This window comes from Saccopteryx leptura, chromosome 2 (assembly GCF_036850995.1).
Source record: "Saccopteryx leptura isolate mSacLep1 chromosome 2, mSacLep1_pri_phased_curated, whole genome shotgun sequence".
NCBI classification, from domain to species: domain Eukaryota; kingdom Metazoa; phylum Chordata; class Mammalia; order Chiroptera; family Emballonuridae; genus Saccopteryx; species Saccopteryx leptura.
The window spans coordinates 44788431-44919891 of NC_089504.1; the positions used below are offsets into that span (position 1 = coordinate 44788431).

The window sequence follows — 131461 nt, forward strand, 5'->3', positions numbered from 1 at the left end:
CTATCTAGTGATGTTAGTGGGGTATTGAAATCCCCTACTATTATAGTATTGCTGTTGATCTCACCCTTTAAATCCATCAAAGTCTGCTTTATATATTTAGGTGTTCCTATATTAGGTGCGTAGATATTTATAACGGTTATATCTTGCTGTTGGATTGCTCCCTTTATCATTATGTAGTGACCTTCTTTATCTCTTACTATAGCCTTTGTTTTAAAGTCCAATTTGTCTGATATAAGTATTGCTACCCCAGTTTTTTTTTCATTTCCATTTGCGTGAAATATTTTTTTTCATCCTTTTATCTTCAGTTTATGTGCATCTTTTGATTTAAGGTGTGTCTCTTGTAGACAGCATATGTATGGGTCCTGTTTTCTTATCCACGCAGCTACCCTATGTCTTTTGATAGGATCATTTAATCCATTTACATTTAAGGTTATTATTGATATGTAGTTGTTTATTGCCATTTTATTCTTTAAAAGTGTATTCCTCTTTTGCTATATTCTTTTTATCCTTTGATCTGTTTTCAACAGGCCCCTTAGCATTTCTTGCTACCTTGGTTTGGTTATAGTGCATTCCTTGAGGTTTTTTTGTCTGGAAAGCTTTTTATTTCTCCTTCAATTTTAAATGATAGTCTTGCTGGATAAAGTAGTCTTGGTTGTAGGTTCTTGTTCTGCATTACTTTGAATATTTCTTTCCATTCTCTTCTGGCCTCAAGTGTTTCTGTTGAGAAGTCGAAAGTCATCCTTATGGGGGCTCCTTTGTAGGTGATAGTCTTTTTATCTCTAGCAGCTTTTAATATTTTCTCTTTATCACTTAGCTTTGGTGTTTTAATTATGATGTATCTTGGTGTAGATTTCTTTGGGTTTCTCTTTAATGGAGTTCTATGTGCTTCTTGAACTTGTGATATGTTTTTCTGCCTTAACTGAGGGAAGTTTTCAGCTATGATATGTTTAAACAAAGTCTCTATCCCTTGTTCTTTCTTTTCTTCTTCAGAAACCCCTATGATGCAGATGTTAGTTCTCTTCATGTTGTCCCAGATCTCTCATAGAGTGTTCTCAGACCTTTTGAGTCTCTTTTATTTTTTCTGCTCTGCTTCTGTGCCTTTATTTATCTTGTCCTCTAACTTGCTGATTTGATTCTCAGCTTCATCCATCCTGCTTTTAATTCCTTCCATTGTGGTCTTCATTTCTGATATTGTATTTGTCATTTCTGACTGATTCTTTTTTATTATTTCAATGTCCTTTTTTATATTTGTTATCTCTTTATTTAGATGTTCTTAATGACCATCTATTGTTGTTCTAATATCTTTGAGCATCTTAACAATTGTTATTTTAAACTCTGCATCTGGTAATTTGGTTATATCTGACTCATTTAGGTCCTTTTCTAGGGATTTCTCTTGATTCATATGTGTTGCATTTCTCTGCCTTCTCATTTTGTCTGTGTAAAAGAAGGTTTTGGCCACTGGAGTCCACTGGGTTTGGCCTCTGTGTTTTGTAGGTGTGGTCTGTCTGCAGGCCCACCGCTCCCTCTGCTGTTACCACCTAGGGCGTTCGGGTATGGGCATTGCCGGATGACTGCCCACTGGGGCTGTTGCTGTGGTTTCTGCCTCTCCTTCATGGGAGTGGCTGTGATCATGTGCTTGGGTGTACAAGCCTATGTGGCCTTGGCCTTCGCACCGCCCCCATGGGTGGCATTATGCTTGGCCCTGAGGGCAGTGGTAAGCACCTTTGCTCACTGCGGGTCTACACCTGATTCCAGCTTTTTTTGTTTTTTTATTTTATTTTATTTTATTTTATTTTATTTATTTATTTATTTTAGAAATGAGAGAGAGAAGAGGGGGAGGCGCAGGAAGCATCAACTCACATATGTGCCTTGACCAGGCAAGCCCAGGGTTTTGAACCAGCAACCTCAGCGTTCCAGGTCTATGCTTGATCCACTGTAACACCACCAGTCAGGATGATTCCGGGTTTTTGTGGGACGGCTGCAAGCCTTGGCTCCACAGGCCGGGTGAATCTGCGTGCCCACACTCAGTAGTGGGACTCTGCCTGTTCTGGGCTTTTGGCTCCACCCCCGTGGCAGGAGCCGGCTCCCAAGTCAGGCCACAAGCCTTGGTTCCACAGGCGGGGCAAGGCTGTGATCCTGTGCCCTTGCTCAAAGGTGGGTCTCCGCCCCTTCTGGGGCTCCTGCCCTCCCCCTGCAGGCTGGATTGCAGGCTGCCTGCAGCTGGGCTTGACCACTTTTGCATGTCCCCTCTTCCCCAGCCGGGCAAGACTGAGCTCTCACCTGGGCCTCAGTGATGGCCAGCCTACTTCCGCCCTTGCTGACAGAACCACGCTTCTGCCTCCCGCCGCTGCCCCCACCAGAGCCCTCAGCTGTGTGGGTGGGGGTGCTGCAGCTCAGACCCTAACACTTACTCCTGTCATCCTGAAAGCTCCCTCCTCCTAAGCGACTCTGCTCTGAGTGCCGTGGGAGAGCTTGTTTGGCTGATGTCCTACTTCCCTTTGCTGGTATTGCTGTTTCTAGGGGAAATATTCACTTTAAATTTGGGGAGTGACTTGTCCCAGGGGTTAGGGTGGCTGTCTCTCAAAATGTTTCTCCCTGTGTCTCCTAGATTACACTCTCTTCCTGCTACTCCCGTCCACTCCTCTCAGCCATCCCCCAGAGCCCCAGGTGAGTGGCTGTGAGAGAGGTTTTCTGCGCAGTCCCTTTAAAAAGAATCCTTGGTGTGAGAAATCAGTCTCTTTCTCAGAAACAGTATCCTGTCTTGTTTCCAGCTAAATACTGTCCATACGCCTCTTCTAGGCTCTGGGGCTGCAGGCTGGGGCTTTGTTCCTGGGACTCAGGATTCTTCCCTCTCTGCTAAACTCCCTTCCTGCCACTCGAGTCTCTCCTGGCTGCCGTTCACCCTGGGGAGCTGGGCAGCCCACTCCGCATTTCCGCTTTTCCTACCGGACTCAGTGTGCCTTTTTCAGTGTTCCTTGGTTGAAGAGTCCTCCTAGTTTAGTCCAAAGGTTGTTTTTCCAGATGATGGTTCTTAAAATTAGTTTGTAATCCACTTTGGTTCTGGGAGGTGGAAGTTGGTACGTCCGCCTACTCCATCACCATTTAGTCTTCTCCCTACAAACTTTTACATGAGAAAAATTAAACAGTTAAAGCAAACAGAAAGGAAGACAATTTACTTCATTATAGCCTTGCAGCTTAATTTTACTTTAGGCCCAATTTGTTATTTATGCTTAAGCCATATAACATATAGAAGTTGCCTTTCTCTCTCTCTCTCTCTCTCTCTCTCTCTCTCTCTCTCATTCTATCTCTCCCTTTCTTTTTGTCTTTTAGCTATGGCTATCTGGATACAGATTGTGGTTATGATCCTTTTGATTGGCTTTTTATACATATTTGAGTTTCACTTATAAATGACTGATTGAAAAATAATGGAGGAAAATTAAATATAGGGTATACAGGGGCTAATGATAAGCCACTGCTAGATTTTTACCACTGATGTTGTCTACTGAGACAAAAGTTGCTCCCCTGGCTGAGGCAGAACTAAGGGAAGTTTGATTCAACTAGAACCAGTGTGTTTTCTGGGTTACTGATGGTGGTGGGTTTCCATGAATGACTGACAGGTCAGATCAGGTCAATTCCCTAATTAGGAGACTATCTTCATTTTAGAAGGAGGCAAGTCTCTAATTAAACTGATATGCAATAGAGGCTCCAGAGAGAGTGCTCAGTAAGTATAAAATGTTGCCAACAGGCAGAACTAGAACTGAAGACATCTTTTTTTTTTCATTCTGGCTTGTTTTCAAAGGCCAAGATAACACTAATTAAAGTAGAGAGGAGAAAATGACCCCAGTCTTAAGAACTTATTTTGCCACATTTTCAAGTTCTTACTGAAATTGAGTCTAGGCTGTGTGTGTGTGTGTGTGTGTGTGTGTGTGTGTGTGTGTGTCCTGGTAACTATGGCAATACCCCCATTTTTCTGGCTGTCCTGGTACTCTCTTAAAGGATTATCTGCTTCATGCCTCCTCAGTATTTTCCATTACATTTTACTTCTATGTCTTAAATAAAATATTTATTTGATTCAAATCTGAATTCAAAAGCAGTTAGTTACATTTTATTTTTTATTGTGTCCAGGCAAGTACTTCGGTAGTTTAATATATAGAAACGTGATCAAGTTAGTAAATATATAACAGGTACTTGGACACTTGGTGTTTCATTGTTTTACTGCAACTCTTAAAGCAATAGTACCTCTTGAGCAGAGCCTGGACTTACTCAATTATCAGAGCAGGATTTACTCAATTATCAGAGAAAAATGTTCTCTTCTAAAGTAATAGTGATGGAAACTTCCAATGGTGGTTGAAAAATTTGACAGAAATGTTACAACAGTATAAAACCTATCCCTACATTGTCTTCCTCATTTGAATGAATTTGTTTTCTTAGAAGAAAACATGAAACAGCATTTTCATGTGCAGGAAAACACTTGATAGAAAGCTGTATCTGCATCCTGTGGTACAATCATGAGGTTGTTGTGTTATCATTTAGTTTTGGGCAGAAATGAACAGAAACAATTATGCAAAAATAGAGACATATCCATTCACTTACTAACAGACTATCAGGAATGAGAGGCAGATTATGTTTTAGGTGAAGCAGTGAGATTTCTAACTAAAAGGCTAAAGAAAATACTCATTCCATTCTTGTGCAAGCAATCTGAATTATTTGTTTTATTCGAGAAGCAAGGTTAACTTAGTGTGAACTTTGGAACCCAATTCTTTGGTCCAAACCCCAGCTTTTATTAGCTGTGTGACCATGGGTAAGTCACTTAAGCCTCTCTGTGTTTCATTTTCCTTATCAGTAACATGAGGGTGAAAATAATAGCACCCACCTCAGGATAATTGTGGGGATTGAGTTAACATAGGAAAAGGTTTAGGGAATGGGCACAAAGAAAGCACTCTATAAGTTTTAGGCATTATTATTAGTTTATAATGCTATAATTTTTCTTTATCCCAAATAATATTTTTCACTGTATATAAACTCATGCATTTATTTATGGAAAGGTGGTTATTTCTAATAAGCATATTTTTAAAAAGACAGCATTACAAAGCAAAGCAATCTATAGATTCAATGCAATTCTTATCAAGATACCTATGATGTATCTCACAGTAGAACAAATATTCAAAAAATTTATATGGAACCACAAAAGACCCTCAACAACCACAACAATCTTGAGGAAAAAGAACAAAGTTGGAGGAATCATGCTATCTGATATTAAACTATACTATAAGGCCATAGTAATTTAAACAGCATGGTGCTGGCATAAAAACAGACATATAGATCAATGAAACGGAATAGAAAGCCCAGAAATAAACCCAAACCTTTATGGTCAATTAATATTTGATAAAAGAAAAAAGAACATATAATGCAGTAAAGATAAGTCTATTCAATAAATGGTGGTGGGAATATTGAACAGATACATGCCAAAAATGAAATTAGACCATCTTCTTACACCATACACAAGAATAAACTCAAAATGGATTAGCAATTTAAATGTAAGACTCAAAACAATTAAAATCCTAAGAGAAAACAAAGGCAGTATAATTTTAGATATTTCTCATAGCAAATTTTTTTTTCTGATAAGTCTCCTTGGGCAAGGGAAACAAAGGAAAAAAATAAACAAAGGGGACTGCAACAAACTAAAAACTTTTTGCACAGCCAAGAAAGACATCAACAAAATGAAAAGACAACCACTGAATGGGGGAACATATTTGCCAATGATATATCTGATAAGGGGTTAATATCCAAAATTAATAAAGAACTTAAAAACTCAACTACAACAAAAAAGAAACAATCCAGTTAGAAAAATGAATAAAGGACCTGAACAGACACTTCTTCAAAGAGGACATACAGATGGACAATAGACATATGAAAAAATGCTCAATGTCACTAATCATCTGAGAAATACAAATTAATACCACAATGAGATACCACCTCATACCTGTCAGAATGGCTACCATCAATAAATCAACAAACAAGTGTTGAGGAGGATGTGGAGAGACGAGAACCTTCATGCTGTTGGTGGGAATGCAGATTAGTGCTGGCACTATAGAAAACAGTATGGAGTTTCCTCAAAAAGTTAAAAATGGAACTGCCTAATGACCCAGTAATTCTGCTTTTAAAATATATCTGAAGAAAACTGAAACACTAATTTGAAAGAGTGTATGCACTTCTATGTTCATTGCAGCATTATTTATAATAGATGAGTGCCTATCAATAGATGAGTGGGTCAAAAAGCTGTGATAAATTTACACAATGGAATACTACTTGGCCATAAAAAGAAGGAAAACCTTACCTTTTGCAACAGCATGGATGGACCTGGAGAGTATGATGCTAAGTGAAATAAGCCAGTCAGAGACAAAGACAAATATCATATGATTTCACTTATTTGTGGAATCTAAACAAAATAGAAAAAGATTCATAGATACAGAAAACAAACTGACAGCTATTAGAGGGGAGTGGTGTGGGTGGCTGGGTGAAAAACATGAAGGGATTAAGAAAAACAAACAAACCTCATAGACACAGACAACAGTATGGTGATTACCAGAGGAAAGGGGATGGGGGAGAGGCAGAAGAGGGTAAAGGGGGGAAAGTGGTGATGGATGGAGACTTGACTTCGGGTGGTAACCAAATATGCAATACAATATACAGATGATGTATTATAGAATTACACACCTGAATCCTACATAATTTTATTAACCAATGTCATACCAATAAATTCAATATTTTTTTTGAAAAAGAGAGTAACAATTATCAGTATTACTCAGTTTGAATAAATCCATTATGAGGAATTTTGAATGTTAATAATTATTACAGGGAAGACATTTCTTAGGTGACACAGGTCTAATCACTCACTGGAAGCCAATGAGGTATTAGAATTTCAATATTCATGAATATTACTATGAAATTTAAAGTTCTTCAATTATTCCATTATTAATTTGAAATTAGAGTAATTGCCCATTGTAAACGTAAGGAGAGCAATGAGAGTTTTATGTATGCATAATATTTCTTAACACTGAAAGTCATAGGTTTCTTACTAGATACATGTGTTTTCATTATTCCTGAAAACTGAAGAATTATTTTAGAGAAAGACTGTGGAAGCTTTCCCTTGCTCTTGTTAATATTAAAAATTACCTACCATGGTATGCTATACAAAATGTTCAAAATCTCTAATCCAGGTCATCTTTGACAGTCTGTACAAGCCGCGGATAGTATCTGGGTCTATCATCTGAGGAGCAAAGATGAAAGCACTAGGATTTAAATTCGAAAGTTACTTTGCCTTTAATGTTAGGATAGCCATATCTATATGGAACTGTCTTACATTTGTAGTTATACTCTTCTGAGAGTGATGACACTTCTGGGGGAGTGGAAATATGTTTGCTACAAACCTACTTACCCTAAATTCTCTTTCTTGTTATTCTTCACTCTCACTTGTCTTCCTACAGTCCCAAAATGTTTTCATTCAAACCTGGTTACTAGTCTAACAGAAGAGTTTGAAATAAACAGAAGAATTGATGCTTTTGGAGGGCGTTAATTTAATACTAAATGTAGATTTTGTTAAGTCTAAATTGTTAAATTAATTTTAGTAAATCCAACCAGAAGGCCAATTAAAAATGTTGTTTGGCAGATATATATATTTTTTACTTTTCTGGCCATAAACTTAGATTTAACATTTTTTTCTTAGAAGTATAATTTTTTTAGATTGGTAGAATCATTGAGGATGATTCTCTGGCATTAATATATTTTTTTTATTTATTTTTATTTTTTTTGTATTTTTCCGAAGCTAGAAACGGGGAGAGACAGACAGACTCCCGCATGCACCTGACCGGGATCCACCCGACACGCCCACCAGGGGCGACGCTCTGCCCACCAGGGGGCGATGCTCTGCCCCTCCGGCGCATCGCTCTGCCGTGACCAGAGTCACTCCAGCACCTGGGGCAGAGGCCAAGGAGCCATCCCCAGCGCCCGGGCCATCTTTGCTCCAGGGGATCCTCGGCTGCGGGAGGGGAAGAGAGAGACAGAGAGGAAGGAGAGGGGGAGGGGTGGAGAAGCAGATGGGCGCTTCTCCTGTGTGCCCTGGCCGGGTATTGAACCCGGGACTTCTGCACGCCAGGCCGACGCTCTACCACTGAGCCAACCGGCCAGGGCCATATTTTAATTATCATGTCACAGGTGAATCTAATATGTAGCCAAGGTGAAGTATTGTTCAAGATCAGTGATTTTCAAATTTTATGTGCATCAAGATCACGTGGAAGACTTGCTAAAACAGAGTGGTGAGCCGCACACCTGGGGTTTCTTATTCAGTGGGTCAGGGGTGAAGACCCCTAGATTTCTAACAATTTTCTGGGTAATGCCGCTGCTGCTGGTCCCAGTGCCATCCTCTGAGAACTAGTGATCTAGGTTATCCGTAGATTCCTTGTCCTAGAAGAGGCTTATTTACTCTTGAGAGCTAGGCAAACATTTTTGTTTAAGGTTATCAAACTGCCATGCCCACTCAATTTTGAAAAATGTTAGGATGGGACTTATGCTCTCATGTTTCCTCTCATGCCTCTTGGGCAACTGCTCCCTCTCACACAGTTAACGTTAATTTGGCCTCTTCTTCTAGTTCACTTGTGAGCAAAATAAGCTTCTATAAAAATGTTTCAGGGAGCCCTAGGAAGGGCTTATATCACAGCAAAGAATATACTTTTGTAAGTCCTTCAACTTCACCTTGCTTTTTCTCTCCTCTCTCTCCTCTTGCAGTCAGGAGGAAGGAAAGTGGCAGAACTATCACGTTATTCTGCAGATTCTTTCCTCCTACAAGAGTCAATAAGGTTCTTTTCAACAATACCCTGGGGTTTCTTCTGGGTGTTATTCAGGTGTCAGATGTTAAGATAATGATTACTTACATCTCGTTATTAAATACACATCAAAATGATAACACTAAGAGTTCTCTGGATATTTATCTATATTACCATTTCTTAAGAATCTCAAAAAGAAACTCTGACATCTTTACATCTTTTCCCTGTCATTTTTGCTTTATGACTTGATTTTTATTGTCTGGAAATTTGAATTAGGTGTTCATTTTGTGTATTTCTTTCAAGTAGTTCCATTTCCATTTGCATTCATTCTCAGTGTATTTCGAGGCCAGGAGCAGTGGGCGTGGAGGGATGGGGTGGACTTGGGGATCAGGGTCAAGGTAAATTTGAGGTTGAGTTTTTCAAGACTTTGTGAATTCACTATTTTAATAACTTTTTGTCCTGTTTCTCCTTTCTAGAGTTTCTTCATTGGCTAATTATTATCATATTAGTTTGGAATGTGTGAAACTCAGTTTCTGCAAGAATGTCACTCTAGATGTGGTTAACTTTGCAAAAACTGGATGGTAAGAGAATGATGATTTGACTCATTTGTGTCCCTTTTAGTCTTACGTGTCATCATGAAGTGAAGTGAAACTTTGATAGTAGTTCTGCTTTGGTTTGTGCTTCTTTCTAAGTCCTCATGACTGCCCCCCCTTATTTAACACCGAGTTCTAGGAACCATTAAATATTTCCTAGAAAATACTGACTTTCTTTAAGACTAAACCAAATTTTCATGCCCTCAAATAGTAGAAAATGTTTTAGTTCCTTTGTACTGTGAAATTCATTTAAAAAGTTCTGAAAAATAAACATTTGGAAAAACTTAAGTGGAATAGCTTTGAGCTATGTTGGCTCTGTCCTTAGAATACCATTTACTAGTGATATACAAGCTAGGGAAAGAAAAACATCTCAGGAGTCATCAGAGTTGAATGACCATTTCAAGTGTTCCATATTTCAAAAACAATTTTATTAGTCCTTGTCCACTTTGTGAAATCTGAGGTTTATAAGTGAAATATAAGATTTTTGTAGTGAATTAATCTTTCATGAAATGAGGAAATCCATACAACAAATACTTCTATATGGATCCCTGAGACTTTACGTTTTATTGTGACACCTTAGTTGTTCATTGATTGCTTTCTCATATATGCCTTGACCGTGAGCCTTCAGCAGACTGAGTAACCCCTTGCTCAAGCCAGCAACCTTGGGTCCAAGCTGGTGAGCTTTGCTCAAATCAGATGAGCCCGTGCTCAAGCTGGTAACCTTGGGGTCTCGAACCTGGGTCCTCAGCATCCCAGTCTGACACTCTCTCCATTTCGCCACCGCCTGGTCAAGACTTTTTACATTTTAAAACCAACAAAACAATGGAACAGTTTGAAAAAATTTAGTTTGCCAATTGTATATGTCTTATAAACATTAACTAATAATTTATTACTGGAAAATAGAAATTGAGGGCGTAAAAGACATGATGAAATCTACAGTGTTTTAAAAAAATCATCTCTAAAGTTATGGCATTCTCAAATGTGTCGGTGGCCAAAGAATTATGTCTTCGCCATCTCATTGTATGGTGCAGATGTGACCTCTTACTTTTTTAAAACTAGCTTTTCATTTTTATTTACCCATCTTCTATAACACTAAAGACTTGCAAATTAAGGAATTCATGAAACATCATTAGAAGTCTTGATTCTATATTTCCAATTACTGCATTAGTAAAAAAATTAGTGTCCTAATTCATTGCTAAGCTGAGGCTTGAGGGTACTGGTGAAAAAAGCCTTATTTGAACATCTCATCTTTTGAATAGCGAATTCTATAATGCTTTCCAGCGGAATAGGAATGCTTTTAGAATTTTATAGATGTCTTTCCGATTTCTCTAGCTTGTCTTGTTTTGTACTTCTGGGAACAGGAGCTTTAATTTTTTTAGTTAAAAAAAAGAGAGATTACTATTTTAACATAGTAATCTTGCCCCATAGAAATATACAGCTCTCCATTATTTTGGATGAATATAAATGTATCTCTGATTTCACAATGCACATAGTGCATTCCTGGAGCTAAAAGTAATTTCTGAGTGTTTGAGATCAAATTCATAGGTTTCCTCAAGAAGAAATCTATTTTGGTCTTAGAACATGATCTGCCGTTGTTAGAATATAAACTTGAGAGTATAAGTTGAGTGTATCTTAAGCAGTTCTAAAATAATAGGTAAATTTATAACAAGGAAATATTGACATAATTATTATTCCAATATTATCGACATTAAAATGAACATAATTAAGTTGTTTATAATTATTTATAATTTATAAAACCTGCCTATTTTCAAAAAGGCTTTGGGACCTCTTATAGTTTAAAAACACACATGACCACAATTCAAAATTATACCAAAAAAGTTTGATCAGAAACCAGCTAGAGAAAGAGTAGAAAAGAAATTGAGATCATGCCGAGTACCGCAGTTTCATACTAAATATAAAAATTGCTGGCAAAGAAGGCAAAATGAGAGCAACTCTGAGTCCTTTTTTGCTTTCTAAAAGGAGACCTGGTAATTCTTCATTAAAGGCAAAAGCAATACATTCTAAGGAGAGTCTATCATAGGATTTTCCTAAAATACTGAGAAACTGAAAAATTTAACAGTCAGAAAAAACTACATGAGATGGTGATCGGTCGGTATTTTCTTATTTTTCAAAATGTTAGAAAAAGTTACTGTTAATAGAATTTCCACACCTTTCCTTCATCCTACCATCATTCCCTGTGATGACTTCACTTTTTCCCGTCAGTTGAATGACTATCTTTTTATTGGGTTTGAAAATTTTTTAAAGGCACAGAAGGTAGAGGACTGGTTTGAAAATGAAATTCTTGTCCAATCCAACAAGTTAACTTGTACTAGAAGATTAGTGACATATGTACTTCCCTCACTTCTTCCTAGAGAGCAAGGTTGGTAAACCTTTTCTGTAGAGGCCAGTGTGAAAGTATTTTAGGCTTTGAGGGTCATGTTGCAGCTACTCAGCTATAGTATAAAAGTGAATAGGCATGACTGTGTTCCTATAGAACTTTATAGACAATATCTCTCCCAGCAGGGCCCAACACCCTTAACCTTTGGAATGTAGCTCATCTTTAATTTCAGATATTCTCATCATAGCCTCACTAACAAGATAGACTTAAAATATATACTTTTTGTTCTCAAGTTTGATGCTGTTTTTCTCATTTGAGAAACTTAAGTATTACCTGAGGTAATTTTAAAGACTTCATGCATTTATAATGCTAGGCACAACTATATTCCTTCCACATAATCTAGTCTTGTTTTTTCCTTTTTATTTCTTTTTTTTTTTAATTGAAGATCCTCCATCTTTATGGCTGTACCATCACTTCTGACCTGTTCAAAATAAAAGAAACTTACAAAAGAGTTGAAATATTTCATGACATTTCTGTCCATACCTGCTAATATTTTAAGGAAAATAGACATTTTAGCAATAGGGACTTTGAAAAATATAGTTAAATATGCCCAGAAATTTTCCAAATTAAAATAAGATATAAATTATTTTTGAGTTTAAATAGAGATAATCAAGGAATAATTGTATGTGAAATTTTGGCATCTGATACCAAAATAATTCATTTTTGTATGCCAAATTATCCCCCCCAATAATGATAAAGTAAAAAAGCACAAAACTTTAAATATTGGTGTTTTCTTGCTTATTTGTGTTATTTGTTTATAATATATTTAAACTTTTACCTGAGATTATTAATTGGTACATTGCACTCTACTTTTCTTCAGTCACTCTATGTATTATGAGAGAAAAATGTCAGACAACTCTGGAAAGAATATGTTCTCATTTATATCCTTGCACTATGGTTTTATACCACTAAAATGTCAAATGTGTTGATTTCTTCAAGACTTGTGTCAGGCATGTATTGCAGTGGCTTCTAGATAGCCCACATATTCCATAGGGTCCTTTGACAAACTGCACATAAGCTGGCCCTTAGACTTGTACCTCTATAGAGCCTATTTTATGCCAAGGACGTAGTTATACACTGCCTTTGGCTGGGTTACCCAGACCCTGAGATGAGGATTCCTGTGAACGTTAAAGGTTAGGAGAGTTGGGCAGGTGTAACTGGAAAGGGAAGGAGAATAAGCAATAGTGTCACGTTGGCATTGAGCAACATCATCCAGTAGGTTGACTCTGTCCCAGTTCCACTGCTGAAGGTTATGCAGATCAACTCAGAGTTGTTCTATACAGAGGGCAAGGAAGCTTGAACTCTATTCATTGTTCAAGGTCTACTTCCAGAGGATATACAAATTGCCAGGCACCTATGGCTCTCTGGACACATAGGCAAAGCAAACTCTAGCAGCCTGAAGGCAGTCCTCCAACAAGTGACACAGAGCTGATTACTGGGAGGAAAGGCACAGGGAAACTGAGTGGAAGGGGCAGAACAAGATAGCATTTGCCAAGTGCACTAAGAAGGGAAACGTAGCAAATTTGAATCAGATGGTCTGGGATTGAACAGCATTTCTACTGGCTGTGTGATTTTTATCATGACACTCAATGTGAGATTTATTTTCTTGTCTCTAAAATTGGGGTTAGACCTACCTCATGAAGGACACTAAAGGATTAGTATGTTTGCATTGGTCAAAACAGAAAAGGATCTTGGGAAGGGGAACAGCATGGAGGAAATACAGAGTTAAAAAAAGTGCTTAATGTTTAGTAAACAGTATGGCTGAATGGCAGGGCGAGGAGAAATGGAATCTTGTGGGGAAACTTAGGAGAGAGCCCTAATCTCTTTTTGGAAAGTCATGGAAATGATATCTAAGTTAAGATCTAAAGCAGGGGAGGAGGATATTTGTTTAAAATGTTGGCTTTAGCTGAAGTGAGAAATATTTCATCCTACTTCAAACATACAGAGATAGAGAAGAAAAAAAAACACAGCAAAAGGGTATAATATGAAGCCAAACTCAAAGCAAGGAAGGTGTGGTCAGTTAAAGATGACCACAAATTCTTTATCACTCTTCTCGTTGAGAGATGGTGACTATTTGCCCTCTCCTTCAGTCTGTGTTGGTCTTGGAGAACAGCTTGATCAATCGAAGAGGCTGACCTAACATTCTGGGACTTGTGAGGCTATACTGTAAGAGGCATTGAAGCTTTGACACAAGACTCTTTGAACACTCTTTCTTGGAGTCCTGAGGCACCATGTAAGAAGTCACACTATCTTGAGGGAGAGACTGTGTGAAGAAGCCCTGATAACACATGGAAAGTGAGAGTTGGGTTAAAAAATTTAAAACTGTCAATATAATTCTCCACATTAACAGAATATAGGAGGAAAAAACAATGATCATCTAAATATACTCTTGAAGCATCTAATAAAATGTAAAATCCACTGATGATAAATATTCTCAGCAATGGAGAAATAGAGAACTTCCCAAACCAAGTAAAGGGCATCTACAAAAAGAGAGGGCATTTCTGTTAACATCACAATTAATGGTGAAAGATTGAATGATTCCCTCCCCCCCAAGCCTCTCCAAAGCATGGAGATCTATTCTCATTTTGTAATTCTACATTGTACTAGAAGTCCAGAGCAGTGCAATAAAATGGGAAAAATAAATAAAATATAAATACTTCCAGATTGGAAATGTAGAAATAAAACTATCTCTTTCTTCCCACAAATGACTTGAGTGGAAGAAATCCTAAGAATTCTACCAACTGCCACTAGATCTAATTAGTGAGTTTGAGGAGGTCTCAGGGTATAAGTTCATCATAATACAAAAATCAGTTGAATTTTCACATCTTGGCAACAAATAAACAAGAGATATATCATGTTCATTGGTAGGCAATCTTAATATTAAGATACCAATTCTTCCAAAATTGATCTATAAGATTTAATACAATCACAATGCCAGGGTATATTTTTTTATAAATTGGAAAATTGATTTTAATATTTATATGAAAATACCTAAGACCAGACACATCCAAATCAATTCTGAAAAAAAAAAATAACAAAGTTGGAGGAATTATACTACTTGACTTTGAGACTTTTATCAAGCAATGTAAACCAGACCACATGGTGTTGGTGAGAGGATGGATATATAAATTGATAGAACAAAATAGAGAGTCCAGAAATAGACCTACACATTTATGATGGTTTGATATCTGACAAAGGTGATTCAATGGAGAAAGGATCATTTCTTTCAAAAAGTAGTGCTGGAAAAACTGGATATTTATATAGAAAAAATCTAACTTTTTACTCAGCCAATATACAAAACTAACTCAAAATAGACCGTAGATGCAATAAATGACAAATCTGTATTTCTAGGAGAAAACATAAGGAGAGTTTTTGCAACTCTAGGTAGAAGTTTCTTAGATGGGCCACCATACAATAAAACATTGATAAACTGGATTTCATCAATACTAAAACCATTTGCTCTTCAAAAAATACCATTAAGAAAATGAAAAGGCAAAGCACAGAATGGGAGATCTGGAAATAAGAACACTATTTCCAGAATGGTTAAAGAACTCTTACCACTCAATAAGATGACAAAAAAAATAGGCACATTATTTGAACAGATATTTTGTAAAAGAAAATACTAGAATGGCCAATAAGCATATGAGAAGCTAAAAACATCATTAGTCATCAGGGAAATGCAAATTACAACCACAATGGGATACCACTAAACTTATATGAGAATTGTTAAAATTAAGAAACTGGTGCTACCAAGGATTGGCAAGGATGTGCATCACATAGAACTCTTTACACTGCTGATTTCAATCACTTTGGAAAGCACTTAGTTGCTTGGGAAATTAAACAGCTACCTACTGCGCTATCCAACAGTCTCCCTACAAGGAATTTACCCAAGAGAAATGAACATATATGTTCCTTCTCGGAAAGATTTAAATAGGACTATTATAGTAGCTTTATTCACAATAGCTCAAACTGGAAAATACTCCAAATGTCAATCAACAAAGTTATGGATAAACACATTGTAGTAAATATGTACAATATAATCCTACACATTACTAGAAAGGAATGAGTTACTGAAATATGCAACAATATGAATTAACCAAAAAAGCAAAAGAAGCCAGGCATGGTAGAGTATATACCGTATGATTCTATCTACATGAAACTCTAGAAGACAAAATCACATGAATTCTATACCCTCAGGTCCTAGACCTGGGGCTCACTCTCAATGTGGCAACTACTTCAAGGTCAGCAGGAGAATCTCACTCCAGTCTGCTGGGACAGAGTCTTATACAGCATAATGTAATGACAAGAGAACATCCCTGCATATCCACAGGTCCTGGTCACTTGGAAAAGGGGAGGAGGTGTATATCAAGCATGTCCACCAAGGGGTGGGAATTTGAGGGCCATTGTGAGGTCATTCAGCTTACCAGAATGGGCCTTTTTTTTATTGTCCAGAAGTTAAACAGGAATCAATGTATTTTCACTGAATTTGATTTCTGTCTTCAGTTGCTGCAAATATAACAAAATGCAAACTTTGGTCTTAACTGAGAGGAACAAGATGAGACACACAGTTTGCTAATGTGGGAAAATTATATATAAACTTTGCTTGGTCACCACATAATAGGATCAGAAGATTAAAATGCAACGCTTCTTACTCAGCTGTAGTGCTGAACGTCTGCTCTGCTCTGGCTTGCAGATTGGTGTTTGGTACTGTTTGGAGCATTGTAGAGATATATTTTGCAATGAAAGGTTTACCAAAGCTGATAGATGCCAACATATACACACATACAACAATGCTATACATGGATTATAAAAATAACATGCAGTCAAAGAGGAAGTTCAAGTGGGTCTATAATGCTGTATTTTAAGAAAAATCCCCCCAAAATGATAAAAATGTTCACATTTGCTACTTCTGGATAGGGGTGTTTGGGTGTTATATTGTTCTTTTCTCTTTTATTATAGTTACATAAAGAGTAAGTAAATCATTATGTTGTAAATTTTCTGGAACAATCTTCTCTGTAAAATCTTCATCCCCCCCCCCCCCCCTATAACTTACTTAGGAATAGTAAAGCCATGAGTAGATATCATGAGAAAACTAAGGCTCAAGCTGTTGTAGGGTGCATATGTTTGAGAAAGTTCCTAAACCTACTAATTGGTCCCTCAGTGGCAATGCCATTACTTGGATATCTAGTTTCATCTTAACAGGCTTATCGGATCTTCTGGGACCAAGTAAGTAAAATGTTAAGTCAGTCTCTGAGGATGGCTGTTGTACCTGAAAGAAATTCTATAGGGTAGATTACAACAAGCTTTCATAAAAGCCTCTCCCATTGACTGGGTGAAGAGGAAGTTAAAGGGTGGTGCTCATTCCCCATTATAGGAAATTGGGCCAATTTATGATGTAGTAGGAAGGGATAATTTCTCATGACTTATCACTCTAGTCATTGTCTAACAGGAGGTTTCCTAACGGATGATCTCAAGAGCACTTACTCTGTGGAAAGACCACAGAACTAGAAACAAAACCAAAGACTAAGAACTTGCATGTTAAATCCAGTTAGGAAATACTAGATTAAAACAGCTTCATTCAAGAAGGAATACAATATTTCTTTTCTAAATGTATTTGTGGTTTGGAAATGTATTTGATCACCAAACTCTTTTCAATATTGTTTCACTATTTTGAGAAACATATTTTAACCAGATTATCTCTGAGTTTTAAAATCCTGGAGCAGCCACAGAGACGCTGATCTTTCTAAAAGTCATGCTGATAACTGTAGGCAAGCTCTCCTTACTTACCAATTAACTGTCTCTCAAAGGCTGTTCTGTTATCTCCGATTCCTTGCTAGCTGTTCCTTGATGCTAAAACAGAAAAGAAATGCCTGCTATTTCTTTCTTCTCCTCTCTTTCCTCTATTTCTTGAAAAAATTAGAGACAGATTATATCACTCCAGCTTTCCCCCTGAGTATATTGCTGGGGATATTCAAAAGCATTCCTCTGTACCTTGTGAGTGGCTTTGTTAGAGGCATCTTACAGTTTAGATATCCAGGTAGTTCCTTACTCTTTCTAAAAATCAACTCCTATTTCTCACTGATTTACATAAATACTTCAGATGGATAGTCAATATGTATTTGTTCCTAACAAATGTCTTAATTCTCCCTACTTTCCCCAATCTTTTCTGCCAATTACTTAACGATGTATAAACAAACACTTAAAAATTCAAAAGGCAACCCAATATTTATAGGACCCTTTTGAAAATCTTTTTATAAGCTGAAGAGCCTTTTCAAAACGTGAGTGATTTGGCCCTGGCCGGTTGGCTCAGCAGTAGAGTGTCAGCCCAACATGTGGAAGTCCTGGGTTTGATTCTCGGTCGAGGCACACAGAAGAAGTGCCCATCTAGTTCCCCACCCCTCCCCCTCTCCTTCCTCTCTATCTTGCTTCCCCTCCCACAGCCAAGGCTCCATTGGAGCAAAGTTGGCCCCAGTGCTGAGGATGGCTCCATGGCCTCCACCACAGGTGCTAGAATGGCTCCGGCCACAACAGAGTAATGCCACAGATGGGCAGAGCATCACTTCCTGGTGGGCATGCCGGGTGGATCCCGGTTAGGCACATGCAGGAGTCTATCTTACTGCCTCCCTGTTTCTAATTTTAGACAAATATAAAAACAAACAAACAAACAACAACAACAAAAAACTCATGAGAGATTCCTTGATAGAATGGACTGAAAAGTTCAGAAATAAACTTAAACACATACAGGAATTTAGTATCTGCAAAAGGTGGTGTTAAAATCCATGAGGAAGAGAGTGTTGAAGAAATGGTGTTGAGACAACTAGGTAGAACTCTAGAAAAGAAGTAAAGTTGAATATACAATTCACACCTGACCCAAAATAAATTCTAGATGGATCAGAGTTTTAACATGAAAAATAAAATCATGAAAAATACTTGAAAAAAAAATACTTTGGCTTGTTACTTGAGCTGATGTAATATGCTAAGGAGTGTCCCTGTGACAAGTCACAATGAAAATGTGGAAACTTTGATAGGAAAAGGAGGGTCCAACTCTGAACGAAAGGCTTCAACGACAATATACTTTTATTTTTGCAATAGTCTTTTAAATGTTAATTTTTATGTTTCACTGTCTTCTTTAATGTTCCTCTTCTTTTTTTCTTGTTATTTTATATTTTATGGCCAAATTGCGTTACAGCTAATTCATTTTATGGTGAAAATTCTCTCAGCAAAGATGTTTATAATGATGTTACCTAGACCCCTGAAGAAACATGATCCAGCTAACGGTGAGTACCAGCTCCCAGACACATGAATGAGAATCTCTAAGACCATGCATCCACAGTTATGCCACGATAACTACATGAGTCCAGGCGGGCCAGTGGAAAACCCACCAACCTGAGCCCTTCCCCAGGTGATGACAATGAAATTATAAAAAAAATATAATGATTGTTTTAATCACTGTTTGTTGTATTGTTATGCAGTGACAGTTTACTATTACATTAGGCCTAGAGTAGATTAGTAATAGATAATTGTTACATTAAGTCTGGAGATTAATATCAGTGGAAATGAGAAGATGTGTACACAAGACATTTGGAATAATCCATGTTTCTTTCTTTCTTTCTTTCTTTCTTTTTTTACATGAGTGGTGAGTGGAGGGGAGACAGAGAGACAGACTCCCACATATTCCCCAACTGGGATCCTCCCGGCAACTCCTGGATGGGCAAAGAATTGAGCTATTTTTAGCACCTGAGGCTGAAGTCCTCAACCTACTGAGCTGTCCTCAGTGTTTCGTGCTATTGGGCGACAGGCGACACTGGAAACAGTGAGCCACTAGCTGTGAGAAGGGGAAGAGAGAGTAAAGGGGGAGGAGAAGAGGGAGGAGCAAAGAAGCAAATAGTGCTTTTCTTATGTGCCCTGACTGGGAATCAAACCTGGGACATCCATATACCAGGCTGACACTTTACTCACTGAGCCAACCGGCCAGTGCCAATCCATGTTTCTTGATTATTCTTCAATGAAGGGACTCAGGAAAAGGGCAAAGTAGGTTAAAGAATATAAGAATTTAGAAACTAGTACAAAGCACTTCTTCCTCAGAAGTTAAGAATATTAACTCATCTATTTTGAAAAACAGATATTTATTAATTGCTGTTAACAATATAATAATATTTCAAAGATTCAGTTGAATAAGTATATTGGTAAAGCTTTAAAGGCACTGCAGGCTAGTCACTTTTTAATTTACATGGAAAAAATCAATTTTTAGAACAAACAGGAAAGCATGTAAACTCAAAATCAATAGCACTTTATATTGCACCAATGATAAAATTCATTTCAATGTACCAGCTGCCACTTGTATAAAACTACATTCACTTAGTAATTAGATTGCTATGACCAGGGCTTCTCATAATTTACCAGTTAAATTTGCAGATGGAGAATACCGGTGCTATTGACAGCTTGATAGATGCAGCAACTGTTGACTGTGTTGACTGTAGTATTCAAGAAGAAACATTTCCTCAGATGTTTAGCACTTAGCTGTATGTTTAAGAACGCTAGCCTCAGGAAATGGGTCAAATCTCCTACTTTATTTTATATTTTTAAAAGTCAAAGTAATAAGCAATAAAGAATTCAGAAAGAGGTAAAATGGAAATAGTCATAACTAAAAGAAATGGCGGTAAAAAAAAGTGGAGGGAACAGATAATGTGAATAAAGTAAGAATAATCTAGATGTATTTTCACAGGCTGTACAAATCACAGAAAGGAACATGTTGCATAAGTCATATGACAGCATGAAGGTCTCTTGTAAATGGAAGGACAAGATTTGTTTTAAAGGATCAAAATGAATGACAGAAAACGTGTACCCATAAAGCAGTCAGTATTAAAGAAACAATAGCATTGTTGAAATAAGTGTGTAAGATCAAAGGGAAACATACATTTGGCTATATCATATCTGTAAGAGTTGTTTTTTGTTGTTGTTTTGTTTTTTTTTTAAAAGTTACTCCAGTCTCGTAAACATTGCTGCCTACCAAGGATTTGGGTTAACTTTCTCTCAGGTTGAGGAGACAAGGATTGAGAAAAATTATTTGGATGTGTGAATCTGGAAGATTTGTGATTTCTATTGTGTATTAACTATATAGTTGGACCTGAATGTTGGACGAATATGCGTTAAGAAGAACCAGTGTACTCGGGGAATGGGATCTTCTGGCCAATCATACACCTTGGTTTGTAAGAAAACTGGTATATACAGACGTTTACCAATTTTCCGCAATTAGAAGAAAATAAAACACAACTAACGTTAATCAATTTGGAAACCTACCCTTCCCTTCCCTTTCCCTTTCTGTACAGTTTCCCACACTCTTGCCAACAACGTAACTGTGGGGCGCTAGATTCTTGGTTTTAACTGAGGAAAAATTTACGCCAAAGGGCCTAGCAACCAACTCCTAGAGCCCCAAGCCCAGTATCATGGCCAGAACTCGGCAGGGAAGCACAGTGGGCTCCCGGAGGCGTGGGAACCAGAGCCGCGCGCCCCTCCTCTCTGGGTGGGCGGAGCCGCCCCTCGGGAAAGTGGCGAGAGCCTACGCGCGGGGTTCAGTCTTGGACGGCCGCTCCCGCGCGCTGCGCGCAGCCAGAGGCGCACTCGCACCGCTCCCGCTCCCGGAGCCTGTAGGAGCCATCAGGTGTACATGCGCGGGACCAACATTGGAGTGCGCCGTCCTCCATCCGCCCGGTTGCCTCCCGCCGCCCAGACGGTCTCGCAAGTGGCCGAACCAGCCGGACAAGTCCAAGTTGCCACGACTCCCGAAGGCAGCAGGTGGCTCTGGACTTCCCGCTGTCGCCACAGTCAAGGCGCTCGGTGCACCTGGTCGCGTCCCGGAACTTTCTCGGCCGCCCGGGTCGGGTGGGATGGAAGCGGACGCGGACCAAGGGGAACTGGCCCGGCTGCGCTCTGTCTTCGCCGCCTGCGACGCGAACCGTTCGGGGCGCCTGGAGCGCGAGGAGTTCAGCGCGTTGTGCGCGGAGTTGCGAGTGCGGCCGGCGGACGCCGAGGCCGTGTTCCAGCGTCTGGACTCCGACCGCGACGGCGTCATCACCTTCCAGGAGTTCGCGCGCGGCTTCCGCGGGGCCCGTCGCGGGGGGGCGGCGTAGGGGCTGCGAGCAGCACGGGCCCGCGCTCTCAGTGTCCCGGGCCACGTCCGACCCTGGGGAGAGCGAGGAGGATGACGGCGACGAGGACGCGGCAGCGGCGGCGCTGGCAGTCCCCTGGGGCCAGGCGGGCGCAGGCCGGGCTTGGCAGGACTTCCAAGCGCGACTCGGGGACGAGGCCAAGTTCATCCCCAGGTGCGTGTCTGGGTTTGAAGGCGGGAGGTGAAAATGGCGTTTCCTGTGCAGACCCACTGAACCTTGCTCTTTTCTGCGAGTTGCTCTCTCCATTCACTGGCTCACTAACTTTTCCAAGACCAAGATCCCTTAAGAATTCAGGAAATGGAATGCATTCAGAATCAGGGTTTAGAAGAGAAAGATTCACTTGTCCGTTTCTGAGCCCTGCAAAAGGCGCTTTGTTAATTACAGAGACCATAGTGAAATCCTGGGCGTCCTGAGATTCTTCAGGGCATGGGTTTAGGAGCGCCGGCTCATTAACGCGACCTGGTTATGACTATCACCTGCTGGAGGACTTCCCTGGAGCAGTGGTGATCCCGGGCCTTTTGCCAATTTGGTATTTCTCTATAACAGTTTTGCATATATTTTCCTACTACTAAGTAGGAAAAGAGACATTGTTGGGCATTTATGTTGCTGAACACATATATATTCTTTGATGCCTACTATGTGCTAAGCATTTTAAGGAGTATATTTGTTTAAATTTTATAGTAATATTTGGGGGTAAACTTTTTTTCTTTGATTGATGGAGAAACTTAGACCTCGAAATTTATAAAACGTTAAGGTACTTGGACAGTTAATAAAAGTGCAGGGATTTGGTCCCAGATGTGAATTGAAAAACTTTATATACAACAGAATAAAATAATGAAATCATACAGTAAATATTCTACTTCTATGACTCCAGTAGAAATAACAAAGTTACTAAATTCTTAGCGGGAAAGAGGATGCCTGCTGGTCCAGGGCAGGGAGGAAAAGCCACTCAGGTTTTCTGTTTGAGGTGAAGGTGCACCTGTCTATACCTGGTGTTATGGTATGTGTTTCAGGCAGCTGCTCTCATGTCTTCCTCAGGCTCTATAAACATGTGACTGCCATAAAATGGTTCTTTGCTTTCTGCTTAGAGTTTAATTGAAATGTTATGGAACACTGGCTGTCATTATTTAAAAATCCAAAAGACATAGTTTTGGTTGGCAGTTAGATACCTGAGACAGAAGACTCAGAGTAAGAAAGAGCCCTGGGAGGTGGCAGTGGTGTGGCTCACCCATTCACATAGTAACCTGCAGGGCAAGGAGTCCTCACTTCTGCCTCCTCCCAGTTTCTCTCTCCAGTTTGGAGAGTGCAGAGAACATTGTTAAGGAGAGTGACTCACTGCAGTGTAAGCAGGATAGTGTAGAGAAAGTGGGTGTGATACCCATCTTTTCTAGTATTTACAAATGAATTAAAATGGACTGTCTCCACCAGGGAAGTAAGGAAATTTAAACATTGCTATAAACTCTGCTCTTTGAATAATGTTTCTTTTGTTACTTGATGAGGGTCCAGTCCAGCCAATTAAAAAAGTAACAATTTTAGGAATAAGGAAAGGTGAGTTCACATTATATTATTTTTATGTATATAACATACACACACATATGGATCTAATTTCATAATTGTTCTGTCTCAGCAGCAGATATTTGACACTTAACCTTTAAGTGGTTAAAATGACCTTCGTAGGGTTAGTGCACAGACTCAAACTTATTCTTATTAGTGATATTATTTTCATGATACCTTTTCAAACTCTTCAAAGGTTATGAAATTTAATGGCTACTGGTGTCACCTGGAGACTTGTGTCCTAAGCCCCACCCCCTTCTGATGGGAGATTAACAAGTACAATATTTGCCTTCCTGTACTTGTTCAAGTGGAAAAGAACTAAACAGAGCTGCCTCATCTGGTGGTTACCATGGCAGCCATAACTATTTTGGTAAATTGAATTGCTTCTATTCCACTTCCTCATACAGCTGTTCTCCTTCCCTTCCTAATGTGATAAAAATCTTTAGTTATTGATAATGCCATTGTTATTATTTCAGCCAAATTAGTTCTGCAATCATTAATGAGTATCTGTTCTGTGCCAGACACTATCTTAGGTACTGTCCTAGTTCCCTGGAGACAAAGAGAAGGAAGAAATGTAGTTCATGCCCTCAGGAAGTTCATAGTGTGGGTGAAACATTTTTTAAAAATTTCCTCAAAGACCAAGTAAAGGCAGAAGAGTTATTTTCAGGAAACTCCATATATTGTGGACATAGCCCAACAGACTGCTACAAGCAGGACCTTTGAAGTGTTGAGTTTTTATCTTAAAAAAATCATATACTTGTTCATTTTACTTCATACTGTAGTGGAGCTTGTTTTAATATAAAATGTTATATTTCCTTCTAAGGGGAAGTTGTCTCTCCAGAAAGATGTACTATTTCATCTGGTGGCTTTGTTTCCCTCCTGGCTCTCCATCTTACCCCTGGTGGCACCCTGTCCTGTGCCAATGGGGGTGAATATTCATGTACAGTTTGAGGAGACCAGAGATAAGAATGTTTGATCCTTGTAGAGGCAAAACATGGTATTGATTTCCATTTCAAAGTTGATTCAAGCACTTAGATCAAAATGTTAAGCGAATTTGGGTTAAACCCCTCAGTCATCAGTTACTGTGATAGTAGAAAGTAATATTGCATTGTGAAAGGATGACAATGGTCTCTGGGTGTGTGTCAACTTATTCTTAAGTTCTTTTCCTCTTAAAAAACTGATGGACTCCTTCCTTTAACAGTTGGGCGGGGTTTGGTCTCAACCCATCACATGACCTGTTAGCCTGAGCTGGGCGTGTGGACATGGAGTCCAGAGTCAGGACGGATCGTTCCCGCTTCCTAGTAAGCTGGAAGTGGGTCAGCCGGTAGGTGACATCACAGTGGGCAAAGTGATGTGGTTGTGTAAGAGTATTCCACAAGGAAGATCATACCAGGCCAAGAAAAGTCCTTCCAGTAGGGAGAGAATATCTGGGGAGGGACAGAGAACAGACTTGTTATAACTTAGCCTAGCCAGTTTCTGGTGCCTGGGCATTCATTATATTGGTAAAAGGGAGATTTGTAGCCAGGAGGTACTCAATAAATGGGTTAAATAAATATTTGCTGGATGAGTTGAATAAGACTCTGTCTTCATTTCCTTGGTCCGTATATAAATACTAAGGAAGCAGTTAGTTCATGCTGGGTGTCTTTTTTTATTTCCTTTTTTGATTTTCTCACTTTCTTGGAGTGAAATGGTGGTGATGTACAGAGATAGGCAGGAAGAGAAGGAAATTGTGTGTGTGTGCATGTGTGTGTATGTGTGCACTCACTGAGCATTTGATGGGGGAGATGAGTGTTGGCAGAACTCATTTCTGATCAGCACTGAAGTTTTTCAGAGTTTTCTCAACCCCCTTTGTAGCAATTTTGAGTGTCATTTGTGAGTTGATTCAGTTTGATAAATTAGCTAAGAACCCCACATTCTCAGAAACAGAAACATGAGGATCCAGCTGGCCCCAGGACCACCACGATTTTGTGAATGGGCACAGGTTCTGCCACAATAGCCAGGCCAGGGATGGACCCAGGGTGGGTGCCTGGAGTGTAACAGGAATTAGTGTGGTTGGGGACCTGCCAGACAGGGCTAGGGCGGAATTTGGTCAGACACCAAAACTGGTCCTGTGTGGTTAGCTGTGTCATATATAGTAGTTTGTGATCTTTCTACACATACAATATTGAAGTGGGGAGTCTTTCATTTAATAATTTAGAAACAAGAAACTTAATTGAGAAGAACCAAAATTACGTGTGTGAACTGTACATGGATTGCCAAACCAGTTTACTTCAGCCTGGCTGTATAACGATGATTACCAAAATCGAGAGGAAAAGACCAGCAGCTGAACAGCAATCCCACTTAACAAGGACGTTTCTAAGAATGAGTGCTATGCATAGGGAGAGGCAGAGTTTGAGTACTGCTTAGGGTTTGTTACACATGTTCCCGTCCTGGGTTTCACCCTACGGCTCTCAGTCTGACGGTCTTTGGCAATAGTGCTGTTGCTTCCGCAGCTCACTCACTCACTCACATGATACGGTGTTGGAAAGATGGGAAAGGGGGAGAAGAGATGGGGGCAAAGAAAGAGATAAACATGGAGAGAGGGCTGGAGACATAGAGTCAGAGACAAGGTGAGAGCAGGCGAAAGAGTGATTTGCAGACAGATGGAGAGACACTGATTGATTAGAGCCTCAGATTCCCCTCTTACCACTCAATGATTTTATGCCCAGCTTGACATGGGTGAGACAAATTAGCTCTTCTCTGTTTGACCTCAGCTTTGAGTATTTTGAAAATGTGGGGATCTGGGTGCTTCAGAACATGTTCGTAGTGTTTGAAGGTGAATATATATATTTTTTACTCATCTGGTGAGTAATATTGTGTTTGTCCAAGGAGCTAAAGGTTTGTTCCTGCCTTGAAGCATGATGGTGGGTTGGAACCCAGTGCTGGAAGAGGCGTAAGGGTGTTTTGACTCCGTATGACGTATGACTTTTGATAATGGCTTTGGGATCCATCAGTGCACTAGTCACAGGCTTTTCAGAGATTCTGTGCCTTTTCTGGATTCAGAACTGGGGTATGTATGTATGTATGTATGTGTGTGTGTGTGTATCTATGTCTGTCTGTCTATCTTTCTTTGTTTTCTCACTATTGCTGGTCTTTTCACTCTTAGTTGTTTTTTCTCTTTAATATGTCCTCTGTCACGATGATGTGATCATTACCCTGCTGCCGAAGCAGAAAACTCTGCTCAGGAGTCCACAGCTGTGCCTGAACCTTTGGGGCCTTGCAGTAGTCTGTCCGCAAGACAGTTTTTAATTTCCTGCTGATCCCTTCTGTTTCTGATATTTCAATTTTATCTGAAGATAATAATTTCTTAAGTAAGTCAGAAGAAGCTAAGAACTATATGATTTCACACACAGGTGGGAGATAAACTGAGACTCATGGACATACCTAGATAAAAGTTCAGTGGTTTCCGGGGAGGGGCCAGGGGGATAGGTGTAAAGAGGGACAAATAAATAGTGATGGAAAGCGAGTTGACTTTGGGTGATGAGTATACAATATAACTGTTCAAATGCTATAGAAATGTTTACCTGAAACCTGTGGACTCTTATTAATCAATGACAGCCTGTTAAATTTAATTTTCTAAATAAAGAAAATTCTTTTTGGCCTTCTGGCCCCAATAGGTATCCTGGCCTCCCCAGTCTTAGAGGACTGTCAGTTCTGGTCATAGATGCAGTGGCCAGCTCTTACCCTCAGATCTTGCTGATTGTTTAGAGCTTTTTTCTTGGGTTTTGGTGAGATGTTATTTATTCTGATCTGATGGATGGAAAAGGTTTAACATGAGGTGTCATTGGAAAATGAAATGCCAAAAATGACAGACTCTGGTCTAGCTTGTCTTCTAATCTGAAATGTTGATGAACTCCTCTCCCAAATCACTGTTCAAGTTCATGGTCATATTGTGTTGTCAACTTGAGAATGTGGATATCGTTTTGTGCTTTTTGATTTCTTCCTGATTGCATAGTCTATTTCATTTGTAAAGTGTAAATAGCTATAATGCGTTACTCTGCCTTGAACAAGGTGTGGGAATTGGCAGCTGAAAGGTGATGATGGGAGAGGTTAGAATGCCATAGTGATCAAATGTCCGTTTCTTATTTTCCTCCTAAGATGGTATATGCATTATATTATATTATACATTCTTGCCTCTTGTATCTTGCCGAGGCTGACAACCCTTGACTGCAGTATGTAGTTGGAAGGAAGACATGGGAAATAACTATGGTTGTTCAGGCTGTTTCTGCCTGACTGTATTAGTCTCATATCAGGTTGTAAAATGCAAAGTAAGCACTCATTCCAGAGGGAGCTGTAAAGGTGGAATGTATGTATGGCACATGAATTCCTTGAAATGATTTCCCCCCGAAAACAATTTCATTTCTTCAATTTGTAAACATTTTAAATACAAAAATAAAAAAAAAAGAAAATGTGGGAGGGAGGAGGAAAAGGCAAAAAAAAAAAAAGATTTTTTTTCTGTGGGAAAATGACAAGACTGGGAACAATTTAATATTAATTTTTCTCCACAGCACTGTGCTCCCAATTTAAATGACAGACAAGGTCAATTCACAATGAAAAATAGAGAAACTGATGTTTTCAACCCTATGTAGTTCTGGAGGATTCCAAGTCCTTTTAGAAGAGTATTTCTCACACTTGATAAACGTGCAGACCAGAGCTAACAAAACATTTCTTATGGATTCCAGAGTTGACATAAAGGTTGTTAATATCATTTTTTTTGTATTCAAAAAGATCTTCCAAATTATATTTGCCTTTGTCAATTATAGAAAGAAAAGGAAATTTTAATTCTTAATTCCTTAGCCTGTATGTTTTATAAAAACAAGATATGCTAATGCAGCAGCTCTAACTCGTTTCTTTAATTTTTACTCAGAATCCCTCAGTATTGATGTGCCTGACAGAGTCCTAGGCACGTGTCAGACTTCGTAGACCTGACCCCGACCTTCAAGGAGCTTATTGTCTCACCTTCTTAGTTCTATAGGTTCCTAATAGCTGGAGAACCTGGGATGCAGACGGGAAAGGAAGAACACCTGCTGGCACGCACCTGGAGCTATGGACATGTCCTATGAAGAGTGTGTCTCAAATAGGGGGCTTCAGACCCGTTGAGGTTTTTACACGTATGCTTGGGGGTCTTAAAAGACTCAAGATTTCTGTTTTCATTGAATGAAAGGTGCAACAATTAATTTGAGCCCATTTGGAATTGCCTGAATGACTCCTCCCTTACCTATTTGGCTACACAGTTTCGCCAGCTGCTCTGTGATTTAGGTTGTGCAGCGTCCCACAGCACTCCGTTCACTGTCATGGGTGGATGAGGGAGGCAGACAGTGGGCTCACTGTGTCAGTGACGTGTTCGTGCAGATTGGAAGTGACCGAGGGCACAGTGTTGGGTCATCTGTGGTCTCAACAGAAAGTGACGGGAGGATGGGGTTTTGTTCCTGTGTGTGTGCTGCCGAGAGCCACGTGCAAGCCGCCGCCAGTACCATCTTGACTTCGGCCGTGGTGATTTAGTTTCAGTTCAAGTGCATCCCCCTGTCAGATTAGATGAATGTTGCTAATTCTGATTTCAGTGATTTTGTAAATGTTTTAGAGCTGTAAGTATAAGGAGTTTATGTCTGGTTTATGTTTGTTCATAGTTGGGCAATACGATATAAACCTTTATATCAATTCTGGAATGCATAAGACATGTGTTCTTGGCTAAGATCTGCACGTTTATCAAGTGTGAGAAATACTCTTCTAAAAGGACTTGGAATCCTCCAGAACTACATAGGGTTGAAAACATCAGTTTCTCTATTTTTCATTGTGAATCTACCTTGTCTGTCATTTAAATTGGGAGCATAGCGCTGTGGCGAAAAATTAATCTTAAATTGTTCCCAGTCTTGTCATTTTCCCACAGAAGAAACTTTTTTTTTTTTTTTTTTTTTTTTTTTTGCCTTTTCCTCCTCCCTCCCACATTTTCTTTTCTTTCTTTTTTTTTTTTTTTTTTGGATTCAGACGTACCCAGCTCTGCACTGGGTGCTGGCTCTCAAATAGTATCCTGTCAAAAATCAAAATTTCTTGCCCACTTGCTCTCTATCCACAGGCGACAGCATCAGTGAGGGCAAAGAGTGGGAAGGACCTTGGGGCAGATGGTCTGGATCCAGCTGTCACCTCTGGTCAGAAATCAAAGAGGCCGTTTAAATTCAGGGTTTCCTCCTGGCTTCAATAGAGATGTTATCTCTTCGTCTCCACTCTGGCGGTGGCACAGTTCCAGTGAGAGACTCTAGGCTCCTGTCAGATGATCTCTGTCTTCCTTTCTCTCCCCTGTGGGTGACTGACGTGATGGAGTGCGGCTCACACTCGGATCCCTGGGGACCAGGTGGGGAACATGGATTCTGTGGGGTGGAGTCTGGGTAGGAGGAGCCTCTGCTTCACCTGGTGGGGGATGGGCAGTGCTGTCATGCCGCATGTAGGCCTGGTGTTGCCAGTGATGCCAACTTATAAGGACAGTGGAAGTAGAGATATTAAGTGGAAATTTCCTGTTTTGTTTACTCTGTGCTCACAGCACTGAGGTGAAAAAGTTACTGTGTCCAGTTTGCAACCTCTGTTTCCTCCCTGTGATCGGTAAATTCACATGTCAGGTGTGATCTTGCCTAAAGATCGTGTTGATACTAGAATGTAAACCCACGGTACCTAACTCAGAACTTGAACTGTGGTCCTTCTTGCCTGTGTACGTGAAATAGTGCTTTGACCCGAAAATAGTCTGTTTCTACTTTCCTTTTTTTGCTCTTGAATGTTATTGTGTTTTCCGGGTTACTTTGTACCAGCTCAACCAAGGTCCCCGTACAATATTTTCTGTCCAGGTTACAGTTCCTGGTGAGTCCTTGGGGAAGAGGGCTGAGCTCTGAATGCACTGGGGTTTTCAGAACACCTTTGCCCCGATGTCTGTGTTTCTCTTCATCTTGAACTGGAACAGTTTTTAAGACATGTAAAAAATCAATTGGAATGGAATGATTTTGATGAAAAATAAGAGAATTTAGTTATGAGAGGTTATATTTTCTGTACCACAGTGGTATTTTCTTTCATTGTTGGAATAATTTGTCCTTCAAGCAAAAAGAAATATATATGATGAAAAGAAACTACAATGAAATACTAACTGATACCTGTTAGGATGGCTGTTATAAAACAACCCCAGAAAGCAAAGAAGTGCTACTGAGGAGGTGGAGAAAAGGGGATTCTGTGCAGCTCTTGGTGGGAATGTAACATGGTACAGCCACTATGGAAAATACTATGTAGATGACCTGAAACAATTAAAAACAGAACCACTATATGACCTGGCAGTTCCACTTCTGGGTATTTATCTGAAAGAAGTGTGAATCAGGATCTCACAGAGTGATCTGCACCCCCATGATCACTGCAGCTTTATTCACAATAGCCAGAGGTGGAAGCAACCTAAGTGTTCATTTGACAGATGAGTGGATAAAGAAAATATTTCAGGTTTAAAGAAAAACAATGGTTCAGCTTTAAGAAAAGAAGGAATTCCTATAATATGCACGACATGAATGGACTTGGAAAAATTTTACTGAATAAAATTAGCCAGTCACAGAAGGACAATTACTACATGATGCCACTTAACATAGAGGTACCTAGAGTAGTCAAACTCTAAAGTGCAGAATGTGGAATTTTGGTGGAAGGGGTGGGGCGAGGGGAGAAGGGGGAGTTGTAGTTCATGATTGGTAGAGTTTTACAGTCAATCCAGATGAGAAAATCCTAGAGACCTGCTTTACAATATTATACATGTAGTCAATAATACTCTACTGTACACTTACTTTTTGTTAAGAAGATAGATTTCATGTTGTATCTTACCATGCGAAATAGGTATATGTAAGGGACTATGAAATTTTTTAGATAAGAAATTTGAGTCACTAGAGAAGCTCTGTGTCTTCATTTTTGGGAACAGTCCCAAATATAGGTCCCGTCTATCTATTGTAGTTTGGCCCTTAAATGCACTCATACCTATCATTTTTAAAAACTAACAGAGACACTGGAGATAATGACATATTTAAGAGCTCCTTCCCACCACACACAAACCCAGGGCAACCATTCTCTTCCATTTCTATTTATTTGGTTTAGTTTTAGGACATTTTATGGGAATGTTCAGCCATGATATCCCATTGTAATCATTGATAATTATAAAATTATGGAGCATCCTGAAGTGGCCACCTCATTTTAATGATATCTTTGACCAGAAATGTTTTTTAAAATGTCAGCAAAAAATTGTAAACGAGTTATACATTCTGAAATCTGAATACAGTGCTGAAAGTACCACCTGCCATCAGCTCATGTCACCTGGTCCAGAGGTGGATAAGGGCTCGTGGAAGGTTGTGGCAGCATTTGCTGACTTGTCTCATGTAGACTTAGGCATGGCAGCTGCACTGTTTCATCCCCTCCTGTGACACAGTCACCTTATATTTCTTGTTTCTATGGAACAGAGTTACAGTTCCACTTTGGGCTGAAGTGGAAGAACTCCTGAAAAGTCAACCATCATTTGCTTAGAAAATCCCTGTTTTAGGACCATCATATGCCATATTTCCTGATGGACACGCTATGAACTAGTGTTAGCATTTGTGGTGCAACATACTCTTTCTCTTCCTTCTTGGGGATCTGTTGGCATAGCATGTACTTCAGACTGGCAGATACAGTTAGCATGGGGATGTTAGTGAATGAATTACATTGCAGGCCTTTGTTCTCTCATGTAGTGTATGCATTCCAGAAAACCTGATCGTCTGCAAACACACACACACACACACGTCAAATGAAAAAAAAAGTAGGGATGGGGCCAACCACTCACTACCTGTATAGCTTTGTAACCAGAATACTCAAACGAAACAAACAAACAAAACCAGTAACAATCTGTTGGGAAAACAGCTCTTAGGCATGCTCACTTGCACTTTGTATGGTTAGTGCATGAGCACGTGGCAGAACCACGTGTGTATAATCTGTGTAAGGCTACAGGTGCTCAGGGCGGATTTGGATGGCAGATTGTGGATTGCCTGCCTCCACTGTGAGGGGCTGTTTTGCTGTTTGTTTGCCTGCTGCTGTGAAAAGCGGTTTTCCCTCCCGTTTGCTTGTCCGCCAGTGGGAGAATCTATTAAACGGGAATGGCCCACCGCTTGCTTTCTGGCTCCACAGTTCCTCTACTGTCTGCCCGAATCCAATGTGAACCTAGCTGGCCTTGGTCACTGGCATTACACAATCCTAATAAGATACTAGCACAGTAAAAAAAAAAAAAAAAAAGAAAAATATGTCTTAATAAACATGGAAGTACCTGTAGATATTTTAAATAGGATTTACTGGTTGTTGTTTTTTTTTTTTAAGGTAAAAGTAGCTTGATGGAAGGGGGTATATGGATTGTGGCTGCTGAGTTATGGGGACAAGGACAAAATGCACAAAGATTTGAGAGAATCAAGGCTAAGCACATGGACCACGTCTGTGGCAAGGGGGAGAACCTAGGGTGAGTGGGCGTTGTGCCCAGCTCTGTTTACCTGCAGCCTGCTGCCTTCGGCTGTGGTAATGGACTTGCATTTGGTGGCTGTTACTGGAGATGTCAAACATTAACATCATGGGAATGCACCTGTTGACTAGGGAGTGAGGTAATTGATGAAATGGGAACATGCGCTGTGGCAGAGCAGTCCTAGTCTTCAGTACACATTCATGAGAGGCTAAGGCAAGGCACAGAGCCGGAAGTGAGTGTTGGATTGATTCTGTGTGTACGGATTTGGAGGTTTTATACTGGTCTAAAGAATAATATATCACTTCTTTGCTAATAGAGTACCATGAGTAAGCTGTCTTTAGGCTAATAGAAAATCTGTTGGTCCACAGAAGTACAGAGATCTATCAGGTTGTTATAATCCTAAGGAATCCTGGTGAGAATTAAAATATTACTGTATAGCTGAGCATTTGGGCCTTAAAAACTGACCTACTCTGTTGAATGGTATTTAAAATTACAGTTCTTATTCAGTAACAGAAAGAGAATTCAGTTCTTATTGAATTCAACTTATTCAACTAAATAAATTGAATAGTCTTATTCAACTAATGTAGGAATGCTCGCGTATATTCACCTAGAAGCTAGTACATTGTTTATGTGCAGTTAGTCCCAGTGGAAGTGCAGTGATTTAAGCCACTGTATGAGTTAGGGTTCTCCAGAGAAGCAGAGCCAATAACAGATGTAGACGTCTACACATATCTCTGGATCTATCTACCTATCTATCTAGCTGAAGACATAGACTGAATTAATTTCAGGAACTGGCTCACAGGATTGTAGATTCTGGCCAAGTCCAAAATGCAGGGTAGGCGAGTGGGCTGGAGACCCCAGGGAGAACCATGCAGTAACTCGGGCCAGCTGGCGGATTCTCTCCTCCTTTGCGGAGGTCAGTCTTCATTTAAAGGTCTTCAACTAATTGGATGAGGAAAATCTGCTTTACTCAAATGTACTGAGTTTAGTGTTCATCTCAGATACAAACATACCGTCACAGCAGCCTCCAGACATGTATGACCAAGTGTGGGAGTGCTGTTCCCTAGCCAAGTTGACACATGAAATGAATATTAGTAGCCATTAAGAAACTTTTTCAGATAGTCTCAGTTTTTGAGATTCCCTGTGTTATGGGGATTGGTTCTGAAAAGATCAGAGAGCACTTTTTAATGCCTTCAGCTTATAAAATATGAACCGGAAAACTTTCAAATATTTATGTGAATCTGAAAAAACCCCCATACATCTGTTATATCCCTCCTGTACTCCTTCCTTCCAAATGCCTAATCACCTCAAAACGACATAGTACATTTCTGGGGCAATTTTAAAGTTATTAACATTTTTCTGTCTGCCAAGAGGAGGTTAGCCCTACATGTGTTTATGGCTCTGAACTGCTCCCCGGGAGAAGAGGCTGTTACTCACCCTTGTTTCTACCCTCCCATTCTCACCCTTCAGTCTCATTCTTCATCAGCATAACTGTAACTCCAAGCTGAGCACCTCACAGAACAGACGTCTTGGATTTCAGCAGCCTTAACCATCTGGCAAGCCAACCTGGTATTTACATTACTGCACTCTCCTGGGCAAACTGAGTACTAGCTTGTTCACTTCCTTTCTTCCTTTCCCTCTTTCTCCTTCCATCCTCTCTAACCTCCCCTCCCCTGCCCTCCCCTGCCCTCCCCTCCCCTAACCTCCCCTCCCCTCCCCTCTCATCTCTCTCTCCCTCCTGTAAGTGCTATGGTAAATGCATTAAGCTAAGAAATCCAAAGGCTGAAGTTTTAATGGGAAACAGTAAAAAATTTTTTTTAGTAGGAACAAGTTCCTATTCTGCTGTCCCCAACTACTAGTTTTTGTCCCTCAGTTGGTTGTTGCTAACAGAGATGCAATTTGAGAGGCACAGGGAAGCCCCAATTCAGGTCCTAAAACTCAGCCGTACAAAAGCTGCTATTTCCAGGCTCATATTCCCAGGACGAGGCATAATTCAGTTCCCAGGAGCTCAGCAGACACTGCTTTTAAATCTTTTTCTCAGGCTTTGCTACTCAAGGGCCTCAGACCAGCAGCATTGACCTGAGAGCCCTTCTAGAGGTGGATAAATAAATGATAGTAGTTGTAGATCTGTCATTCCCATTGCTGTAGAGTGAAGTACCACAGTTTATCCATTTTGCCATTAATGACCATTTGGATAATTTCTGCTTTGTGGCTAAAGCATATAGTACTGCAGCTAGCAACCTGTCACGTGTCTTTTCGTAAGCATATGGATACATACAATGCATTACTTTTAATAACTGTTTGTAAAATCATTTAAGCTTTCCTTGCTAACTCAGGGTCGTCATTATGAAGCCAGGTCTCATCCTGGGCAGGGGTGTAGTGATAGTCCTAGGACTGGAGGAGGTGAGGATTCAGTGTGACTCTGGGTTCCTGTCCGTGTTTTCTGTTCTTGCATTCGGGTAGGTTGTCGGGTTACACTTTGCTGTTGGCAGGAGTTCCTTCCTTCTAGGTACCTTTGTTTGCCGAAGATTCAGAAAGTAAATGATCAGAGATATCAAAATTATGTTCTGAATCCCCGGGTTGAGTGCAGGTCATTCCTGTAGCGGGCAGGGGTGTCTCAGAGGCTGTTCTTCATTCTTTCTCAATCTCAGCCTTCCTTTGGATTCTTCATGGTGCCAAGACACCTGAGTTTAGATGGCTGGAGTGCCACTTCACCATCTTGAAATTATCACTTTTTTCAGTTTTATTCCTTTTCTTTTATATTCATATTTTAACTTCATTTCCCATTTTGTTCATAGTGGAAGTTCCCCAAAGTAGACATTTTAGTTCTCAATTGTCTTCTTAAACATCATGCAGTTAAGAAGGATAAGCACCAAACAGGGATTTCTCTTATATACTTACATGTAAGAAGTAGGCATCGAGCCTAGAGTGGCAAAGGCTTATGGGTTTATGCTGAGATGAACTCATGGCAGTCTGGCAAGATATAGGCTTGCACCTGTGTCTTGGGCCCCCAGTTGGTCATTGAACTTATTTTTAATGCTCTTTATTGAGTCAGGGAAATGCTACAAAAGCTGTACAGGAAGGAAAACAGATAATACTGCTTTGTGGGTTCTCTTATCCATTCAAGTGAATTATTATAATAACTTTATTATAGCCTCTTCTTTAGTACTTGGATTTAATGCAAGTATTCAACATATATTTCCATTATGTTTAGTAGCTTTTGGGCCAGTTGTACCGCCCAGAGGGGATGTTATCTATGTAAGTGAGAGAGGAGGGCAGCTGATGCCGAGGGGGACTAAGGAAGAGGAAAGGTTTGGGATGAAAACAGATACTGAGTTCAGTGTAAATACACAGTTCACTGACATTGCTTTTCCCTTACGTGATGCACCAGTGAGTTAATAAGATGATGACTCAATTAAGAAAAGCCTAGGTTTTTCTTGGCTCTCCTTTGGCATTGAGGACAGATTCCATTAGTAGATAGTGTTTGCAATTCTGATGGTTATTTTCTCTTTTAATGGGCCAGGGCTCTGGGAGCTGAAAGTGGGCTGGTTTTCAGGACAACTGGTATAATGTGAAAAAAACAGATTTTAATAGGATTTTTTGGCTACCTTCTTTTTTTTTAATCACAACCCAAGAAAATCACCTTTGGTTCTTCAGAAAATCAAATGGAAAGATAAGTAAATCCCCTCAGGTTGCTGGGCAGCAGGACGTGGCCGGGAGACGAGCTCTGGCGTGGATCTGGGGAAGCTTCTGCCTGTGGAAAAGGTGCCCCGGGTGCCGTTGACGGGGACTCGGGGCCTCTCAAAGGGGCTCAGCTGTAAAAGGTGGAATTCAAGATGTCAGAACATTTTATTTTAAAGGGGAAAGTATTCAATAAAATTTATAAGAAAATCTGTACAACTGATATTGCTTTAGTTGGATATTTTTGGCTCATCTCTTTGCATAAAATGATGGTGGAAAAGCATTATTGATTTATCTTTGTGTCTGATAGATAGATAAAAATCAATGATTCTTAAAATTAAAAGTATATTTTAAAAGTTCTTTCTATGGTATGTCTTTTTTTCCCACAGTTACTAAACAAATACTACCATGTATACAAATATGTAATCTATATCCCCTATGTAGAATGGCACAGAACCATGTATATGGTTGGCCTTTCACGTATATGGAATCCCGATCATGGATCAGAAATGGTACAGATATTTATTGAAGAAAACCTGCATGTAAATTGGCATATTCCAAATCATAGTTACAGAATTTGGGAATACATTTGCACAACATTGGAGCTCTCATCATTTAATCTGGTTAGTCCATTTGCCCTCCTGTAATCAGGCTTAGTTTTTAGTTGACTCTAAACTGCTAACAGCTTCGAAAGCGGAAGGTAGTTTTTCTAGCTCCCATTTTGACTAATTTGATGAAAGCTTTTCAATAGATTTTGAACAAAAGATAATGAAAACTTATAGGACTAGTTTACAAAAACCAGAATGATTAGCGAAGTAGTTCTTCAAAGGTTCAACTCTTCAAAAACCCGAATGAATATAGACCGGGGTCCCCAAACTGCGGGCCACATGCGGTCCCCTAAGGCCATTTATCTGGCCCCCGCCGCACTTCCGGAAGGGGCAAAGTGCGGAGTCGCTCACAGTATAGTACTATTTCCCGTGATGCGGGACGCAGGCGTCCTGGCTCTGGAAGTGCGTCATATCTCTTGTTACGGCTAGCAGTGACAAATATGGAACCGGACATGGAACTGCTCATTAGCCAATAGCAGGCCCATAGTTCCCATTGAAATACTGGTCAGTTTGTTGATTTAAATTTACTTGTTCTTTATTTTAAATGTTGTATTTGTTCCCATTTTGTTTTTTTACATTAAAATAAGATATGTGCAGTATGCATAGGGATTTGTTCATGGTTTTTTTATAGTCTGGCCCTCCAGTGGTCTGAGGGACAGTGAACTGGCCCCCTGTGTAAAAAGTTTGAGGACCCCTGATATAGAGTGTAAAGTGAGAAAGTAACCATCATAAAAATGTTTAGGTACTGTGACTATGTATAAATATATTTGAAATTTTGACAGTTACAGCTTCTGTTTCAATGGGTAGACTATTGGAGCCTGTTTGGATGCCATTATAAGCATTTATCACCAATTCTAGGTGTAATTCTACTTCACGGATTTTTTAATTTATTAAAAATTTTTATACGGCAGTGTTTTACTCTTATTTTTGTAAATTGACAATGACATTTGTAATAAGGTTGGATGTTTTACCTTCAACACAATGAATTACCAAAAGCTTCACTTTGATTCCATGCAGTAGAGGGGGAAAAAATCAAACCATTATTGATATTGATGCTATTGATTTTCTTTTTGAAGCATCTGATCAGATAAATACAACACTCCCTCAATGACCTCTGTGAAGTTCTTTCTCTGATAATGGAGACAACATAAACAGCTATCACTCACTATTTGCACTTGTACAAAAAAAGATGGAATAAAAAATGCACAGTATCAAATTAGAATAATCATTTGATCTAAGAGAAAAGCCTTCCGTCAGGTGGAGTGTAAATAAACCTGTCGCTGCATGCGTGAAATTGTAGGCTTTGAATGTCATTTTCTTAAAAAGACATAGATGCTGAGGCTTTCTCTGGAAATTTGTGTTTTCTGGTTTTCCTGGGGCTAATAATATCCCCCTAGTCTAGTGGTCGGCAAACTCATTAGTCAACAGAGCCAAATATCAACAGTACAACAATTGAAATTTCTTTTGAGAGCCAAATTTCTTAAACTTAAACTATATCGGTAGGTACATTCCTTATCGAGGTAGCCCACATGTGGCATTTTGTGGATGAGCCACAGTCAAGGGGCCAAAGAGCCGCATGTGGTTCGCGCGCTGCAGTTTGCCAACCACTGCCCTGGTCCTCTGTGGTGAATGATAAATGTTGACGAACATTTTTTTTTTAGGAAACTTACTTTAGAATGTTTTTAGATTTACAGAAAAATTGTGAAGGTGGTGAGGAGAATGCCGCATAACTACCCACTCTCCCCTATTGTTAACCTCTTGCATTGGTATAGTGCACTTGTTACAATCAATGGACTGATACTGATATGTTACCATTAACTAAAGTCCATACTTTGTTCAGATTTTCTCAGTTTTCCCCTAATGTCTTTTTCCGTCCCAGGACCCTGTCCAGGACCCCACATGACATTTAGTTGTCATGTATCATCTAGGCCGAGACAGTTAAACATTTCAAGCAAGTTACACGTTTATCATCCTGCTTCTTCAAGAAAGGAAATTATTTGGTGCTTAACTTTTTATTAAGCAGGTGCTTTTGTTTTTTGAGGTCTGAAAGGGCTTACTTTATTGCAAAATACAGAAGCATTATCATCTGATAAAACAGGGGTAAGGAACCGTTTTGGCTGAGAGAGCCACGAACACCACATATTTTAAAATGTAATTCCGCGAGAGCCATACAACGACCCGTGTATGTTATGCATTATCCAATAAAAATTTGGTGTTGTCCCGGAGGACAGCTGCGATTGGCTCCAGCCACCCGCAACCATGAACATGAGCGGTAGGAAATGAATGGATTGTAATACATGAGAATGTTTTATATTATTAACGTTATTATTTTTTTTATTAAAGATTTGTCTGTGAGCCAGGTGCAGCCCTCAAAAGAGCCACATCTGGCTCGTGAGCCATAGGTTCCCTACCCTTGTGATAAAATAACATTATACACTTAATGATGCTACAAATGGTTAAATCACAGTAGGAAGAGCACTTCAGGTACTCTCTGTTGCTCTGTGGCAAGACTGCCAACTTCTGCTTTCTGTACCTATTTCATGTACACGGATCTAGAATTTTCTAGTTCCCTATTGGTTGGGTCACACAGCCACCGAGCAGCATTGCAGATCTTGTAGGTGGTTCTCAGGTGGCCAGCAAGCAGCTGCCTCCATCCGGCTCTCTCCTGCATGATCCAAGACCTGGAGGACTTACCTGTCTCCTGCTTCTCTTGTCCCAGCTTAATTTGTTTTTATCAGTGACTCTTCTGTTTCTGCCCCTGAAAGACAAGGCTTAGTTACACTGGGTCAGGAAAGGGGAGATGGGTTTGTCACCGATTGTCTCCTGATTTGGGCACACATTCATGAGAAGCCTTTTCACTGCCCGGGTGTCTGCACATGACCAGGTAAAAGCTGGAGGTGCAAAGTGCACATCCACCAACTCGCCCTGGCTTGTTTTCATGAGACTGTTAACTTTAATTCAGCATTCGTACACTGTTTAGTAAGTTACTGTTAATGTCACCTTTTGATTAAAAAAGAAAATTCTGGATGAATGATAAAATAGACATGATCCAGCACCGTAAGCATAAGCTGTGATTGCTCCCAGCAAACCTGGGAAGGTGACAGATGTCATCTAAAAGGAAATTTTGCATAGAAACTGATATTGCACTTCATATTTTCTCCCCAATCCTGATCTTTCTTGCCAAAATAGAAGGAAGTTTTCAGTGAAAAGTAATTGTGATACACCTGCTTGCATTAACCTTCCTAGATCATGCCCACGTTTAGCTTGATTCAAAGTAAATTGGTAAAAGAGAAATATTGGGAGAGTGAATGTGCATTGAAAGTACTCTTAAGTAAAGGGGTTCATCTTCTCACATGTACACATGGACAGCATTGATAATGTGATATACATACATGAAGAAATTTTTTTTTTTTTTGTATTTTTTTGAAGCTAGAAACGGGGAGAGACAGTCAGACAGACTCCCACATGCGCCCGACCGGGATCCACCCGGCACGCCCACCAGGGGGCGATGCTCTGCCCACCAGGGGGGCGATACTCTGCCCCTCTGGGGCGTCGCTCTATTGCGACCAGAGCCACTCTAGCGCCTGGGGCAGAGGCCAAGGAGCCATCCCCAGCGTCTGGGCCATCTTTGCTCCAATGGAGCCTTGGCTGCAGGAGGGGAAGAGAGAGACAGAGAGGGGGGTGGGGTGCAGAAGCAGATGGGCGCTTCTCCTGTGTGCCCTGGCCGGGAATCAATGAAGAAAATTTGATAGGGAACTCGGGACAGGATGCAAACACGGTGTTTCCCGGGTATAGGAGGGTTAGGTCTGCATTACCCCACCCCACTCCTTTGAGGGAACAGCTCCAAACAGTCAGCAAAGCCCAGGACCCTGGTCTGGCTTGTTTTTCCCAGTCTGCAGGACGATGGGACCAAGTTCATGAGCCCATTGTGTGTTTTCTCCAGAAGGAAGAGCCAGGTACCCATTCTGTGACTGAGTTAATAAGGAGTGAGACCTATTGTGAGGACAGACTGATATCATTACATGCAGCTGGTTCGAGGTGGTTAGTGGGAAGGACTTGAACTTCAGAAAGAGAACTGAAGGTGCCTGGGTCTTGCAGTCTAGTTAGATTCAACTGTTGGAATTTATTTTCCGGTTAGTTGGATTTTATTCTGGAAGTATGTGTACTATGTAATAAAAGTACATTTTGAAATCCATAGATTTTACTTCTATGAAGGGAAATATAAACCTTTCCACTTACGTCATTCAGTGTGGTTTGTTCCAGGCATTGAGCAAGATCAGCTGGTATGCTGGTATCACCTTAGTAGGAATATACTCATCCCCCGCCTCCAAAGAAATAAGCTATTAGAGTTTTAAAAGGCTCTTTTTTTAAGATCAGTTTTAGGTTCACAGCAAACGAAAAGGAAGGTACAGAAATTTCCCACATGGCCCCTGTCCCTGTACATGCACGGCCTTCCTCACTGTCAGCAGCCCTCACCAGAGTGATGCATTTGTTACAATTGATGGACTGATATTTATACATCGTAATCACCCATACTCCTTATTTTTCATTAGGGTTCATTCTTGGTACCATAACATTCCATGGGTTTGTACAATACATAATGACATATACTCACCATTATAGTATCTTACAGAGTATTTTCATTGCCCTAAAAATCCTTCGTGCTCTGCCTATTCATTCCTACCTTTCACCCCACCAACTATGTACTGATATTTTTCCTCTCTCCAAATTTTGCCTTTTTCAGAATGACATATAGGAATCATACATACCGTATGTCACCTTTTCAGACTGGCTTCTTTTAAGATTCTTCCATGTCTTTTCATGGCTTGATAGCTCATTTCTTTTTAGTGCTGAATAATATTCCCTTGCCTGGATGTATAATTTATCCATTCACCTACTAAAGGACGTTATTGGTTGCTTTCAAGTTTTGACAATTATGAATGAAGCTGCTATAAACATCCATGTGCAGGTTTTTGTGCAGACATAAGTTTTCATCTCCTGCAGGTAAATGCCCAGGAGAGCAGTTGCTAAATGGAATTGTAAGAGTATGTTTAGTTTTCTAAGAAATCACCAAACTTCTTTCTAAAGTGGCTGTACCATTTTGCGTTCCCACCAGCAATGAATGAGAGTTCCTGCTGCTCCTCCTCCTCACCAGGCTTGGTGTTGTCAGTGTTTCAGATTTGGGTGATTGTAATAGGTGTGCAGTGATATCTCATTGTTTTAATTTGCATTTCTCTGATGACATGATACAGGACTTTTTTATTTGCTTGTTTGCCATGTTTGTCTCTTAGGTGAACTTAAGGACTTTGACCCATTTTTAATATGGGTTGTTTGTTTTCTTGTTGAGTTTTAAGAGTTCTTTGTATAATTTGGGTAACAGTCCTTTTTCAGATGTGTTTTTGGAAATATTTTCTCCCCATCTTTGGCTTGTCTTCTCATTCTCTTGAAACTATCTTTCACAGAGAAGTTGTTAATTTTAATGAATTCACTAAACAGTTATATTTTTCATAGGTTATACCTTTGGTGTTATATCTAAAAAGTCATTGCCATACTAAAGGTCATCTAAGTTTTTTATATTACCTTCTAGGAGTTTTATAGTTTATCGCTTTAGGTCTATGATTAATTTTTGAAAAGGTGTCAGGTCTGTAAGGTCTGTGTCTATATTCATACTATTGCATGTAGATATCCCGTTTTCCTGCACCATTTATTGAAAAGACTATCTTGGTTTGTTGTATTGCCTCTGGTCCTGTGTTAAAGATCAGCTGACTATATTGATGTGGGTCTATTTCTGGGCTCTCTATTCTGTTCCATTGATCTATCTATACTATCAGATTTTAATTATCTATAATTTCACACCTCTATAACAAAGAAATGTAGGAGCTAGGGAAAACTCCTGAAGTCCCACATTTCTAGATTAAATGACAGTAAATTTAAGATTTAATCTTTGTCTCTGAAAACTTTTTTCAAAATCCTTGCTTAATTCTTTGCTGTTGCCCAAATTTTATGAAGATGGGAACAGCTATGAAATGTACTTGATCCTGTCATCTCTTTCTTTACACCTCCTAATGGCTTTCTGCCCTCTCAAAATAACCGCCCCTCCTTTTCTTCACTGCTTTCAGGCCTCGTGCAGTCATTGACTCCTGCTGACTTCTTCCCCACCCACAGCTGTAATCCCTCCCCACTCTGAGCTCTCTGGCCTCCTTAGCTTCTTTGGTTACAAAATTGCTGGATCCTTCCTTGCCCCCAAATCCCTCACCTATGGTTATTGGGGCTTGGGAAGTCCCCCTTTCTGCTTAGCTGACACCTACTCATCTGTTCTCCGGCCCCATGCTGTCACAGCATCTTGTACATAATCTTCATGGTGAGCCTTAGGAGGGAACTAACTCAGCCTGTTTCTTAGCATTTTACATCCAAGATCTAACAAATACAGTGCCCCTTGGATGGCATTACGTTTAGTTTCCCATGCTCAGATGTTACGGTCATTATGTCATTCTTCTTGTGGTAGACCCTAGTGTAGAATGATATAGGCCTTGACCCTTAATTCTCTTTCTTTTATTCGCAGAAAATTGGTTTGGTCTTTAACTCTAGACACTTATGGTTTGAATAAATAGTTTGCCCCCTATTTTAATGCTTAAAGAAGCAAGACTGACGCTAAGGGATAACTTTCCTAGCTCCGTTACTGGGTCACTGCATTCCTAAGTGTGGAGTGATGTTTTCCGCACGTGACTATTACCCAGAGGTGTCCTGAGACCAGAGGTGTCCAGACGTTCTAAGTACCAGCCTTCTACATGACAAATACATAATCACACACATACCCGATCATGTAAGTAAAATGTTAATTTTATGTGTGTGATTTTCAAAATTTTTGTACAGCTTAAGTGTACCTGTTTGTCTTATAAGTTCAAATAATATCCCCTTTAGCCTCAATAGGACTGTTTGCAGTTTTAAATGCTTATTTAAAATTGTTAATTTGTGAAATTTTTCTCAGTAATTAGCCTTTACTAAATTTTTTCACATAAATCCGCTTGTAGTTTATCAAGCAAGGAGATGAATAGACTCAAATTTTAAACATCTAAAACTGATTGGTAATTCAGGTTGCATTTTTCTCTGAATGCCTTTCAATTGATCCTTTTTCTTTAGACATAAATTGGACTTTTTAGTGTTAGTGGCTCTCTCTGCATAGAAGTAGAGACTGTTTTTTTGTCTGGGCCAACTAGCACATGTGACTTCACTTTAACCTTTTCCTGGTATTTGTCAGGTACACCTGTAAACAGGCTACTTGGTATTTGTGAATCCCAGTGTATTAGATGAGGCCATAGACTTCAAAGTGCTTCGATCCCTGTCAGTGGTGGGCACTGTTTTGGGAACTCAAGAGGGTTGCGCTGGGACAGGCCTGGGGAAGCAGGGCTGTGTGTGCAGCACTGTGCAGTCCCTGCTTGTTTAACCCTCGGCCCGGGGAGGCTGGTGACTGCGCTCCGGGAGTGGGACACATCGTCTTGGCACCTAGTGTGCTGAGCTGAGGAACCTGCAAGTGCTCAGCTGCCTGTACCGGGCACAGCATTCAGCTCTCTCAGTAGGGACCGGCTATCATCTCTGGCTATGATCAAGTATTGCTTCGTTTCTGTTTTGTTTTTTCTTTTCCATCAGGTGTGAAAATTGCCCCGTGCCTTCTGTAGTAGTCTGTCAGCATAATCCGATGTTTTTCTAGTTTCACAGATACAGACGAAATGAAGCTCACAGGCTGATGAGGGGTGGGGGTGGGTCTCATTGTCTGCAATAGTGTTTTTCCTGATTAGCTTTAGGTAAATTGTGTAAGATTAGCTCATTTTAATCTTAGTTGTGCCTTTATTCTTTAAAGGAGTCCTTTTGCTGTGTGGACAGTTTTTGTAGCAATAATGTCTGTATCCTCCTCCAGTTGGGCTGAGTTGGAATTCCTGGCTCTGCCACGGGATGATACTCACCTCTGTCTGCCTCAGTTTCCTCCATGGTAAATATGTAGAGTACTAGTGATAATTTCTTTATGGGGTTGTCATGAGGATTAAGTAAACAGTACATGTAAACACTGAAGTCCCCGCGGCCTGCATGTGTAAGGTGCTGGAGAGCTGTCTACGTCAGCACAGGCGGGCTTCAGAACAGCCTTGTGTTCCTTGCACAAGAGAGGGTGGTGGTGGGAAAGACTCACCCTGGCCAGAGAAGTTTTATTACTTAGCTCACATAAAGCTATCAAGGAAGTAATTTAATCTGGAAGAGCATGATAAAAAAACGAAGTAGGAAACTATAATGCCAACTTTCTAAGCTCAAGGTGACCGTAACAAACTTCGTGGCTTTCTGAAGTGCAGACTTATGTTTTTCTTATGTGTCAGACAGCCCAGTGTGGTCAGGCAGTCCTCGTGAGCTGTTTCCCTCAGTGTGGGGATTCAAGCACGTGCTGTCCCGTGGCTTTCTGTAGTGGAAGTGTTCACTTCAGTTATGAGGATGAGGGAGAGAACAAGAGGGAGGCAGAGAAGGAGAGGGGAGAGAGGGAGAAAGAGAAGGATAAAGGGTGGGGAGAGACAGGCGGAGGGGCATAGAAAGAGACACATAGAAAATGAATGAATGAATTAGATTCCACATGAGCTGAGGGTCTTACAGAGGATTGTAAGGGCCAGGCACGGGAGTGGCAGCACACCGTTTCTCCTCCCCTTCCCCTGGCCAGAACTAGTGCCATGCCTCCAGCTTGCCTGCAGGGGTCCTGGGAAGTCAGTGCTCCCCATGTGACCTACAATAAGAAGCAGGATGGAGGAGTATTCAGGTCATCTCTAGGGCAACAGTTACCCATGTTATATGTGAGTGGCAGATAGTTTCTGTTATTAATCTATTTGTACAATTCACTGTAAATTATTTCTGAAGTTCTGTATAACGCCAGGACCAGCAAAGGACCCAAGGGAATTTGCAGTAATTATGTTCCTTTCTTATTTTGGAAATTTGCAGGAAGTCAGGAAATCTATAACAGCTACCTATGAATATTTTATTGCTGTCAATGGTCCTGTAAACAAGGACTTTCAGTCACAGTATCGTAATAGTCATCCCTGACAGGCTGGTTCCTATTCATGAGAATGTCGTTATGCTGTGCATCCTGCTAGTGGTCAGAAAATGGACAGAAGGCAAAGAAGTATGTGAGACAATTTAGGAGTAGAGATTTTTTTTTTTCTGAATGAGGAGCAGGGAGGCAGAGACAGACTCCCGCATGCACGTAACTGGAATCCACCCGGCATGCCCACCAGGAGGCGATGCTCTGCCCATCTAGGGTGTTGCTCTGTTGCAACCAGAGTCATTTTAGTGCCTGAGGCAAAAGCCATGGAGCCATCTTCAGTGTCTGGGCCAACTTTGCTCCAATGGAGCCTTGGCTGCGGGACGGGGAGAAAGAGACAGAAAGAAAGAAGAAGCAGATGGGCGCTTCTCCTGTGTGCCCTGACTGGGATTCGAACCCAGGGCATGCATATGCCAGGCCAATGCCGCTACCACTGCACCAACCGGCCAGGGCCAGGAGTAGAGATTAACCCCCCCTCCCCTTGAAACTGCTCTTTAATAAATATGGCTCTTTACTGCAACTAGTATTTGTACTGAGCTCTGGTGGGAGGGATGATGGCAGCTTTTTGTATCTTATATCCATCCCCAAATAAAGTGATTTACTCCTGCTGGCTTATTAATATTTTCCCTGAGCGGTTCTTTTGAATCATAATTAGCCTCTGCACAGATCTAACAGTTTGTTTATGAGCAAACCTGGGAGAGTTTGTAGCTATCTGGATACACCTTGGGGCCATGTTTAACTAAGATTCCAGGTCAGTATATGTGCCATGTTTTGCCTTATTTCCTAGTGCTGTGTATTGATTTCTAATCTTTCTTCCGCCAAGGTTCAGATATTCAATACAATTGGGAAGCAATATGATGTAATGGTTGATCATGTGATCTTCAGTGTCAGACTGAGTTTGTATCCTAGTTCCGCCACCCAGTCACTCTGTGACCTTGGGCACATCATAGTCTGCTGTGGTTGCTGAGGTGTTTCTGGTAACAGATACCAAACTGGGTGTGGTTTGAACCACAGAAATTTATTTTTCTCACAATTGAAGTCTGAGATCAAGGTCTTGGCTGGGTTGGTTTCTTCTGAGGCGGCTCTCCTTGGCTTGTAGATGGCCGTCCTCCTGTGTCTTCATGTGCTCTTTCCTCTGTGTCTAAATTTCCTCCTCTTTTCAGGATAGTCATATTGGTTTAGGGCACTTTCAATTGACCTCTCCAAGTATAATCACATTCTGAGGTACTTGTGTTAGGACTTCAAAATAGGAATTTGGGGTGGGGCATAAAAATCAGCTCATAATAGGCATTTATCTCTCCCTGATCTGAAGAATGGGTTTATAAAAATACTTTATAGGGTTGTTGTGAGTATTCAAAGATATGCATACAAATTGCTTAGCATAATACTTGGTATATAGTGAGAACTCACTAAATAGAATTTTTAAGGGGGGGATAGTGAGGCAGATTCCTGCATGCCCCCACTCCCCGCCAGGATCCACCCAACTACCCCATCTGGGGCCAGTGCTTGAATACTGAGCTATTTTTAGTGCCTGAGGCTCATGATAAGATGGAGCTATCCTCAGTGCCTGGAGCCATGCTCGAACCAGAGAAGTAAGTTAATTTGACTAGGAATCAAATCCAGGATGTCCATATGCCGGGCCAACACTCTATCCACTGAGCCACTGGCAGGGCCTGAAATATTTTTGTTATGATTGTAAATCTTATTATATGTAGGTGTGTGCTGTTTTCCACTTGGGTGATGGTTGTATGCACAGACTTTCAATTATTGAGGCCTGGGATGACTGTAGTCTTTCGTGTGCTCCCATAGCATTGGAACAGGCTGCCTTCAAAGGAGTAACAGGGCAGAAGCCCAGATGTTGTGATTAGGAAGATGAGTATGGATTTTGTGCTAAGGATTTCTGAGTGGTCTTCTTTGCCTGTCACTCTGGTGGTATTAGGCACCACAGATGGCTGTGAGATGCGCTCAGATGTCCTGGTTCCTGTAATGGTGTACCTAAAAGTTTTACCAGCTCTAGATAAGTACCTGGAGAGGAGAAATCTGTCTATGTCAAGGGCAAGAGACAGAGGACTTTTTATATTGCCAGGGTAGTAACTATAAAATTATAGCAGTCGATCCCTGAATGAAAGAATTATCCAAGTATTTGAGATGATTTTTTTTTTTAACAGAGACAGAGAGAGAGTCAGAGAGAGGGACAGATAGGGACAGACAGACAGGAACGGAGAGATATGAGAAGCATCAATCATCAGTTTTTTTGTTGCGAGACCTTAGTTGTTCATTGATTGCTTTCTCATATGTGCCTTGACCGCGGGCCTTCAGCAGACCAAATAACCCCTTGCTGGAGCCAGTGACCTTGGGTCAAGCCTGGTGAGCTTTTGCTCAAACCAGATGAGCCCATGCTCAAGCTGGAGACCTCGGGGTCTCGAACCTGAGTCTTCCGCATCCCAGTCCGATGTTCTATCCACTGTGCCACCACCTGGTCAGGCGGAGATGATTTTTTAAAAAGCATTCCTGTGATTGTAGCCATCCCAAATAGTTCTAGACTTGACGAGAGTTGGTAGAATTCTGTAATGTTGATATTATGGTAAGTTATCATCTCAGGCCCTAAATAAGCTCTTATCATCTAAATTCCTGGCATTTTTTTCAACTGACATAAATATTCCCTCTTTTAAAATGGTGCTGCTACTGTCATGACACAGTCGCAGCTTGTGTTAGCCGTCAGCAGCGTGGTTCTCCACTAGGGTCAGGGAAGAAAGGTCAGGTGGCACGGGCTCTGATGGAGTACGCCGTCCTAGGAGGACAGTATGCCCGTCGGTCGGGAGCAGCGTTGGATGTGGTAGGGAGTCTCCTGGTGCATCGATGGCAGGGACGTTCTACAGGCACATTATGCATGGCTCAAACCAGATCCGCTTAGCGCCTCTGCTCCTAAACTTGAGTCAAGGGCAATGCCAGCCAAATGGCTGTTCTTAATAATTTTTCTTTTGAAATGACTGCGAAAACTTTGTCTTTTAACAAAAATTATTAAGTAGTGAGTATGAGGACTGTCACATATAAATAGATACTTACATGAATTTATGTATATGAAGTAATTTTTTTTTTTTTGTATTTTTCTGAAGCTGGAAACGGGGAGAGACAGTCAGACAGACTCCCTCATGCGCCCGACCAGGATCCACCCGGCGTGCCCACCAGGGGCAATGCTCTGCCCACCAGGTGGCGATGCTCTGCCCCTCTGGGGCATCGCTCTGCTGCGACCATAGCCACTCCAGCGCCTGGGGCAGTGGCCAAGGAGCCATCCCCAGCACCCGGGCCATCTTTTGCTCCAATGGAGCCTTGGCTGCGGGAGGGGAAGAGAGAGACAGAGAGGAAGGAAAGGGGGAAGGGTGGAGAAGCAGATGGGCACTTCTCCTGTGTGCCCTGGCCGGGAATCGAACCCGGGACTTCTGCACGCCAGGCCGACGCTCTACCACTGAGCCAACCGGCCGGGGACTGTATATGAAGTAATTTTTAACTGACCATAAAATGATAGGTATATGTTTTCTTACGATCATAAAATTTTAAATACTTCCTTGTTGGGGATTGGTAGAACATGGAATTAAACAATTGTTTTAGTGTTACCTAAGTTTTTCTCTATAAATCTATTACCTTTCTGTTAAAGAAAACCCATCAAGAACAACAACAACAAAAATTCTTCCCTATCAGTGCCCTTGTATGCATTTCCACTGCCCCATAAGACTCCATCTTTTGACATTAAACTATCACATTGTACACCTTAAAATCACATTGCATAACTGAAAACTGTTTGTTTTTTATTGTTCATCATACCTCAGTAAAGCTGCAAAAACAATAAAGTTGCTGTTCTATTGTAAAAAAAAAAAAAAAAAAAAAAGATGAAGAATGTAGCAACATCTCTGACGATGTCCCTCCATAATAGGTTATTCTACAGTGTGTCCATTAAGTCATGGTGCACTTTTGACCGGTCACAGGAAAGCAACAAAAGACAATAGAAATGTGAAATCTGCACCAAATAAAAGGAAAACTCTCCCAGTTTCATACCTACTTAGAGCAGTTTGATGTGGGCTCATGCACAGATTTTTTAGGGTTCCTTAGGTAGCTATCCCGTGTAGCTTCTACAGACTCATCACTGACTGATGGCCTACCAGAACGGGGTTTCTCCACCAAACTGCCGGTTTTCTTCAACTGCTTATCCCACCGAGTAATGTTATTCCTATGTGGTGGCACTTTGTTATAAATGCGCCGACATTCACATTGCGCTTTGGTCATGGATTCGAATTTAGCGAGCCACAGAATACACTGAACTTTCTTCTGTACCGTTCACATCTTGACTGGCATGGCCGTGGGCTGCTTCGCTGTATACACGGTGTTATGTCATCATCTGCGCATGTGCACATGCTGCCACATCATCCTACAGAAACTGGGAGGGTTTTCCTTTTACTTGGTGCAGATTTCACATTTCTATCATTTTTTCTTGCTTTCCTGTGACTGGTCAAAAGTGCACCATGACTTTACGGACACACTGTATTATTGCTGTTGTTTCTTCCTTAGTTCTTTTTTCTTTTCTTTTTTTTTTGTATTTCTTTGAAGTTGGAAACGGGGAGGCAGTCAGACAGACACCTGCATGCGCCCGACCGGGATCCACTCGGCATGCCCACCAGGGGGCGATGCTCTGCCCTGCTCTGCTGCAACCGGAGCCATTCTAGCTCCTGAGGCAGAGGCCACAGAGCCATCCTCAGTGCCCAGGCAAATTTTGCTCCAATGGAGCCTTGTCTGCAGGAGAGGAAGAGAGAGACAGAGAGGAAGGAGAGGGGGAGGGGTGGAGAAGCAGATGGGCGCTTCTCCTGTGTGCCCTGGCTGGAAATCGAACCCGGGACTCCTGCACGCCAGGCTGACACTCTACCACTGAGCCAACTGGCCAGGGCTCTTCCTTAGTTCTTTACTTATGTGTCTCTTTTGTAAAAATATTCTGAAAGTTTGCCTCTTTATTTTTCACATGGTTTAATTTGATTTGTTTTGAAGGAAAGAACAAGTTAGTACCTTGTATCAAAACATCAACCTTGTGGAGCCAAGACTGATCCAGCCATATGAGCACATTATAAAGAACTTCATCCGTGAGATCAGACTTCAAAGCACAGAAATGGAAAACCTGGCCATTGCAGTGAAGAGGTATTGCATTCCTTCCTTTCTAAGTGGCACCTGGGGTCCTCGAACTGGCTCTCCGACCTGGAGGTCACATGGACAGAAATGCATTGTCACATCATGATGTGGGAGGGCTTTCTGGTCCTTGGGAACCTGAAGCTGTCTCAGCTAAGCCAGCATGGGGGAAGTTGAGTCAGGCAGTACTTCAAAGGGTCAGTCAGCAGTCCATCAGCAGGTCAGTCGTATCTCTTCAAGGCCACGATTCTGTACAGAACACTTCAAAGAGATTTGTTATCTGCTATTCAGCCACTTGAAACACATGGGACACTTTCCATCCCAAAAGGCAGGCAGGGCTCCGTTGGGAGCCTGGCCTCATCAGTGACTGGCGTGCAACTTCAGACAAGTTACTTAATTTCCACGGCTCTCAGCTTCTGCCTGTGCCAATCGAGGCCATAAATATTCACCTCTGCAGGGGCTTGAGACTTAATAGATGCCACTGTGGGTGATGCCTCTCCCTCTAGGCCTGTCACGGGGCTGGGACCGAAAGCCTGAGAGCTGCTAAGCCCTTCCAGTCACACGGCCAATTTGGAAGGCAGAGCTGGCTCACACAGGCTGTCTTACTGGTTTTCACAGCAGCCAGTGCAAAAGAAGAATTACGTGTGTTGTGGTGCATATAGCAGCCTCTTTGCTTACTGAAGGAGCACACTCCTCGGGCGGATGTTGGAAAAGAGGGCGTTTTGTTTGATACAGTTCCTGGTTTGTCCCACAGAGGCTTTTGGCTAACATGTATTCACCCGGCAGCTCCAAGCATGCTACCCACCCTGCTCGAGGTCTCAGCCCAGAGCCTGCAAACGGCCCTTTGGTAGGATGCCTTCGTCTCCATGCGGGCAGGCAGGGCTGCTCCTCTGTCTCTGTTCTGTCCTTCAACCGGACAGTGAGACTATCGAGCTGACTCTTTGAAGTAACTGAAGTAGATGGTGTAATTTTGAGTTGTACACTTGAAACCTATACGGTTTGGCAAACCATGTCATCCCAATAAATTAAAAAATAAATTTTAAAAAGGTAGAAGAGAAAATGTTTTACAATGTTGATGTTAAGTAGGCCTATTTTTATAGTCTGAGAGTCATGCAAGAGCTGAAGTATTCACGGGGTGGGGAGGTTGCTCATGAACACGTTCCCTCCTGGTCTGGGTCTTCTCCCTGCACTGTGCCTGCTGGGCTCTCAAGAGGGTGCCCTTCACAGCTCTGGATTCCGGAGCGCACTGTGAAGTGTTGATCAGAGCCCCAGACAGGCCTCCTTTGAGAGGGCAGTAGCGGACACACAGTGTGTTTTCACAGTGTCTGGTGAATAGCTTCAAATAGATAAACTCTTGTGTATACACACAGGCACACATAGACCCACACAAAGATACATGGAGCACACATACATTCACAAACACACATGCACAAAAGCAACACACGCGTGTGCTCCCTCTCAAGATAGGACCATGTAAACCCATTAGGGAGAAAAAGAATGACATTCTTAGGCTCTCATTACCAGACAGGCTGCTCTCCGGCTGAGCTGTATGTCACATTATGCTGAACCGTGTGGGTGCTTTCCTTGTCCCCACTTCGGTGCTCTCTGGGTGGGGTCCAAAGTCAGGCTGTGTCCTGAGTGCGGACCTCCTAAAGACCCCTCTCTCAATTATCAGAGACCTCACTGAAGCATCGATATATGACCACTGTGAACATTTCCTTACCTGCCTAGCCTCACCTCTATTTTTAGGTTGGGAAGGTCTCAGGCTTTCTGCTCTGCACTTGCACCTGAATAATGGGTTCCCAGTGTCCTGGTAGGGGCCCTGGGCTAGGGTGAAGAGGACATTCGCCCATACCCTGGACATTTTACTAGGGATTAGGCATTGCTGGGGCAAACACTCTGGTCACAGACTGAACAACCAGAACCTATAAAAGTGGCTCAGCAGTGAGAAAAGCGGGGGAACACATTCAGTGGCAGTCCCAGGTGCCCGAATGGTTGGACTAGATGTGTGGAAGACTGGCTGGGAACACTGGCCATAACAAGAGAAATGAGTATGTGGCATTTCTCTATACAGTTTTACAGTTCTCGTAAACAACAAACAAACCCCCATATCGAAGTTGCTATGGTGGTACATAATTCCTAAGGTTCAAATAGCAAGTATTTATAAGCAAACTAGAAATAGCTGACTTTTCCATATGGAGTTAAATAACCTTGGAGGGAAGGGGGGAGTAAACAGGAGCAGAAAATAGTAGTATGTCACTCAAAATTTTACTTTGGATTCTTCCCCTCACCCCTCAATGCTCGTTTGGAACTTTATGTAGGAATTAAATTATGCACCAGTAAATTGTGTTGCAGGGGAGTAAGTTGCAAGCAGGGAGGATGGCGTAGCAGAAGCCACCAAACTGGAAGACGGGAGTTCTGATTAGGTCTTCCTGCTCCTTCCTCTTTATTAGTGGCGTGTCATTGATCCAAGTGTGTGACTCTCTAAATCTCACGGTGGCTGCTTTCAGTCACGTACAATCCAGTTGAATAAGCAAGACATGTGGGTATGAAAATGTAGGTAATTGGACATAGAGCTGAGAGAGAACCAAAATATCTATTTTAGGGCTTAATCTGAGGCCTCAACCATTCTAAAGTGATACATGTCTTCGTATGAGGCTATTGTTAAATAAAATGGGAACTCTTCTTAACAAAATGTTCTCATTTCTGACTTTATAGCATATCAATATGGTTTGCCTCCATAAAATTTGACTTATTGATTATATTAGTAAAAAAAAAAAACCCAAATTTTCTAAAGGGTAACTGTATCTACATTTATAAATTTCAGAAACTGATTAGTAATAATTGATGAGTTCTCTCCTTTTTTTCCCTTTTAACTGTAGCATTATAACATTGGGTGTTTTATATAATGCAATATCAAAATTGTATCTAACCATCTCTTTGCCATGCAGTCTGTTTTTCTTTCCCTCCCTCCCTCCTTTCCTCCCTCCCTCCCTCCTTCCCTCCCTCTCTTTCATTTCCTCTCCCACTTCTTCCCTCCTCCCTCCCTCCCTTCTTTCCTTCTTTCCTCCCTTCCTTCCTTCCCTCCCTCTTTCTCTATTTTATTTATTTATTTATTTTCAGGGTTATAACCCAGTCATGACACAGAAAAGGACTTTTAAAATTTGATAGCCTCCCCGTAATTTGTTACCTTTATCAGTTTTTTGACACAATACCATTTTATCCAATCTATTCCATTATTTAATATATATTTTAATGTCCTTTTACACCTAAATGGTTAAATTGCTAATCTTATTTTAATATGTGGAAAGTACAGCAATTATTATTTTAAATATTTTGTTTCTTCTATTTGTAAAATAAAGGGCTTGAAATAGATTAGTCAAAGCTTGCATGTTCCAAGTTCAAGAGTACATATAATGAAAAGGTGTGCATCCTCTTGAATTTCAGAGCCCAGGACAAGGCAGCCATGCAGCTGAGTGAGCTGGAAGAGGAAATGGATCAGAGGATTCAGGCTGCAGAACACAAGACGCGGAAAGACGTGAGTGTGTGGGATTCGTTCGTCAGTGAGTCCCATGACACGCCCTGTTGGACAGGCCACTGGGCATCCTCTGCTGGAGCAAGTTCAGGCTCCCACAGGGGCTCTCAACAAGGACACTTTTAGTGGTGGTGGTTTTGGGTGGTAGGTAGGGTAAAGGGAGAGACAGAGAATAAATAATGAAATAAATGAAGCAGGTAATTTTCGATAGGGACAAGTGCAGTAAAGAATCAGAGTGTGTGTAGACGCACCTGGCACAGGGGGATGTTCAGGTTGAGAGGTCTGGTTGAGAGGAGGTGCCATGAGAGCTGAGGGCTGAGGAGAAGACAGAGCCAGCCTCCTGCTGAGGAGGTGCTCCAGTGTCACACAGCACCGTCTCACTGCCCATGCTTACTGCCAGCCTTGTCGCTAGATGACAGTGACATTCAAATTCCCTCTGCTAACCTCCATGTTCCATAATGGAATATGAATTATAAGTAAAGGTACATTTGGGATATACTTAATTCATCATTACAGGAATTCTTATAGTTGAAAGTTTTGGATGCTCCAGTGATTTTCAAGGAAGAAATATATTCCTTATAAAATATATTTGGATCATTAGTGTTTAATGGAAATAGAAAATAAACCTTTTTTTTTTTCTTCAAATAAGTAGTGTTGGCTTCCATATTTTTGGAAAAGTATCTTTTTCTTTGTTTCCTTTTTTATTCACTTGTCCTGTTAACTCTGAAAGACAGCACAATCGAGTGAGAAGGGCCTGAGTGTTGGCATCCGTAGACCAGGGTTTGTGTCCTGACTCTGTCCTGTCTGGGTTATGGATGATGCGGGAACAATAACCTGACCCTGGAGCCTTTGTTGTTTCATCCTAGGAGTGGTTTCAGTCCCAGAGGAGGCCGTGTATCTAGAGTCTCGTGGTCACTTCTGCCCTCCCTATGTAGGAGACTTGGGATCAGCCTTAGTTCAACAAGAACATTTCTCATCTCTGGGGTTTTGAAGAACCTATTTAAATAAACACAACCTTTTTATTTTCTTTTAGGAAAAACGCAAAGCTGAGGAAGCCCTCAGTGACCTCAGACGTCAGTATGAAACAGAAGTAGGAGATTTACAGGTGACGATAAAGAAACTGAAAAAGGTTGGTATTTGGCACTAGAATTTTAGTAATGGCTTCAGGATATCAGTGTGTCAGAGTAATTAGTGGCTAAAAACATTTGGAATCACATTGGAGCAGCAGGTGTAGTCAGACCTCAGTGTCAAGTTAGAATCTGTGGAAAGACATTTTTTAAGGGCCTCCATTTCCTTTTAAGTGTCCAATAGCATCCTGCCTTTTGCATGGATCTAATGAATATTTCTGATCCTTGAACAGTTGTCCATCAACCCCCGCTTTTCTTTCCTTAGTCTTCACCACCAAGGGCCCTCATTTCCCACATGTCCAGTGGACTGTGCTCGTGGCAGTGGAGGTACTGTCTCCTGGTCACAGAGCCTAGTATGTCTGTCCCCACCTCACTGTAAGGGACCTGGTAGATATTGAGTGAATCTTTATTAAATGAAATGAATATTCCCCAGATCTAGGGGACCCCTGATCAGCAAGAGGTGGGTGAGAACGTGTTGAAGTGTGAGCAAAGGTTTGAATGGGTTTTAGCCTTTGCTCTATTTAGTTCCAAATGAGTAGGGTACGGTCCACTCAGTGGAGTTTTGCTAGATTTTTATCAACTGGCTCCAGCTCTGGTGAGGAGGAAGAGATTTGGCGCATTTGCCAGTTTCCATGGTATAAATACTCCATTACTGATTTCAAGCCACTAAATTGACACCACTGAATGCACAGCTTGGGAAGAGGTGCTTAAAACAGGCTCTCACCTGGTTGGACAGGTTGACTCCAGCATGGTGTTGGATGCATTTCTGGTATGGGATGGTCTCCATAACTAACAGGAAAATCATGGCTAGCACGAAAATTAACGCTTACAAAACAATCAGCTCTGAAAGTGGCATTGTGAATTTGGGGACATCCCTTTGCTTCTGTTGTTGATGTGATAACCTTTAATATACCTTACAGTGTAAATATGCAGTGAGATTAAGTGATGATTAACTGTATTTTGTGGGCTATCACGATTTAAACCTCTGGAATTATTAAGAATTCTCATAGTATTCTTGGAAAATTATTATCAATGTTAACCTTTTTTCTAATTTCCAAAGGTCATTAGACTGTATATAGCATGGTTATATTACAGAATTTGGATCCATCAATCCTTTATTTATGTCAGAGTCACAGATTTTCCTCGTCATCATCCTCACTTATTTCCATGTCTCCTGAAATCTGCAGACTAAGAGAATATGTGCAAGAAGAGACAGATTTTTACCCTAATGCAGCACATGATGAAGACCAAATAGGCCCTGAGAGTCAGGAGTGATGACACCTGAGTTCTTGTAGAGTCTCAGTTTCTGCCCTGTAATGTCTGATACAGTTGACTTCATCTTTCTGATCTTTAGCTTCTCATCTGTAAAATGTGATTAATAATGTGGTGTCCTACCTAACTATAATAACTGATATTTTATTGACTTTATAGTTTATAAAGTACTTTTTCATAATTTTTACAAATCTAAATCTCAAACATTTTTTTAGTAGTAGGTAAAAATATCCTAACTTTTTACAGATGAGGACTCTGAGTTCTAGAGAGGTTAAGTAACTTATTCAAAGGCACACAGCTACCAAGTAACGGAGTCACCTATACTAAACAGTTGGTGCTTTCTCACTTGTACCAGACTTCCTGCTTGTTTCAAAGGGTTGTTCTGCAAATCAATGATTCACGTGAGAGCACAGCGAAGTCTGAGAAGATCTGGAGAAGAGTTTACAAAGTTGTTAAAATGGCCGTTACCGTATGCCATTGATCCTGAGAAATACATGATGCCACAGTTCCTCTTCTCTGAACTTGGTGTGCATCTCAAAACTCAGCAGCTCGTCTCAGTTACAGTCAGCATGTGCGGTCATGACACAGTTGTGTGAGAACTTCTGGCAAGATGAAGTCCAGTGTCAGAGTACTTAGATTTTGACTTAGACTTAATGAAATAAAGTATACATTTTGACCAGTATGTAAATATTCAATTAATGGACACACACAAATCCTCACATTTCCCATGGGTTGTAACCTATTTTTATTGAAGACATTTTTGTTGTTTAGGTTATAAATTCTCCTGAGCCAACTTAGCCTGGAAATACTAATGAGCCAACCGGGAAGCAAAGCTTATATATATATTTCTCTAATTTTGTTTGCATGTGTCTCTACCTTCTCATCATACTTAAATTTTATTGATTTCAGTCATTCAATAAGAATTTCCTGATATCACTGTGAAGAAAATATAGGTGAAAATGACACTAACTTTTTTCTTAAAAATATTAGTCTGACCAGGCAGTGGCACAGTGGATAGAGCATCGGACTGGGATGTGGAGGACCCTGGTTCGAGACCCCACGGTTGCCAGCTTGAGCAAAGCTCACCAGCTTGGACCCAAGGTTGCTGGCTTGAGCAAACAAAACAAAACAACAAAAAACAAACAAAAAATCTGCCATCTTTAATCACTGATACTTTATAACTTGAGCAAGGGGTTACTCGGGCTGCTGAAGGCCCAAGGTCAAGGCACATATGAGAAAGCAATCAATGAACAACTAAGGTGTCACAACGAAAAACTGATGATTGATGCTTCTCATCTCTCTCCGTTCTTGTCTGTCTGTCCCTATCTATCCCTCTCTCTGACTTTCTCTCTGTCTCTGTAAAAAAATAAAAATAAAAATAAATTAGTCTCTGCAGGACAGGTAGATCATTTAGAAATAATTATAATACCAGATAGTAAGTGTTAAGTGCTCATAACGCTCTAGGTGAATATAGAATATAGAGGTGCAGACTGATATACAATGTAACTGAAAGAGCAAGGATTGGCTTGCTTAACAGTTGAGTGGTTTCCCAAAAGGTCTTTCCAATTGTTTCAAAAAAATTTTCAAATGTTTAAATTATTTAAATCAAAATTTTGAATTCTTATGGATTATATGTAATTTAATGACATAAAGTTCTCTAATGTTGAAAATTGAAGACTTCTAGAATTCCCATTTCTATATGCAAGGATATTACTAAACTGACCTGAATCAATTTGGTATATGTCTGTAAACACACAACTTTTATTTGTTCTTTCAGCTAGAAGAACAATCAAAACATGTGAGTCAGAAAGAAGATGTGGCTGCACTAAAGAAACAGATCTATGATTTATCAATGGTAAGAATCACATTCTCACTTACAGAGTCACATTTCCTGTTAGACTACTGTTTCCTAAATATAGTTATGCTAACCTTTCACTGTTACAGGAATAGAAGCTCAGAGACATTAATACTCTAATGAGAAAAGTCTATGAAATACCTTTCAAATCATATTTTAATTTAATCTCATAAATCAAAGATATAATTTATGCAGGCTTGTTCCCTCAGTGATACCTCACCTGTTGTGAATGCTTACTTACATCCCTATTTACTTTTTTTTTTTTTTTTTTTTTTACAGAGACAGAGAGTGAGTCAGAGAGAGGGACAGACAGGGACAGACAGACAGGAACGGAGAGATGAGAAGCATCAATCATTAGTTTTTTTTCATTGCGCGTTGCAACACCTTAGTTGTTCATTGACTGCCCTCTCATATGTGCCTTGACCGCGGGCCTTCAGCAGACCGAGTAACCCCTTGCTCGAGCCAGCGACCTTGGGTTCAAGCTGGTGGGCTTTTGCTCAAACCAGATAAGCCCGCGCTCAAGCCGGCAACCTCAGAGTCTCGAACCTGGGTTTTCTGCATCCTAGTCCGACGCTCTATCCACTGTGCCACCGCCTGGTCAGGCCCCATTTACTTTTTATCCCAAGCAGTAATGTCATGGCCTTGAACTTTCAATAGTTAACCCTGCATTCTTATAGCATCAACTCTGATCTGTGTCCCCCGGCTTGATGAGATGAGGCGTTATGGCTTTGCCCTTCTTCTCTCTGGCTTTCCTCTTTCAGTCCCTTTTCCATCTTCTGCTGACTATATTTTTAGTCTTTCTATTGTGAATACCAATAACATTTGCATCTGTTTATATGACCTTGAGGAAGTTTTCTTTATTTTGTTTTTAGGTTAACTCTAAAAGTTGAAAGCCAATAATGAACATTTCTTTTATTCTCACTGAGGAGCCAAGAAATGAGATAGTATGAGCTAGAATTGCATTCCTGTCTCTCTAGCCATTAGCCCTGTGCCACCCAAATTCATGGTCAAATGAAGCCCCTTAATGCACGATCACTTCCATGTCCGGCCACATCTTAGTTGGCTTTGTATTTGGATCATGACTTTCTTAGAGTCATGTGGGTTTTTTTGTATTTTTTTATTATTGTAAAAAACAAAACAAAACAACAAAAAACAAACAAAAAATCTGCCATCTTTATATCACTGATACTTTATAACTTCCTAGTTCTTCTTCCCAATGCACAGAAATTGTATTTTTCTCCTTCATATTAATTTTAGACTGTACAAAGTTTCAGTCTTTATTGGATTGATTGCTTTGCTGCCCCTATGTCATCTTGGAATTTCGGATCATTTTAGTAGCTGGGGTAGGTTTCTGGGCAGCTGGGTTAAGGCATCTATTTCCCTCAAGGCCTCCATCCTGTGATGGGTCTTCCTAGGAGCTGTGTGTGTGAAGCTGGCTGTTGTGCAGGGGGATCCCAATTACCAGAATGGATGTGGCCTGGGTATTCAGAGGGACGCTTTGGCTTTTCTTATTAGAGTCATACAGTTTTTTTAAATTTAAATTTTAATTTATTGTGTTGACATGTTTTCAAGTGTCTCACTCAATATAACACCCTCTGCCCACTGCATCGTGCCCCCATGCCCCTTGCAAAGTCTCTTTCCACTGCTGTTTCACCCCCTGTGCCCCCTCTGCTTACCTCCAAGAGCCATTTCGTGTTTTATGGTAAAGGCAAGCCCCATCTGGTTGCCTTTGGAGTCCACTCTGGCTCTCTGCGGTTCTTTCCTAGGGTAAGAGCAGGCATGGGCTTGAGGGGCGGGTGACTTAATATTTAAGTTGAACCGGTATTCAGCTCCACTCTCATTCTCTGGGCTTCTGTATGGCCAGCTGCCTCTCCTCTGTTCCAGGCAGAACCCTCCACATGCATCTTCCAGGCCTGCTTTACCCCTGCTCTCTGCCTTAGTCAGCACATTTCGGTCCAGTTTCCATTTTCAGAAATGCTTAAGTCACTTAACTGCAGATGGGTCCCCCTTCCATTCTTTATACTTTCATTGATTTATTTCCTTTCGTGTTTCAGGTTAATGGGGTCTCAGAAGGGAGGGAAGACAAATTCAAGTGCTCAGTTCACCACTTTGAGCTGCTTGAATTTTATTTTAGAAAATTTTCTTAGATAAATTTTTACAAGTTTTAAAAATTTTGTAGAAAGTGTTTTTAAAAAAATTTGTTTAGAAAATTAAATTTAACAGGGTGACATTGATCAATTAGAGTACATAGGTTTAAGGTAAACGTTTCTATAGCATTTGAACTGTTGATTATGTTGTATACCCATCACCCAAAGTCAAATCATTTTGTCACCTTATATATGTCCTTCTTTATACTCTCCATTCCTCCTCTTCTACATCCCTCCCCCCACACCCACCTCTCCTAGATCTCCCCTCCCCCCTCCTCTATATCCCTCTCCCCACACCCACCTCTCCTAGATCTCCCCTCCCCCCTCCTCTACATCCCTCTCCCCACACCCACCTCTCCTAGATCTCCCCTCCCCCCTCCTCTACATCCCTCTCCCCACACCCACCTCTCCTAGATCTCCCCTCTCCCTCCTCTACATCCCTCTCCCCCACACCCACCTCTCCTAGATCTCCCCCCCCAACCACTTCACTTTTATCCATGTCCATGAGTCTCAGTTTTATATCCCACTTATGTGTGAAATTATACAGTTCTTAGAGTTTTCTGATTTACTTATTTCACTCAATATAATGTTCTCAGGGTCCATCCATGTTATCGTAAATGGCAATGTCTTCCTTAGAATTTAAAAAAAAATTATAAAATTTCTAACCACGTTGTTTTATTTTTGTGTGCAAAATTTAAAAATGTTAGTTGATAGGATTTACTGTGAAAAGGAGCCAGTCTGCCTGGTAATAGCTCCTCTTCATTTCACAGAGGTTTTGTCAGTAGTGCATAGCTCTCATTAAGTAAACAGATGTTTAAATGTTTAATCTCAGTTAATTTGCCAATAACATGTCACAGTTAATAATGACAACAAGCTGAAGATTGTTGGAGTTTGGCACCAAATGTCAAGTATTAAAAATAAAAAGAACAACTTTGAGGGTTTAGATTTTGGACGCTTTAATAATTTCAAATTACCTTGACTTGATAATTAATTCTTTGCATACTGAGATTCAAAGACCTGTGCATGGGTGAGAGTTTTGTGCAGGACGTTCCACTCCACTTGACTTTATTTCTCCAGGTGAAAGAGACTGAATCTAATATCTGCAATGTTCCTTTTCTCTAGGAAAATCAGAAAGTTAAGAAAGATCTTTTAGAAGCCCAGACAAACATAGCCTTTCTTCAGAGTGAATTAGATGCTTTGAAAAGTGATTATGCTGATCAGAGTCTGAATTCTGAAAGGTATGAAACTTTACATTTGATTGTTTTAGTTTGAGTGGAATGTTCATTTTGGTAACCATACATGGGATGACCATGCTCAGCTGTGTAACAAGAAAGGCTTATTGATTAACTTTACTGATACATCATTTGCTTTCTAAAGAGTTTATGTTCTTATTGGCTTTTCTAGTAATTTTTGTGTCTAATTTTTTATGCAAACAGATTAGTTAGTTTAATTATTGACCGGGTAGGACAGAGCACGGCTTAATAAATACTTGAGTTAACCTGGAGCAGAAGAATATTTCTAACATGTCAAGAGTCAGTGCTAATTAAAGGGCTTTGAAGATAGGAATATTGGTCCTTCAACATAAGGAAAATTAGCTATCTTAGACAAGTAATTTTATTTTACTATACTTTAGTTTTGCTGTATGGCATTAGTAACAGAAGGCATAACACACACACGGAGGTGTGTATTTATATATATATACACACACACACACACACAAGACTATATATATAGAGATATGCAAAAATGGATATGTGTACAAATATAAAATATATACACAAGCATACACAGTTGCATATTAATGTATCTATACATATATGCATATAAAATGCATCTATAGTATATGCATGTATGTATATACACATGTGCACACTTGGGAAAACATAACATTTTTTATTTGTTTGTTTGCAAATTTTTATCAGAATCAAGGTCCTGTAATGGAAAGCAGTGAAACATTTATTCAGCAGGTCTTGAACTACATGAGGAGTGTTGAGTGTGGAATGCATAAAAAAGGACAGTTGTGGTCTCTGCTCTTTGAGAACTTCAGATTTAGTTGAGGAAGATAAAAATCTCAAAGATGACAGAGTTGACATAGAGCTGCACAGTGTCAGAAGCAATACCACCAGCAGTGCGCAGGTGGGCCTCATTGCCACGTGATGGTAGAAAACCTGTGCTTTTAGTTCAGAAGAGGTGAAGAACTTGACTAAAGAGGAAACGCTCGAGGTGACCTTGGGAGGGGAATAGGTTTGTGTTGCTCAAGGGGAGCAGAGGCAACATCAGCAGTAACACAGGTGCCATCTGCCAGGCCCTGTCCTCAGTGCCGGGTTAGTATTCACTCCTTCAGTCCACAGGGTATCCTGTGAGACGGACTGTCCTTATCCCCACTTCACAGACGGGAGGAGAAAGTCCAGAGATGTCCCAGGTCAGGCGATGACCAGCGCAGGGTCCAGATGTTTGGGACAGATAAGACTCGTTTGGGGAGGAGTGATCATACCACTGGGTAAAAAAAAAATGATATTTTGAATGGAAAAGTAAAAGTTAAAACAATAAAATGTTGGAAAGCTAGTTTAAGATTAGAATGTAATATCATGAGCATTCTGGAAGCTAGTGAGGGGGTTTGTTGCTTAGAAATGGCCGAGGTGGAATATGGGCTGGAGATGAGTGACTGCTGCTCAGCATGACCTTTGAGGATGAGGCCAGGGCTTCACAGTGAAGTAGCCGAGGGAGGAGTCAGCCTGTGAGAACATACCATGCATGGAGACAGCTGGGCCCTGTCCTGTGGTTTCCTCTGTGGTGCAGGGAGGAGGGGGGGAGTTGGAGCAGGGGCGAGGCAAGGAGAGAAGGACCCAGGAGAAAGATAATAACAGGGTGGGATTGTGTAAGGGTTCGAATGGGCAGAGCAGGGTTAGAAGGAGAGGAAGGTGGGGAGAGGGCACTCAGCAGAAGGGCAGCGGTTCATTCCCAGTGAGGAGCAGAGCCAGGCCAGTGCTGGGGTGTAAGGCTGGTGGTGCTGAGTGGGCGATGAGGTGGAGCAGCGCCTTGCACAAGAAAGCAGAGAGTGTGGGCGGGTTTGTGGAGTCCCAGGAGGAGAGGGGCTGCTGACGGGGGAGGGGCCAGGTGGGAGCCCAGACAGGAATGGGTAAGGACACGCGTCTTAGAAAAGGTGAAAAGGAGTTGGAGATGGCAGTTTTGGGTAAGGCAGGACTGAACACCTGATTCTCACTCAACATAAAACCATTTTACAGGGATCTGGAAATAATCCGAGAGTACACGGAAGATCGAAATAGTCTTGAGAGGCAGATTGAAATACTCCAGTAAGTTCTCATATAAACTGCTCATTCCATTTACATTTTACTTTTGTTATTGTTGTTGTTAATAAAACAAGTGCCACATGTAACACAAGTCGCTGTGTCCTAATACGGGTTCCTCTGTGTATGCATGAGTCCTCTAGCTGTGCTGCATTTAGAACAACCTCTTAGCTGTCTGACGCCTCTAATCCCAAATCAACTACTCACATCCAGGCCCCAGAGCATAATTCTCTAAAAGTCCTTGCAAGTCAGGTGCTCTGAGCCCTGTGTCTCTATTACACTTCTGTGGAGAGTGATGGCCCTGGCGTTCACGGCTGCCTCTGTAGCTCAGCTGAGAGGCGGTCAGGCGTCTCGGTGGTCTCATCGCAGCACCAGGCGTACGTGACCATTCTTTCACAGCTTATGGTGCTTGGTCAGAGGTGTACTTCTCTTAGGTTTTTGTAAAAACCCTTTTGGAAATATCATACCCGCTCTGTCAGCTTCACAGGGGAGCTGCAGTAATTCCAGCCTCTGAGGCCCTCCCTCACACAATCGCCCTCTCCCTCACTTTCTCTCTTTTCCTCCCACGCAGTATTTTCTGCTGTTTTCACTTCCCCCAAATGGAGTAAGATCAGGCTTGACAAATTTGTCTCACCATCTTGGAATGGCTATTAAGTCTCACCTGTGACAATTAGAGTTGATGTATTGTCATAATCCTGTTGATTGATTCATTCATTCATTTGGCAAATCTCCACTCACCACCTTCTAAGGGCCAGGTGTGCTGGGAGCTGAGGCTAGAGTGGCAAGTAGTAGGAAAAAAGTCTCTCTCCTAATGGGGTTAGTCTAGGGAAGAGGAGAACCTGATCAGACATCATGGAATTATAAAATGCTGAATGAGAAAGAGGGGCAAAGGGAAGGGATGTGTACCAAAGAGAACTTTGGCCTAACCAGGAAGGTCCAGGAAATGTTCCCAGTGGAAGCATCAGTATTGAGTGAGCTGAGGGCATAGGGATGAAGAAGCCTTCAGTGGGGCATGATTAGCTACTCTCCGTGCCAGAGGCTTTGTTATTGTCCTCACCTCATAGAGGAGGTTGCTGAGGCTCTGACAGGTGAAATAGCTCCTGTCCATCATGTGGGAGGACAAGGCTGAGTTGGATTTGAAACCTGAGTCAACATCAGAGCCTTTAACTGGTACATGGCTGTGCCTTGTGTCCCAGCACCTGACCAGGAGGGGGATGCAGGAGTAGTCAGGAAGGAGTGTGGTACACACACCACACCCATAGCCAGGCTGCGTGCAGGGGTCAGAGAGCGATTGTCCTGCCGGCTGGTCCCAGGTGTTTTGGGAACAGAGACATGCCTGAAACCTATTCCAAGGATGGGGCTGCAGGAGGGCAGAGCAGTCCCACAGGACATCTAACCCTTCCTACATGCAGTGGGGTCTTACAGAGAGGTGACACACCCATGAGGTTGTGTTTCCTGTAATGCATTTAGATGTCAGTTTATGAGGTGTGAATGGAAGAGGGAGAAAGTTGCAAGAGGTGGTCATTCCACATTCTGCACATCACAGCCTGAGAAATAAGTGGTGACATTTGCCCCCACTAACACGTTTTTGTATCGATTTCTCTGTTGTATTTCCTTACTCTGCAGAACAGCTAACCGGAAGCTGCACGACAGTAACGACGGCCTGAGGAGTGCTCTCGAAAACACTTACAGCAAGTTCAACAGATCCTTGGTGTGCAGTAGAATTTTCTAATACGTGTTGCTCTGGTTGTGATAGAGTATTTTGATGAAAATCTTGTATTTTGTTAGGAGAGAACTTACGATCATGAGAAGCTATTTCATAGAATAAACTGGGGCACAACTGTCACAAATTTAAAAACAAATGTGCTTCTCCTCTGAGAAAAAGAAGGCCTGCAGGTTGACCAGCTTTTGTTAGATAGTCTGGGGAACCAGAGAGAGACGTGGAAGGTGTGACCCGGGTCCTGGCGGAGTTGATGGGGTAGTGCGTAGTGAAGATGTGCACAGACAGCAGGAAGAGCAGAAGTGGGCGGTCCTGCAGATGCACACATGAAACCCTGCCCATTGGAGAGGTGGGAGGGGTGCTTCTGATAGAGGAGTGTGTTCACACACAGTGAGTGTTCATTACGGTAGTGAGAGTCTCAGAGTGGTGGCCTCAGATTTCAGACTCTCCTATGGAAACACACTAAGCCACCACTGGGATTTTGAGGACCTTCCCCAGACTCTGTATGCCTCAAAGTCTCCCTCCCACTTGTGGGGGTCAGCTTCAAGTCGGGGCCCAGTGCCGTAGCTTTGGGTTTGAAAGAATGTCACTATGCCAAATTATGATTCAGGAAGAAACAAATGAGAAGTTGGTATTACATGGTTCTGGCAGATCTAGGAACTGGGTACCCCTTTATGACTTATGTGGTAGGTTTAGAGTCCAGGCGTCCGCCAGGTGTCTGCAACCTACAGCCCACGGGCCGCATGCGGCCCCCTGAGACCATTTATTCGGTCCCCGCTGCACTTCCAGAAAGGGCACCTCTTTCATTGGTGGTCAGTGAGAGGAACACTGTATGTGGCAGCCCTCCAATGGTCTGGGGACAGTGAACTGGCCCCCTGTGTAAAAAGTTTGGGAACCCTTGGTTTAGACTTACGACACAATGAGGAGGAAGTGCCATATGCAGTTTTTTGCGTGTTTTTCCCTTGATTTCTGTACTCACGTTTGCTCACATAGGATACCAGACTTTTAATTACATTAGAAGTTAACTGGTGTGCTAACAGTTTAAAAAACATGTATATAAATAAAATGTTTACACGGAGTAACAAAACATTACTTATGTATTACAGCGCATAAATAATATATCACCGGGGAATACAATTTCTAGGAGCAGTCCCAAATTTAGTGGTCATTCTCCTCAACCTCTGGGCTATGACAGGTATGTTACTTACGTTTTATTTGAATTCTGGATCAAAGTTGAAAGTAAATTTCCTTAGAGGTAAATTAAAATAATAGAATATATTTTGGACAGTAATTTCTATTCCTACTCTTACTTTAAATGTCTGAAACATAAAATATGTAAAGATTAAAGTAAAAATGTTCCAGACAGGGCAAAGTGATTTCCTTAAGATGTTATCATGACGTGGTTTTATGTGTGCTCACCTTTACCTGATTCCTAATCTTGTCCCGTTTCTTAGAAGTGGTCTCAGGAAGAAGAGTTTCAGGGAAATCAGTTGGACCACGGTATATGATGTGTTATATGTGGTTTATGATGTTGAGACTCTTGGCAAATGTTCAATGGCCTAGCATAATACTATGTAAGTTATATTCAAGGGAAAGGAAACTTTAAAATAAATATTATAGTAACTATAAGCCAGTAGATGTTTATAAGCTGCTGTGTTAAGGGAGTCACAGAGACTTACCAGAAGTGAAAATTTAGCTCTATTTTTAATTAAATGAAGTGAAATATTAGCCCTACTATAACTTGAGATCTTGCAATAAAAACTGAAAGTGTATGTGTATGTACACATGTGTGAACATACACATATGTCCAGTGTTGCTACTTAAAGTATTACTTTTGATCTCTGGCCAGTTTCTCAGTGGTAGAGCATTGGCCTGGCGTGTGAAAGTCCTGGGTTTGATTCCCGGTCAGGGCCCACAGGAGAAGTGCCCGTCTGCTCTTTAGCCATCCCCCTCTTACTTCTCCCCCTCTCCCTTTCTCTCCTGCAGCCATGGCTCAATTGAAGCAAATTGGCCCTGGGCATTGAGATTGGCTCTATGGGCTCTTCCTTAGGCATTAAACAGAGCTAGGTTGAGCAACAGAGCAGTGGCCCCAGATAAGGCAGAGCATCACCCCCTTGTGGGCTCTCCAGGTCAATCCCGGTTGGGGTGCAGGAGTCTGTCTCTGCCTCTATCCTCTCACTGAATAAAAAAAAGAAAACGTTACTTTTGGCGTATGTCCTGGTTTGTCAGAAGAGAATGCACAAACTACAGGTTTCCATCTCTGCATTTCTGCTCCAGTTGATTCCCTTTTCATCTGGGAACCTTTGGTCTAAAGAACAATGCACTTAATATCCTGATGATAGCAAAATGGACTGACTATTGAGGATCACTTTTAAGAAAACTCCACGTATCTGATGTTTTTATTGTCCACTGATTTGTGAAATAACAAATTTAAATGATTTATTAATTTATAGGCAGATGGCTGCTCTGGGATTAGGAAATAGAGATTATTTTTAAGAATATGTGGGTGTGATGCCATTTTTCTAGACTGATATTTAAGATCATTGTTAAGCACATTGGGAAAAAGATATATAACTGATAATTATTCCAGATATTTCATCATGATTTATTTTTGAAAACAGTACACACCATGACTAAGAGCTCCTTGGCAGTAGATTCTAAGGGACAAAGTCATCATACCCCAGTGACTCAGAGTGACAGGAGTCTATCGCTTGTGTGCTCTTCCTTGAACAGTAACTGGAGGGATACTGTGGTCCAACTGGTGTTCCTTTTGAGGGGAGTCATTAGCTTGATATAGGAAGTTAACATTTTACTTTCTTTTTGATGCTAAAATTAAAACTTACAAGCGTATTATAAACTTAATTTTATTACTCTTGTGGCCTTTATTGGATTTTAACTTTTAAATTCTTCTTAGTTTTATGTTTTTCTAAGAACTTTAGCCACAGTTGAACTTGTTTCTAACCAATAACGACATGGATCTGAAGTAGTTTGTAGTATATTATAATGGAATGGGTTTTTTTTAGTTCCTTACAGATTAACCTAAAATCAATTTCAGAAGCAGAGTTTTATAAATGATGAAATAGTAAAAGAATGTGTATACACGCACACACCTAGCTAGCTAAACAGGTCGAGGAAGACCTCATAACTGAGCAACACAGACAAAGTATGGTGGGTACATCACATTTCTAGTTAATACTAAACATTGGCTAAAGGCATCAAAATATTTTCTCTTATTCACATGGCTTATACTTTATATTAAGATCACCCTGTCTTTTCTAAGCATATCTATCTCTTATCATATGTCCTATCTGGAGGCCCATTGCCTTGCCCATCCCCCCTTTCTGGTGAGATCATGTGTCCTGAGTTGTGTTCAGTGTGTAGCGTGATTAAATAAATTATAGCCATTGTTTTTCTTTCAATGTAAACTTAGATTCTCATGAAAATAAATAGAAAAGCAAAAGTAAATAGGGGAATATGCAGTTTCTTCAGATTCTTCTGTTTGAGTTTCATGAGAGGAAAGCTGCGTAGAAGTCAGAAGTGTGAGCCTGTATCTGTGGAACCTCTCCTACAGGGGTCTTTCCAGACTGTCTGTCAGCACACAGTGGCAGAGAATTCATCTCATCTGTCAAACCATTCCAGTACCACACATTTCTCATTGCCCGCCACTTTTCACCATATTATTATTTTCACCAAGACTTTATTTGGTCTTGGGCCACCTGAGAACACATGTTCTTCTTGGGTCAGCCTCTTGGTTATTTGAAGAGAATAAGACTTAAGCTGAGTACACAGAACTGTTTCTCATCTCTGAGGGTTTTGAGTGTCACATCGTCATGGTTGCCTTTCCCGTCCAAGTTTTCTGCTTCCTTTTTATGTAGAGATATTATCTGAAACAGACACACTGTTCAGAATGTGGTCTGACCACGTAAGAGCAAAAAGGTTCACATCTTCTACATGTATTTTTCTTAATTCAACTTCAGATTGCATTTGGATCTCTAGTACTTTTGTATCAGGAAGTAAAGGTGATTTTTATAAAGTAGCTTCATTTTTTAAATGCTCGAGTGTCTTGAGAGCTTGTTTGGAGGTTCTAGCAGGGGAGAGCAGCTACTCGTATACCCTTGACTGAAGAACGGCCCTCTCCTCTATCGGGGAAGGTCGTCCTCTTCGACTGAGCGCACAGCTTTGGGAGGAACGCACATGAAGCAGTGAGGGAGGAAGGGGACACCTGCCTCGCCAGCCAGGTCAGCCCAATCAATCCTGGCAATCAATGGGGTGACAGATGTCGCAGCTAGATAGCCCTCACATCCAGTGCTCGAGTGTCTTTATCATAATTGATCGTTACATAGAATGAACTGATATGGCTTTGAACATTTTTTTCTCCGGATGCTTAATTATGGAATACATTGTGGCTCTTGGCAAAAGTGAGAACATTGGTCTTGAATCCATCCTGTCCCACTCTTGCCTGGGTGGTCTTGAGTGTGGTGAGCCCTGCTGTAAAGCAGTTTTCTTTATCCCAGGTCATCTCGCTCATCCTATGTGGATGAGGACTGTGACTCCCTGGCCCTCTGTGATCCCATGCAGAGGATGAATTGTGAAGTTGACAGCCTGCCCGAGAGCTGCTTCGACAGTGGCTTGTCCACCTTGCGCGATTCCAACGAGTACGACTCAGAGGTGGAATACAAACCCCAGAGGGCGTTTCAGAGGTCTCATGGCACGCAGGAGAGCTTTGCGGGTGATGCTTCAGACACAGACGTAAGTCCCAGAAGTCACTCCTCTCCTAGGCCTCATCTTTGATAGAGATCTGTCACTCTATTTGACTGTGATTGACATGGAAATCCTTTTTAAAGGTTATAAATATGAAACATAGGCAGAGTGTTTATTTTCTTTCTCCATCTAATTCCAGAGAAATTCTCATAGATTGCTGTTGGCCACTATTTCATTACAGCAATGACTATAGATTCGGCTATTTTGTCCTCATTGATCTCTGATGTAGATGTGTATTGAGAGACTTGGATTTTGAACAGCTTTTTTTTTTTAACAGGTTCCTGATATAAGGGAAGAAGAGGCATATAGTCCGGAGGGCCTGGCTTCTGTCCTGGATTGGAAGCCCCGGGGGTCTGTTGGTGAAGGCAGCGTCGCTAGTTTATCCAGAAAGCCCATGTTGGCACTTTCACCCCAGGTAGGTAGTTCTAAGACATCTTTTATTCAGGAACAGAAATGATTTTCTGTGCTATGAGCCTTAAGAGGAAGAAAACCGGCGCACTTCTCGTTATCCACTGTGGCTTTCTCCCCTCCCCCAGACAGACATGGTGGATGACGACAAATCTTCCAGCTCACAAAAGGCTTACAAGATTGTGCTTGCTGGGGACGCCGCAGTGGGCAAGTCCAGTTTCCTCATGAGACTTTGCAAGAATGAATTTCGAGGAAACACAAGTGCTACCTTGGGTATGTTTCCAGAAAGTACTGGGGAAATGACCTTCAGCTTGATTTTATTTTCTTTAGGTGTTATATACACAGATAGACAGATCAATCTCATTCTCTCTCTCTCCCTCCCCTGCCATATATTTAGCGATGTGTGTGTGTGTGTGTGTGTGTGTGTGTGTGTGTGTGTGTGTGTGTGTCCTGGTCTATAGAATGGTCTCTTTCTGTTTTTGCTAAGGCCCAGCTTAAGAAAGGAAGACTGACAAAGGACAGGGGTGTATACTCAGAAAATCAGATGAACCAGATCAAGTTTAGAGCCTGCAATGACAGATTCATTTTTTTTTTTAGGTGAGAGGAAGGAAGATAGTAAGGCAGACAGATTCCTGCATGCACCCTGACTGGGACCACCTGGCAACCCTGTCTGGGGCAGATGCTTGAGTACCAAGCTATGTTTAGCACCTGAGGCTGAAGTGCTCAGACTAACCAAGCTATCCTTAGCACCTAGGGCCATGCTTGAACCATTCGAGCCACTGGTTGTGGGAGGAGAAGAAGGCGAGATAGGGGGGTGGGAGGGAAGCAGATGTTGCTTCTCTTGTGTGCCCTGACTCGGAATTGAACTCAGGACATCCATATGCTGGCCTGATGCTCTACCCACTGAGCCAATGGCCAGCACCAATGACAGATTTATTTATTCAGCAAACAATTCTTGAGTCCTCCTGTGACCAGATGTTGTTATAGGTGCTCAGGATGCATGGTGAAGAGAGTGAACTATATCTCAGCTCACAAGGAACTTACATCCCAAAGGAGGGAAATGGATGAAAAACAAATTAAAAAAATATTTATCTGAGCTTTAAGGAGAAGTACACATTTACCTAGGGCAGCCAGGGAGAGCTTTTCTAATAAGATGCCATTTGATGCTGGTAGTGACAGTGTTGACGGCTGGTTGGTCCCTGTGGTCAGAGTCATTGCTACAGGTCTGCTTCCTTTATGGGGATCAGGAGCACTGCCTCCCAGAACAAGGAAGGGGGAGTACCTTGATTTCTCAAGTTTGCATAATAATCACTAAAAGAGTCAAATATATGCAGATTATTATTTATTTTACTTATTTATCTGAAGTATTCTTATTTTGATAACCAGAAATGTTGGGAAAGAATCAGTTACCTTCTTCACAGTGGGCATCTTTGTAAATTTCTGGTTCTTTGTTAGGCCACTCAAGATAACAAAATAGAAAGTTTACTTTAATTTGATTCATAAAAAGACTACAGTTTCTGGTTCATTTGCTAGAGAGCATGGCATATATACATATCATATCCATATATACTTGCACACATACAAACATGAATATATACCCATACACATACACACATGTATGTACATGCAGCACACACAAGTATAACTGAGTTCATCTAACTACACGGACAAATAGAACACAGCTTTTCCCTTTGTCCATAGACTAAATCTTTTCCGAGTCCGCCAACGTGCAGACGGTGCGTTCGTGTGCCCACATGGGGTTTGACTTACAATTAGCATGTGCAGATCACTCTCTGTGGAGGCCATGCTGATTTTTCTTTACCTTACTGGGCTCTTTGGCTTACTGGCTTCTATCTCATCTAAAGAGTGCTTGAGAGTAAAAACCAGTGGAATTATTTACAACATGTTCTTCATGTTCTATTATATTCCTTTCCAGGAGTTGATTTCCAAATGAAAACTCTCCTCGTCGACGGAGAGCGGACGGTTCTGCAGCTGTGGGATACGGCCGGTCAGGAGAGGCAAGTGCTCTCTATGAAGCTTGGGGCTCTGCGCGGGCTGGCGCAGGCCAGCTTTGTAGCACGCACTGTGGTTTTTACACTTATAATTATATATTTACACAGTATAGTTATATGGTACATTAGAATTTCAAGAATACAGTGGTACCTGTATTGAGATACGAGTTTAATTCATTCTTATAACCGAGCTCGTCAGTCAACTCACATATCAAACAAATTTCTCCCATTTAAAATAACTGAGATAGATTTAATGCATTCCAGCCCTGTGAAACATCCCCAAACCATCCTAAATTATGAAAAAAAGACATGTTTTTAATTAAGAAACACACATGTATACTTTACCAATGCATAACAAAATATATGAAATAAAATATCGATAAAAAGTGTTATTCTTACCTGGAGTAAAAGTACTATATTCTTACCTTGGAGACAGACGAGTGTGGCTAACAGAGGTGAATGGCGGAGGAGGAGGGAGGGAGGAAGGGATGCAGGCACCGTAGACACATAAACTAAAACTGCACTTTCTTAACACTGAATGTAAACTAAAACTGCACTTTCTTAACACTAAATGTAAACTAAAACTGCGTTTCCTTTACTTTAAACAAAACTAAAACTGCACTTTCTTTACTTAAAATGAAACCACAAAAGCTTAATTGTAAAAAAATGCACTTTCTTAACTTTAAACTTAACCTAAGCTTAACATTACATATTTTTTATTTAATCATTCCCTGTTTTTGCCTTTTTGGCTGCACTTTTGGCACTTTCACTTGCAGGACTTTTGAATAAAAATCTATCCAAACAGGTTTGCTTTTGCCTGCCTTTTAAAATGTTACAGAAATGTGACAAGTGTCATTAAAAAGTGCTGAAGCATGACCAGTTGAAACTTATTCTGGGTGTTTCTTTTCAGTGAAACTTGAAAGCTTCTCCCACATTGACAGCATGTCTTTAATTTCACTTGTAGAAATCACTTCCACCAACTCTACCTCCTCCTCACTACTAATCTCTTGCAGAAGCTCCATATGTTGCATCATTTGTAGCTCCTTCAACTCCTCAGTTTGAGTTCCTCCTCATTTTCCTCAACGAGCTAGTTTACGTCACCCTCATCTACCTCCAGATCCATCGACTTTCCAAGGTACACAGTCTCCTCCAACGCTTCTACCTCGGTCTTGGTCTCTGGCTCGAATCCTTCGAAGTCCCTGTCTGCAACATCAGGCCATAACTTTTTCCATGCTGAGTTCAAGGTTCTTCTTATAACCTCTGCCATGCCAAGTCGATAATGCGTAAACATCACGATGTTGTAGTGGTCTTTCCAAAACTCTCAAAGTGTTAGAATTGTATTCTCAGTCACCTCAAAGCAGCCACAAAAAAGTGCTTTGTGTAAAGCTTTTTAAAGTTGTAAATGACCTGCTGATCCATAGGTTGCAAGATTGAAGTCGTGTTGGGTGGGAGGTAGAGGACTTTCACAAATTTGAACTCATCGAGAATGTCATCTTCAAGACCAGGTGGGTGGGCTGGAGCATTATCAAGGATTAGTAATGCTTGCATCAGGAGTTTATTTTCTTCTTTTCTTTTCTTTTCTTTTTTTTTTTTTTTTCATTTTTCTGAAGCTGGAAACAGGGAGAGACAGTCAGACTCCCGCATGCGCCCGACCGGGATCCACCCGGGACACCCACCAGGGGACGACGCTCTGCCCACCAGGGGGCGATGCTCTGCCCATCCTGGGCGTCGCCATGTTGCAACCAGAGCCACTCTAGCGCCTGAGGCAGAGGCCACAGAGCCATCCCCAGCGCCCGGGCCATCTTTGCTCCAGTGGAGCCTTGGCTGCAGGAGGGGAAGAGAGAGACAGAGAGGAAAGCGCGGCGGAGGGGTGGAGAAGCAAATGGGCGCTTCTCCTGTGTGCCCTGGCCGGGAATCGAACCCGGGTCCTCCGCACGCTAGGCCGACGCTCTACCGCTGAGCCAACCAGCCAGGGCAGGAGTTTATTTTCTTGAAGATATTTCTTCACTGCAGGACCAAAGACGAGATTTACCCATTCAATAAAAAACTGCCTTGTAACCCATGCCCTAGCATTGGCGCACCACGTAACCTGCAGTTGTTTTTTTTAAAGAATGTTGTGAGTCTTAAAGGTTCGAGGATTTATGGAATGATACAGTAGCAGTGGCTTTACTTTACAGTCACCGCTAGCATTTGCACACAATGCAAGGGTTAGATGGTCCTTCATGGGTTTATGGCCTGGCAGCTTATTCTGCTCTGCTGTGATGAAAGTCCTCTGGGGCATTTTTTTTCTAAAACAATCCTATTTCGTCACAGTTGAACACTTGCTGGGGGATGTAGCCTTCCTTTGCGATAAGCGCAGCAAAACGTGCGATATACTCCTCAGTTGCCTTAACGTCAGCACTCGCAGCTTCACCATGCCTCACCAGCGAGTGGAGCCCTGATCTCTTCAAATTTTCAAACCAGCCGTGACTTGCCTTGAACGTATCTTCTGCTGCCTCTTTTGAAGTTGATAGTTCTTTCTTCTTCAAGTCGCCATAAATAATATGTGCCTTTTTGCATATTACAGTCTCCATCCCTGTATCTCCTGCCAGCTCTTTCTCTTTCACCCATACCAGCAGAAGCTTCTTCATTTCATCATGGATATTTGTCCTTAATCGGGACAGAATTGCAGTTCCTTTCCTGGATTTGTGCTTCTGATGGCATCCTTTTGTTTAAGGATGATACAAATTATAGATGTATTGCAGTCGTACAGCCTTGCCAGTTCAATCACTCATACACCACGCTCATGTTTTTCTATTACTTCTTGCTTCTATTGACATCATTCTCTTCTTCTTCTCACCACTGTCCTTTACACTCACTTTCTTTGCCCCCATGATAGCACACAAAAAAAGTTAGTAGAAAATGCAAAAATGATACAAGAACGAATACAGTGCACGAGATTCGACTTGATTCTGCATGTAACACGTGAGAAAGAACGAGATGCTGGTGTTGTGCTGCCGATACTGGATCCGTGCACCAACACACCAACTAGCAGCAGCTTCTTGAATCATGACTCGTATCTCGGAATTTCGCTCGGTTCTCGAACAAAACCATGGACAGAGTCACAGCTTGTATCTTAAAAATTCTGTTAGCCCTGGCCGGTTGGCTCAGCGGTAGAGCGTCGGCCTAGCGTGCGGAGGACCCGGGTTCGATTCCCGGCCAGGGCACACAGGAGAAGCGCCCATTTGCTTCTCCACCCCTCCTCCTCTCCTTCCTCTCTGTCTCTCTCTTCCCATCCCGCAGCCAAGGCTCCATTGGAGCAAGGATGGCCCGGGCGCTGGGGATGGCTCTGTGGCCTCTGCCTCAGGCGCTAGAGTGGCTCTGGTCGCAACATGGCGACGCCCCGAAGGGGCAGAGCATCGCCCCCTGGTGGGCAGAGCGTCGCCCCATGGTGGGCGTGCCGGGTGGATCCCGGTCGGGCGCATGCGGGAGTCTGTCTGACTGTCTCTCCCTGTTTCCAGCTTCAGAAAAATGAAAAAAAAAAAAAATTCTATGTTAGTCTGCTCGTATCTCAAGGTACCACTGTACTCAGTTTTTCCCACTTCCCTACCTCCTTTACTTATCTATCAGTCGTGTGAGAAAAGGATCTTAAACTTTCCTTGAGCTCCTGTTCAGTTGGGAAAAAGAGAGTGCATGCTCTTTTCTAGGAAGAGAATTTAGGGGAGACCACACCTGTGAATGCACTGACAGTGTGAGGGGCTACTAATTAGGGCACAATAAAAAATAGCTGTCAGTTGCCCTTGATTTAAGGGCAGAGGCACAAACTAAATAGCAGATGTGTGTCTGGTAACAGTTCCTTATCCTGCATTTATTGCCAATGGCAAGAAGCTTTACATATAGGTTTTAGTGTTGTTCAGCTCTTTGGGAGCAGAATCCAATTGTAAAACAAGTACGTATGGGCTGCCTACCAAGCTCTGTACCAGGTGCCATTTAGGCTGGTACAAATACCTGCCCAGGTAGAACTCATATCTCTAGCAGGGTGACAGTTTCAACATTTCAAAAATAACTTGTGTCTGACATGGCCCAATTTAAGACAATATAAAATATTGCACATGGTTTAGATTAAGAGTGTTCTGTAGTATGCTCTTCTCCCCATGAGCCCCTCACCTCTGTGTAAGCAAAGCTTCTGCGTGGTGTGGGGCTCCACATTGTTCTTCCTCCGCCCTGCTCACACCCGGAAGCTCGTGCCTCTCTCATGTGCACTTTCTTCCTCTCTTGTGTCCCACTCGTGGGTTCTGGTAGGTTTTTTCTGAGCCTGGGATTTTTAGAAATGGCACAGTCAGCCTTGTCCTGGTTATGTTTTGGGGTTTGTAAACACTCTTGGGACTGTTTGGTGTGAAAATGATGGGCTTTTTAAAATCGGCATCCCAGATTCTCATCCCGTTACCTTTCACTGGGTCATTCAGGGCCTCAGCGGTGGCTGTTTCCCAGTGATCTGTTATAATTATATTTTTCTCAATTGGGACTTATTTGAGAAGATGAGAAAATAGTGAGGATAAAAGAGATGAAGAATGAAGCAGCACCCACCAGACTGATTAGAATCATGACTTCAGTGCTTTTCTCTTTTCCAGATTTCGAAGTATTGCCAAGTCCTACTTCCGACGAGCAGATGGTGTTTTGCTGCTGTATGACGTTACGTGTGAGAAAAGCTTTCTGAATGTTCGAGAATGGGTAGATATGATAGAGGTAAGAAATCAAAATAGAGAAACAAAGTTACACAAGCCATCCCGGAAAATGCTGGTTCTCTTCTTAGTTGAAGGGAACGTAGTGAGAACCCGTGGATCCATGTTATCACAAAGAACTGGATGTGAGAGGCAGGGTTCCTGGTGGCACTCAGTGGTATCAGTCTCCCTCAGTAGTTGGGCAGGTTCCCACAAGGCCAAGACACCTAAAGGGAGTTTCTGGGGATAAAACTTCTGGGTTTCCTTACAGATGAAATCAGAACCCCATTGGTAGCAAGTGGAAATGCAGAGAACCTGAGAAGCAGCAGCTCCGAGAAACGAAGCTGGTGGGCGGGGTGTGTAGCATGGCTGGATGTGGACAGGGCTTCCACATGCACTAGAAGTACAGGTGAAACACCGCCTGCTGTGAACACCTGTGAGCCTCAGATTCTATTCAGCTGTGTTCTCAACCTGATTCTGGTAGCGATTTGGGTGTTGACGCATCTCAAAGTACCACTGAAATGCCAACTGGTATTTTAAACGTGTGTGGTGTCTGTGCTTTCTTTGATCAACTGAGATGGTATCTTTTACCTGAGGAGCTTTCATATCCTTTGGTTTCATTGTAAATAATTTTTGAAGTAGGAAATTATTTGACCGGTGTGCTGCCAGCAGTTATTAACATAAAACTCCGGTACAAGCTCTGGTTTAGCATACTCTCCTGGGAGTGGGGGTGGGGGAACCTTGAAACTAGTGGCTAATATAATTGTTCAAGTAGTGTATTATTTTTTAATTTTTAACAGGCATTAAACACTGGGGTCTCTAAACAGAGCATTTATGACTGTCTGATCTCAAGTTGGCTTCTGGATGCTTCAGTTGGCCATGTTTTATACCCTGTATAAAAACAGGGTTAATATTATTCTCTTTCTAACTAAACAAGTGATATGAGAAATGACGTTGTAATTGGCAATAAAACTTGGACAGTGATGAATAAACATGCATTTTGTCCTACTGAAATGTCATGACTTAAAATGATAAATGCAGTGAAAGTTTGTTGACATTTATATTTTATTTCATAAAATTTTCCGTGTTACATTCATCTCTAACATATCTGAGAAAGGAAGACATGTAGATTGTTTTCACTTACTGAGAGAAATCTGAGGCATAGAAAGTGTAGGACACAGGCTTACAGTTATTTGGAGGTTAGGGTTGGAGGAGGGCTAGAATCGAACCTCCAGATTCACTATGGTTGCTGCCTTGCTAAAACATCAGAGTGAGCAGCAGATTGTGAGAAGCAGCTTTTGATGTAAAGAAAGGAACTCACGGTACAGTTAGTGCGTGGAGGAGGGGCATCTACTCCAGGGGACAAATGGTCCCCCTTGGGATAGGGCTGTGAGCGCAGAGAATAATGGAATAATGAATAAGCCCAACTTACTCATACACATGGGTAGTTACAATTACAGCAAAACTCTATTGCCGAAACTGTTGGAACTAGTTTTTATTTTAAGTCTTTGGATTGCACTCAAGAAAGGAAAGCGTAAAAGGCGAGGCCAGCCGTGGCATTGAAATAGCCCTTAGTGACCGGCTGCCACGTGTTCCAGGAGCCCACAGCCATCAAGTGCTGAGCAGCAGGGAAGTGACCTTGGCAGCTATTGGTTGCACCTTTCCCAGGTTCTGAAGAGTAAGAACACTGTATTCAAGATGAATTATCTGGTCTGGTATAGAGAAAAAAATAGAGACCACTTGGCATTTATCTTTCATCTAGAAAAATAATGGTTGTGATGAACCTTTGCGTGGCTCACCCTTTCCAATTTGAGGGAATTCTATAGGGACAGTTTCTATGGCCACCATATATGGGTAGAAACTCATCGTGTAATCATCAGGATAGGCCTGAGAATTGAGAAGAAGTAGAATGTCAGTGGTTAATGGACCCTCCGAATTAGTAATTAATACACTTAGATCAGAAATTAACTAGATTATAAAATCTTGATAAGAAACCATGGGCAAAAAAAAAATTATAGCCATTCACTTATCTGGCATGTATAATTTATGGACTGAATATTTGGGGAAAACTTGAATGGAGACACTTGAGACGTGAGCTCTCATCCTGACTTTTACACATTGAAAGTATCTTGAGCACCTCCTCTGTGCAGGTACTGTTTTGCTGTTCCAGAGCTTGACCTCTGTCTGTTAGTGAAGGAAAGAGCCCTATCCTTATGGAGCTTGTATTTTAGTGAGGGAGACGTAGCAGTAAACAGACAGAAACAAATAAAATGACTAGAATGACGGAAAGTGATACATGTTATGGTAACTGAAAGAAGGCAGGGGAAGGGCCCATGGTGAGGTGGTGGGCCTCAGCTTTCCTTGAGTGGTCAGGGTGGCCTCACAAGGAGGTGATATTTGAGTCAGGGCTCAGAGGAGGTATTTACCTGTGTGACTGTGTGAAGTCAATTAGATGCTGGGATTCTTGGCTTACTTAAGTGAGTATTTGGTTAATGGCTTCCAAATGAAGTCCCTTGGATCCTGAGCAGATTGCCAAAGAACACAACGCATGAATGAGCAGGTGGGGTAGGTTTGAAGGGAGCCTTTTTCTCCCCTTCCCCTCTGCCCTTACTACTCTCTGGTGCCTGCAGTTGGAAGAAAGTAGTGTGAAGAGAAGGAGAGTCAAAGAGAACTTCATTACTTTTAAGGCTTATATCTTGATCCCGTGTTGGGTACGGACCACACTGAAGGGGCACCTGGGTGTCTCCAGGCACTGCCAAGAGTCATTTCTGCATGTCTTAACCAGGGCTGCTGCCTCTCTTGTTTTGGAACCAGAACCCCATTTTCCTGAGCTAGGCAGCTGTATTCTCTTATTCTCATCATAGCCTAATCTGATGGGAGATGCCTTTTCCATGGAAAAGGCATGCCTTTTTATGTTGCCCCTTCATTGTACACTGTTGAGCAGATAAAATATATTATGCTCACTTTGTTAAAGATGGCACTGCCCACTTGGAAGCCCATCGCCCAGGTGATATTAATGTGTGTTGGGAGTGGGCTGTGGGCTGTGGGCAGGCAGGATCCTTGTAGCCTGGGACTTGGTTTTAGGACTAAGCCTTTCCTACCCTTTTTGATGTGGGGTGGTGCAGTCCCATCATGCCTCAGATAAGTGACTTTGTATTACAGACTTCCCTATTTTGTATATTGAATTAAAGGTTTTGATTTCTACACTATGACCTACACTACACTCCCGGGGACAGACCAGGAGCTTGCTCTCTCGGTTCCTGAGATTAGCATTAGAGAGGAGAGCAGAGAAAGGCCACGTGGAGGAATCCAGGAGAAGCAGCCAAGATAGTGGAGTGCTGAGGAAGAAGCCAGTTTGTGCAGAGTTTGTACAGGGAGAAGGAGATGGGAAACAGTGGTGAATAAGTCTGGTGAGCTAGAAACCTTTGATTCTAGGAAACTCGGATAAGTTAGTAGCTTTGTGAGTACTGAATGAGTGGGTTTTGGAGCCCAGTGTGTGTTTTTACTTGCCTGTGGAATGCAAACTAGGATTAAAGATGATGGCCCACCAGTTTTTGGCTCCGTTGTTTCTTTGCCAACTGTCCAAATCCAGTGCAAACCTGCATGGGCCAGGCGGCTGTGATGGTGGCCCTGGTTACTGGCTTTACATACACATAGGGATATTGAGGCAAAAACATGAAGAGACTTGCCTGATTTTATGTAGCCAGTGAGTGGCCAGGAGGCTGGAGAGGAGGGGTGGGGCTCAAACTCATGCGTGCCTCTCACAGGTTATGTTTCACCCCAGCTCCCCCAGGTGTGGAATAGCATGACATTTACTTATGCTGTTTTGGAAACATTATCCTAAGAAGCTATTATTTTGAATAGAGTGGTAACTGACTCTTCATAAGAAAAATGTTCACTTTTAGGACATTCTCACTTTGCTTTTCTTGTAAACCAGATAGCAGCCCATGTGGAACTTTCAAACTCCATTTTAGTCTCATTTTAGCTGAGTTCGTTAGTTGTGTGTTTTGTGTGTTGGATAATGAAGTAGACTTGTAATTACTATTTTTCAGAATGAAAATTATAGGAAATGATATGGGCACCACAATCAAATATAACTCTGAGGTCATGCTTCTTGAATGTATATTGGTTTGTTTAGTGGGAAGGGGGATGCAGTCAATTTAAACCTGGGCCTGGGCCCTTACAAGCTTCTATTTAAAATCTTAGAATTTTAGTGTTCTCACCTGTCAATGGGAAAATGATTGTCTTATTTTAGAGATTTTGAAGTTTAAAGACAGTATTGCTACATCATGCGGCACACGGGCATTTGGACATGGTAGCTGCTGTCATCATTGTTGTAACTTGTCCAGTGTTTGATGTATGCACACTGTTTTTCTTTTCTTTGTGGTAGGATGCAGCCACTGAGAGTATTCCTATCATGTTGGTAGGAAACAAGGCTGATCTTCGCGACACTGCTGCTGCAGAGGGACAGAAGTGTGTCCCTGGGTACTGTGGAGAGAAACTGGCCATGGTAAGAGGGAAAGTGAGTCCAGGTTGGAAGAGGTCTTTTGCTCTCGTCTGCCTTTGATTAAGAGGTTTTATGACACCCCCCCACCCTGTGTGATGGTACTTCTGTCCTTACCCAGAACTCCCGGTGTTACCCCATGTAATGAATCTAGTTCCTAGCACCAAGGATGAAATCCCTCACAGAGGGAGGTTGATTACTTACCCTTTCCTCCCGCTGAGTTCCATTGACCTAGAGGAGCCAGAGTTACCACATCTTCCTTCTCACTCTCATCAGTTCCTGGAACCCTTGTCTACTGGAGTCCAGGTGAAAGAAGAAGAATGGGTGTCCTGTTTCAAGGGTGGTTGGATTCCAGAGGGTTCCTATGCCAAGGGCCAGATGGTACAGTGTGTGCCCTGGTTGGAAGACCTGCTTTGTTTTCTGTAAGATTTGTGTTTACTTGGAGGAGTCCAGAATTACTTTTGGTTTTGCATTTGTGTAGAGGATGGAGCTCACCCCTGTCCAGGTGATTACTGTGGGTAATGTTAATACACCCATTGTTACCATTCTGTCAGAAAGCTGTGTGGCCCTCTAATGATTTGGCCTGACTTACAAGCGCACCCTGAGTCAGATAAGAAGTTTGTACCATCACCATCTGATGTGAGATTGCTATGGTTATTGCCTGTCATTGGCACCATGAAAGGGTCTCCTTCTCTGTAGCATATCCATGTGAACTTCTAAAATAAATTTGAGTTTCACTGTTCTGAATTGGGAGATTTTTCTTGTTTTCAAATTTAGAACTGTGAACCAGATACGGTCAACATCAAAATGAGGTGATGAATGCAGAAGAGATTCATTCAACACATATTTAGTTGTCTCCACCATGTGACAAGCACTTCGTTATGTGCCAAGCAAAGAACTGAGAACAATGCTGGAAGTCTTTGTCCTCCTGTAGTTTATTGTCTGGGGAGAGAGACATTGAACACATGTGAGCCACATGTCAGACTCGGTCCCTCTGCCACGTTAGAGACCTCACAATCCCTGTCTGCGTGCCAGTTTTATTTCTTCCCCTTAATTTCTCAGTTTCCAAGGTTAGTTATGGAATTCATCACCTATACCCTCAAGAGCACTGTCTGTTTCAACCCGGAACATCACGGCTACAGGACTCAGCAGCAGTACTATCCAGATCTGAGAATTCATTCATTTTGTGATTTTTTTTTAAATAGATTTTTCTATGGATATGAGGGCTTTGTGGGTCAAGGTCCCACAGTGCAGTGTCCCCCACTGTTTGGTTTGTCTCCCTCTCCCTGCTCCAGAGCAGCCCCCACGACTCCCCTGGTCCCGCACAGATCGGTGTGGCCCACACCCAGGCCCGTGGCACACTGTTCTCATTTCTGGAGGGAAATGGTCTCCAGCTTGTCAGACAAGGCACACAAATATTACTTCAGCAGTTACAGTTGTGGCAAGTGCTGTGCAGGAAAAATACAGGCAGCTACTAGGTTTTACAATAAGAAGACCTAATAGGAACTTTTCACGGTTAGGAAACACTTAATCTTAACTTCAAGGGTAGATTACCTAAGATCCAAAAGGTAGGTAGCAGTCATTCTGGAGAAGGGTTGATGGAGGCAAGGTATCGCCCAGGTAATGGGATCAACAGGTGCAAAGGTCCTGAGATGGTAGGGAATTGGGAGCACTGTGGAAACGGAGGGAAGGCAGGGTCCCTGGAGCACTGTGGGAGAGAACAGTGGCAGGTAAACCTGGGAGGTTGGCTGGGGCCACATGTGGGCTAGGTCTTGTCTGCCGGTGTGAAGCATCGGAACATTACTTGAAGTAGAACCAGAAGCTATAAAAGTTTAGAAACAGGAGAGGGAGATGATCAGTGATCACACGCATAAACGCTGAAGGTTGAATAATAGAAGACTAAAAAATGTCCACTGCTTTTAGCATCCTGCAGTGTGCTGAATCTTGACAGGAAATGACAGTGTGAAAGGGGATGTGTGTAGGTGGTGGCCAAAAGGAGACAGACTTTTGATGGACTTGTTCCTGAGTGGTTACCTTCAACTATCGTTCTTATTTCTCTCAAACTATTTGATGGCAAACATTGGGTAACATGTGTGTGACTAATGGAAATAAACCCCTCAAAACATGAAAATTGTATTGTGGTTTTTAAAATTTTTATTTAGAAAATTAAATTTAATGGGGTGACATTGATCAATAAGAGTACATAGGTTTCAGGTAAATATTTCTATGGCATTTGAACTGTTGATCGTGTTGTGTGCCCATCACCCAAAGTCATTTTCTGTCACCATATATGTGTCCGTCTTGACTCCCCTTCTCCTACCTTCCTTCCCCAACCACCACTGTAAACTGAAAACTACCTCAACTAGGAACTTTCTGGAATAATGAGGCTAAAACTGGTCATTTCCTTTTAATTATTGAAACTGTGAATCTAGTTTCTCAGCAGGTAGTCACTCTTAGTGTACTCAACAGGAAAATGTTTTTATTTATTAACTTCTAAGCTAAAGCTTTAGGAAGCTTAAGACTTTGTTTAATACTGTATTTGTTTGCCCTACAGACCTATGGGGCATTATTCTGTGAAACAAGTGCCAAAGACGGTTCGAATATCGTGGAAGCTGTTCTCCATCTTGCCCGGTAATCTTTGTCTCTTATTTGAAAATCTGGACGTAGGATTGAATTTTTATTTCGTTGGTGCACATGTCAAACTTCTCAACCACAACATGACTGTATGTTGGAAAACACTGTCTTATCTTTCTGTAGTGGTTAGAGAAACAATAGATTTTATAAGAATTAGTGAAGCTCCATGTTCACTGTGAACATTGGCAAAATACCTTACTGCCAAACAAAGCAGGTGCATCTGAGGTGCTGTTGACATTTCTCAAAATTTCACAACAAAGCTAATAGTTGACTTGTATGAGTCATTTCCAGGGACCAGATTTTGAACACAAGAGACTATTATGAATATAACTATTATGAGATTTTCCAGGGTAAAGGAAAGAAAACCTCAATAAGGCAAATTTCATATCAAGCCAGGTGGAAGCACTTTGTTAAATTTATTACACAGGTAATTATTAAGCTGAAGCATGGTGTTAATAATAAGTAACATTTTGGTGTGTAGAGTAGAATCAAATACTGCATTACTGTGGAACTTGGGTATGAATATGTTTTAATCCTTAGAGTATTGTTAGGAGATAACAACATTGTCTGTTATATTTATGTCTTGCGCCTAGTTTTCTGCCACAAATGAAAAGATAATTCTCTATTGGCCTAAAGGTGTTATTAAAAGGTAGGTAGGTACGTAGGATGGAAGGAAGGAAGGAAGGAAGGGAGGAAGGGAGGAAGGGAGGATGGATGGAGGGAAGGAAGGAAGGAAGGAAGGAAGGAAGGGGGAAAGGGGAGAAAGGGAAGGAAGGAAGGAAGGAAGGAAGGAAGGAAGGAAGGAAGGAAGGAAGGAAGGAAGGAAGGAAGGAAGGAAGGAAGGAAGGAAGAAAGGGGAGAAAGAGGGAAGGAAGGAAGGAGGGAAGGGGGGAAGGGGAAGGAAAGAGGAAGGAAAAAAGAAATAAAAATGTGTGCTATGAATATCCAGGCTAATGATGTTTAATTGCTGACAAAGTAGAAATGTAATTTTAGGTATATAGTGCTTTTGCTGATCACTTGTGAGGTTTTACAAGAATTTTAACTTTAGTATGATAATTGGCCTCTTCTGCTAATATAGATCAACAGTTAAAATACTTCACAGGATTTTTATTCTGCTTTTCTATTAGTGACTTGGTGTTATAGTGCTTACTAGAACAGAATTCTGTTAATAGAAGGCTTGGACTGGGGCCCTGGAGAGACTGGCCAGAGAGAACCAGGAAACAGGCTTACAACCTTCAATGCTCTGTGTAGAATGTTTGTGGCAGGGCTTGGAAGATGCCTTGGGCTTGAACTCAGACAGATACTTTGACAAGTATCACCTTTGACATCAACCCAAAAGAGAGCCACCTGTCCCCACCACACTGGAAATCTGGAAATGATTTTTGATTAAAGCTAAAGCAGTGCTAACTTTGAGTGTGACCTAGAATGGGTAGAGAAAAGGCTAACAAATATTTCAATGTATAAATTCAAGTGAATTACATGTTTTTTTGCTTGTAATTAGTAGGAGAATCATGGGCTCATATCACTTTTGTCAAGAATCAGAATAAAACCTTCATAAATAAGGGTGAAGTAATGGACCCCATGCACCTTTGGGCGCACAGCCATTTTGGTTGAACAGGATACATTCAGTAAACAGAGTGGGGCGAGTCAGTGAAGTGAAGGTGGAGTAAGTGCTGAGTCAGTAGCTGTTTTCCTTTTTTGAGACGGTTGTATCGGTGCTTCATTGAAAGTAAGTGGACGGAGAGGATGTGCCCACTGAGGCAGATAGGTGGAGGGAGGACCTGCAGGTCTTTAGAGCTTGGTTGGGCACCAGGCTGGACAGGGGCTCAGTGCTACCTTAGCCTCAGGCATTGAGGTGCTGGATGGCTGCTCTGGGTGATCCGAGAAGGATGCTGCGGAGCAGGCCCTCTGCATGGCTGCTGCCTGCTGCCCAGCGTGCTGGAGGATTGTGGTGTCAGGAGGCTCAAAGCCCAGCCTTAGACTTACCCTGATAGCCGTGAAGCCTTGAACAAGACCCTGTCTTCCTGTGGGCATCTCTCATCTGTCAAGTGAGGGAGGATGGCTGAGGACAAGGATCTCTCAGACCCTCTCTGGTTTCAACATTCTGTATTCTATATACAACAGCCTTATACCCCATTGAATAATGCAATTGCTTGTAAATGCTGAGTTGTCTTGTAGGGTCCTATTGGTCAAAAAAATTTGTAAAATATGATTTTTATGTTTGCTTACTTATAGTTTGCATTAGGGGCTGGGCAGCACCAGGTATATGTGGTCTGTGAAATTGCAAATTACCTTCCTGCTTGGGAGGGGCCATTGTTTTGCTAATGTTTGCTGGAGGAGAGGTTTTCAAGCCAGAAAGTTTGAAAAGAGAGAGCAGAAGGAGAGAGAGAAAAGAAGCCATGTTTGCAGAGTGAGAGCAGAGAGAATGCAGTGATGAGAGAGAAGCCATGTTGGCAGATTGAGAGCAGAGAGAATGCAGTGATGAGAGAGAAGCCATGTTTGCAGAGTGAGAGCAGAGAGAATGCAGTGATGGGAGAGAAGCCATGTTGGCAGAGTGAGTGAGAGGAGAGAATGCAGGGTGCTGAGGAAGAAGCCAGTTTGTGCAGAGAAAGAGAGGTGTGCAGATGGGGAACCAGCACTGAGGGCCTTTGTGAGCTCTGCTGAGACTGGTGAGGCCTTTGAGTCTAGGAAAAAAAGAGAAGATTCTCATGGTTGTGGAACTGGAGAATGTATCAGGGCTTTGGGAGCTCTGAATGAGTGAAGGGGAAGTGTTTTCCCTGTGTGTTGCTCATCAGCTGGTGAGAGACTTGAATAAAGGAACGGCCCACCATTTTTTGGCTCCACTATTTCTTTACCATCTGCCTGAATCCAATGAGAACCTGAACCTGTATGGCCATGACGGCCGTGACTGCTGGCCATACAGGCCATGTTAAAGTTAAGTGGCTCCAAATTGTCGCAGTCACACCCAGAGTGCAGAATCGATTTTCTTTATTATAAAATCATAAAGATGGGAGAGGCTGTGTGCTGTCTGTCCGTACTTGCTCCTGCAGCTCTGTTTATTCTGTAGCTTCCACACAGGCTCTGGTTTACTTGAAACATCTGTACACACAGGCATTTTCTATAAAAAGGGCACCTCCTGTGACTTCCTTATCAAGGAGGTTTTTAGTTATTAGCCATGTGTTAAATATGAAAAGTAGAAAGAAAGCAAATATGTAAAGACATTAATATTTTCTTTATACTCTGCTTTCAGATTTGCTTGTCAAAATACTGAAGTCTCAAATGGAAATGGTATAGTCTCCACAGGTTAAATGAATATTGAAAAAGTTTTACACATTTAGAATGTTATGGAGAAGGCAGGACATGTAAGTTCTCCATTTAGATTTCAAAAGACAATTCCCAGCACGGTCCCTTTCTCACCATGTCACGTCAAAAAACTTAACCTAGCTGGGTTTAAGAATTTACACTGTCTGAAGGACTCATTTTGAAGGGAGGCCATAAATGTTTGGTTAACAACATGAACTACTCAGCTTTTTCAAAGAAAACCTCTCAATCCTAGGAAAGTTTCTCTTAGAAATGCAGTTTTGTAATTTCCCTATAGCACTGATAGGACAACCATACAATCATTGTCCTTGGGAAGTAAATTTGCTATTAATAGAACTACAAGGCTTTAAACATTTTTCAATTTATTCAGATGCTACAGGCACTAATTGATCAATGGCCTGAAATTTGAGAAAAACGCAGGAAGCTCAGGCTGACAGATTAGCTCAGCGCAACTGCTGAGCCCTTTGGGTGTAAATCTGTTTCCAAGACTGAGTCGTTTAAAATGCGGTTATTAAACATATGGTGGTTTGGGGTGAGGTAATTTCATTTTCCCAGCCTTAAACTTGTGTTAGACTTCTGGAATATATCTTTTTAATTTCTTTGAAATGGGATGTGCCTTTATTTTTGGTGGATGAAAGACTGAAGGTCAGAGGAACGATGTGGGTGCCTATGTCTCCCCGTTACTGTTCGCTTTCAGGTTCAGTAATGTCTGCATTATCATGAGCACACATCATGTGAAAGCCCATACCTGGCTCAGTAGATATTTTAAGGAAAAAGACAGGCTGTGCAATTTAACATTAGAGAAACAAAATAAAACATGATCAGGCAGCCATATGATACTGGGTTGGCAAGAAAGTTTTTTTGGCTGTCACAGATAACGTTGCAATTGTTTTGAAGGACTTCTGTTCGTGTTATGTTTTTTTCCTTTTGACATTTAATATCAGTCACATTTAGGTTACCTTAGAAGCAAGTTGTGTGTAATTTTGTTTGTAGCTGTTAGTTTTGGGTCAATTTTAACACGGAGCACAGAAACAGTCATTTTCAGCATATTTTACTTTTTTATTTCCATTAAGGAAAGGAAGCTTCTGAGGCTCACAAAAAGATATGAGAAGTTTATGGTGTTGATTGCATAACCGAATGCATGTATCAGAATTGGTTTAAAAAATTATATTCTGGAGATTTTTCACTCAAAGATGACCAACATTCTGGTCGACCTACTGAAGTTAATGATGACTAAATCAAAGCCAAAATTGAAGAGAATCGTCATATAACTGTTCAAGAGATTGCAGAGAGGTTAGTTGAAACAAATGAAAATCACTTAAAATGTCGTAGACTTGCTAAGAAGCTCAGTATTTGGGTTCCACATGAATTGAAAGAGATTCACTAAATACAACAAAATCAATATTTCCGTCATGCATCTCAAGCGCAATGAAACCGACCATTTTTGAAAAGAATCATCACTGGTGATGAAAAATGCATCATCTACAGTAACATCATTCGAAAAAGGTCATGGTCCAAGCGTGATGAACCAGCACAAACCACATCTAAAACTGAATTGCATCAAAAAAAGGTCATGCTGTCAATTTGGTGGAAGTACAAAGGTGTTGTATATTTTGAGCTGCTTCCAAGAAAACAGATGATCAATTCTGATGTTTACTGTCAACAACTAATGAAACTGGATGAAGCAAACAAAGAAAAAATGGTCTCAAATCGCCAAGGAATTGTGTTCCACCATGATAATGCAAAGCCTCACACATCTTTAGTAACTCGTGGAAAATTATTGGAGCTTGGTTGGGAAGTGATGTCGCATCCCCCATACAGCCCTGACCTGGCACCGTCTGATTACCATTTATTTCGAACTTTGCAACACTCTTTGAATAGTAAAACTTTCATAAATGATGATGACCTTAAATTGCACTTGGTTCAGTTTTTTGCTGATAAGGACCAAAATTTCTATGAGCGCAGAATCGTGAAGCTGCAAGAAAGATGGCAAAAGGTCATTGAACAAAATGGAAAATATATAATTGATTAAAGTTTATTCTTTGTATTAAAAAATGAGTTTTATTTCACACTATAAAACCAAAATTACTTTCTTGCCAACCCAATATATAGCTCATAGAGGCCATTGGCCTTCCCAGAAAGAAGACCTGTGAACTGTCTTATGAGGATACTATGATTATTGTACCCATTGTACAGATAAGAAAATTGAGAATTACAATGCTTAATCTTACAGTGACATAGCTACTAAATGTCAAAATTAGGACCTTTAATAGCTGATTTGAATCACTGGCTTGTGATTTGAATGCTGGTAATTTTACGCTTCCATTATTAATTCTCTTCCTCTTTACTCTCTTTCTCTCTGTATAATTCCTTTCATCCCTATGGTTTCTAGAACTCTCTTTAGCTGGTGACTTCAAGTTTTTGTATTTTTCATTTCTACTTCTTTTTAAATTCCATATTTCTACTTCCGCCCATTCATAACTGGAAATTTCATAGGATGACTGACCCAAGTTATACAAATCCTAATGTGTTTATTTTACCTTTTTAAAAAAAAATTTTTCATTTATTTGAGAGAGAAATCTAGAGAGAGAGAGAGAGAAAGACAGAGAAAAGAAGAGGGAGATTAGCAATAGAGAGAGAGAGAAGCATCAACTCATCGTTCCAGTTAGTTGCTCTTTTTAGTTGTGTGCGCATTGTTTGCTTCTAGTCCGTGCCCTGACCAGGGATTGAACCGCAACTTCAGCATACCAGGATGATGCCTTATCCACTGAGCCACCTCGTTAGGGCATAATTTTTCTTTAAAATTGTTCCTCGGCCCTGGCCGGTTGGCTCAGTGGTAGAGCGTCGGCCTGGCGTGCAGAAGTCCCGGGTTCGATTCCCGGCCAGGGCACACAGGAGAAGTGCCCATCTGCTTCTCCACCCCTCCCCCTCTCCTTCCTCTCCGTCTCTCTCTTCCCCTCCCGCAGCCAAGGCTCCATTGGAGCAAAGATGGCCCGGCGATGGCCCGGGCACTGGGGATGGCTCCTTGGCCTCTGCCCCAGGCGCTAGAGTGGCCCTGGTTGCAACAGAGCGATGCCCCGGAGGGGCAGAGCATCGCCCCCTGGTGGGTAGAGCGTCACCCCCTGGTGGGCGTGCCAGGTGGATCCCGGTCGGGCGCATGCGGGAGTCTGTCTGACTGTCTTTCCCCGTTTCCAGCTTCAGAAAAATACAAAAAAAAAAAAAAATTGTTCCTCAATCTTTATTTACTTTCTCAGGAAACTACCAAAATTATAATTAAAAAGTAGTAACCTAGAATCAATCTTTACTCCTTTTTCTGTTCCATTATCACCTACCTCCAGTGGATGCCCAGTTGATTCAGTGACATTTCTGTACTTTTTCTTGAACTCATTTATATTCTCATTCATTCATATTTATTCATTATCTATCTATCTATCTATCTATATCTATCTATATTTCTGTCTGTTTGCTGTCTGTCTGTCTATCTATCATCTATCTTCTTCAGGGCTGAGAATTTTCTGCCTGGGAATTTCTCACCTGGGTTCAGTGCAGGAGGCACCAAAGATTCTGCCTCAGCATTTCTTCTCATCAGTTTATTCTCCACCCTGCATTCATGCTAGTATTTATAAATAAAAAAATCCAATTAACACTTTTTTGCTTGTAGCCCCACGTAGATGTCCTATGTATAACATAGAGTCTAAGTTTCTTAGCAAGTGGCTTAGTATCTCACAGTCTAACCTGCCTGCCTCTCTGATTATATGACTTATTTTGCTTTCCAAACAAACAATAATTTATAGACACAGCAAACTTTGTTTCCAGTCGTGGTCAAGCTCTTTTATGCCTCTTTGCCTCTGTGCATGCTGTTTCCTACCTCTGGAATCACCTTTCCTCATTACTGAAGGAAGTCCCATTCAGTCAAGGGGTTGCCCTGCTGTCAGAGTGCACTCCCTTCCCAGCACCCAGTTCCCTGGGGTGCTCCCTTTGTGTCCCTGAAGAACATTGTGCATGTGTGTAGCAGTTTTCTCTGGATCCGGTAATGATTGATTTAGACAGTGACGGGATTCAAATAATTTAATGACTGGTTCTCTATATTGACTGTTTTAGGTCTAACAGATGCTATACCAAATGGTAGTTTATTATTTCATGCATTTAATACTTAAATAAGAACAATAAAAGAGGTATACAAAACTAGATTATTATAAGAAAGAATTTTAATATATTAATGAAAAATATTAAATAATACCTGACAAGAAACAGTAAAACTATTATTTAAGATATTCCATATTGCTTCTTGAGTGGCATCCTCACTTGCAGTTTTTTCACTGTGGATGGAATGAACATTGCTAAGGGCACTTAGAATACGCTGTTGCACAGATGAACATCTGGATTTAGATCTCTAACTCTCCCTCATAGCTCACTAATTGAGGACCCCAGAGTTGGCATAAATTGGACTTTTATCAAACGACCAAGTGAGTACACTGGGAGTTGGGAAATTGTATTGGTTTTGTATTGTCACTGCAAGAAATTTCTACTAACCTAGTAGTTTAAGCAATGAAAACTTACTATCTTACAACCTAGAGGTCAGAAGTCTGAAATTAGTCTAAAGGGTGTCAGGGATTGAATTGTGAATCCTTTCCCTGTCCCTGAGTCTTTGCTACCTCATCTTTGAACAGAGGATAATAATGTTCACCTGTCACATGTCCAGGTGTGTGTGTGTGTGTGTGTGTGTGTGTGTGTGTGTGTGAAAAGAAAAAATGGGAAAGCTTGTAGCACAGCATTTATTAGTTGGCCTTCAGCAAGATCTCTCTTTTTTTTCCCTTCTATCAGTGCAGTAGTTATCAAAAGTACCTCCTAGACCTTTCCTGACCAATTGTGCAGCCACTGGCCACCTGCAGTATGACTAATCCAAATTTAGATATGCTGCATGTATTGAAGAAGTACTAATTTTGAAGATATTATAATGGTTATAAAGTACCTCAGTATTTTTATAGATAGCATGCTGAATTGATAATATTTGTGTTCTGCTGAGTTTAATAAAGTACATTATAGAGACCTGAAGATGGCAGCGGAGTAGACAGATGCACAGACTCCCAACTCACATCACTTAACTGGATTGCAAACTAATTTAGGAACAATCAGCATGAAAAACCAACAAGAACAGCTCTCAAAAACCAAGGAGCAAAGAAACAGCCACAACAAACCTGGTAGGGAGTGCTTGAATCACATCTGCTTACAGGAACAGAGTGTGGGGGGGGGTGAGGCTGAGAGCACAGAAAGGCTCTCACTCCAAGGAAAAGAGCAGAAAATACTGCTCACAGCCACTTGCCTGGTGACCAGGGAATGAGGTGTGTTGAAAAGGCTGACTTGTCTTCCAAAAATAAAGGGGGGAGAGAGAGAGAGAGAGAGAGACGGTGAGGGGCAGAGGAATGGAGGTGGCCATAGCTGGAGGAGGGGCTGATCCTTCCACAAAACAAAAGAATAAAGTGATTCTGGGTCACAGATTTCCGGACATCTCTCCAGTTCCAATCAGCGCAACAAGACACAGCTGAAAACAAGAAGTGGGGAGGAGGAGAAGTAACTCAGGTCTCCATGGAGATCTGAGATACACCTCCCCCTACTGAAGCTGAGAAAACACCCTGCCCCCAGAGAGACAAACTGGCAGAAGAGGCCTTAAGTCTCAGGTTACACCAACAGCATTCCTGGATGTAGTTTCAAATAAACCCCCTGCCGAGATCAGTAAACAAGACTCACCTGTTAAGAAAACAAACAAATCAAGACTACAAGGCATCCCAAATTCGAAAGAGGATTACAAATAATAGCTGATGCCAACCCAAAAACACCTTAGAAATAAAACAATTGAAAACAGGAGGCTGACAACACCAAGGCTAGAATCAACCAGCTCTACAAACAAAACACCCAAACACACAGACATAAAGAGAAGACAGAGAAGTGCAATCCAAATGAAACCACAAGAGAAACCTCCAGGAAATGAACTGAGTGATATGGAAATAACCAAACTTCCGGATGCAGAGTTCAAAATAATGATTGTAAGGATGCTTAGGGATCTTAGAACAACAATGGATGGTTCTTCCGAACACCTAAATAAAGATATAGCAAGTATAAAAAAGGATATTGAAATAATAAAAAAGAATCAGTTGGAGATGGCAAATACAATATCACAAATGAATACCACATTGGAAGAAATTAAAAACAGGATGGATGGAGCTGAGGATCGAATCAGCGAGGGGGAGGACAAGTGGAATGAAGGCATGAAAGCAGAGAAGAAAAAAGAAAAGAGACTCAAAAAGTCTGAGGAAACTCTTAGAGAGCTCTGTGACAACATGAACAGAAATAACATCCGCATCATAGGGGTTCCTGAAGAAGAAGAGAAAGAACAAGGGATAGAGACTTTGTTCAATTATATCATAGCTGAAAACTTCCCTAAATTAATGCAGGAGAAACTCTCACAAGCTCAAGAAGCACAGAGAACTCCATTAAAGAGAAACCCAAAGAAACCTACACCAAGACACATCATAATTAAAATACCAAAGCTAAGTGATAAAGAGAAAATATTAAAAGCTGCAAGAAAAAAAGAAGACTATCATCTACAAAGGAGACCCTATAAGGATGACATCAGACTTTTCAACAGAAACACTTGAGGCCAGAAGGGAATGGCAAGAAATATTCAAAGTAATACAGAACAAGAACCTACAACCAAGACTACATTATCCAGCAAGGCTATCATTTAAAATTGAATGAGAAATAAAAAGCTTATCAGACAAAAAAAAAAACAACTCAAAGAATTCATTACAAATAAACCAATGATACAAGAAATGTTAAGGGGCCTGTTGTAAACAGATCAAAGTGGGAAAAGAATATAGCAAAAGAGGAATACAGCTTTAAAGAATGAAATGGCAATAAACCACTGCATATCAATAACCTTAAATGTGAATGGATTAAATGATTTAATCAAAAGACATAGGGTAGCTGTATGGATAAGAAAACAGGACCTGTACATATGCTGTCTACAGGAGACACACCTTAAAACAAAAGATGCACATAGACTGAAGGTAAAAGGATGGAAAAAATATTTCATGCATATGGAAATGAAAAAAAGCTGGGATAGCAATACTTATCTCAGACAAAATGGACTTTAAAACAAAGGATATAGTAAGAGATAAAGAAGGCCACTACATAATGATAAAGGGAGCAATCCACAGGAAGATATAACTATTATAAATATCTATGCACCTAATATAGGAGCACCTAAATATATAAAGCAGACTTTAATGAATATAAAGAGGGAGATAACAGCAATACTGTAATAGTAGAGGATTTCATTACCCAACTAACATCACTAGATAGATGCTCAAGAAAGAAAATTAACAAAGAAACAGCAGACTTAAAGGTCACACTAGATCAACTGGATTTAATAGATATCTTCAGAACCTTTCACCCTAAAGTAGCAGAATATACATTCTTTTCAAGTGCTCATGGTACATTATCTAGGATAGACCACATGTTAGGGCACAAAAGTGGTCTCAACAAAATTAAGAAGATTGAAATCATATCAAGCACTTTCTCTGATCACAATGGCATGAAACTAGAAATTAACTACAACAGAAAAACTAAAAAATCCTCAGACACATGGAAACTAAATAGCAGGTTGTTAAATAACAAATGGGTTAACAATGAGATCAAAGAAGAAATATAAAATTACTAGAAACAAACAATAATGAGCATACATCAACTCAAAATTTATGGGACACAGCAAAAGCAGTCCTGAGAGGGAAGCTCATAGCATTACAGGAATACCTTAAGCTAGAAAAAGTTCAAATAAACAACTTAACCCTGCATCTAAAAGAACTAGAAAAAGAACAGCAAGTAAAGCCCAAATGTAGTAGAAGGAAGGAAATAATAAAAATCGGAGCAAAAATAAATGACATAGAGACTAAAGAAACAATACAGAGGATCAATAAAAGTAGGAGCTGGTTCTTTGAAAAGGTAAACTAGATTGATGAACCTTTAACTAGACTCACCAATAAAAAAGAGAGAGGATTCAAATAAATAAAATTAAAAATGAAAGTGGAGTAATAACAACTGACACAACAGAAATACAAAATATTGTAAGAAAATACTATGAAGAACTGTATGCCAAAAAACTAGACAACCTATATGAAATGGACAAATCCTTGAAACATACAATCTTCCCAAACTCAATCTGAAAGAATCAGAAAACCTAAACAGACCGATTACACCAAATGAGATAAAAACAGTTATCGAAAAACTTTCAACAAAGAAAAGTCCTGGGCCTGATGGCTTCACAAGTGAATTCTACGAAATATTCAAGTAAGAACTAACTCCTATTCTTCTCAAGCTATTTCAAAAAATTCAAGAAGAAGGAAGACTTCCAAGCTCCTTTTATGAGGCGAACATAATTCTGTTTCTACAATTAGGCAAAGACAACACAAAGAAAGAAAATTGTAGGCCAATATCCCTGATGAATTTAGATGCTAAAATCCTCAACAAAATATTAGCAAACCGGATCAAACAATATATGGAAAAAATCATACACTATGATCAAGTGGGATTTATTCTGGGGAGGAAAGGCAGGTACAATATTTTCAAATCAGTCAATGTGATTCATCACATAAAAGGAAGGACAAAAACCACATGATAATTTCAATAGATGCAGAAAAAGCATTTGATAAAATCCAGCACCCATTCATGATCAAAACTCTCAGCAAAGTGGGAATACAGGGAACATACCTCAACATGATAAAAGCCATCTATGACAAACTCACAGCCAACATCATACTCAATGGGCAAAAATTAAAAGCAATCTCCTTAAGATCAGGAACAAGGCAGGGGTGGCTCCTTTCACCACTCTTATTCAACATAGTCCTGGAAGTCCTAGCCATAGCAATCAGACAAGAAGAAGAAATAAAAGGCATTCAAGTTGGAAAAGAAGATGTAAACTATCATTATTTGCAGATGATATGATATTGTATATAGAAAACCCTAAAGTCTTAGTCAAAAAACTACTGGACCTCATAAATGGATTCAGCAAAGTGGCAGGATATAAAATTAATACTCAGAAATCAGAGGTATTTTTATACACCAACAATGAACAGTGAGAAAGAGAAATTAAGAAAACAGTCCCCTTCACCATTACAACCAAAAAATAAAGTACCTAGGAGTAAATTTAACCAAGGAGACTAAAGACTTGTACTTGGAAAATTATAAAACATTGATAAAAGAAATCAAGGAAGATACAAACAAGTGGAAGCATATACTGTACTCATGGTTAGGAAGAAAAAAATGTCTATATTACCCAAAGCACTTCATAAATTCAATGCAATACCAATTAAAATACCAATGACATACTTTAAAGATATGGATCACATATTTCAAAAATTTATATGTAACCAAAAAAGAACACAAATAGCCCAGCAATCTTAAAAAAGAACAATAAAGTGGGAGGTATCACACTTCCTGATATGAAGTTGTACTACAAGGCCATTGTACTCAAAAGAGCCTGGTACTGGCATAAGAACAGGCACATATATCAATGGAACAGAACTGAGAACCCAGAAATAAACCCACAGCTCTTCGGACAACTGTTATTTGACAAAGGTGCTAAGGGCATACAATGTAGTAAAGACAGCCTCTTTAATAAATGATGTTGGGAAAATTGGACAGCTGCCTGCAAAAAAATGAAACTAGACCACCAACTTATACTATTCACAAAAATAAACTCAAAATGCATAAAAGACTTAAGTGTAAGGCGTGAAACCATAAGCATCTTAGAAGAAAACATAGGCAGTAAGCTCTCTGACATCTCTCGCAGCAATATATTTGCTGATTTATCTCCACGGGCAAGGGAAATAAAAGACAGGATGAACAAATGTGTTTATATCAAACTAAAAAGCTTTTGCACAGCTAAGACAATAACAGAATAAAAAGACAAACTACACAATGGGAGAACATATTTGACAATACGTCTGATAAAGGGTTAATAACCAAAATTTATAAAGAACTTGTAAATCTCAACACCAGGAAGACAAACAATCCAATCAAAAAATGGGCAAAAGAAATGAATAGACACTTTTCCAAAGAGGACATACAGATGGCCAATAGGCATATGAAAAAATGCACAACATCACTAATCATTAGAGAAATGCAAATTAAAACCACATTGAGATGTCACCTCATACCAGTCAGAATGGCGCTCATCAACAAGACAACACAGAATAAGTGCTGGCGAGGATGTGGAGAAAAGGGAACCCTCCTGCACTGCTGGTGGGAATGCAGACTGGTGCAGCCACTGTGGAAAAACAGTTTGGAGATTCCTCAAAAAATTAAAAATCGAACTGCCTTTTGACCCAGCTATCCCACTTTTAGGAATATACCCTAAGAACACCATAGAGCTGTTCCAAAAGGAGAATGCACCCCCATGTTTATGGCAGCATTGTTCACAATAGCGAAGATCTGAAAACAGCCCAAGTGTCCATCAGAGGACGAGTGGATTAAAAAGCTTTGGTATATATATACTATGGAATACTACTCAGCCATAAGAAATGATGACATTGGATCATTTACAATAACATGGATGGACCTTGATAACATTATACGAAGTGAAATAAGTAAATCAGAAAAAACTAAGAACTATATGAATCCATACATAGGTGGGACATAAAAATGACACTCAGAAACATGGACAAGAATGTGATGGTAACAGGGGTGGGGGATGAGGAAGGAGAAAGAGGGGGTGGGGGAAGGGGAAGGGCACAAAGAAAACAAGATAGAAGGTGACTGAAAAGAATTTAACTTTGGGTGAGGGGTATGCAACATAATCAAATGTCAAAGTCATCTGGAGATGTTTTCCCTGAATATATGTACCCTGATTTATCAATGTCACTGCATTAAAATTAATAAAAAAATAAAGTACATTATAACATTAATGTAACCTGTCTCTATTTACAGTTTTTGGTGTGGCTACTAAATATTTAAAATGAGTGTGTGTGGATATTATATTTTATTGAGCGGCATTGTTCTGCCAGGTATTAATTCCCATTATCTGCTACTCTGGAACAAACAGTTTTAGTTCTCTACCACTCTGTAATAAACCACCCTAAAACTTGGTCACCTAAAACCACAACCACCTCTATTTTTAGAAATTACTAGAATTGGCAGGTCTCAGTTAGAACTTTCCTCAACTTCTCTCACTCGGGGATCTTCCATTTGCAGTCAGATGGATACCAGGCTATCTCAGGCTTGATACCACCCAGGTGCCCCTCTGTGTGACTTCTCCTCCCCCAGAACTCCTCTGCTGGCCTCTGTCTACTGAGGAACCCTGGACTCCTTAACTGAGAGCTCAGGGCAGCCAGGCCTTACTAACACCTGGCTTAGAAGTCCCAGTACACCATTCCCTTGGCATTCTGTGCATGCAGCAGACTATGAAGCATGTGAAACCATAGGAGAGAGCAGGAGGAGTCCGTGTATGCACGGGTATGTACACATGTGTGTGTGCCTGTGCATGAGAGGCTGTGCCTGCGTGTGTGAGTCTGTGGCCTGGCGCTCAGGATGCAGGTGCTAGAGCCAACCTGCGTGGCTTGGGTCCCAGCTCTGCCACTCCTCCAGCTGTGTGACCTAAGGGAACTCTTCATATGTAAGATGTACAGTGGGGCACGATAAATTCACATGGTTCTTGTGAGGATTAAGTAAGTTAACATCGATCAAGCGTTTACACAGCATATGGACGGCACACAGCAGGTGTGTGGCTGTGTATTTTATTTCTGCAGAGCCATTTGTGGTTTAGCTTTGTTCCTCAGTAATCCCCAGTCTCTCTCTCCCTCTGCTCTTACCTCTGCCTCTACCTCTCTGTCTCTCTCCAGGGAAGTGAAAAAAAGAACGGAGGAGGATGACAGCAAATCCATTACCAATCTGACTGGAGGCAGTTCCAAACAGTCAACCCATATGAAGAATTGCTGCAAGGGTTAAACCCATAACCATGGCCTTGGCTTGTGAAGTGTTCATTTCCGGAGGACAGAAGCTATGGGACTTGATTCTTACGTAGCGTGGTGCAGCCGGCGGACACTGCCCCCTGGAGAGTGACCAGCCAGAAGTCTGAACTGTTGTTCTTAGGTCTCTCCAGAGCCTCGGCTCCTCTTTGCTACGTTCCCATGAACAGTTTGGGTTCCCTGGTTAAATATGCCTGTTGTGTCCTTACAGAGGCTTGAACAATAATGTGTGAATGTTTTTTAAGGGCTAAGGAAATCACATGCTCAGATCAAAACTGTAGAAGAAACTCATGGACATCATTAGGTTCATGTGGCCACTGACATAATCCATGACAACATTTCTTTCAAGTATTCGGTTAGCATCCTATTGCACTTTGCTGTTAACTAGGCCTGTGGTCTCAGATGTCTGTTCCCTCATCTGTAAACCAAGGCCGCGTGGCCTTGCCGGCTTCACCTCTCCCTCAATTATTATCATTCTTTTTAATCAGTGGGAAGCAGCGTGAGATGGTTCACACTTAAGAACTCTGGTTATTTATACTCTCAAAATATCACATTATTGACTTTTCAATACATGACCCTGTTGTGGGTCAGCAAACCCTGGTTTTTGTTTTATTTTGTTTTCAGTAGTGTGAACCAATTAAGTTACTCCCAACCAGAGATCTCAACTTACCTTGGTCCACATAGGTCCAGGCCTCAAGTAGTTCACTGAAAAAACTTAAATCATCACTGTTATATGTAAGTTAAAAAATATTCCTTTTTGTTGAATTAAAATAATTCATTGTAACAATTTCTCTCCTGTTTATGATTTTTATGATCAAACCTTAAATTCCCTAAGCTTCATTTATATTTTAATGAAAATTGACCATGTACATTTCACACATGGATTATGAGTAGCCACAGCATCCTTTAGTTTTGTTTTGGGTTTTTTTTCTGTATTTTTCTGAAGTGAGAAGCATGGAGGCAGACAGACAGACGCCCACATGTGCCTGACTGGGATCCACCCAGCAAGCCCACTAGGGGACGATGCTCTGCTCATCCCGGGCATTGCTCCATTGCAACTGGAGCCATTCTGTCGCCTGAGGCAGAGGCCATGGAGCCATCCTCAGCACAAGGGCCAACTTTGTTCCAATGTAGCCTTGGCTGCGGGAGAGGAAGAGAGAGATAGACAGAAAAGAGAGGGGGAGGGGTGGAGAAGCAGATGGGTGCTTCTCCTGTGTGCCCTGGCCAGGAATCAAACCCGGGACTTCCATATGCCAGGCTGACACTCTACCACTGAGCCAACCAGCCAGGGCCTTCCTTTAGCTATTGAAAGCATTTTTTCTCTTCACTGATGGCATGTAGTTTTTTTCTGGAAAATTGGATTGGTCATTAGCAACTCCACCGTGGAGTCCTGTTTCCTCTTTGATGTTTCTTAGTCCCAGAAAAAAGTTGATGGTTTTGACCAAAAAGAAAGCCTTCCTTGTGGGTTAGTGTCAAAGTAAACAGGGGAGGGAGTGGTTGTTATTTTGGGGATGTAGGAGGTGAGAGTTCTGCTGCTGTCTGCCTGGGTGACATCTGTGAAGCCAGATTAGAACGGAACTGACATAGGTATCATATGGAACTCATGCACAGGTGTTTGGTGCATTTGCACAAAACTGTTAGTACACTTGTTGTCATGTTGCCTTTCTTTCCCACCAAAGTGACTATATTTGTCTCACAGTCTGTACACATGGGTATACCTTTGATACAGAGGTATTATCTGGGTCTCTGCTTCTGAATTGTGTGGCCAGTACACCCAGATTGATTAGATTACAAGATTACATGGGCACCTTTAATGGACAGTCATCTTTATTCGACAATGGGTAAATATTTTGTCAACAAAAACCCAAAACAGAACCTTATCGCTCTGAGTAGCACTCCTGTTTACAGAAAAACTGCTTACAGGTTTTTCTTCTGCTTTGCTAGGAAACCATGATTATTACTAACATTTGATTTCATGAAGGTGTTCTCAAATTTAAAGCTTATTTTTATTAAGAACACAAAATACAGTCATGTACTGTTTAAGGAGTGGGATGTGCTCTGAGAAATGCTTTGTTAGGTGATTTCGTCGCTGTGCAGACATCGTGGAATGCTCCTCACACACCCAGATGGGCTAACCTACCACCCACTCAGTACAGAATAGCCTATTCCTCCGGGACTACAAGCCTGTACTGCATGTTGCATGTTACTGTGCTGAACACGCTAGGCAGCTGAAACACAATGGTAAGTATTTGTGTATCTAAACACATCTAAAGCGAGAAGGTACAGAAAGTATACAGTATAAAAGATAAGGTGTGTGTGCCCCTGCGCCTGCCTTGGGAGACCAGACCGGGTCGGGGAGGGTTGTTCAGGGAGGGGCTGTCTGAGGAAGAAGACCCGTCAGGAGGAGCTGGAGGGAGGAAGGCAGAGAGGGAGGACAGGGAAGGGGAGAGGAAGGGAGGGAAGAGATCTAAAGAGACCCAGAGAGATAAAGCTTGAGAAGAGAAATAATAAAAGGGAGGGGAGAAAAAGAGAGAGACAGGCTGGGGTGGGGGCTGGACTGCTAGACTGGGAGGGAGGAGAGAAGAAAAGGGAGGGAAGTTCGATTTTTGCACAGCAGTGTGCCTGTGTGCAGGGGCAGGTGGCAGCGTGCTGAGCCTCCCCCTCTCGTTACTAAATTCAGCGTTCAAGTAGGTCCAGTATTTCTTTCAACCTTGCAAACAAACTTTTTGGTCTGTTCTTATGTTTGGCACGACACTATATTTCATGTTTTTAACCTACACTTAATTTGATACATTTGCATAATTGTATGCAAGTAAGTCATCTTATCTGAATTTTGCCTTAGAGAGCTTTAAAATTACAATTATACTACGCTCCTTTTTATGTATCCTGACATTGGACAATGTTCTAATTTCATCATAGAAAAGAATGTTGGATAAGGAGACATTTTTTACTGTTAACCTTTATCCTCGTGCATTTTCATAATTTTTCCCACTTGCTGCTCTGTATGACAGCTGCGACATTTGATTACTTAATACCAAATGTGATTTGCATAAATGTAAGTCACACAGCCCTCTTGCTGAAGGTAAAATTGAGGTTAAAGGTAAAGATTTATTTTCATATTTGTACAGTGATCAGCTTCGAATTGATTGTGTTTTTGCAGGCTTCTATTGTATATGTGTTAAGAAATTTTAGATGTATATATTAAGTAGGCCTCTGAGTATTGAATAATTGTTTTATGATTTTGATTTATATGGCTTACATTTTCATAGTATCAGCCATATTTCGTTTATACTGTTTTATTTCTCTTCAAACCATTAATAATTGTATCATAAAGTATAATTTTTATAGCCATTCAAATGTCTAAGGAACTACAAATATTTTCTGCATTGTAAGTTAAATAAAGCAGGCTTCCTTTAGCCTTTGGGGTGTTTCCTTCAATGGTGCTGCAGGAATCCCGGAAGTAATTCTAATTCTAGGAGGTGCCTACCTGAAACTGTGCTCTAAAACACTTGTCTTGTTGGCCTGTGCAGCTGGCTGGTGGGAGAAGACAATGAACACAGGGTGGGGGCTAGGGCACACCCAGGCCATCCTGGTCAGTGGGCAGCAGGTCAACCAGTTTGGGGAGTGATGGCCAGGAGTCGCAGGCTTTAGTAGAAAAATTTCAGGATGTGCTCTGGTCTTCCTCATGACCCCAGGGGTTTGTCTCTTTCTCTGACATCCATCTTTATCCGTCTGTACCCCCATACTGCCTAGCTAGCTCCTGCTCATTTAGCTGAACATCTCTTCCTTCAGAGATTTTCACCCTCTGATCCCCCAAACGAGGTCGAGGCTGCCTGCTCTCAGTTGGGTAGCACCCTTGATAAGTGGTTGGTCTCCTATTGCCCTTATGCTTATTTAACTAGACACAGTGCCCCAAACCCATAGCCCTGCTGTCTGCAGCTCCTCCCTTCTGCTGTACATAGTGCTTGAACGGGTAATCAGAGATATAATTGTTTGAATAAGGCAAGATTTCAAAGAGTTTCTATGTGCGCAGGTGTGCGTGCACACACACACACACACATCCAGGCAGTATAAATAAGAGGCACCCATATTTGGGTGGCCACAGGTCTGAGCTCTGCAGCCAAGCGGCCTGTGTTAGAAATGAGATTTTTGGACCTGCCAGTGGGGTAACTATTAAAAAGGGCTTAACCTCCTGTCTACCCAAGGTTCCTGGTTGGTAAAATAGGGATGACAGCAGTGTCTTTCTCATGGGGTGATTTTGAGGATTAAATGAATTAACGTCCATAAAGTTTTTGGAATAATACTTGGCACTTCGATGACCTTTCGTTAAACAAAAGGCCTGAAGCACTGTTGCTGCACGGGCCTTGCTCAGGACCCTGGAAACTGCTGTCAGTCAATAACAGAATTCCAAAATCTAACAGATAATTTGGGACAGGGAGCATTGTAGAGAACTCACTTTGACAGAAGTTCATAGAGTACGTCCCACATATCTTGATATTTTGATGGACACAAATTTGGGGTATCATGGAAGAGAGAATGTTGTGTAGGATGCATTAAAAGAGAAGTAAATCATTAAGAGAAAAATTAGGCCTGAAAGTTAGAATGGACAGTTATGAATGGAATCCTTGTAGATGTAGGATCTCCATTTATTAAGGGTAGATTGGATCAAGAGTTTGACTAGGTAAAAAAATGGAATGTTGAGTCTAAAGTGACAGCAGAGGTGGTGGGGTCACAGGGTTCTCCAATTAAACGGAAGCTAGTTTCATGTTTATACTATGGCAAGTAGGCTGTTGAGAAGGATCCCCAGGGGATATGTCCAAAAGTCCACAAGTAGGAAAGGAATCCCCAGGAAAGCATATTGTTTTGTAAGCTTTAAAATAAGAATAACATCTTTTCTTTCCTGATCTAGACATGTTTTTAGAGCTAAAAATGTAAAAGAGATGAAAGTGCTTCAACTTGAAATTACAAAGTAAGGTTAGTTTTCAAATGCAAAATTCTGGCAATAATTACCCAGTTTACTTTTCCTGTATCAGTGTATCAGGTTCACTTGTGAATTTGTAGTTCTTAACTGTCCATAGAATGGGAATTTGGTGGTCAGGCCCTTGAACTGGTGTGCTCTCAGGCTGGCAGTTTATAGCTGTATTTGACATAAGCTCTTGTAGAAGTCCTCACTGTTCTCCTCAGGGTCTTGGCTTCCTGAGAGATTTTCCCTCCAGGTTTTCTGGCACATCTTTCCAAACTGTGAGTGGGTAGCACTCGAGCGCTGGGAAGGATCCCTTCAAGGGAGCATCTTGTGAGTAGGTCCAGTGTGAATTTAGGGATGAAATGAATGTTCTCTAATTTACTACAGAACTTCTCTTGATCAGTCATTTCAGTACAGATATTATATATTTTAGATTAAATCCTCCAACTTCTTAACATGATCTCTAAGGGCCTCTGTGATCTGGCTCCTAACTGTTAGCTCACTAATTCAGTCACATTTCTCAAGCCTGACTGTGTCCTGGGTGTGATTCTAGACACTGGGGATACAGAGTGGATAAGACAGACTCACAGCAGGTTACCTTCTGGAGGGGGGTTGACAACAACTTGCACACAAATCCCTTGCCAATGTTTTTCATAACTGCAGAGAAATGGGTCTTAAATGTCTACCACAGGGTTTGATCATCTGAATCACACATCATTTTCTTTTCTACCAGCATTTGAACAGTCTTGTTTTCAGGGGAATCCATACCATGTGGATGTTAGGGGAAAGCAGAATAGCACAAGTCCCAAGAGAAGTGACTGGAACAGATAGCATCTCTGTCCCTGACCCTGGGGTATAGTATAGAACTTAACTTAGCTCATCATGGGCTGCAGCCTAGCCCTGAGCCCTAAAGAGCAATGCAAACCTGAGGTGGTTACCGGATCGCTCACACCACAGTGATGTCAAAGGGGCTGAAGCAATGACAGCATCTTGGTTGGACTCCAAACCCTCTACCAGGCGTCCCCAAACTACGGCCCACTGAGGCCATTTATCCGGCCCCCCTCCGCACTTCCGGAAGGGGCACCTCTTTCATTGGTGGTCAGTGAGAGGAGCACTGTATGTGGCGGTCCTCCAATGGTCTGAGGGACAGTGAACTGGCCCCCTGTGTAAAAAGTTTGGGGACCCCTGCTAGACCTTGGTCAACAAACTGCGGCTCATGAGCCACATGAGGCTCTTTAGCCCCTTGAGTGTGGCTCTTCCACAAAATACCATGTGCTGGTGCTACCAAGATAAGGAAGGTACCTTACTTATACAGTTTAAGTTTAAAATATTTGGCTCCTCAAAGAAATTTCAATCGTTGCACTGTTGATATTGGCTCTGTTGAGTAATGAGTTTGCCAACCACTGCTCTAGGACGTGGCCTTGGCTGAACTCCTCAGGGTCTCTCTTCCCTTGGTCACTGTTTATAATCTTCAGTGTTCCTGAGCTTTCACACTGATTCTGTGACTCACCCAAGGCCTTTGAATAAGACCATTTGCTGCTAAAGTTCAAAATTAAAAAAAAAAGAATGTAAGATGCAATAAAGCCATTGTTCTTTTTATTTTATTTACATGTGGCAGCTCTTAGTTTTTGATAACAAAACTCAAAATAATTAGTATATATGATATGTCTTGTTTCTCTACTTGATCTATATTAATTTCTTAGTGCTTAGCTAACAAATTACAGCATTCTTTATGACTTAAAAGAACACACCAGTTTATTATTTTACGGTTCTGGAGGCCAGACATAAAATAGTGGGTCTGTGGTCTAAAATCAAGGTGTTGACAAGATGGTGTTCCTTCTCGAGGTTGAGGGGAGAATCTGTTCCTAGTGTTTTCCAGGCCCTGGAGTCCGCCTGCATTCCTTGGCTCACAGGCCCCCTTTTAGCAATGACATTGCATCTTCTGTTCCTGCCCTCATACCTCCTTCTCTAGCTCTGGCTCTCCTCTCTCACTCTCTCCCTTGAAAAGACCTTTGTGAATGCACGGACATGACCTATGTAATCCAAGATACCATCTCAATATCATTAATAATACCTGCAGACTCCCTTTTGCCAATAAGGGAGCACAGTCACAGATTCTGTGGACTAGGACATTGGCAGGCTATTACTATGCAATTCAACATCTGCAATGATTTTGTACCATCAACTTTTTCTTTTCTCAATTTCCAAGTTATTAAGTAATCTAATTTAAAAGAGATACAATGCTTTACTCTTCACTTGTTTGCTTTATAATATTTTGATCTTGAAAGCCTAAATAAGTACACAACCAAATTTTTTGCATTTTTTCTTATATGAAGTGTGCTGATAATGTTTAAATTTCCTAAGTGCTCTCTGAGAACAGGAAATAAGCATTTATCATTTCAAACATTGGGTTCAACCAAATGATCACAACTTGACATAGAGTTGAATTGCTAGCCATCTATAGAGCACTGATTAGGTGGAGTGCTCTCTGAAAGGCTGGGCAGAAAGAATAAACTTATGCTCCCTAATCCTGAAGAACCTACCATTTATGTGACAAGATCACAAAAGAGGTAATCTCCTTAGCACCCGGAGAAAATGGAACCACCGGTGAATCCCAGCTGTGCGGTGACTGGGAGAATGTGTGTCCTCACGGGTTCCTCCGCCAGCCGTTGGGTAAATGTGTGTTCTCTTATCTTTAAGAGGCTATTGCAATGGCTGTAAACAGTTGTGGTCCTTTGAGTAGTTTATAACTCCTGAGATTATAGACTCAATGAAATTTCAGTGGGATCACGGAGCAAGTACTCAGATGAATTACTGAAAATATACATCACAGCATGTACGATCAGCCTTGTGCAGGTGGTTTATCATCAAGGGCACTAGATATCTACCAGAGAACCAGACTTGTGGCTGGTGAAGATGCAGGCAAGGACAGAGAGGCTATACCTTTCTATTTGTGGACAGGAAGACAAGTGCTTCCTAAGTGTTTACTGTGTCCTTCAAACGTTTACATATTCATGTTATTCTTGCAATAACATTTCTGTTTTTACAGATGAATAAACAGGCTTACCCCTAAACTGACCCAGGGCCTACATGGCAGAGCTGAGTGGGATTCAAATTCAAGTGTCTGAGTCTTACCACTAATGCACCCTGCTTCAAACAATGTATGGAAAGATCACCCAGATTTATTGAGTCCAAGTTTATTGTATTTTTTCTATTGTCTTGACTCACTGACCTGCCTTGCCAGGAAGAGGGGATAACATGGTAATGTGGCTAATGTTCTGATTCCAATTGAAGGCAGCCGTCTGAATGGCTTTTTCCCTGGGGGAGCCTGGACTCTCACAGCTCTCGTTTCAGAAGGACTACAGTTTCTGTAGGGTGTTTCCTTCTCAGTCTTGAATGTTGGAAGCTCTCAAGTTCTCTTAAGAACTGATTCTTGATTTCCCAACTGATTGGTGAGCAGAGGAAATCTTTTTGTCTCCATGGACCTACTACACTAAGTGGACACCCGGGATACATTCATGTCAGTGTTAAGAGGAATTTGAGAGATTGCCCATATAAAGCACTTTTTTTTTCAATTAGTGAGGTACCTGGTATTTGGGGATAGTCTGTGATTGGCTGTGCGGTTAGATCCAGAGCCCAGGTTTCTTGTCCTCAGGCTAACAGTTCAAGACACCATTCCTTTCACTTTGTAGGACTGGGAACTGAGTGTAGGCTGGCTCCCTGCACCCCCTTCCCTCCCTTCCTTGGCTGCAAAGGTGACGGCGTGAACAACAGGGGTCTGTGTTTCCAGGCACAGAAGGAGAGAAGGACAACTAGAAGCATATGGCCTGGTCTCTAGAGACTCCCATGTTAAGAGCAGAAGTAAAATTCTTTCCCTCAAAAACAGACAAGTAAACAAGACCCTAACTGAAGCTACTCTAGGTATTTAATGCAAAGCACTTGCCATTAGGTAATTCTTTTTTAATGAGCAACCTAATAGGCAAACCATTAAGGAAATTAACCATTGGTCTTAGGGGAAAAGAACTGTTCGTTTGAGTCAGTCATATGAGGGAATGCAACCACATAATGACTCCTCGGAACATAAATTCAGAAAATCTAGTTAAGATTATTTTTTTCTCTTGCTGTGATACTTTAAGTTTCATGAAAACAAAAAAAAACAGGTGTTTCTCCTCTCTCCCTCCCTCCCTCCTTCCCTCCCTCCCTCCCTCTCTCCCTCCCTCCCTCCCTCCCTCCCTTCCTTCCTTCTTTTGTTCTTTTTCTCCTTTCTATCTTTCTTTCTTTTTTCTTTTTTTGTAGTTTTCTGAAGCTGGAAACAAGAAGAGACAGTTAGACAGACTCCTGCATGCGCCCGACCGGGATCCACCCGGCACGCCCACCAGGGGCAATGCTCTGCCCACCAGGGGGCTATGCTCTGCCCCTCTGGGGCGTCACTCTGTTGCGACCAGAGCCACTCTAGCGCCTGGAGCAGAGGCCAAGGAGCCATCCCCAGTGCCCGGGCCATCTTTGCTCCAGTGGAGCCTCGGCTGCGGGAGGGGAAGAGAGAGACAGAGAGGAAGGAGAGGGGGAGGAGTGGAGAAGCAGATGGGCGCTTCTCCTGTGTGCCCTGGCCGGAAATCGAACCCGGGACTTCTGCACGCCAGGCCAACGCTCTACCACTGAGCCAACCGGCCAGGGCTCTTTCCATCTTTCTAAGATGTATGCACTTAATCATTAACTCACTTTTTCCCACTACATCACTATTATGAATTGAATTTTATCCCCCGAAAAGTATGTTGAAATCCTAAACTCTGGTACCAGTTAACATGAACTTACTTGAAAATGGGGTCTTTGCAGATGCACTCAAATTAAGATGAGGTCATTCTTGACTAAGGTGGGTTCTAATCTAGTGTGACTTGTGTCCTTATAAGTAGAAGGAGAAGACAGAGAGACACACAGGGAGATGACACACATGTGATGATGACAGAGGCTGGAATTAAAGTGATGTGTCTACAGGCAGAGGATCAACACGGATTGCCAGCACACGGAAGCTAAGAGCAAGGAGTCTCCTTCAGAACTTTCAGGGAGAGCATGGCCCTTCCTATACCTTTGGAATATTTGGTCCCCAGAGCTGTGAGAAAATAAATTTATGCTGTTTTAAGCCTCCTTATTTGTGGAATTTTGTTATAGTTGCCTAGGAAATTATTAAAGTCACCAAACATTTCCAGCATTCTTGCTACAGCCTGGAGCTTGAATAACTTGGCTGGTGAGGGGACGGAGGAACCAAATAGATGAATACATTTTTTTTTTTTTACCCTCTAGGAAATCATAGTCTACAGTTATGGTAGGAACTGCAGGGAGTCCTCCACAGCCTCTCACCCACAGGTATCTCTATTTTCCAGAACAGCATCCAAGGACACGTGACATCTATGCAACATCTGTGCATTTAAGTTTCAGTGCGGGAATTGATCACAGGAAACACTGTGTTGAGAGGAAATATTAATAAATCTTTAGAGTCAGGCAATAATTGGAATTGGCTTCAGTGAACTGAAGCCCAAATTTTTAATTACTAAAAGAATGACGGAAATATTGAGTGTTCTATTTTGAGGATTTTTTTTTGGAAGGGGTCTTTACTTAAGATGAAGAGTCCTGAAGAAATCAGACACAGAGGGTAAGAAAGTACTGTCTGAGAATCTTCTAGCCGGGATCCAAGGGGAACCTGTGGTGTGGCAATCAGGAACTCCTGAAGACCTTCCTCACATGACATTCTCTGGGCATCACCCTTCCTAGCTCATCTCTCACGCCTCAGTTCCTACTGGGTTGGCTTGAATGAAGTTGTGATATCTCCCAGCTCTTAATTTGCATAAAGAGGTGCCTGGGATTCATAGTGGCTCTAAGTTTTGTGCCAGTGAACTTTTCTGACCTGGCCTTCTCCCTGATGCCAGGTTCAGACCATTTCCTGCGAGGACTTTGGAGAAGATGGAGAGAGTGGAATATGGAGAAAAAAGAGGGCAGAGTCAGAGGAAGGGTAGAGCAGAAGAAGCAGTAAGAGTGAGATGAGGATATGGTTTGTCCCGAACAGTGTTGGCCAAGCCTGGATCAGCCCAGTGGACCCTTGGACACAGCCTGCTTATACCTTGATAGAACCTGACTTGAATGCTTCAGAACCTACATTTTGTAAAATAACAACGGGCTGCTCTAATTTTAAAATGAACTGCCCAATAATTGATAACACTGGGGAAAAATTTTTTTTGTTTCATCCACAGAAACACTTGTTCTTACCTAATTCGAGTGTCCTGATCTCAAGTCTGATATCAGTTTTTCTCTGTAAGCTACAGGTTTTTTTTTTTTTTGCAATTCAAGACTTTAGGTTTTCATCTTATTTTCAATTTTCAACATTTAGTTTAACATAACAAAGTAGAATGTTTTCTTGGGCATCATCTTTGTGAAAATATAATAATTTATATATTGCAATAAATACACTGATACACTAAAAGATATGATTGCATCAGAATTTGTCTACAATTTCGAAATAGAACATATTAAAACAGTTATTTTAATCATAAAATTTTGCAAAAGTTATTTAAATTCTATTCAGGCCAAAATTTCCGTTTGTAGCTCTTGCGTCTGTGTACTTGTTGAAGACAATCTCTTTTGATGCTCCAGCAGTAGACTGCTCATCACTAACAGCTCCAAGATTTTCGGGAAACTTATCAAGGTGACTGTTCAGGAAGTGAATCTTAACACTCATGTTACATCCAATGTCACGGAAAGCCAACAGCATCCTTTGAACCAGAAGTTCATGGTTTTCTGTTTTTTTGTTGCCACGGAAGTTCTTTGTAACTGCCACAGAAGACTGCCATGCTGCTTTCTTCTCCTTCCTGGCAAATTTTTCGTCACGTATGAGGGTTCGAATTAGAGGCCCATTGAATACACCTGCTTCTATCTTCTCGAAAGACAAGGCAGGAAAAGCAGAAATAGTATGTTGAAAGCATTCACTTTCTCTATTAAAAGCCTGAACAAATTGCTTCATTAAACCAAGTTTAATGTAAAGTGGGGGAAAAATTATTCTGTCTCAATTAACTACAGGTTCATTCACAATATTTTGCATCCCTACTTCCAGAGCTTCACATTTCGGCCACTCCTTCTGTGTCCAGTGTTTCTTCTGAGCTCAGCTGTCCCACAAACACAGAAAGCAAGGATACTTGTGAAACCTCTCTGTTGTCCTAGCAGGAAATTTACCATTTTCAGATCATACAAATGATCCAGTTATGCTCCTCATACTTCAGAAAGCCGAGGACAATTTTTATGTCATTCTTACTAAGTCATTCAATTCAGGTTAGCTAAACTGCTGAGGGGTTAATGACTGCTTGGCATCAGAAGAAGACCCTTCAGATTCTACAATCATTTCCTCATGCATATTATCAAAATACACTTGCTCACCATATTCAATTTCTTCGTCCTTAGAAGAAATAAAACCATTGAAAACTGGAACCAGGAGTGTCTCAGAGTGTGGGATAGGTCGTGTTGCTGAAGGAATATTAGGATATGCAATCATATGCCGTTATATTGCTGATGCCCTTTGTATGGATCAGACAGAAATAACAGTGACTGCTGTTGTCCTTAGGTTCACGCCAAACCATGGGAATACCAAAAGGCATTCCTCTGTGTTTTCCTTTTGTCCAATCATGAAGCATTGCCTCACAATTATGACACACAATATAAGGAGCCCAATTCTTGTCTTGATCTCCAAGGGGAACTTGCAAATAGGCAAAATATGCACGTGTCACAAATGATGAAATATTGCGCCTTTGACGTTGAAGTGTGTAACAGCCACATATATATATAACAGAAGGTGTCAGGACTATTACATTTACACCTACTCGAAGAAGCCATGATTCAATCTTAAAACAAAATGAGAGGGTGTTTTTATCAGATAATTTTTTACATTTAAAAACAACTACAATTATGTAGAAGTGATGTTTGTAAAACATTAATTGCCTTGTGGTTATGTTCAATCCAAGAGTCATTGCCCTTTAACTCCAATTTAAAACCAATACATGGAATTAACTGTAACAAAAAGAAATTAAAATTGCATAAAAACTAGAGCATGCACCAAAACAACGGATTTTAGATTTGGAATCAGCAATGCAGAAATATATAGAAACGGTTCTAAAACCTCATGCAACAGAAAATGAAAAAAAATTGTTCCCCAGTATATTATACTGCTCACAGAAATTAGGGGATATTTCAAAATGAATATGAAGTGATAAAAAAAAGAGAAGCATTTGATTATTTTAAAATTAAACAAGAACATCAGGAAAGCAAACAAGTCAAAGAAAGTTGTTTGATTATGCAAATGGGATGCAAAAACAACTTTTACTTCATTGGTGAAAATGCACTATACAAAAGGCTGAAAGTACTGGAGTATCTGTATGTTCCCTGATCCCCTAATTTTTGTGAGCAATGTACATTCGGTTTATCACAAACCTATATATTCATTCCTTTTTCTGTCCTTCAACCTATCTTTTAAGAAAAATTAATTTTCAAGTAAGTCATAGACATCTGCTATACATCACTCCTAAACAATTCAGCATGTGTATCATTACAGTTGTTGTTTCTTTCTTCTTGAGCTAAAGTTTATATATAATGAAGAGCACATGTTGTAAGTTTACTAGTTATGGAGTTTTGACAAATGTGTGCACTCTTGTAACCCACTGCATCCTGATATAGAACGTCACCACCACCCCAGAAAATGGCCTCTTTCCTCTTCTCACTTAGTCCCCACACTGCCATCCTCCAGCTAGGCATTGTTCTGTGTTTTGCCACTATAAATTAGTGTTGCCTTGCTGAAAAATAACAATTTTTTAGACTACAAAATTAACATATATATATTAAAGAGTATTTTAAAACAATATTTATATAACATAATGGAGATAATAAAAATTTTAAAACATCCTATAGTCATCATCATTGTTACTTAAGCTTTTGTTTTCTCAATTAAAACCTCTTCACAAAAATACATTTTAATGGCTACATAATCTTTGGTTCTTTCGGTGAGCTCCTGTAATCCTACAGTGGCTCTCAAGTTACTCTTTTCCCCCTATGACCCCCTCCTATCAGGAAGGTGTGGCAGATTCAGTGAACTAGCACGAAAGAAGGTGGACTGGCCAAAATGGAAACAGGCCAGTTTGATTGCTTTAGTCATGTTCTTTTTTTATCTTTGCTGAGCTAGTTTACACTCATCAGTCATTGGCTTCTAAGGTGATTGCTCTTACTCCCTGATCTTCTCTCTTAGTTACTAAAATCTCCTGATCATGCCCAGGCATTCTGAAGTGTTTCTAACAAATGCTCACTTGGTTTTAATCACCAGCAGCTGAATGTGACAAGCTACAGTGGTCCTGGGCTTACGGGGAACAAGGTCCTGCACCAGGCAAGGGCCCTTTGCAGCAGGTTGACAACAGTGGACATAAGTTGGTCCGGGGCCACAGACGTGGGTGTGATGGCTCTGATACAAGGAATTTCAAAGTAATGCACCAAAAATCATCCTGCCATTCACCCAGTTAATTCATTGATAATATATATTTAAAAGTAATACTTACTCATATTACATTCCAACCACTGTTCTAGTTACAATGTCTGCATTATTATAATGACCAGAACATTTCCATGAAGAAGATATTCTTCTTTTCCTCATTTTGCTGAGCAGAAAACTTAGGCACAGTGAAATTAAGAAACTTGCCTAACTTCACACATCTAGTAAGTATAAGAGTCTGTACTGGAATGTCGAAAATGGGATTTCCGAGTATGATTGCCCTGTGCCTTAAATCCTTTCACTGCAGAAAGAAGACCCTGAGAGGACTCCCCCCTCCCTGGGATTAATATTTGCCTCTAATGGAGCCCTGATTTCTGCAGCCTCAGCCCTTGGGTCTCAATTTGCCACCAGTGGTGCCGTGAACTAGATGGAGCAGAAATCAGGGCAGGGGTTGAAATGCTTTATCTCTAATGTGCCAGGTAGTTTATATTTTAGGTTTTGCGGGCCATACAAGTTATTATAACTACTCAACTCTGCTTTTGTAGCAGCCATAGACAATATGTAAATAAATGAACATAGTCACATTCCACCAAAACTTGGTTGACAAAATCCAGTAATAGGCTGCATTTGGCCCATAGGCCATAGTTGGCTAAATGCTAGTTTAGAAAAGTGCTTCAACTGTTATGAGTAACAACTTCTTGGAAAAAATGATTTAAGCAATGGATTCTGTACCCATAATGAGCCACATACATACATGCATAAAAACTTTTCCATATATTGATGTGCATATATTATATATATATGCACATTATATAGCAAATAATATATAGATGTATATATTAATTGTTCTGATCTATTTACATATATTGATATATTGGCTTGAAAATTTATTCTCTTCATAAAAATCAGAACATAAAATAATCTTTTTAAATAACTTATAAATATTTTTCATGCAAAAATTAATTCCAACCCTAACAAACTGAAATAATTTCAAATTGCATAATTAAAGTAGAAAGCAAAAATTAAGTCTTCTCTAATGAAACTCTAATATAAAGGCTGTGCCTGAATGTAAATATCATCTTTAACATCCCAATGGTTGTGACTTTTTATTTTGAAGGTAGCAGAAGCTGAGAGCAGATAGCCCTGACTATAGAGGTGTGTAAATGTAAGGAGAACTCTAGTAGGTCTCTGTGTCAGGTAATGGTTGACATCCTGGATTTCTCAGAGGCTCTTAAATTGAATTGCTACTGTAAAACTTCTTTTGACCTTAGAGCAATGAGATCATCCTGACAAGGTTTTCATCACTGGTACTGTTTATGGCAAGAACAAAAGGATTAGAGATCTGATTTTAAGGATCACCTGAGTTGAACAACCTCATAAAAGTTCTTCAATGTTTCTGATTACCCGCAGAAGCACTCTAGTGATAGAAAGTTGGGGCAGCCCTTGTTTCAGTCAGGAAGAGCTAGATTTTGTTGTGCTAACGAACAACGTCCAAATCTCAGTAGCTCAAAACAACAAAGGGCCCTGGCCGGTTGGCTCAGTGGTAGAGCATCAGCCTGGCGTGCAGAAGTCCCGGGTTCGATTCCCGGCCAGGGCACACAGGAGAAGTGCCCATCTGCTTCTCCACCCTCTCCTTCCTCTCTGTCTCTCTCTTCCCCTCCCGCAGCCAAGGCTCCATTGGAGCAAAGATAGCCCGGGCGCTGGGGATGGCTCCTTGGCCTCTGCCCCAGGCACTAGAGTGGCTCTGGTCGTGGCAGAGCGACGCCCCGGAGGGGCAGAGCATCGCCCCCTGGTGGGCAGAGTGTCGCCCCCTGGTGGGCGTGCCGGGTGGATCCCAGTCGGGCGCATGTGGGAGTCTGTCTGACTGTCTCTCCCCGTTTCCAGCTTCAAAGAAATACCAAAAAAAACCCAACAACAACAAAGGTTTCTCTTTTTTGCTTAAGTCCATCTTGGGTGGGTTGGAGGTATTTACTCCACAGACACAGTCTGGGGAAGGAAGGGGTGAGGATGTCACGAAGTGTGCACTGGATTGTAAGGCAGCTGATTGCGTCTCCTGGTCAAAGCAATGAGTTCCTTGAAATGAGGAATCACAATTCTACCACACTTCTGCAAGGAAAGAGAAAGCGAGACATTTTTGAACATCCAATGTGATGTCACAGTTGATCTTCTCTAACCTCAGTTGTCTGTGTAAGGAAAGTGGCACAACTATCAACTCCTTCGTGGTCCACTGCCAAGCTGCAGGTGGCATGCCTGACGGGGAGGGAAGTCTTCATTGCCAGGGTTGTTGCTTCATTGTTCTTCCTTTGCTCTGAGCTGTAATGTAAGATAATCAATACTGTGACAACTGACTATATCAGGAATACCGTCATCATGCTTCTCAATGTGAAAAGTTTCCTTATAGAGATATTTCAAGATAAGGATTTTCTATTAAATCAACTTCAAGTTTCAGTGAAGTTTCAGCCTTTTAAAATTGAGCCTTGTTTTCACAAAGAGTTCATACTGCTGATATAATTTGGTGACTGTAAGGGAAGATGCTCTTTCAGCTTTTCTGATTTTGCACATCCAATGTGGGGAAATGTCATAGCAAAAACACCACCGCTTTTATGTCCCACTCTGTTTGGTGATAAATCTAAATCAAATGCTATGTAATACTTACTCCCTGTATCTCACTTTGTTGTCAGTTTCTATCTGAAGCCTGGTCTGTTAGAAAGCATAGAGAATCTCTGTGATGATTACTACATCATTGTATGCTTTCCTTAATTTATCTCTGAAGAAAACTATATCTGGCTTAATGACAAGGTGATAATGGAAACTATGGTTTAAATGACCACACCAGGAACATTCCATATACTTTATACAACCACAGTCTTTGGGCACAACCAAAGTATTGATAAAATAATTTGAAATGAAAATATGTTTTCTGCAAAGACAGAATCAAAGCAACAGAAAAGAAATCCAAAAAATAAAGATCTATCTATCTATCTATCAATCATCGATCATGTATATATATTTGTGGCTGATTTATTGAGTCCCCCAAAGTTGATAAACCCAAAATAAAATATATTGTTTACCAAAACAAAATCTGTCTTTTTTAATGTTTGAGGCTGTATGAATAACCAACAAACTTAAAGCTTTTGGTTTGAAATCTTTCTTGTAAATAAAGACATCACTGAAATGTATGTTATTCATTTACTTACTTTTTTGGTCAACTTTCAGCCTTCAAGGGCTCTCCATGAATGGATGCCAGATAACAAACAAAGCCATTAAAGCTTTAGTTAAAAAGCATGGAAAGAGGTAATAATGATAAATTTCTCATTTATATGTACCTTCAATTTATGTATCACCCATCAGCTGACAGTGCATTTTGCTGTCTTATTTGTATTGTAATATTTGGTGTTTTCATCAAGCACTCCTTGGGGTAGGAATTTGCCACTTGAGTAAACTGAGGTCCAGAGATCGTGTCTCCTGCTGACTGGTACTCAGTAACTTACAGAACTAGACTTTGCAATCTCAAGCATACTGTTTTCTGTGTTTTAGCACAACTCAAGGAAACATTGTGAAAATGTTTCCCTGTCTCTTGTTCAGAACCTCAAAGCTAGTCTCAAATAACTACACACTTTGCCCATCATGATTTGATTTCTACTGTCTTGGGATGAAAGAGTTAATACCATGCATTTACCCCACCGATGTGGAAAGTTCATCAAATGACTATATTTCCAGTAGCTCTGATTCTCCCACAATTTGGGGAAGGAATACCAAGCCACTACGGCAAAATGACCAGTTGCCGGTGGCTCCTGCACAGGTGCTTCAAACCTACGGGATTCCCAAGGGATTGATGGGGTTGAATTCTGTAAACTGAAGGCTTACTAAGCGTGGAGGTGTGAGGAGTCCTCAGATAAGGTGACTTGACTGATGTGCCTGTCTGGTGTCTGAGGGCAGCTGCTTCTTCATATTCTGCAGAAAACATTTAGGAGGTAGCTTCATGGACAGAAGTGTGGGCTTCTCTCCATATTTCTGAGGTGAAGACAGATTATATCACCCCAGCTTTCCCCTGAGGATATTGCTGGGGATATTCAAAAGCATTCCTCAGTACCTGTGAGTGGCTATGTTAGAGGCATCTCACAGTTTAGATATCCTGGGAGTTCCTTACTCTTTGTAAAAATCAACTCCTATTTTTATTCTCACCGATTTACATAAATACTTCAGATGAATAGTCAATATGTATTTGTTCATAACAAATGTCTTAATTCTCCCTACTTTCCCCAATCTTTTCTGCCAATTACTTAACGATGTATAAACAAACACTTAAAAATTCAAAAGGCAACCCAATATTTATAGGACCCTTGGAAATCTTTTTATAAGCTGAAGAGTTCTTTGAAAACATGAGTGATTCAGCCTGGCCAGTTCACTCAGCGGTAGAGTGTTGGCCCCATGTGTGGAAGTCCCGGGTTTGATTCCTGCTCAGGGCACACAGGAGAAGCACCCATCTGTTTCTCCACCCTTTCTCCTCTCCTTCCTCTCTCTTTTCCCCTCCCACAGTGAAAGGCTCCACTAAAGCATAGTTGGCCCCAGCACTGAGGACCACTCCATGGCCTCCACCTCAGGTGCTAGAATGGCTCCAGCCACAATGGAGCAACGGCCCCAGATGGGCAGAGCATCACCTCCTGGTGGGCATGCCGGGTGAATCCCAGTTGGGCACATGCGGGAGTCTGACTGCCTCCCTGCTTCTAACTTCGAAAAAATACAAAAACAAACAACAACATCACAAAAATGTGAGTGATTCCTTGATAGAACGGACTGGAAAGTCTAGAAATAAACTCAAAGAAAAAGAGGAATTTAATATCTGCTAAAGGTGCTATTAAAATAAATCCATTAGCAAGAAAGTGTTGAAGAAATGGTGTTGAGACATCTAGGTAGAACTCTAAAAAAAAAAATAAAGTTGAATATACAATTTGCACCTGACCCAAAATAAATTCTAGATGGATCAGAGTTTTAACATGAAAAATAAAATCATAGAAAATACTTGAAAAAAAAATACTTTCGCTTGTTACTTGAGCTGACATAATATGCTAAGGAGTGTCCTCGTGACAAGTCACAATGAAAATGTGGAAACTTTGATAGGAAAAGCAGGGTCCAACTCTGAACGAAAGGCTTCAATGACAATATACTTTTATTTTTGCAATAGTCTTTTTTTTTTTTTTGTATTTTTCTGAAGCTAGAAACAGGGAGAGACAGTCAGACAGACTCTCGCATGCGCCCGACCGGGATCCACCTGGCACGCCCACCAGGGGGGCGACGCTCTGCCCACCAGGGGGCGATGCTCTGCCCCTCTGGGGGGTTGCTCTGCCGTGACCAGAGGCACTCTAGTGCCTGGGGCAGAGGCCAAGGAGCCATCCCCAGCGCCCAGGCCGTCTTTGCTCCAATGGAACCTCAGCTGCGGGAGGGGAAGAGAGAGATAGAGAGGAAGGAGAGGGGGAGGAGTGGAGAAGCAGATGGGCGTTTCTCCTCTGTGTCCTGGCCGGGAATCGAACCCGGGAATTCTACACGCCAGGCCGATGCTCTACCACTGAGCCAACCGACCAGGGCCGCAATAGTCTTTTAAATGTTAATTTTTCATGTTTCACTGTCTTCTTTAATGTTCCTCTATTTTTTCTTGTTATTTTATATTTTATTCCCTTACAGCTAATTCATTTTGTGGTGAAATTCTCTCAGCAAAGATGTTTACAATGATGTTACCTAGACCTCTGAAGAAACATGATCCAGCTAACGGTGAGTACCAGCTCCCAAACACATGAATGAGAATCTCTAAGACCATGCAGCCACAGTTATGCCACAATGACTACATGAGTCCAGGCGAGCCAGTGCAAAACCCACCAACCTGAGCCCTTCCCCAGGTGATGACAATGGAATTATAACAAAATATAATGATTGTTTTAATCACTGTTTGTTGTGTTGTTATGCAGTGACAGTTTACTATTACATTAGGCCTAGTTAGATTAATAATAGATAATTGTTACATTAAGTCTGGAGATTAGTATCAGTGGAAATAAGAAAATGTGTAAACAAAACATTTGGAATAATCTATGATTCTTAGCCCTGGCCGGTTGGCTCAGTGGTAGAGCGTCGGCCTGGCGTGCAAAAGTCCGAGGTTCGATTCCCGGCCAGGGCACACAGGAGAAGTGCCCATCTGCTTCTCCACCCATCCCCCTCTCCTTCCTCTCTGTCTCTCTCTTCCCCTCCCGCAGCCAAGGCTCCATTGGAGCAAAGATGGCCCGGGCGCTGGGGATGGCTCCGTGGCCTCTGCCTCAGGCGCTAGAATGGCTCTGGTCGCGATAGAGCGGCGCCGGAATGGGCAGAGCATCGTCCCCTGGTGGGCGTGCCGGGTGGATCCTGGTCGGGTGCGTGCGGGTGTCTGTCTGACTGCCTCCCCGTTTCCAACTTCAGAAAAGTACAAAAAATGAAAAAATAAAAAAATAAATCTATGTTTCTTTCTTTCCTTCTTTCTTTCTTTTTACACATGAGTGGTGATTGGAGGGGAGACAGAGAGACAGACTCCCAAATATGCTCCGCCTGGGATCCACCCGGCAACTCCTGGCTGGGCTGAAGAATCAACTGAGCTATTTTTAGTACCTAAGGCTGAAGCCCTCAGATCTCCCGAGCTATCCTCAGTGTTTCGTGCTACTGGGCAACAGGCGACACTGGAAACAAAGGTGACACAGCTGCAAGAAGGGGAAGAGAGAGTAGAAGGGGAGGAGGAAAGGGAGGAGCAGAGAAGCAAATAGTGCTTTTTTTATGTGCCCTGACTGGGAATCAAACCTGGGACATCCATATACCAGGCCAACACTTTACTCACTGAGCCAACCGGCCAGTGCCAATCCATGTTTCTTGATTATTCTTCAATGAAGGGACTCAGGAAAAGGGCAAAGTAGGTTAAAGAATATAAGAATTTAGAAACTAGTGCAAAGCACTTCTTCCTCAGAAGTTAAGAATATTAACACATCTATTTTGAAAAACATATTTATTAATTGCTAACAATATAATAATAATATTTCAAAGATTCAGTTGAATAAGTATATTGGCAAAGCTTTAAAGGCATTGCAGGCTAGTCACTTTTTAATTTACATGGAAAAATCAATTTTTTGTAAAAACAGGAAAGCATGTAAACTCAAAATCAATAGCACTTTATATTGCACCAATGATAAAATTAATTCCAATGTATCAGCTGTCCACTGGTATAGAACTACATTCACTTAGTAATTATATTGCTATGACCAGGGCTTCTCATAATTTACCATTTAAATTTTCAGATGGAGAATACCGTGCTATTGACACCTTGATAGATGCAGCAACTGTTGACTGTGTTGACTGTAGTATTCAAGAAGAAACAGTTCTTCAGATGTGTAGCACTTAGCTGTAATTTTAAGACTGCTAGCCTCCGGAAATGTGTCAGTCAAATCTCCTACTTTATTTTTATTTTTAAAAGTCAAAATAATAAGCAATAGAGAATCCAGAAAGAGGTAAGATGGAAATACATAGTCATAACTAAAAGAAATGGCAGTAAAGTGTAGGTAGAGCGCAGAGCATTTACTTCGTGGCTGTGGCTGATGCAATACTGTGAGAATAGTCCAGCTCCTGGAACCCTCATGGGCACACCCAGGAAGGAAGCTCGCCTGCTGTGCAGAAATGACTTAGCGCCAGCGGGGCAGCCCCCTGACCTTTTTTGGCCATTTGCCCTACTGTAGCATCCTACAGACTGAACTCATGTATTAAGCTAGCTTACTTCCAGAATAAAGCAGATCTGCATCACTGAACCTGGTCTCTGGAGTTCCTTGCTTCCCTGCGTGGAGTGCAAGTGGACAGTCAGCAGCCCAGCTATAAAAGGTTCTCTAAATTTTAATCAAATTTGGGCTCTGCTTCAGCTTCTCACAAGTTACACCATAACATCTGGAGGCCCCAGTGAGATACCACCGGACCTCACCGGTGGTGGCACAAGGGCCCACTTGGGCCTTCAGGTGCCCTGCCTGAGAGACATTCCTCAGCCCCAGGCACAAGGCAACTGAGGGAACCAAAGGAGCATCTCTACTTAATTGGAAGTTGAGCCGCTCAGGATCTTACCGGGAAGAAACTTGGTCCAGACAGGTTGGGGCGCCTCTAGGGGGTCTGTGGCAGGGCTGGACGCAGCATAACTTCTGCGACCCGATCCTGGCATACAACAGTGGCCAGTGATCTCAGGTTTAGTTTTTGTCTGTCTACATGTTCTCAGGGCAGTGTTTCTCTGGTTGTCTTTCTCAGTAGACCTTGTTAAGTCTATTAATATGGGTCAGTCTACTTCATGTGCTAAGTGTATGCCGCTTGAATGTTTTTTGAATAATTTCCAGTACTTCAAGAAATGAGCTACAGACTATGGAGCAACTATTAGCTCCAGAAGACTACGCACTCTGTGTGAGTAAGTGCAGCCAGCGGCAACCCCTACCCTTAGGGAACTGGCCTTCAGAGGGATCTACTAATACAGGGGTCCCCAAACTACGGCCCACGGGCCGCATGCGGCCCCCTGAGGCCATTTATCAGGCCCCGCCGCACTTCTGGAAGGGGCACCTCTTTCATTGGTGGTCAGTGAGAGGAGCACATTGACCATCTCATTAGCCAAAAGCAGGCCTATAGTTCCCATTGAAATACTGGTCAGTTTGTTGATTTAAATTTACTTGTTCTTTATTTTAAATATTGTATTTGTTCCCGTTTTGTTTTTTTACTTTAAAATAAGATATGTGCAGTGTGCATAGGGATTTGTTCATAGTTTTTTTTATAATCTGGCCCTCCAACGGTCTGAGGGTCAGTGAACCGGCCCCCTGTGTAAAAAGTTTGGGGACCCCTGTACTAATATCTCTCTTGCTTATCACGTTCAATCAGTCATCTTCAGGTGCTGTGGACCAGCGTGGCTCCTAATAATGGTGCAGAATTAAGGAAACACACTTATTAAGAAAAAATGGGACCAGGAGGACTATTCAAATACGATGGCAATATCCATAGCCCCAATTTGCTTTACTTTATAGCCATATGCAAATCATGAAATTCCTCGATACAAAGTTACACATCCGAGGCTGAAACAGGAGCTCTCTCAAGGCATAAACAGGAATCCCCCCACCATGCATAAACAGGAATCCCCCCACCATGAATAAACAGGAGTCCCCCCACCAGGCATAAGTGAAATCAACCAACATCTGAACAAACAAAGAGTGAGAGGAAGGGCATGTAAATTGCTTCCAGCAACTTAAGGAAGCAAGTGAAGTGGGTGCAAATACTCAGCATCATAGCCAATATGGAGGTGAAGGGGGGAGAACTTAGCCTTTTGCTAAGCCTCGAATCTACAATGGCTTTTTGCCATTTACAGTCCACAACATTCAGGCATCCTGGACACCCCAACCAAATTCCATATATACAGATTTGGATTGATGTTCTTACTGAGCAGCCAAAGTGGCTCAAAGACTGCCTCCCACCCTCCAAACTGTGAAAGAAGAGGCAAATCCCACTAAAATGTCTGCTTAAGAATTTCAAAATTAGATCTTGCAATAATGTAAAAATTGTCTAAAGGGCCATTGAAAACTCTCTGTAAATTAAATTGGCCAACTTTTAGAGCACACTGGTCAAATCAAGGATTGCTAGCCCCAGAGAAAGCACAGGCAATCTAGCATGCTATCACCGGGCACCTACCTGCTAGTGGGTGTCATAGGATGTGGCAGATCGCAGCAGCAGAGGCAGCAGGGATAGGGAAAGTAAAGACAGCAGCAGGCTGCAGGTGGCTGCAAGAGAAGTAGTGGAGAAAATAAAGAGAGAAGCTGCAGGCTACTCTCATAGCTCCAGGCACCTGCCCCCTCCTCCTCAGGCACCGGGAATCCCAGGCACCCTGACCGATTCTCTTATATTGTACAACAAAGAAACCTTTTTTCTTTCTTTTTTTTTTTTTTTTTTTTTTGCATTTTTTCCAAAGCTGGAAACGGGGAGAGACAGTCAGACAGACTCCCGCATGCGCCCGACCGGGATCCACCCAGCACGCCCAGCAGGGGCGACGCTCTGCCCACCAGGGGGCGATGCTCTGCCCCTCCGGGGCATTGCTCTGCAGCGACCAGAGCCACTCCAGCGCCTGGGGCAGAGGCCAAGGAGCCATCCCCAGCGCCTGGGCCATCTTTGCTCCAATGGAGCCTTGGCTGGGGGAAGGGAAGAGAGAGACAGAGAGGAAGGAGGGGGGTGGGGTGAAGAAGCAAATGGGTGCTTCTCCTATGTGCCCTGGCCGGGAATCAAACCCAGGTCCCCCGCACGCCAGGCCAACGCTCTACCACTGAGCCAACCGGCCAGGGCCAAGAAACCTTTTTTCTTGGCTCAAGGGCTGCGCCAAGTAATTAAGACAAATGATTTTAATACCACAGTAAGCTAAGGGCTACCACCACCTTGCTACAGCACCCCCCTCCTCTGCTCTGGCTCCAGGGAATCCCCGCCTCCATATCTATAGCCAGACCTGAGGAGAAGATTTAGGGCAGTGGTAGTCAGCCTGGTTCCTACCTCCCACTAGTGGGTGTTCCAGCTTTCATGGTGAGCAGTAGCAGAGCAACCAAAGTATAAATAAAATGATAGATTTAACTATAGTAAGTTATTTTATAAAGATTTATTCTGCCAAACTTAGCTAAAATATGACATAAAGTACTTGCTAAGTAATTATTATTATATACTTTAACTTGCTGTAGCTCTGCTTTATAAATTTTATAAAGTAAAGTTGCTTCCCTACTTTATAAACCACCATTACTGTGGAACTGGTGGGCGGTTAGAAAATTTTACTACTAACAGAGATACAAAAGTGGGCTGTAGGTATAAAAAGGTTGACTACCCCTGATTTAGAGAATACTGCCCCTTCTAAAGCCACAGCTTTAGCCATAATAGTCCAAGAAAAAAAGAAGTTAATTAATGACCTCGAAGGGTTGAAGTTACATTATGCGTCTTATGACCCAATTATAAGGGTGCTACCTGAGAAGCACCAGACTTTAGTGAGGGAGCACATGCTGCCTCCCTTGCAAGGAGACAGAGAGCAGTCGAGCCAGTAAGAAGACTGTCAGAGATTTCTGGATTTTGAGCAACAGTAACACATAAGGGACCAGAGGGTAGTTACCAAGCTCCTAAATGTAGAGTTGTTCCTGGTTATAAAAAGGAAAGTGCACCAGAACGGCGTACTCAGAAAGCTCTTCCGGAAGCCAGGGAACAAACCAAATGTAAAAGAAACATGAAAGATAATGCAAAGGAATGAGTTAATACAGGCCCTGGCTGATTGGCTCAGTGGTAGAGTGTCGGCCTGGCATGCAGGAGTCCCAGGTTTGATTTCCAGCCAGGACACACAGGAGAAGTGCCCACCTGCTTCTCCACCCCTCTTCCTCTCCTTCCTCTCTGTCTCTCTCTTCCCCTCCCATAACCAAGGCTCCATTGGAGCAAAGTTGGCCCAGGCGCTGAGGATGGCTCCATGGCCTCTGCCTCAGGTGCTAGAATGGCTCTAGTTGCAACAGAGCAACGTTCCAGATGGGCAGAGCATTGCCCCCTGGTGGGCATGCCTGGTGGATCCTGGTTGGGCGCATGCGGGAGTCTGTCTGACTGCCTCTCTGTTTCCAACTTCAGAAAAATACAAAAACAACAACAACAAAAAACAAAAGGGAGTAACTGAACTTAAAGATGCTGGAAATGTTCCAGATGTCTAAACCAGATTATGCATTTAGAAACTGAAATCTGAAATTTGAAGAAAGACCTGAAGCAGTACAAACAGGCAGCTGACAAGGCTAGAGAAGATCAGCTAAAAACTCAGAAAAAATGTGATTTTCATTGAATGTATCACGGGCTAGTAGTTTATAATCCTCTTATTGTGAATTGTACTAAATTTTAATAATAAGGCATATAGAATTCTATAGTCTGCCAAATACAAAGACTTCCTTTTTGTACCAACAATTTGTTGTTGTAGAAAAAAAAGTTTTCTTTTTTTTTTTTTTCTTTTTGACAGAGACAGAGAGAGTCAGAGAGAGGGACAGATAGAAACAGACAGACCGGAAGGGAGAGAGATGAGGAGCATCAATTCTTTGTTGAAGCATCATAGTTGTTCATTGATTGCTTTCTCATATGTGCCTTGACCATAGGGGTACAGCAGACTTAGTGACCCCTTGCTCCAGCCAGCGACCTTGGGCTCAAGCTGGTGAGCTTTGCTCAAACCAGATGAGCCCACGCTCAAGCTGGTGACCTCGGGGTCTCGGAACTGGGTCCTCGGCATCCCATTCCAATGCTCTATCCACTGCGCCACTGCTTGGTCAGGAGAAAAAATATATATTCTATATTAGAAATGTATGTTATTCCATGAGTCTTTTGTTAATTCTCCTTTTTATTTGCTATTTCATAGCCCTGTCATGTTGAAATCTTGGTTTAAATATTAGGAAATATGTAATATATGCCATGATTATTAATGTAATGATTCAGTATTGTTCAATGTTAGGTCACCAAACCCAGAGTGACAAATATTACTATTAATTGGCTTAATAGTAGAATTCTCAACATAATAGGTAGAAAAAAGAAAATAGAAAATAGATGACTAATTGTAGTAGTAGAAAACATTTAAGTTTTATGCCCAGATTAAAAGGGCTAAAGGATGTGAACAGAAATCTGTTTCTCTTGACCTTTTAGACATTATCTGTTAGGTGTGTAAAGTTACACCATAAATAGGGTATGTTTTCTTAGAATGTAAAATAGATTTATAATTAAGTAGAGTAAAAGCTTTATTTTATGAAATATTGGTTATTTCAGTTAGTGCTTTTAACTAGATCTTTAGATTTGAGGCATAGAAGTAATAGGAAATAGTTTATATCCTTTTTTCCAAGTGACCTATAGAATTAGAAAGCTCAGAATCCCCTTTCTCGGGGAAGCCTCAAGCCCTAACAGGACTATTAGAATCTGTACTGTACATACGCTACCCCACTTAGGACAACTGAGACACCTCAAGAAAGAAAAAGAACTATAAGTTTGTCTAAGGTGTCAAAAGTTATTCAGGATCCTCAGAAGACCCACACAGCTTTCTTAGACTATAGAAAGCTTACAGAGTCTATGCACCTCTAGACCTAGAGGTGCCACAAAATACTAAACAGTCAACTTAGTCTTTACTAGCATTCAGCTCTAGAAATTAAAAGAAAATGTATTATAAGTTTTTTAGAAAGGTAGAAACGTCAGCTGCTAAAAACTAAGCATTTCGGAAGGGACATTGCTCCTCCCTCACTCACATAACTAACTCTGGCCCCTAAGATGGCTGGTTAGCCAAAGGCGGGTAAGATTCCTGAACACAGGAACAACCGAAGACAGGCACAGTCAAAGAGGGGCCATCAGGAGAAGACTTAAACTAACAAAGGTGAGGCTCCAACCCTCACCCCAGCAATACAGGAGCCTGCCCCCCTGAAATAATGGCCATCATCCACTGTCCAGAGCACCAAAAGAGGGGGATACCTTAGAAATGGGGTTGGGAATCTTTTTGGCTGATAGAGCCATGAACGCCACATATTTGAAAATGTAATTCCGTGAGAGCCATAAAACGACCCATCTACATCACGTATTATCCAATAAAAATTTGGAGTTGTCCCCGAGGACAGCTGTGATTTGCTCCAGCCATCCGCAACCATGAACATGAGCGGTAAAAAATTAATGAATTGTAATACATGAGAATGTTTTATATTTTTAACGTTATTATCTTTTTAATTAAAGATTTGTCTGTGAGCCAGATGAAGCCATCGAAAGAGCACATCTGGCTCGCGGGCCATAGGTTCCCGACCTCTGCCTTAGAAACTCAAGAAAAACCAAGCAGCTGATAATACTACCAATGAGGTAGCCATAAAACCAGTGGGGCTTTAGGAAATTTTAGTAACTTTACTAGAACCCTTGTTGCAAAAGGATTTTTTGCAACCAATTAGAAAAAGATTTTGCCAGCAGGAAAGGGACAACGAAGAATAAGAAGAAATAATTAGCAAAGTCAGACTTAGAATCTATTGCAGAAGGCATAATGTCCGAGTGTTTAGTCTATGGCCAAATGAATACTAAGCAAAGTAAAGAAATTATCATATAAAGAGAAACACAGAGAGAAGAACTTTTAGAAATAGATTTTGCTAAAGTAATTAACACCTTTCTAGGATAGGTAGAAGCCTTTCCTACTAGAAATGAGAATGCAATAACAGCTATTAAAATTATCCCCAGATTTAGCTTGCCCATTAATATTGGGTCTAATGATGGGCCTGCATTTGTATCGAAGATCTCGCAGCTAGTAGGAAAAGCACTCAATATTAATTAGAAATTACATTGTGCCTATAGGCCCCAAAGTTCAGGGCAGGTAAAATGCATGAATCGAATCTTAAAGGAAACTTTAACCAAATTTGTTTTTGAAACCCATGAAAAGTAGCCCACCTTACTCCCCTTAGCCCTCCTTAAGGCGAGGTGCACCCCCTACAGGGAAGAATTCACTCTTTTTGAAATAATGTTTAGGAGACCCCCTCCCTTCCTACCAAAACTCAGAGAGGAAATAAAAGCTGATTAGGTAACCACTCCTTCCTTAAGTACTTGCAGGGTCTACAAATTACTCAGCAGGCTGTCCAAAAGACTGTTGGGGAGGTGATTCCAGCACAGCCAGAAGACCTAGTACATCCCTTCCAGCCTGTAGACTCAGTCTGCGTAAAAAAAATACATCACCCAAGAACTGATTTCCACGTGGACAGGTCCACACACTGTGATCCTGACTACTCCCACTGCTGCTGAGGTAGAAGGCATACCCGCCTGGGCCTACCACAGCCGGTAGAAGCTTGCAGTCCCAGCAGAGACACCCTGGTAGGCAACGGAGACTGACCCCACCAACCATTGTAATTTACCCTGAGAAGGACAGCATGCTCTGCTCCTGCCACAAACCGGAAGCTGGCTAGTCTATGCATGGCTAATACCTGAAGAAACTCACTAAGGACCTCCTTTTAACTGGACTAATTGGACTTCAGGGAAGGAGGGAAACTAAGGTCAAAGGAAAGCCAGAACAAGTTGTCTTACGGGTTAATGCATGTACTACCATGAGTCATACAGAAGGGAGATATAAGTCCCTTTGCTAAAAGGGAAGCTACAAGGTAATGAAAAATATATGTGTGCTTATACTTAACCTATCAATACTAGCTACTTAGAGGGAGGTTACCTCCAAAAGGAAGTATACTTTAAAGAAAAATTACTTAGTGCCAGCTAGGTTGTCAGTAAAAGTTAATACTTTTAAAATTAAGAATTCTAACTTAAAAAATAGTATAGTTTTGGTAATACACAGTATATGGTATAAAAATTCTTTTGAACAAAAAAGGAAGAAAGTAAATTGTTATAAAAGCCAATCATTTCTGAATAGTTAAAAAAGTTTATAAAACATAAGGATTTATGTAAGTTGCAAAAGGTCTGTCTGTACAGGTTTATTACTACTCAGGTAAAGGAGGAAGAGAGCACTTAGGTTTAGAAGAATTCAAGCCATAAATCTTCTAGTCTAAGGGCACATTATTAGCCCATTAATACAGATAAGGAAACAATGATTTGATTTCCCAGTAGAACCAGTGGGAATGTGCTGGGTTGCCAGCCCATGCTGAGAACCCCTGACCCAATTCAGCTTATAGTTTAAGAGAAACTGGTTTATAGCCACAGCCGCAAGTGGAAAATTTGTGACAAGCTTGTGCAGCAGGGTGTAAGATCTAATCTTACTGGTAGAAGCAGGATGCGGTTTTCATACTTCAGCTTTTGTAGAATTAACAGGAAGGCTGTTTATTATTTTTAGAACAATGTGTGCTTTTGCAAGATATTATGCAAATGTGCTGAAGCAACTAACTGTAACTCTGGTTTTTGTCTCTAAATACTGTCCCCCCACCCCCGGCCTCGGGACTGTTCTTGCTTCCCTGCATGGAGTGCAAGTGGACAGTTGTCGGCTGGACAGCTATTAAAGGCTCTCTAAATTTTAATCAAAATAGGGCTCTGCCTCAATTTCTCACAAGTTACACCATAAGACCATGTTGCAT

At 41.4% G+C, this 131461-nt stretch overlaps 1 protein-coding gene across 1 annotated transcript; it reads left to right on the forward strand.

Moving 5' to 3' along the window:
* Positions 1-21181: 21181 nt before the first annotated feature.
* LOC136394575 (ras and EF-hand domain-containing protein-like) lies at positions 21182-102801 on the forward strand. The gene is given in 18 exon segments (XM_066367914.1): positions 21182-21928; positions 21930-22135; positions 51453-51599; positions 55035-55125; positions 56156-56251; positions 59299-59376; positions 62646-62761; positions 64769-64837; positions 66458-66542; positions 67658-67746; positions 71066-71300; positions 71590-71727; positions 71849-71993; positions 73657-73738; positions 78343-78457; positions 82823-82942; positions 85491-85567; positions 100786-102801. Coding segments are annotated over 18 exon segments (2664 nt in total). The 5' UTR covers positions 21182-21259; the 3' UTR covers positions 100892-102801.
* The last annotated feature ends 28660 nt before the right edge of the window (positions 102802-131461 follow it).